Raw genomic sequence first — 135,777 nt, 5'->3', positions numbered from 1 at the left:
GTGTCTGGGGGCAAGTGCAGCAGCGTTTGGCAGCGGCCTGGCACCCGCCAGCTGAGGCAGCCCAGAAGAGTGAGTGGGCACGGGCACAAGTGCACGGGAACCCCGGGCCGGGCACCCCTTGGACCCCAGGGGCCTGACCAAGACCGTGCCGGATAAAACAGCAGTGCAAGCAATCATCTTGCTGGTGCCTTATCGACCCCCGGTCCCCTCGGCACCACGCGGCATGCACACTGCCGGCTGGACCTCAGGCCCCCCCAACCATACCCTGCCACCCCCACCCCATTCTCCCTCCATGACCTGACCCTGGGCTCTCAGGTCCAGCCTCTTCCCCGAACCCCATCTGGGGTCCCTCACTTCCACCAGCACCTGCCAGGCACCAATGCGTGAAGGACGAAGTCCATTTGGGGCCGGAACCGGTGCAGACCCAGCTGTGGGGGAAGGGCTTGGACATAGCCAGGAGGGGACACCCTTGGGTTTGGTCCTGGACCAAGAGGCCTCCATTCCTCATCTGTAAAATGGGGGTCACCTTTTTTGGACTGATTGGCTTGTCGTGAGATGTGTAAAGAGCTTGGCGTGCAGTGGGGACCCAGGAGAGGGAGGGGAAGGGCGGGGGTGGGTGAGGTCAGCGGCCCCCCACCCTGGCTCAGGACGCTGAGCGCAGCCAAGACCGGGTTGGAGGGCAGGTCAGCAGGCTGTGTGGTGATGGGCAAATCCCTGTGACAGGGCCGGTAGAGGGCCATCCTCCTGGCTCTGCCCCTAGCCTGGAGCCTTTGGGCATTTCTGGTGCCACAGAGCCCCCTGGTGGCCAAGCAAGATCTTTTGCCACCGTTTAGACAGGAGACCCGGGCTGCCCCTGGGGCACCCGCTGTCCTCCCTGCTCCTGGCACCCACCCCTCCCCGGGGCCCGGACTGGGAGACTTTCCCAACACCTCTCGCCCTCCAAAAGGACAGGAAGGTCTCCATACAGAATTATTTTGGGTTCGATTTTGTCGCAAAGACAGCCACTGGCACTTCAGTGGGGGAGGTAGAGACCCTGTGGGTCAGGGTATTGTGGGGAGGGGGGGCACCCCATCCCCTTCACCGGGCTGGAGCCTGTTGGGGTAGAGGCCAAGCGAGTCTGGTGACAGCTCCAGAGGCGGGACCCCTCACTCCGCCACCTCCTGCGGGATCTACAGCAGGCCCGCCCACCCCCAACTGCCCCTCCTTTCTCCCCACTCCTACCTCTGGTCATTATCCCAGAGCATCAGCCCTGGCAGAAACTTGGGATGTGCTGGGTTGCACATCCCTGCCTGGCTTGACAGAGGCAAAGTGAGGCCTCAAGAGGGCAAGGGGCCGGTCGGGCTGGCCAGGCTCCCGGCGGGTCACTGCAGAGCCGGGGAGAACCCTGGATCCCTACCCTGGGCTCCCTCGCCTGCCTGGAGAAGTTCAGGAGAGTGTTGAGTTCTTAGGGCCAGGAGTGGCCCTGCTGGCCTACCTCACGGGGGGCCCTCGGGCTGTGGGTCGGAGAGGCAGAGTGGGGAAGGCGCCGCGGGCCACACCAGGTTCCCCCTGACGGCCGTGTCTTCCTTTGACACAGGGCGCTGCGCAGAGCTGCAAGTGCACGTCACCGAGGCCATGGCCACGGCAGCCGAGCAGAGGGAGCTGATCGCCCGCTTGGAGCAGGACCTTAGTACCATCCAGACCATCCAGCGGCCGGACGCCGAGGTGAGCCGCCCCCTCCGCCCCGCCCCAGGTTTTGAGCGCTCACCCAGGAAAACCTCACAGGTTAACCAGCCAGCTCCTTGGGCCCTGCCCCCCCACAAGGCCACGGGGCTGTCGCCCACAGCCCAGGTATCGCCTGCACACCTCACCGCAGAGGCCCGGTTCAGGATGCCGGGCCACGGGGCACAGGGCCAGGCTGCGACCTCCACCCTGAGAGCTGTGGGCAGGAGCCGGGCAGGAAGACCGACCCATCCCACAGCTGGAGAACCTGAGGCCCAGGGATCGCGGAAGGCTGGAGCCCACCGGGTCCTTGGGGGTCGCTCCGTCATCCATCGCATTTTCTAGAAGAAATGGGGCTCGGAGAGAGCAGCGGGGCCGGCCCAGCGGGGCCCAGTGGCCCGTGACGGCACCACCACAGGGGCCCTGCCTCGGGGTCAACCCAAGGCCCCGCCTTCCCATTGGGAGCCCACGGGAAGCATCCTCTCTGGGCCCCTTGTGGTCACTGGCCCGGTCCCGCCGCCAGACCGCCCCACCTGGTCCTTGCCCCCCATTTGCTTGGCACCCTGAAAGGGTATGTTCGGTGACACATAGGGAACGGTCACGCCTGCTCCCCCCTGCAGGGCGCAGCTGAGCACGGCCTGGAGAAGATCCCGGAGCCCATCAAGGAGGCCACCGCCCTGTTCTATGGTAAGGAGGGGCTGGCCCGTCTCCGACCCAGCGATGGGCAGGGCGGGAGCAGGGAAAGGAGAAAGGGGGTGCTACAGTCTGAGCCGTGATCCCTAAAGAGCACCCCCCTTCCTCCAAGAAGGTCAGGGCCCCCCGCCCTAGCAATGCAGCAGCAACCAAAGAGGGGGCTGGGTCCGCTACTTGCCCTCCAATGCCTTAGCTTGACACCCCGCCTAGGACCGGGGCCCCCTTTGCCCTGCCAGTGGCCTTGTCGATGGCGGGTGGTGAGCTCCCCAGGGAGGCCTTGGCACGGGAAGAGAGACAGCCAGAGAGCTCCCGGCGCTGCTGGCGAGGTGGCCTCCTCCGGCGTCAGGATCAAGGAGGAACCTGGGGCTGCCGGGCCAGGATGTTGGGGGGAGCCTCTCACGGCTTCCCACCACCTCCAGTGCCCTTTCGCTTCCCCAGGAACAGGGCGGGCCTCGTCTGACAGATGCGAGGCTCTCAGATCCAAGTATCGAGGAACGGGGGCCCTCCCCTGCTCGGATCCCTATTCCCCTGGATAGCCCTTCCTTTCCCCAGCCTCTCAGCACCTGTGCTCAGACACCTATGCCTTGTACCTCATGGCCCTTGGCCAGAGCTCCCTCTGGGCTGGGGCTACTCGACCTGAGAACCCACCACTCCCCTCCACCTCCTAGGACCCTCGGCACCGGCCAGTGGCGCCCTCCCCGAGGGCCAGGTAGACTCGCTGCTCTCCATCATCTCCAGCCAGAGGGAACGCTTCCGTGCCCGGAACCAGGAGCTAGAGGCCGTGAGTTGCATTGTTCCCTCCCTTATGTCCCTTGGACCCACAGGCTTGGGAGCAGAGAGATGTGTCACAGACCATAAACCACAGAGGAGTTACATTTGGTGCGTGCAGTCAGGGAGGGCTTCCTGGAGGAGGTTATGCCACACTGGGCTTTGAAAGAAGACTTAGATGCTCAAAGTAGAGGAGAGTAGGTGAGCCGAGACAGACAAGCCCGAAAGCCTGTGACAACGCCGCAGGACTAAGACACAGAGGGCCCTACTGCGGGGCTGAGGCGTTACTCAAGGATTTAAGCAAGGGAGTGACACTGTCAGAATGGAGCGTAAGAAGGGTCACTCGGCAGCCAGTTCAGGACGGAACCTGGCCTGGGAAGACAACTGGAGAATGGTCCTGGAAGGGGGAACAGGATACAAGAGAGGGAGTCAGGGAGGGAATGAAAGGAGCATGAGCAAGGGACAGTCAGGACACAAAGGCCCAGGCCAGGGCATGCACACAGAGACAGTGCACGCCAGATCCAGATTGCAGAGGGCCTGGGGACAGACCAGAAGTGTACCTGGAGGGGGTGCTGTCCTGGCCTTGGGGACTCTGCAGACTCCCCATCCCCCAGAGCCCTCCCGGGTCATCCCTGAGCTCTCCGGGTGCAAGCAGGAGGCCGGAAGCTTTCCATCCTTCTCGTAAGAGTCACTGCCTGAGCTGATGATGACATTTCTAGACCCTTCCTCTCCAAACCCATAGTTGACCCCCTGGGGTTTCCAGGCTCAGGCCAGGGAGAAGCCGACATTGACTGGGTGCCCACGGGGAGGGGGGGCAAGACCTGCTGCTGGTCTGGTGGCAAGGCTGGGCCAGCCCCTTCGGACCTCCTGTGATCTGCTTCAGAGGAGGGATGGTCGGCTCCGCCCCTCCCAGCAGGGACTGGAAACGTTCATACTCACTCCCCTCGGGGACTAGGGACAACCACGCAATGGAATGCTGGGCAGCCCTTAAAAGGAGGCCTTCAAAACAGATGAAGGAAAAGTGTTTTAGTATTCTACCTTTTGCTTTAAAAATCTAGGTTTTTTTCTTTTTTTTTTTTTTTGAAGATTTTATTTATTTATTTGACAGACAGAGATCACAAGTAGGCAGAGAGGCAAGCAGAGAGAGGGAGGGGGAAGCAGGCTCCCTGCTGAGCAGAGAGCCTGATGCGGGGCTCGATCCCAGGACCCTGGGATCATGACCTGAGCCGAAGGCAGAGGCTTTAACCCACTGAGCCACCCAGGTGCCCCTCTAGGCCTCATTTTTTTTTTTAAGGAACCGCCCTATTACTGTGTACTGTGTACTTTTCAGTCCTGTTTGAATGTTTTAAACAGTATGAAGAAAACACCTACTTATGCATTTGGATAAGCTGAAAACTGAGGTCCCCTTTCATTTGCTCCCAGATTGGCAAACATTAAAACCACGTAGCGTCTGACTCCATTTATATGAAATGTCCAGAAGAGGCAAATCGAAAGAGACAGAAAGATTAGTGGTGACCAGGGGGTAGGGGAAGAAGTGTTGGGTTGGGGGTTTCCTTTGGGGTCATAAACGTATCGTGGAATGCGATCGTGGGGATGGTTCACCATATTCACTGTGGATATACTAAAAAAATAATTAATAAATAACCCTAAAGACAGTGTGTTCGTTATAGGAATTACATCTCAATAGTTCTTCCAAAGGTTGATGATACCATAAACAAACCCACACAAGACATGAAGGAACCCGGCCCCAAATCTGTCTTGTGCTTGGGGTGGGGTCACAGGAGAGGAAGGGGACTTGCCAGAGTCTAGAAGGTCAGGGAGATGGCCGCAGGCCAAGAAGGGGCTCTGGGTAGATGAGCAGGACCTGCGCCAGTCTGGCAGCCTCTCACCCCCAACCCCTTCCACCATGGGCCCTGCCTGCCTGCCCACCTGCCCGCCTGCCCCCCGCCCCCACAGGAGAACCGCCTGGCCCAGCACACTATCCAGGCCCTGCAGAGCGAGCTGGACAGCCTACGTGCAGACAACATCAAGCTCTTCGAGAAGATCAAGTTCCTGCAGAGCTACCCAGGCCGTGTAAGTGCCCTCCCCAGTTGCGGCCCCAGGCGTACCAGGCAAGGAGAGAGGCCAGCCAGGCCCTCCAAGGCAAGAGAGTTGGGGGCAGTGACCCACTGGGCAGCACCGGGCCTGGGGCCCCCAGAGGCCATCCAGCCCGCCCTGCCTGGCAGCTGTCTTCCCTGAGCTGGGGAGAGCCCCCACAGTGGAGGTTCTGTGCAGGTTCATTCATCAGAACCAGCCAGGAGGCGGTGAGGGGCAGTGAGGCCCGGCCGTCCCCTCTATGAAGTGGGAGCGATCCACAGTGGAGCCAGGATCCGGGGATCAAACCACAGGGCCGTTGAATGAGCCGGAGAGGCCCTGGGGAATCTGTATGTCTTAAACTCACATTCTTAAAAAACAAAACAGACAAAAAAACAGACTTTGGTCCAATAGCCCCCAAACCAATCAAGAAAACAGAATAAAAACCCACTCACTCCATTCTGGGCATCTGAGGGCCCTCCCTGGCTTCTCTCAGCCCCCAGGCTTCACAGAGGACCCCCTCGTGGGAGGAAACCTTTCTGTGACTGTGGGGTGACAGAGTGGCCCATAGAAACGCAGGGAGCAGTGACCCTCAGGGTGGGGGCCTCCCCAGGACCAGAGCTCCCGCCCCATCCCCAAGTCCACCTGTTGGAGCTGCACTCAGGCCACCAGAGGGCGCCAGACTCTGCGCTAAGTAGTACTTGGTACCCAGGGCCCTGCTGGGGTTGGGGAGCGGGGATCACGCCTCTGGTGCCTCCTTCTGCCCACAGCCACCCTGCGTGCTCCCTGCAAACCCCTTCCAGACCCACTGGTCCCCACTGGCCCCCACTGGCCCCCACTGGCCCGGCCCTGTCTGTGATGTACACTCTGGCCCCAGAGCTCAGTGGGCTTCAGTTTCCTCTACCTGCCTGGAGTCACCTTGGCCCGGAGCCCGCGGGGATGTCTCCGAACTCGGGCTCGGCTCCTGGACGTGTGGCCCCGGCCACACTCCTGCTGTCACCCAGCCTTCTCCCAGCTCTAGGGCGTGGTGCTGATGGGGAAACCGAGGCTCCCCCGTGATCCTGCCAGCCTCAGGTTGCCTTACCCCGGCCTTGTTCCTGGTGGGCCCTGAATGACTGGGTCTCTCCTCCTCACACAGAGCGGTGGCAGTGACGACACGGAGCTGCGGTACTCCTCCCAGTACGAGGAACGCCTGGACCCCTTCTCCTCCTTCAGCAAGCGGGTGTGTGAGCCCGCAGGGGCTGCTCCCTGGCCAGGCAGTGGGCGGGCCTCGGGGAAGCCTGCAGGGCACACCCTCGCTGGGCGAGCCTGGAGTGTCGCGCTGAGTGGAAGGGGACAGCAGGGAGGACCCCAGCAGCCCCCTCGGGTCCCCCTCCGCAGCAGGCTGGGGCTTCTGGGGCCCTTGGGGTCCTCCCCTCATCCTCCCTCCCCCTTCAGGAGCGGCAGCGGAAGTACCTGAGCCTGAGCCCTTGGGACAAGGCCACACTCAGCATGGTGAGTTCCCTCCCCTGCGACACACCAGAAGCTCTGACTCTGGGGGCCTCCACCTGCCTTCAATGCCACCTGGAGAAGCCCCAGGGACCCCACTCACCCCTCATAGGCCCTGCCGAGAGTGGCCACGGGGCCTAGAACAGGGTCCCTCTCCCTCCGGGACAGCTTCTGTTCCTGGAAGGTTCTGGGATCGTGCCACAAGGGGCGCCATTCCCTAGCATTCCTGTGGCCCAAACTCCCAGGCTACACAGTGGGAGACCGCTGCGTTCCTCTGGGCCCCTCTCTGCAGGCCCCGGGGCAGCCCTCCAGGGGTGGGTGAGGCCTGCCCCACCCCCACGCCGCACCTTGTTGCTCCCCAGGGGCGACTGGTTCTCTCCAATAAGATGGCCCGCACCATTGGCTTCTTCTACACGCTCTTCTTGCACTGCTTGGTCTTCCTGGTGAGTATCCAGGCAGGCGGCCAGGGATGCCTCCACCACGCTTCCCGGACCACCAAGGGCGGCCTGGCTCCCTGGGCCAAGCCCAGGACACACTGTCTGGTCCTGGCCACTTCTCTCCTCTTCAAGGGGACGACGAGCCCACCCCTCAGGCCCCTTGCCTGGGGCAGCAGCCCAGCCACTCTGGGGAAGTGGCCTGGCTGACTTCACCCACAGCTCCGCTCTGGAGGGCGTTGGGGAGGGCATGACCACTGTGGGGGCCTGAGGCAGGCGGGAAGGCAGGTGTGACTGATGTCACTAAGGATCAAGCCAGCTGGGCTGCACGAGCAGGGACATCTTGAACAGAATCTCCTGCGGTGCAGAGTGACCGTCCTGGGAACGTCGGCAAGTCCGCTGAGTCAGGGAATCAGAGAGGGCAAGGCATTCCCGTGGAAGCCTCCAGCCTCGGAGGCTCCCGTCCCGAGTGAGGCCCCAGGGAGGGACGGCCCCTGCGTGGTTAGCCTGGGCTCCAACTCTGACCCCAGGGCCCAACAGGTCCTGGCCTGCCGGTGTCACACACAGCAATGGCAAGGACCGTACTGCCGCGTCGAGGCGCGTCGAGGCCCATCTGACCGTGTGTGAAACAGGCGGCCGCAGGGGCATCTCTAAGGCCCTCCTGCCCTGGAGCCCGGGCCAGGACAACAGTCATGCGCGCCCGGGAGGCCAGGCCCGAGGGGCTGGAGGGGGGCTGCAGGAGGGGCCGTGCGTCGGGACAGACAGCTCACTGTGTTTCTGCCTGGCCAGGTGCTCTACAAGCTGGCGTGGAGCGAGAGCATGGAGAGGGACTGTGCCACCTTCTGTGCTAAGAAGTGAGGACAGCACCCGAGTCCCATGGCCCTGCACTGACTCCCCCATCTGGCACCACTGAGCCCCTCCTGTGTTCCCCACCCCCAGCCCTCCACCACTGCTGCCCACTCTGGCCCACCCCTCCCCCCGCCCCGCTCCCCAGCACCTCCCCTGTCACAGGGAGCACACCCCCTGGGGACCCCTTTCCCCCTCCACACATGTGCGTGAGTGTGCGTGCAGGCATACACACACACACACAACTTCTCTCCTTTTTACCCTTGGTCTCAGCGAAGGTTTCTATCCCCAACAGGTTCGCCGATCACCTGCACAAGTTCCACGAGAATGACAATGGGGCGGCAGCCGGTGACTTGTGGCAGTAATGTCCCCAGGCCTCCCCAGCACATTGATGGCTGCATCCCCCTACCCCTTGCTTGTTTGGCTGCTTCTAATGACTTAGACTTCCCCAGAGAATTCCCCACAGAAACAGCCCTTGTCCTCCACCCTCCGGAGCCAGAGGTCCCAGGTCCCCCTGGAAACTCTTACGAGAATGTCAACCACATCAGGATCCCTAGGTCCAAAAAGCCCCCGAGGCCCAGCCAGGCTGAGTCAAGGGGCCCCTTCAGCCCCGTCCTGGGCTGGTGACCTGGCTTGGGCCCCGTCCACAGCCTGACCACCAGCCCTGGTGGCAGTCACCTCCCATCACCAGCCATGATGCTGATTGGGTCCTCGCTGATTCTGGCCATGGTTCATCCAGGTGGGGTCCCCTGGGTCTCTCTGTGCCAGGTCTGTGCCAGGTCTGGGATCCCCTCGGGCTCCCCTACGATCTACCACCACCACTTCCCCTCAAGAGATAGAGGGCCCTTCCTCACAGGTCAGCAGGCTTTGTCACCAAGCCCACCCCAAAAAGAGGGGAAGCCCGGGAGGGCGTAGGATAGTTTCTGTCACCTTCTCCCTGCCCCCAGACCCATTGTGATTTTTGCTTTCTTCTTTAGCAAGATATTTTAGCTTCTAGGCAAGGAGGGATCTCCGGTGAGCCCCTGTGCCCCAGGCTTTTCAGACCTAAGGATTGGTCTGAGGGGCCCAGGCGCTTCTCAGCCAAGACAGAACAGGCCATGGACCACCCTAGCACGGCCACTTTGGGGCCACTGGCTGATCTCCCTAAGGTAGAATTGCACTTGCGCGTTCAGCTTTGCACATTTCAAATAAACACATAGTTGAGCTATGCTGGTGGCCACGCTCTGTGACTCTGGGGGGACAGGCGGCCGGTGGGGGCCCACAGCGACACGCCTGGGACCTGGGGCTGGACCTTTCGGGTGCTCCGCTGATGTGAGGCATGACCTCCAACCATGGGAGCTCTCTTCCTTTTTCCATGCCCCAGGAATTCCGTGAGTGGGTCCAGACCTTTGCTAGAACCCAAACCCACAATGTCTGAGTTCCCTTGAGCCGCTAGGCAGCCCGATCAAAAACAGAAATCTATTCCTTTAAAAAAAAAGAAGACGACGACGACGATGACCATGAGGCTGCATTTGGATGTGTGCTGTCAGCTCCTGGGGAACCCCTCCTCTCCTTTCTGGGTGTCATGGAGCTATGCACCCTATGCCCCTTTCCCTTGCGCCTGCAGAGCCTGTGCCGACCAAGTCCCCTGAGTTCCAGCCGTGCATGGGGACCCCCTGAGCCACCAGTCAGCCTCAACCCAGCTCCATTCATCCACTCATGTGGGTCCCTTCCCACCCACACCGAGGGTCTCCCTCTTGATTTGTGGTGGTTGGCGTTACCCCACTGGCCAGGTAGCCCATGAGGCCAGCTCCACACCCAGCTCCCACCCCGCAGTGCACCAGGCCGGCGTTCCCTGAACACTCTAGAGCCCATACATCCAGGAGCACTCCTTGGGGTCCCATCCTCAGCACCCCTCACCATCCGCCCCATCAGAACTTCCTCCAAGGCCCCAGAGGTGCCCCTGCCCTCAGAGACCCCGGCTGAACCTATCTTCCCTGACTCTCATTGCTGTCCCATGACAGTGCTGGTCTTGGCCAATCCCAGACACCCTCCACCCTCCCACCACTTCCACATCTCCCACCAGTTCCTCCTTGCGGGGCCGGCCAGAGTCACAAACAGCTGGCTCCTGCTCACTTCCTCCTCCCTGAGGATCAGAGCTATTGTCCTGCCCAGGACCCACCCTGGCCAATGACAGCCCACCGGCAGAGCTCAGCCCATTACTCAGAACCAGGTTAGTCCGTGGTTGTGGGGCAGGGTGGGGGGGGGCAGGCTCTCCCATCTCCCAGAAGGGTGGGGTCCACAGCCAGGCCACCCGCATGCGCTCCCACAGCTCTCCCGGCTTCATTCATAGACCTCCTAGTTCCCAGCCAGCCATAGAGGCCTCTGGGAGGCTCCAACCGATAACTGGTCCATGTCTGAGCTTTCATTGAGTGCCTGCTGGCCAGGTCCCGCTGAGAAGGCGGCTAGTCTGTGTGTGGAAGGGAGAAGACTAGGGACCAGGACCTCTGATGAGACCTGCCTTGCTTCAGCACCCCCCCAAGAGGGCAGCCCAGGGCTATGGGGGGAGGGCAGGAAGCGAGGGCTCCCGGGCCAGCCTACACCTTCACAACCCACTGCTCCTCTCTAGGCCCACCCTTTCCGTCTCCGAGATTGGGATAAAAACCCTTCTTTGCCTATCCTGCTTCCTGGGAAATCAGAGGGGACAGGGCTTTGTGAAAGGTTAAAGGGTTCTCTACAAAGGTCAGAGATCAGTATGGGAGGAAGAGGACAACAGATGGAGCCCTTTGAGCTAGTGGGGAGACCATGGCCCCCCACAGAACTGCCGATGGTTCAGCTGCAGAAGGTTTGGTAGGGCAGGGAGAACTGATCTGACCACCTGTGTGGGGTGAGGGCTTGGGGCAGGAGGCAAGGGAGAGGAGGAGAGAAGGAGCAAGAGCGCCCTCCTACCTCTCCCCAGGAACAAGCAATAGGTCTGATGTCTGAGCTACCCTCCCACTCTGCCCGACCCCTTTCTGGCCCCTGGAGGCCCCAGCTTGCCAGGTGTCAGTCCACAACTGCACCGCAAGGACCAGCAGGAGTCTTTGTTTTCTTAGCCAGAGTGGTGTCTGCCCTAACCTATGCCTTGGGTTTTGGGGCTGCAGAATCCAGCGGAGGTGAAGAAGCCAGGTCTGTGTCTGGTCCCCATCAGCCCCTTCTGAAGATCTCTCCGGGTGGCGTCAGTCTCCCCATCATTGTGAAGGTGCGTAGATGGGGCAGTGCTCGCGTCTTCCCCTCCCTGTAGCCCTTGGGGCTATTTCCGGCACGGGGAGCGGCGAAAGAAGAGGGCGTGGTGCTCGCCCTCGGGATTTATGAGAACCAGACGTCGACTTCCCCCGTTGCGACATCTGGGCCTCCTCGAGGCTCCCATTGTTCCCGCCGCGCAAGAGCCAAGACAGCGGCGGCCTCCGCCGGGCGCCCATCCCTAGGGGCGCCGACGCCCCCATACACCCCACTATTCGGGCCACCCACCCGGCCCCCACCCACCCCGTTCCAGGGCGCGCTTCCGTGCAGCGGGGGGCTCTCGCTCCAAAAGGGGCGGCCGCAGGCCAGACCCTAACCCGCTGGGCCCCGGGGCTCGGCCGCCGCCGCCGCAGCCCCAACGAAGGTAGCTAGCACCAGCCGCGGGCGCGGTTCAGGCTCGGCAGAGGGCTGGGGGCGCGCCGGGGGCGGGGCCAGCGCGGCTCTAGGCGGGCGAGGGGGCGGGGCCCGCGCCGGGGGCGGGGCCGAGGAGGCGCGCGCCGCGCGGGCGGGGGGCACGAGGGGGAGCGGGCGGGGCGCGCGCGGCGCGGGGCTGGGCTCGCAGCGCGCGGGGCTCGGCCGCCGGGACCGCCGAGCCGGGGCCGCGCAGGGCCCGCGAGGAGCGCACGAGCCTTCGAGGTTGCGGACGAGCGAAGGAGGAGCCCCAGCCAACGCCGGCGCCCGCCCGGAGGGAGCCCGAACCCGCCGCGGGCCATGAGCCGCCGGGCCCCGGGAGCCGGGCCGCGGTCGGGGCAGCGCTCCGCCGGCGCCCCGGCCCGCCCGGCCGCAGCTGAGCGCCTGTAGGTACGGTCTGCTTGTCCTCGGTTCCCTCGTCCGTCTCCCCAGACCCGGGCCGCCCCTGAGGGTGTGCGTGTGTGTGCGCACGGCTGCCCCGGGAAGCGCGGCCGCACGCGCCCTGGTCCGCGCGTGTCGTCTTTGTGTGCGCGGGTGGGAGGGAGCGCGACGGAGGGGATGCGCCCCCGGCGGGGACCCCCTCGCCGTATTCCCCCCTCCCCGGCCGGGCGGGAGTGGCGGGAGGGGCCGAGCCGCCTCCGGAGCAGCTGCGCCCCCGCCCCCTCCTAGGGCCCAAGGCCCGCGGTGAGGCGAGCGCAGCGAGGCCCCTGGAGGAGGGGTCTCTGGCTGGGGAGCGGCGCGAGGGAGCCCGGGTCTCTTCCCTGGGCTGCGAGGGAGGGGGGCGGGCCAACCTGGAAGGAGGGTGCGAGCCCCGGGAAGACCCTATCCAGTCCACAGTCGCCCGGCCGGCACGCCCTCCATTCGGCCCTGGCGGTCTTTCTCACGGTCGCCCGTTCGGTCCGCCCACCCCGGGAGCTCTCCGACCGCCCTCGATAGTGGGGAGGACCGCTGTGGGTGCCCGAGAGGCCGGCGCCTTTAAGAAGGGGCGGGTTCATGCCCTCCATTCAGGCCCTCCGGCCTCAGCCATTGATGAACCTGCGGGGCCCGCGCTCAGCTCAGCGGGCCAAGGCCAAGCAGAGGCTGGGACCCGGCCGGGCACCCCCATCGGCCCACGAAGTGAGGTCTTTAAAGGGAGAAGTCTGCAGTGGCTGCCGTCCCTTGGGATCCTCAGGGCGGCTCGGCAGCCAGCCTCAGGAGTAACTCAACAGGGATAAGCCAGAATCGGTGTTCACACCGACTTGGTGCAGGGGAGAACCTCAGGGCTGGGAGGCAGACCCGGGTTGAACACTGCCTCTGCACTTCGAGCCTCCATTATGTACCTTGTAAAATGGAAATGGTGCTGCCTCCCTCCTAGCTGGGTGGCCAGCAAGAGTTGTCCACTCAAACACAGGCCACTGATCATGGGGTGAGGGCAGAAGGAGGGAGGCGAGTTTTCCCTAAGAGGCTTTGGTTGCCTCTATGAGGGATGTGACCTGAACCCCGCCCCCCCCCAACTCTGTTGCCACTTTAAACAGATTTCTTCCTTCCTAGCTTCCCTGCTCCATCCAGGAGGCGACTGGTCAGGGGAGTGACCTAGAACCTTCCAGCTCTAGGAACTTTGGGAGAGGTCTGATAGTAGGGGCAGTGCTCTTAGGCTGACATGAGTCCGGCCGTTTATGGGGGTCTGGGAGGCAGAGTTTCCCACCAACTGCTCTGCTCCCTTTACTCCGCTCTCCCTCTAGAGGGCATGCACATGGTGGGTCAGAGATTTTGAAGCGGGTTAATTAAATGGTTCTAAGTTGTCAAGGGTTCCTCATATATACATGCTTTTCCTCTTACCTGTTGTGGAAAATGTGTCGAGATTTTCTAAGCCCTTCCTCCCTCCTTAGTGGGTCTCCTAGGGAGAATACACGTGCACGCGTGCACACACACACTCACACACACACACAACCACAACGAAGAGTGGGCTTCCCCCAAGGCCAAGCTTTTGGTTTTGAGTTGATGTCCCAAGTCTCATATAATCTTCACACTAGCCCTGTGGCTTTGGTACTATTATTACCCCCATTTTACAGAGAAAGAAACAGGTTCAGGGAAGTGAAATCACTTGAGCCAGAGTCACTCAACCAAGATCCTGCCCACTACCTCTTCCACTGTGTGCCCATCCTGGGTTGTGGAATTTGGGGTTCTAGGTGCTGTGGGTCTCCTGGCTGCCATGCCCATGGAGTTCTTGGAGCCTGCTTCGCTTCCTGCTCCTCATTGTTCACATGGGACCAAGGGAAGGTGGCAGCCGTGGAGCTTTGGGGAAGCTCCTCCCCAAAGTTTCTCCTCCCCCCTCACCTGGTTAGGTCTGTTTCGTGGCTGCATTCTATCTAGAGAAGGTTACGGCCTGCACCTTTTTGGGCAGAGCTAGGCAGGGTATCAGTGTGTAGGGTTATATTATCTTTTGACTCTTGTGGATGATGCAGGGTTTGGACCCCATTCTCCAGATCCTTCGGACCCTCTGTGGATAGGGCCCCCCTGGGGGTGGGTATACAACACCTGCGGGGGGTCATGGTCTGGTGCTGTTGTAGAGAGGCCAGGAGAGTGAGGCGGGGACAAGACAAAGGGGGTGTTCCCAAGGCCTCCAGCAGCTCAGGGGCCTGGCAGCTGTTGGGGCAGAGGAGTTGGAGCAGGTGGGGCAATGCCGGGCTGGGTGCTGAGGCTCGGAGCAGAGAACAAGCAGAGGTTGGAGGAAGAGGATGTAAAAGAACTTGGAAGTGGTGAGTTTGAGGTGCCTGGGGATCAGCCAGGCTGGGAGTTTAGCTGCTCAGAGAAAGACCCAAAGGAAGCTTTATAAGAACCCATAGTACCCAGAGGTCTGGGATACTCAGATCTGAGCGGGGGGGGGGGGGGGATATTGAGGTCTCAGTTGGGAGTCACTGGTATGTGTGTCATGGAAAAGTCAGAAGGCAGACTGATGGGGTGGGTAGTAGGAGTTGAAGGGGTGGGTGTCTTGCAGGTTTCAGGGGCTGGGCCAGGCAGGTCCGGAAAGGGTATGAATCTAGGCCTAGGTGAGATCCATGGCACTGAGAGAGAAGGAGAGACTTCGACGTTGGAGAGGGGGTACCTCTGCTCTGTTCCCTGGGGAAGGCAGGGATAGTGCAGCTGGAGCCATCCCAGCCTGCACTCCACCTACAGAGCCTTTCCAGGAACTGTCCAGCACCAGGTGCTCCTGAAGGAGGAGGGGCTTCCTGCCCAAGCCCCCAGACCCCAGCATAAATCATTGTCCTGGGCCCTAGTGCCTGCTTGTCTGACTTCTGTTTCCTCCAGGGCCCAGCTCAGGACTCGCCTGTCTTCCTTCCTATCAGAGTGCCCCTTCTCAGGGTGGGCATCTCCCTTCTTTTTCCTGAGGCAGGGCCTGGGTCCCCCCACCCTGAATCCCCTCAGAGGAGAGCTCCCCAGGGATAGGGCCATGTTTCAAGTAGCGTATGCTACAGAAAGGGACAGATCTGAGTTTGACCTCACCCTCCCCTCTCGCCCATTCTCTGACCCTGGACCCCCTAGCATGTCTCCTGACACACAGTGGGAACCCAGTGAACAACAGACCAGTCACCATGCTTGCCAGAGCCCCATTTCCTCATCTGTGCAGTGAGTGAATCCTCTCTTCTGGCGGGGCACATATGAGGGAAGAAGGTTCTGAAACAGGGGCGTAGCTCAATAGGGTGTGGGTTCTAGGAAAAGACCTTGGCCCCACTGTGGAGCCTGGATTTGTTGGGGTTTGGCGGGGACCGTGGGAAACAGGAAGACCAGGGAGGAGGCTTCTGTAGCCATCTGCTCAGAGCAGTGAGAGGACAAGAGGGAATGGATGCAGAACATTTACCAAACAGAAGCAGAGGAGCTTTGATTTCTTAACCGATTACTTATGGAGCAGTCTCTACATCCACCATGGGGCTCAAACTCACAACCCCGAGATCGAGAGTCACAGGCTCTTCCGACTGAACCAGCCCAGCGCCCCCAGATCTCAGGCTGTTAACCTTCTGCACTGTCCCACAGGTCAGATGACCGGGGGGGGGGGAGATGCGCAGGCAGTGGGGCCTCTGATGGGAGCACCTGGGGGCCCCCAAGGACCGGGGGGTCTGCAGGTCCCAGAGCCAGCAGGGCTTATCCAGGTTGGGGGCATCAGTGAAAGCCCAGGGGCTCACCAGAGGGCTTCCACCCTCCCCCAGGGGCAAAGGCTGGCAGCGTGTGAAAGGTATGGGGGAGGGCACCGAGCACAGAGCGGCTCCCACTCCCGCAGCCACCCCCCAATGGGGCTTGTCTACATGGGCCTTGGACCACGAGGCAGCCCGCGTGGGAGAGCAGGGTGGTCCCCTTCCCAGCTAGAGACACTGATGCTCGGAAAAGCCAGGCCCACCTGAGCGCCCTTCCCTCCAACCCACTGCTACCCAAACAGGGCAAGAGTCCCAGGGGCTCTGACTCTGCACCTGTCCCCGTCATTAGCCGGAGAACCCTCCTCCCACACCTGGTCGGAGCAAAGTCCCAGCAGGTTCAAGGTTGTTCAGACCAGAAGCGATGCCCACTTGTGCCTCTGCCGGGGTCACGGGGTGAGCACAGATACGCTGTGTGGGAGGCTTGGGGAATTCCAGCCACCCCTCACCCTCAGAGGCCTTGGTTCAGAGCCTTGCCCTGGGGGGACGCACTCTGGGGATAGGGCAGGCTGGGGACTAGCCTAGAGAGCCAATGCCCAACAGTGACACAGGGAAGGTGCCTTCCTTCCCAGGGGAAACTCAGGCAGCCAGCCCGTGGGTGGCAGGTACTCCTGGAGGAAGGACTAGCCCAGATGTGGTCTGTGTCCCGTGGAGGAAAGGGGTGCAGGGCGGGGGCTGCAGGGGACCTCCCCCCAGAGGCCAGGAGGTCAGCTAGAAGAACGGCACGACAGAGGACAGAAGGAGCGTTCGTGGTCAAGTGTGGCGTCGGGTTAGCCAGGCCCGGCCCGGCCTGAGAAGCCCAGAGCACAGGATGTCAGTGGGCATGGCTGAGGCTGAGTGAGGCCTCATCTTGTGTTGGGGGGCCCCAGGTAGAGACCATAGTTTCCCCATTGTGTATGGTTCTTGGGGGGCCATTGCCCACCCCAGCGCAGAACAGCACCCTCATTTCTGACCCCCAGCACCCTGTTGGCACTCGGCTGTCCAGGTGTTCCCCTGAGCGTGGAGCTGAGCAAGGGGGCAGGAGGAGGGTCAAGCCAGCTTTGCGAGGTGCTGGCTGGCTAGCTTGCCCTGCAGGGCCTCCTTCCCTTCCCCGGGGGTAGACTGTCTCCCCGTGGAGGTAGAAGCTGCTGCTGGGCTTCGCACGCGAGGCCCCGAGGCCCCTGCAGGTTGCGGGCCAGGCTGGTGTCTCCCGCTCCCCAGGCCTCTGCTCGCTGCGGGGCGGATCGATGCGCCACCCGCCCATTAGCGGGGGTGGCTAGGCTGCCTCATCAATATTTTAAGGAATGACCTGGCCGTGGGGTCCGGAACTGCGTGTGGCGGGGGCTGATGACCGGCCTTTTTTTTGTACTGCAGTTGTGAACGCTATTTTTACCCCCGGAAGGCCAACCGCCCCCTCTCCCAGGCCTCTAACCGGTTAGGGGGCGGGGTCTCTCATCTGGGTTCTTGGCGGGCCTCGGGGTTAGGAGAGCCCTTGCTTGGGAAGGTGACAGGCAAGGACTTGATTAGGCTTCCCCCGTCTCGCCTCCCGGAAGCTCCCTCCCGTCACGCTGCAGCCCTGGTGAAATGGGAACGAAAAGAAAGCAGGAGCCAGGCAGGTCAGCGGAGCCTCAAAACCCGCGGGGTGATGGATCAGGGGAGGGTGGCCTGTCCGGGTAGGCGCCCCTCATCTCCAGCTCCAGTCCTCACGGGAGAAGCCTGAAGATGAGACACAACGTCTGCCCGTCCCTGGTCCCTGCGGGGTGACAGTGGGACCCCAGTCTTCGGTGTCCAAGGGCCATGACAGCCCCAGGCCTTAGAGGCCACTGCTTAGCACCCCCATGTCACCGGTGGGGAGCCAAGGCCGGAGGAGACACAGGGCCTGGACTGAGATGGCGAGCCCACTGTTGCCTAGCCCAGCGCCTTCCCGTACTGACTCAGCAGGTCTCTCCAGCTCCCTGGGGCCATAGGCAGAGGAACTGGGATCCTACCCACAGAAGCAGGAGGGCCAAGGGCCACAGGGACCTCATGGGAGCTCAGGGAGGGAGGGCCAGTGTAGGGGGAAGGCTTTCTGGAAAAAAAGTTTTACGCAGTCTAAATGCCCAGGAGAATTTCAGTAGTCAGTAGAGCGAAGACGGCCATCCAAGCAGGGGAGCGGCACAGGCAAACACCCAGGGGGATCCCCAAGGAGCTGCTGGATGAGGGAGAGCCCAGGGCCAGCTGGATTCATCCATGAGCCTTCCAGGCCAGCCAGACAGCGGGGGCCAGACTGAACTCGCCCGCCTTGCTTCTGGTACCACTGGGATCCCCTTCCCCCCGAGGCTCTGCTTTTCCCACATCTGGGTCTGGCCACCTGCAGAATGGGAGAGGGACCTGTCTACTGGCTGGTCCCTGGAGAAGGCTGGAAAGGCCTCCTGGCTTCATCATGCAGAGGTTAGGGGGCCCCTGCCTCTTCCCATGGCCGCACGGACACCCTATGCTGTCCTTCCGGGAAGGGGTGGCTCTCCTTCCCATCTTAAAGTGAGCAAGCAGGCTCAGAGGTGGGTGTTGTGATCAGCATCCCTCACCCAGGGGGTAGTGGGGCCAGTAGGCCTGGCCCAGGACAGCCAAGTTCATTGCTCTTGGTCTCATCCCCAGCTTGGGCTCCAAGGACAGTTGGGTTGGGGTTGAGCCCTCTTCTGTGGCTAGTGGCCTCCCCCTCACAGAAAGCCACATCTGGGCCTCCATCTCCCCATCTGTACACAGTGCGGGGCTCCCTGCTGGCCCTGCTGCTTTTAACTTTGGCCTCTGGAGGGCTTAACCCCCTGTCCTTTCTGTGTAGCCCCCACTAGACCCACGGGACGCTGAGGGCTGCTGGGCTGGGCTTCAGGCCTCCAGGCTCCTGGCCAGCCAGCAAGGGTGGGTAGGGGAGGTCAAGGCAGGCCTGACCTCCCAGTGCCTCCCAGGCCAGCCCCTACCCAGGACATGACCGGGGCCACCATGTCCATGGCAGGTTCTCTGAGTCCCACCCCTACCTCCTGTGAGGACTAGCCGGGACCCACGCTGTGAGAGCCTCCCCCCAGGGCCCTGTCCCTCCGCTCTGCCCCTTCACCCAGCAGGAAGAATGGGGAGAACCAGGGATTGCTGTGCAAAGATGTGCACTGAGACTGATTTCCTCCCTGCCCACCCCCACCCCCCAGCCCCTGGTGGGGCACACAGGTGTTCACACAGGCTGCTGTGTGACCCAGTATGAGCCTCCCGGCAGTCCAGTGGGAGGAGCGGCCGCTATAGGGAGCACGGCCCTGCTGGGTGAATGGATGGGCTTGGAGCACAGGAACGGGGCCTCACAGCTCCCCCCTGACTCCTACCCCCCAAATGTGCTGCCTCAGCAAGTCAGCACAGGGCCTTGGCTCTCAGCCTTCCCTCGAGGCCTCAGTGGTGGTGGCAGGTGCGTTCCCACCTCTGCCCTCATTCCTGGCACATGACTCGGGCCTGCCTTCTGCTCCCAAGGAGCGTCTATGCCAGACGGGGAGACGGACCTGGGAACGGAAGCCTGGAGCACCCCGTAACTGGCACCTTGCTAGAGGGGGTCCTGGGAGGGGACTGTTGGAGCTTGGAGGAGACACTCCTGCCTCATGGTTGGGGGAGGCAGGGGGAAAGTCAGGGAAGGCTGGAGGAAGTGGCCCCTGGATTCGTTATTGAAGGATGAGTAGGAGTTAGCCAGAGGAAGAAGGGAAGACCAGAGGGCCCCATTCTCCCCCAGTCCCTCCCACTATGTCCTGAAGGTCTGCCTCCCAGTTACCGTTCATCCCTGCAGTGGGGTCACTCTTCACGTCTCTCTTCACTGTCATAAGGGCCAGTGCAGAGCCCCCCCCCCCCACTCCAGGAACCTGCCCAAGTCCCTGCTGCCCTCCTCCCCAGTACCGGGCAGGAGTCTCTAAGCAGCCCGGCTGGTTCGGAAACCTGTCCTCTGTGCTAAGTGGCCTCATCAAGTGGCCCGTGTCCTCCCTGGGGCTGTCCTGTGGTTATTGACTGCAGATCGATGGCCGAGGTGAGCGGGAATTCCCACGGGGCCCTGCGGCCCAGAGGCCCCACAGAGGATCGCACAGAAGCCGGGTAGCTATCTTTACGAGGCGTTTAATTACAGAGTTTGGGTCCCAGAGGAGAGATGAGATGGGTGCTCCCGGGAGCTCCAAGGGAAAGACCACTCCAGGAAATGTGGGTATCCTGGGAGGACAGGTGAGGGCATGACCCTCTTCTTAGTTCCCCTGAGCCCCTCAGACAGGGGCTCCCCAAGGCAGGGTGGGACCACACCACCCCACCTTCTGCCCACTAGTAATTTTCACCCTGGCCTGGGGGCAGGGGTAGGATATATAAACACAGTGGGCTGGACCATTGCCCCAGGAGTGGTGGCTCCCTTGGGGGACAAGGAGGCAAGGCCTCCGATGCCTGAGCAGTAGTTTGACGAGCCATTGTAATAAAGGCTGGACAGGCCTGGAAACGAGGAAGCTGGCCGATGAGCGGCCGGAGTCCCTACATCAGGACCTCTGCAGGAAGGCCAGGTTTGGATGGGAGCTCTGGAGGGAACAGGATCCCAAAAGGTGGGAAGAACGCAGACTACGGGGACGGAAAGCCGTCTGAGAGGGCAGCGTGTCTTCAGTGCCAGTAGGAAAAGTGGGTCCTACTTGATCCGCCCTGGAGGGGTGAGCCCCGGGGTCCTGGACCCAGGGGGAGGATCCCAGGCCCATCACTAACGAGCTGCGTGATCCCAGGCCCCGTGCGAGGGCTTAGGCCGTGACAGCTGTGACATGCCTGACACATCCATGTGTGAACGTGTGCCAGACACATTCATTTGTTCATTCAGTGTTTTTTTATTATTATTATTATTATTATTATTTTAGTCATCTCTATACGCTTGAACTCCCGATCCTCAGATCAAGAGTCACATGCTTTACTGACTGAGCGAGCCAGGCACCCCCATTCATTCAGTGTTTACCATGCCTACCATGGGCCCAGCACTGGGGACACAGCCACTTAAAACTGCATTCTCAGGGGAAGGGTGTGGTGGGGAGCGGGGGGGGGGGGTGGGGTGGGTAGGACAACACAACCAGGCAAGGGAACAAATGGTGTGTCAGATGGGGATAAGCACCATGGAGAAAAGCAAGCAAGCGTTAAGACATGCAGATGGCAGTGCTGGGTAGGGTAGGAACATTCCTTACTCTCAGTAGACTGGGGTCAGGGAAGGCTACTGGACAAGATGGTATAGGACCAGAAACCTGAAGGAGTTGAGAGAGTGTAGAGTGAGAGAGAACGAGCCAGGCAAGTGCAAGACAGAATTGCAGGTGCAAAGGCCCTGGGGTGCAACCCAGCAGCAGCCAGAGCAGAGTAAGTGGGAAGAGTGGCAGGAGATACGCTCCGGGAGGTAAGTGGAGGCAGATCATGTGACACTGTGGGGATTATGAGTGGGACTTCTGCTTTTACTCTGAGTGGAATGGGAGGCAATCCAGGATTATGAGTAAAGGAGGGACCTGATCTGTCTTGTTTTAGGAGCGATGACTGTGTTCCTGGGTGGAGAACAGAGTGACGGGGGCGGGGGGCGGGTAGGGGCGGTGTGCATGAGGTGAAGTTCCGGGGTGCCAGTGAAGAGGCTGCTAACGTAGGGCAGGGGAGAGAAGCGGTCGTGTGGGGCCCCGGAGGGCAGCCCTGATGGAGAGTGGAGGAAGGGTTGAGTTCTCAGCATATTTCAAAGGCAGAGCCAAGAGGAGTGCACATGACTTCTTCCAGTCTACTTGTCTCTGGGGGCCCTCAGAAGAGGTCACCTTGGAAATAGGTAACAGGAGACTCTTGGGGACCTCAACTCTAGGCACCAGGGACCCAACCTCCACGGGCCCCAGAAATGACCTTGAGGATGCCGTTTGAAGAGGAAACCCCCTTCTGCAGACATTGCCTTTCACCTCCCTGGTTGTCCCTCTCTGCTCTGAATGGCTGCAGGATGTCGCCCCCCGCCCACGCCACCCCCCACACATAGCCCCAGGGAGTCCCAGGGAGAGGGCCGGTGGGTGCTGAGGCCCCAGAGTCACTTCCCGCTCTTGTCGCCCACAGCCGCAGGGGGCTGCGATGGGACGGGAGCCATGAATGGTGCCGCCCCAGGCCCCGCCGCCGCCACCCCCGCCCCGGTCCCCGACTGGCGGCAGTTCTGCGAGCTGCACGCGCAGGCGGCCGCCGTGGACTTCGCGCACAAGTTCTGCCGCTTCCTGCGGGACAACCCGGCCTACGACACGCCCGACGCCGGGGCCTCCTTCTCCCGCCACTTCGCCGCCAACTTCCTGGACATCTTCGGGGAGGAGGTGCGCCGCGTGCTGGTGGCTGGGCCGGCGTCGCGGGGCGCGGCTGAGCCCCCCGACGCCATGGAGCCCGAGCCGGCGGGGTCCGCGGCGCTCAAGGCGGCCGCCTACGGCCACTCGCGGAGCTCGGAGGACGTGTCCACGCAGGCGGTGGCCAAGGCCCGCGTGCGCAAGGGCTTCTCGCTGCGCAACATGAGCCTCTGCGTGGTGGACGGCGTGCGCGACATGTGGCACCGGCGCGCCTCCCCCGAGCCCGACGCGGGCGCCGCCCCGCGAGCAGCCGAGCCCCCCGCGGAGCCGCGTGACAAGTGGACGAGGCGCCTGCGGCTGTCGCGGACGCTGGCGGCCAAGGTGGAGCTGGTGGACATCCAGCGTGAGGGCGCGCTGCGCTTCATGGTGGCCGACGACGCGGCCGCGGGCTCCGGCGGCACCGCCCAGTGGCAGAAGTGCCGCCTGCTCCTGCGCCGGGCAGTGGCCGGCGAGCGCTTCCGGCTGGAGTTCTTCGTGCCACCCAAGGTGAGTGCCCAACCCCCACCCAGGCAGCCACTGAGGGTGCCAGGGCTGACTTCCAGCCGTTGCCTGATGGCTTGCTGTCCCCTGGGGCCTCCGAAACACCAGTGACAGTCGCACTTTCAGGGAGGGTGCCCTAAATGTGTTGTCGTCCCGCCACCCACCGGGCTGCAGCCCAGCCCCTGGTGAGTGGCCCTTCCCTGGCCCAGGTTTTGAAAGCTAAGCATCTAGCTGTCTCCAGCACTGCTGACCCCATGAGAGCACCCTGCCCTCTCCCCAACTTGGGGATTGGCCATCAGAGCCTCGGGGGCAGCTGCGGGCCTCCTCCAGGATGGCAGACCTGCCGTACTGGGAAAGTGGGAATCAATGGAACAATAGTGCCCATTCTCTGAGGACACCCAGCACACCGAGCCCTAAGCGTGGTGCCCAGTCTCATCACCCAGACCCCCTGTAGGGTGGGCATCACGTCCCCAGGTCACAGAAGAAAGAACAAAGGAGTACTCGGAGAGGAGGTGTGGCCTGTCCAAAGTCCCAGAGCTGGTGGGTGGCAGAGCCGGGCTATTAATACCCACTACCCTGGTGGTCCCGAGAACGGAGGAGCGTGGACATGGGAGCTGCTTGTGCGCTGGGAGGTTCAGAAAGGGGGGAGGCTGTGCTGGCACAGCAGCTGGCAGCACCCCAAGAACCAGCCGGCCCTCCCCCAACTCCCGGGCCCACTCTACTCCCTGGCACCTTTAGTCACCCCGAGCCTCACGCCTCTCTCCATCTCCCAGGCTGTCAGGACTCTGGGTGCGCCTTCTTGCCTCTCCCCACTCGAGGGGCAGAGTGTGGGCTCCCTAAGGCTGGGTGCCCACGAGCCGCGTGGACTCTGGAGAAAATGATTTCCCGGGGAAACCCACGTATTCCTTTGAGTTGTAGGACCCAGACTTCCCAAGGGTTTTCTCCCTGCCAGGCCCCCACCATTAGGCCCCTGAGAGAATTCCTAGACCACTAAGTCCAGCTCTACCACTTGTCAGAGAGAGACCGAGCCCTGGTGAGTGGGGCAGGCAGGGTGGGGCTGGCCCAGAGTCACCCAGAGGGCAAGGGCAGAGGCCCAGGGCTCAATGCCTCTGGGCCTGAGTGGCAGTTACAGCTGCCCGGCTGTAAATAGCGTGTGCTGCCCTTGGGGGGGAGGGGCGCAGGGGCTGGGCCTCTCCCCGAGTCTCCTGTCCTACCATGCACCGCTGGCGGAGGGCAGGGCACCTGCAGGAAGGCAGGCAGCTGGGTTCCTAACCCCTGATCTGGCCTTGGACCCTCCTTTTCCCAAGGAAGTATTTGTGAATTCAGGAGGGAGCCCCGTGGAAGGCAGGTGATACCCATGGCAAGGGTTCAGGTCAGGCTCCCCAAATGTGTTGGGCCCCAAGGTGAGTGAGCCCCCACGGGGCATCCCTCCTGATACCCCCTCCCAATGCCTTTTAGTTCTGTGCACCCCACCACGGTCCAGATCTCCTTCTGCCCCTGGAGGCCTGGCCGCACCCTCAGAGCCCAGGAGCATGGGGTCTGTAGGTTCAGGGACCTTTTCCCGGGGTCCTCCAACTTCCCTCTCACATGGCTCCATGAGTCAAGGCTCTGGCCACCTGCACCCTCATCCTGCAGGAAGCCCTTTGCCAGGACAGCCCTGGGGAGCCAGGGAGCAGTGGGCCCGGCCCATGCCATCAGAAGCCATCAGGAAACCTGCGTGTGTAGGACGGGATGGTAAACCTCAGGGAGAGGGCAGTGGGACTTCTGGGGGCCTGAAGGAGGGGAAGCTTGGACTGTCTCAGTGTCCACTAGGAGCAGAGCCCCCAAGACCGGCCTCTCTGGAGGCATGAGCTGAGGGAGCAAAGACTACAGGCGGGACACCCCTACTGGCTCTGGCCGGGGAATGGGAACGGTGGGGTGTGGCTAGAGCAGGGGCAGAGGCCACTCACTGAGCTAGGACAGCGCATCTCAGAGCCCAGGCACGGGAATCGGCCCCTCCGGCCAGTGGGAGCCCAGCTAAAGCCCCCAGTCCGGGCCCGCACCGTCCCGTCTGTATCTGCTCTCCCGACTCTGGGACCATGACCCCCTGCCCCACTGGGTGGCGGGATGGCCTGCCCTGGTCCGCTGAGGCCCTCGGTCTCTGCTCCAAGCCCAGCCCTGCCCCCGCTGGCTGGTGGCCAGGGCTACCAGGAATTCCCATCAGCCTGCCCACCCAGTGTGTGGCCCTTCCCTTTCCTCCTGAGAAAGTCCCTGCTCGGGAGCCCAAGCCCTGCTGGGAAGCTGTCTCAGGCCAGGCCTGGGGGATTTTAGGGCCGTGGCCAGGAGCTCTGGAGCAAAGTGGGAAGGGCCAAGCGGCCCTCCATGGGAGCCCTGACAGCTCACCTTGGTTAAACCCCACACTGGTCCCTTTTCCTCCACCCGGGACACGGCCAGGAGCCCTGTTCTAAGTCAGGGACTCCAGAGCCATACTCTGGGAAGTCTGGTCTAAAGGGGGGAGGGCAGCATTTTTTTTTTCCTCAGGCGTACTAAGATGAACTTGAGATTATCTTACCCCATTACACAGGATAAATATTGTCTGGTGAGATGGTTGCTCCAAAGACATTCTTACCTAAGTTCACATGTAGTGGGTCCCAAAGTCAAATCTCTTGCTTGGTATGGGCCATGGTCAAAAATGTGAAAACCACAGATGTGGTGGGTGCACAGGGCAGGAGGGCAGCCCGGGTGGAGTTATCCCCTTGGCGCTCAGAGGTTGTTTCCCAGAAGCTCCCTCAACTTACCCATCTGGGAACTGGAGCCCAGGCCGCCATGATGCTCCCAGCTGAGGGCAGCCCTGACCTCGGAGGGGCGGGAGGGTGCAGAGCGTTTCAGAAGACCCGGCTGACTCTCTCACTGCCCCTCTGGCCTCCCAGGCCTCCAGGCCCAAGGTCAGCATCCCCCTCTCGGCCATCATCGAGGTCCGCACGACAATGCCCCTGGAGATGCCGGAGAAAGACAACACGTTTGTGCTCAAGGTGAGCCCCATCCCCGGCCCCAGAAATCCCCCGGCCACCCCAGGCCATCGTCGCCGTGGGCGGCACAGCCTGAGGCTACCGCGGGAGAGAAGGTGAGAAGTTAGCTGCAGGGCCCAGGGAGGGAGCTCTGGTGGCGGGGCCCTGGACCGGCCACAGGTGTCTGGCACACAGCTAGGACTTGAATCCGGATCTGGGCTATAGCGCCGTGGGCTCTGGGTGTCACCCACCGTCTGGGGCCCCCCGTTCCCATTTCCTCCTGGCCCGGTGCAGCTCCCCTGAGTTTCACTTCCTCGCCCCCCTTCCCCAACTGGACCCAGCATATACCCACCCTGTAGCCTGTGGCAGTTATGCAAATGCCCCCGGCTCTGGGCACCGGAGTGTGGGAACCGGCCCGGTCCCACAGAGGGCACAAAGGCACCGAGGGTGGGCGGGGAGGCACCCCGGTGGGTCTGGGGGCCGCTCATCCTTTTCCCAGGCTCCGCCTCGCCAGGGCGGCCGGCTTGGGTTGCTGAGGACACAGCTCCCGGCTGCCAGGGCTGTGGCCCTGGACCTCCTCAAAGCACTGGGTGTTTGTCAAGCCAAGTCCCCAAGGAGGCCCAGAGTTAGCCACAGACTCCCTTATTCATTTACCAAACATGTGTCAACCCCATATCCTGAGTCACCCCAGGCCCCCGGGAGCTGAGGACGTAGTCCCTCCCCGCCTGGCATGCTTGTCTGCTGGGTGAGACAGGCCCAGGGCCTCGCTCCCGACAGCCAGCCGGCCACCATGCTGCTGCCTGCACCCAGGAGCTCCAACGCAGGGACTCACCTGTCGGCCCCACGCTGGGCCTAAGTTTCCCCATCTAGTCAGACTGGGGTGGAAGGTGGTCTCTGAGGTCCCTCCCAGCTCCAAGGTGCTGGCAGGCAGCAAACTGCATTTTCACTGGGACACACACCGTACGCTGAGAGCCCGGGGCCTTGGCATCACGGAGATCTGGGTTCGGGTCCCAGTGCTGCCACTGAGCGCCGGTGCGCGCAAGTCACCTGCCTTCTCGGTCCCTCAGTCTTCTCCTCTGTAAAATGGGGAAAACCTGCCGCCTCCCTCACTGGGAGGAGGTCGTCGTCACACGTGGGCAGGATGACGCTCTGGGCACTGTCTGTCCTGCTCACGTGGCCCCAGAGATAGGGTTCCAGGCGCTAAGGTGTCGGAGGCCTTTAGCTCTGCATGCCAGGCCAGACGGCCCTTCATGGGCCTGACGGCTGGGGTGCTGTTCTGTCCCATCTCTGGGGTGCCAGGCCAGCGTGGCTTCCTCAGAGGCTGTGGCCCCAGGACCCAAGCTCGGGGGGGGGGGCAGGACCTCAGCCCCAGCGATCCCCACTGCTGGGTCCCGGAGGGAGGGGCTGCTGAAGGTGCGGCCACAGCTCTGCCGCTGACCCCCGACCTAGGCTTGGGGTGGTGCCTGACCGTGACCCCACTGTCGTCCCTGCTGCCCGTGCCCATGAGCCCCCGTGGGGGAGGGGTGGGATGAGCCATTTGCCCCAGAGTCTGCAGCCCTGTGCTGAGGGCTGGACTCTGGGCCACTCTGTCCCCAGGTCGAGAACGGAGCCGAGTACATCCTAGAGACCATTGACTCGCTGCAGAAGCACTCGTGGGTGGCTGACATCCAGGGCTGCGTGGACCCCGGGTGAGTGCCCGGGCAGCCCCAGAACGGGTCGAGGGGGCTGACTGGGTAGTGCCCTGTGGTGCCCCCGTACAGGGAGGGGTCTCTGGTGAGGGCAGGACCTGAGTTTGGGAGGTGGGTTTTCTCGTGGCAGTCCCGGCTGGGGTCACCTATACCCCCAGCCCCAACAAGCTCTTTGGGACCTGCTCCACAGGGCCAAGGCCTAGGGACCCAGAAGAAAGTTGGACTGAGACTTGTCCTTACAACAGGGGAATCTGAGACCACTAGGACACGGGCAGTGATTGGGGGGAGCCCAAAGGGCCAGGGGTGCCCGAACAGAGGCAAGACCCCGAATACAGCCCTAGGGCTCAGAGGCGCACTGGTAGAAGTCCTCCCTTCCTCCAGGACTTAAAGGAGGAGCAGGCCTGAGCCAGGCAGAGGGGTGTGAGGGCCTGGGGCTTAGAGGGGATGGCCGGGCCTTTCAGCAGCCAGACGTAGAGCTGATGAGGGGGTCCTTGATGAGAGCCTGGGAAGCTGGTAGGTTGGGGGCAGTGGGCAGCCATGGCTGGGAGTGAGCAGAGGGCAGTTACGGTCAGCTGTGCGGAGGCGCAGCCGGGAGGCTGGCTTCATGAGCCGGGAGAGATCCCGAGGCCAGGAGTAGGAGGGGCAGGCTGGCCAACAGCCGAGCATTTGGCAGGAGCTCTTCTGGCTAATGGGGTGAGCCAGGCCCAGGGGGAGGGGCCGCTGCTTTCTAATTAACAGCTTCATTTGAGGAAGCGCAATTAAAGGCCTGAGTGCCTTCCAGGCCCCCCCCCTCCCTGCCCCATCCCCCAAATGGCTCTAATCCCTCCCCTGCCACCCTCCCAGCCATCTGCCCTGCACATTCCTCCCCCAGCCCCTGTGAAGGTGAACCTCACTTTGCGGTCTTATGGAGCTGGCTGGGTCCCAGACACCTCATGTCACGGACAGGGAGACAAAGGCCGGGGCGGGGAAGGGAGCTGTCCTGCCATCATTTGAGGGACAGCCCCTGGGGTGCCGGGACGAGGCCAGCCCCTCATGGGTTAGTGGGCAGGGTTCACGTGGCCTCGGGGAGGACTGCAGCGCCTCGGAGACCTCCCCATATGGCTCAGTCATGTCCCCGGTGGCCACAGAGCAAGCTGATGGTATGGGACAGGGGAACAGGGAGGCGGAGGGACCCAGAGGAGCAGGATAGGGCTGTCGCCGGCCATGGGGCCGTCAGCCATCACTGGGGGCTCCACGAGCAGCCAGTGGTTGGGGTCTGAGTCCCGTGGTGGGACACTATTATGCCTCCCACCTTCGCAGGGACAGCGAGGAAGACGCTGAGCTGTCCTGTGCCCGGGGAGGCTGCCTGGCTGGCCGAGTGGCCTCCTGCAGTTGTGAGCTGCTGACGGACGGTACGTATGGGCAGAGCGGGCTTGGGGAGCAGAGGGCAGGGTCAGAGGGGGCGCTGGGGCCCGGATGGCTCAACAGATGATGTGCTTCCCACCTGCCACTTCTCCAGCAGGCGACCTGCCCCGGCCCCCAGAGACAACGGCAGCCGTGGTGACAGCTCCACACAGCCGAGCTCGAGATGGCGTTGGGGAGTCCCTGGCCCATGTCCCGCTGGAGACCTTCCTGGAGACCTTGGAGTCCCCAGGCGGTGGGGGCAGGGACAGCAGTAATACAGGTGTGTGCACAGTCTTCTGTCCCTGGGCCTCCTTCCTGCCATCCCGCCCGCTGCCCCCCACCCACACACCCCAGGCCACAGGGGCCCTCAGGCTCCCTCTGAGGCCCTTCTCGAGCCTCAGACTCCGTGACGTTCCGTCCCACCGGGCACACCGCGTGGCAGCTCAGTAGTTCTGGCTTTTATGGGGAAGTCTGGGAAGGTGACCCTTCCCACAGGCCCTCGATTCTGTAGAAGATGCTCAGAGGAAGGAGTGAAGGGTGAAGGGTTGGGACCAGGGTTGGGAACAAGGAGACTCGACTTGTTCCCAGGTTTCCTGCTGACTTACGGACTGACTCCAGGGTAGTCGGTCTCCCCCTGCCTCAGTTTACCTGATACGCTGAACTAGTGGGTTGGGTTGGCTCCCTGACTCGTTCTAAGATCATTCCAACAGCATTTTGCATGCAAACACCCAAGAAGCTGTTGCAGGCCCTCTCTCACTGACTCCCCGCCTCGGCTCCCCCACGCCCCTCACGCCATCGTCCTTCTCTAGGAGAGGAGGGAGCGGAGCCGGAGCCCGAGGCTGAGCCCGAGCTGGAGCTCTCCGACTACCCCTGGTTCCACGGGACGTTGTCTCGGGTCAGGGCAGCTCAGCTGGTGCTAGCAGGAGGGCCCCGGAGCCACGGCCTCTTCGTGATCCGCCAGAGTGAGACTCGGCCTGGGGAGTACGTGCTGACCTTCAACTTCCAGGGCAAAGCCAAGGCAAGTCGGCTGGGGATGGTCGCGGGGGGAGGTGGGGTGCGCAGGGGCAGTGTGGCCAGCCCTGAGGGAGGAGTACTGAGGTGGTCCTGGGCCCGAGGTTGCGCCTGAGCCCCAGGAGCAGGCCTGACTTCCCGCAGGCGTGCCAGCACCCCACCTGCGTCCCCCCACTCACCTCCCTGAGGGCTGCATTCAGCCCCAGATGTGGCTTCTTAATTATCCAGATGCGGAAGCCGCCCACTGGGGGCTGAGCCCACAGGAGGCCGCGTCCTTTTGAGGGTTTCGCTTTGACCCTGTGCACCGGAGATCGCTTGCCGCTAAGGCTTCTGAGGGTCTCTGCCCATAGCCACACTGGGGCAGGGCCAAGGTCAACCAAGGCCTTCCTGCCCCACCCACCCACAGATAGCCCCTCTTGTTCCCTGCTCAGGTCAGTTCACCCCAGCTCTGAGCCAGGCCTGTGGCAGCCCCAGGATCACAGAACCACACCCAGGCGGGCCCTCAAGAGCTGGGCAGGAGGGGAGGCCGCGGACTGGGCCACAGGGCTGCCGCACATTTACGGCGAGCGGTTCTCCCGACCCCAACAGCCAGAGTAAGGGCTCAGTGACCTTGAGAATCCTCAAGGTGAAGAAGGGCGATCCAGACGGGGCACAGCAAGGGGGTAGCAGTGCGCCCAGATCGGGGGCTCTCAAGGAAGGACCCTATGTGCTAATAATAATGAGGTACAAAGGAAACTATGACAGAAAAGTCAAATGATGTTGGGGCAGGCGGAGGGGGGTGAGGGGGTTGTGGTTACAAGGAGACCAGAATGGGCGGAAACCTCAACCCCGCTTCCCCGGCCATCCCAAATTTCTGATAAAGAAATAGACCCGGCCCCGGCTCCTCCCAGGACACGGTTCCTGTCCGTCCCTGCTGGAGGAGGGGGCACCCCAGGACTCCTGCTCCAGGCCTGCCCTGGTGGTCAGTGTCCCAACCCCCAACTGGCCTGGCACAGGCCCTCCCCTGGCTCCCTGGGCATCTCTCCTTGGCAGCAGTGGCCCTAGCATGGAAGAGGCAGCACTTCCCCCCGGGGACACCTCCTTGGAAAGCAGCTGCCCTTACCAGTTCCTCTGGCAACCGGGTGCTTAACGCTGTCCCCAGCAGCCCGAAGTTTGCTTCTGGGCCAACACCGCCCTAGGCGGCCTCCCGGGAGCGCCTCGATCTGACTCATGCCCAAGCCAGAGGCTAGGATGCTGCCCAGCCCTCTGTGGGGCATGGTGGTGAGGGGAAGGAGGGGGCGGGTGAAGCAGGGCCGGAGGCTCCTCTCCTTCCTGGGGCATGACCCGGCCTTGAACTCGCCCCAACTGCTGCCCTCTCAGAGGTGGGTGACTGGCCAGGGTTTGACCAGTTGGTCGTGGGGTAGAGCAGGACCTCCAGCCCCCTGCGTGCACACCTCCTAGGCAGCTCCTTTCACCTTCAGATAAGAAACATCTGGAAGGTTTTCCCGAAAATTGAGACACACCGGCCCCCTGAGGCCCAGCTCTGCCTGGACCTGTGTCCTTGAAGGCCCCACCCAGACTTGAGGCTATGCCAGGACCCCTCCCACTATACTGTTCCTCTCCCGCTGAGCCCCTGCCCTGGGCTGCCAGGAATGCTCCCTGGGTTCACCGCACCGTTCTGGCAATTATGGGCCCTGCTGAGTGGCAGAACTCATTCAGGGGATGCCTTCATGCCTCCCACCCCGAGGGCTTCTCTGTCCTTTATGCAGGGGGCCAGGCCACCTTTCCCTCCTGGGCTTGGAGTCACATGCATAACCTAAAACCCTTCTATCTCTGACCCTTTCTCGCCCCCCACGAGACAGCCGGTCTTCCTCCTGCGGGACACACATTGAGCAAAACAGGGCTGAAGCCAGAGACCTGTGGCTCACCACTAGAGACCACTGGCTTGTGGCTCATCCCCCTGAGGCACCTGTCACATGCGGGCCCTGGAGACCCGAGGAGGAACCAGCCCTGCTCCTCGTGCTCCCGGTGCTCTCACTGCAGCACCATTAAGAAGGACATGTGGTCACTCGTCCCCAGCTAGACTCAGGGTTGTTTCTGCTTTCCCCCACCGCACCGCCCTGCCCCCACCCCCCCGGAAACCCTGCCGGGGTGGGAGAGTCACACAAATGAGTTTTCTTCCTAGCTCTGTGACTGGGGTGGGGAGGGAGTCCCTCCCTCCCTCCCTCTGCCTCAGTTTCCCCATCGCTAACATGGGGGCTTTCATTTCTTCATTTCATTTCTTCTGGGACTGAGACTAGAGATGGGGGTGCAGAGGGTATGAGGCGTGTGCTCCTAGCATAGGGACCAAACGCATGGCTCGCTTCCGTCCCAGCCTGGCTGTTACCCTGCCCCCCCCCCCACTAGGGGAGTGACCCCGAGATGGGGCTCAGTGTGTGAGGTGCCCCGGCTCTGATACAGCCCCGCATGGCCTCTGTGAGCCTTGATACTGGTAATGACCCCCAGAGGCGCTTGCAAAGCAGTTGGCTGGCCGGGGACCCCACTGCTGACCACACCCACCTGTGCCCACAGCACCTGCGCCTGTCCTTGAACAGCCACGGGCAGTGCCACGTGCAGCACCTGTGGTTCCAGTCCGTCCTCGACATGCTGCGTCACTTCCACACCCACCCGATCCCTCTGGAGTCCGGGGGCTCTGCAGATATCACCCTACGCAGCTACGTGCGGGCCCAGGGCCCCCCACCCGGTAAGACTTCCCCAGGTGGCCTATGTGATGGCTCTAGAAGACAGGTGCGCCGTAGGGGGAGGGAGGCACCCACAGGCTGCTACCCCGCCTCCGTGGGAAGAACACGGGGTCTTGGGCAGGTGTAAGCAATCCGGGCCATCGGGACCAGAGGGAGAGTGGCGGCGCGGGCCCCGTCCGAGTCCTGAGTGACTGGGGGCAGGAGGAGGGAGGTGGCTCCCAGGTAGCACGGAGGGATCCCCTGCAAAGTTGGGGCCCCGCGGAGAGAGGCTGAAGGAGGTGTTGGAGGGGCCGGGAAGGGTGTCCGGCATGTGGGACATCGGGTATCCAGGGAGGGGGTCTGGAACCAGGAGAGCCAGGTCACCCGGCCCCTGCGGGTCTCCGTGTGACGCGTGGGGGTTGGGGACAGCGGGGGCGACGGTGGCCGGCTGCGCCCTGACGCGCCCGTGCTCTCCCGCCACAGCCCCGGGGCCCGCGGCCGGCGCCGCGCCCGCGCCCCCCGCCTGCTGGAGCGAGCCGGCCGGCCAGCACTACTTCTCCAGCCTGGCCGCCGCCGCCTGCCCGCCCGCCTCGCCCTCGGAGGCGGGCGGCGCCTCGTCCTCGTCCGCCTCGTCGTCCTCCGCCGCGTCCGCGCCGGCCGCCCCGCGCCCCGCCGAGGGCCCGCTGAGCGCGCGCAGCCGCAGCAACAGCGCCGAGCGCCTCCTGGAGGCGGCGGGCGGAGGCGCCGACGAGCCCCCGGAGGCCGCGCCCGGCGAAGGAGCGCGGGGCCGCACGCGCGCCGTCGAGAACCAGTATTCCTTCTACTAGCCCGGCGCGGCGGCGCCAAGGCCCTGGGGCCACCCGGCCCCGCCGCCCGCCGTGCGGTCGCTCCCGTGCCCGTGCGCCGGTCCGTCCGGCGGACCCGGCCGGCCCCAGCCCGGCGCTGGGTGGGAAAAGCGAAGCTCTTCAGTGAAGACATAAATGTTATTAAAGAGCCTGTTTTAGGGACTGCACAAGGCTCTCTTGTCATCCTTTCTGATGCCCTGGTCTCGGACATCGCTCCTCTGGGACTGCGGGAAAGGACGGCGGGGGGGGGGGCCACCCATGGCACCCCACCTCCTACCTCCTCATCGAGCCCACCGTGGCCTGGGGCCTGCCCGGCCCCCACCCAGCCTTGTCTTTGAGGGAACCGAGCTCCCCGTCTGGCAGGGAGACATCCAGAGGGGAGACAACCAGCGGTACCTGAAGGAGGCACAGAGCTGACCCGCGAGGGAACTGCCCACGGGGAAGGGATAGGGGAGGGGGCTTTAGTGGAATTCCGGGTGAGCCGTGACTTGAGCGGGCGCTGGGGGAAAGAATACAGGGCGGCAGAGGGAAAGAGGTCCCTGATGCAAGGACGTGGTGAAGGTGAGGGTCCGGGGCAAGTCATAGGGGCCTTGAATGCCAAGATGAGGATCTGGTCCCCCACTGTGGCTAAGAGAGAGGAAGGGTGTTCCCGTAGGGGACTGCAGGTCAGTGGGTGGTGGGCGGGTTTCCTCCACATTAGCCCTTTGGAGGACTGGGCAGTGGGGGACGCTGATTGACTCAAGCTTGGAAGAGGCCTGCAGGGCCTCTCACTCTCCCTTTCGCCTCCTCCCTCTCGCCCTCCGCTCCCGCAGCGCCAGCCCATGTTGCCCTGCTGGCCGAGGTCCAGCAGCGGCTCCTGTGTCCCCGGGGGAACTGGAAACACAGGCTGCTCAAGGTCACAGCACCCAGCTCTCAGGCACTACTCCCCCTGAGGACAGTCTCCTTCCTGCTAAGGAGCACCCCCTCCTCCAGTGCAGACACCTGTAGCCACAGACCCAAGGTTCCCCCACCCAGGAGTGCCGTTTCAGGGCGTGAGTCTATGACCTGCCTTTCGGACCCCCAGCCCCCGGCCTCCTGGGTCTGCAGCACCCACAGGCCCTTCCCCACCTGAGGGACAGTAGCTCCCCCACTGAGCTCCCAGGGCTTTGCTGCCGCGACTGCCCAGTCCCGATTCACAGAATGACCTGGGAGGGACTGAGCAGTGCTTCCACTGTGCCTTGGAGAGGGAGGAGTACAAGGCCGTTGCTCTGGGGAGCGGCCTGCACCCCACTGCCTGGAGCCTCCTTGCCCCCATGCCCTGGTGGTTCAGGGTTGTCCCACCCGACAGAAGCACAGGGGGCCTGGGGTAAGGCTCATCCTGGGCAGAAGCCCAAGAGCTGGTGAGAACTCTGTTTGGCTGTTTTCTACCTCTCGGTCATCTGGAGTCCTGGAACATTCCTCCCCTCTAGCAAGACGCTGAGCCGCAGACATCACCCCAAGCCTGGGGCTCCGACCTTACTCCCTCCGGATTGCTGCTTGCAAGGGTTCAGAGTGGCCTCAGGGGTGAGGGTGAGACTTGAACACAAAGCACATCGACCTCAGGTCCTCCCCTCCCTCCCTCCTGACGCAGTTAGGAGGGCCACTGCAGAGTGCCCCGGGGAGGAATCTGGACATGGAGGTAGGGCACAGGACACTGAAGCCTGTTGCCTTTGCTGAATTGGGTGCACATGAGAAAGTGGGAGAGGGTCTGCACCCACCCCGGGGATGGTCATCAGGCACTGTTCCTGAGGTGTTCCCAGGGTAAAGTGAATTTGGGGGAGAACAGCAGAGAATGGGGGTTCTCTACGGCACACAGGGGCCCAGCAGCAGGAGGTCAAGTGGAAAGGAGGCTCTCTCCCCCAGGGTGAGACCCTCAGACCTACTACTCGAAGTGGTGCTTCCACAAAGCCGAGACTCCATGGGACCCTGGGGAAACCACGGCCGTGGCCCAGTGGCAGCAGCATCTCCAGGGGTGGGGGGAGCACTTTGGGTGCCCGCCACGTGCCAGGTCCGGCCCACAGGGTAGCAGGGGGCAGCCCGGGAGGCCCAATGCGGCGCGATGGGCAGCCACAGAGGGCTGGCCCATGCACTGCAGTCACATGGCCCACGAGCCCAGGCTGCCAGCTGGGGCCTTGAGGGGACCACAGGTACAAAGGGCAAGGAGTGGTACATGAGCCCAGCCAGGTTGAGAAGGCCTTGAATACCAGCCAGAACTGAAGGGCACTGGGGAGCCAGAACCAGTCGGAGATGGGAGGGAAGGTGGTCCATTTTGCATTTTAGACAGATCACCATGGGGCCAGAGGGTCCAGAGGAGGATGGATTAGACAGTAAATGAGACAGGGGAGGGGCCAGGTTGGGTGCTGTAGGTGTGGGGCGGGGCGAGGAGCTGGGCCAGGGCAGAGAGGAGGAGGAGGAAAGGATGGGCTGCCGACCCGCAGACCGAGGGTGGAGGCGGGGGCATCTCTGGCTTGAGGCTTGGAGGCCAGTCGGACCCACCTGGAGAGCTCCACCCGGGAGAGGCTGGGGAGAACTCGGACTCCAATCCCCACACCTAGGGAGAGAAGGAAGAAATCCTGCCTGTCTCCAGCAGAGGTCCCAGGGACAGTCTGTTTCTCTCCGGTTCTGTCATCTCTTCGGGCTCTCTCTTGAGGTAAGAGGTGGGTTTTCCCTTACTCAGCCACCCGCCAGCCAGACCACGAAGTGCGAAAATGCTCTCCGCCCTGCCTGCGGACCGGACGCTGAACTTGCCCCAAGGTGGCCATTGCCACGGGAATGCAGGTACGGCGTGGGCCGGCGGGGAGGGCAGAGGGTCCCCACCTGCGCCGGCTCCGTCACCTCTCGAAGCCAGGCTTTTACGGCCCCGGTGGTGAAAGTACTTTCAGAGATAGAATCAGTGTGCCGGCAGTGATGCAAATAAACGGTCTTCTCGGGGAGGTGCTCCTCACCGCCAAGTTTGGACCCTTTTGGAATAGAAGATAGAAAAGTCCCCCAGGGGCTTCTCCTATGCTCAGCATTAAGAGACAACAGAGCAGCCCTCTAATGCAAATTTTGAGTACTGAATCCTCATTCTCCCCAAATCCTTTAAAAGAGTAAAAAAAAAAATTTTTTTTTTGAGGCACCTGGGTGGCTTAGTCAGTTAAGGGTGTGACTCGCTCAGGTCATGATCTCAGGGTCCTGGGATGGAGGCGGCTTCGGCTTCTGGGTCTGTGCTAAGCAGGGAGTCTGCTTCTCCCTCTGCCCCTGCCCCAACTCATGTTTTCTCTCCCTCTCAAAGAAATAAATAAAAATTTTTTTTATTTTAAAGATTTTAGTTACTTATTTGACAAAGAGAGAGACAGCGAAAGAGGGAACACAGGCAGGGGGAGTAAGAGAGGGAGAAGCAGGCTTCCTGCTGAGCGGGGAGCCCCATGCGGGGTTTGATCCCAGGACCCGGGGATCATGACCCGAGCCGAAGGCAGACGCTTAATAACTGAACCACCCAGGTGCCCCTCAAATCTTCTTTTTAAAAAGTGAAAAAGGGAGCACCTGGGTGGCTTAGTCAGTTAAACGTCCAACACCTGATCTCTGTTCAGATCTTGATCTCGGGGTTGTGAGTTCAAGCCCCACCTAAGGCTTCAAGCTGGGCATAAAGCCTACTTTAAAAAAAAAAAAAAAAAAGATTCATCCGGCCCAGATTGCCATCCTGCAGGTAGGAAAGGACAAGGTCCTCAGTCTGTTTTCTGCCTCAGACCTCGTGGCGGTCTGAAGAAGCCGAAGGACTCCTGCTCAGAATAATGTTTTAAAACCCGTGAAACAAATGCGTAGACTCACAAAGAAAACAAATTATACTGGAATTCAGCCCAAGGATGAACTGTAAGAAAAAAATAATTCAGGGGCGCCTGGGTGGCTCAGTGGGTTAAAGCCTCTGCCTTCAGCTCAGGTCATGATCCCAGGACCTGGGATCGAGCCCCCGCATTGGGCTCTCTGCTCAGCAGAGAGCCTGCTTCCTCCTCTCTCTCTGCCTGCCTCTCTGCCTACTTGTGATCTCTGTGTGCCACATGAATAAATAAAATCTTTAAAAAAAAATAATTCAAGAAAATTTTGGACTTGTGATACGGTAATATACGTGCTTCTTTATTAACACTTCAAATAGCAAACTCTAGCAGCGGCTCTAATAACCACCGTAATTCCAAAGAGTGACTAGTGTAATTCACACTTCAAAGTTTCTGCAACAACCGAGATCTGATAGGAAAATATGCCTGACTTCTAGCCGTGGCAAAGCTGCGGGAGCCGCTACTACTGCTGTGGTCTCTCCTTAAATCAAAGAACTGTAGTTCTTAGAGGTTAGTTAAAGATGTAATTTTATCCCCGTTCAAGTTCATGGACTTACGGAATGATTTATGCATGAGCTATCTCAGGCCTTCAGATGAACAACCCCGCTCTTGAAGAGTGAAGACGGGCGCCTCGCTGGCTCGGCTGGCAGGACATCCCACTCCTGAGCCCAGGGTCGTGGGTTCAAGCCCCACGATGAGTGTAGAGCTTACATTAAAAAAAAAAAAAAAAAAAGGAGTGAAGACAAATTACATGTATTTAAAAAGAATGTTCAGAAGCAGCCGAGAAACAACAGCACAATAAGAAATCAAATGCCTCGGGGCACCTGGGTGGCTCAGTGGGTTAAGCCTCTGCCTTCTGCTCAGGTCATGATCCCGGGGTCCTGGGATCCAGCCCCGCATCAGGCTCTCTACTCAGCAGGGAGCCTGCTTCCCACCCACCCCCCCCCCCCCGCCCCGCCTGCCTCTCTGCCTACTTGTGATCTCTATCTGTCAAATAAATAAATAAAATCTTAAAAAAAAAAATCAAATGCCTCCTGTCCAAAGAGCCCTCCGCTGGTCTCCCTGTCCGACCGTCCGCTTGTGGCATAAATTAACCTCCCAATTACTTGAACATGATCAAGACTTCTGATCTTGCAAAACAAACTGGACAAGGACCCAGGCCTTAGAGGTGAAACGGGTCTTTCTTGTGTGGTCTTGGAAAATGTTCTCTCACTGACCTTATTCTCCCTGTTTTAGACTAGCTAGAGAGAACTAATTAAAAGTAAAACAGAGACAGATTTTATGCCCATGTAGACTTATGCACTGTGACTTTCAGCATGGAGCCTTGTAAATTGGAAGACTTTTTTTTTTTTTTTAAAGTTGGCTCCATGCCCAGCCTGGAGCCCGACGCGGGGCTTGAACTCCCGACCCTGAGATCAAGAGCTAAGCTGAGATCAAGAGCTGCTCAACTGACTGAGCCACTCAGGTGCCCCTGGAACTCTATTTTGTGACTTAATTGAGATTAAAATTTGGTGCTCAGAAGCTTTAAAAGATACCAGCAAATTCCTAAAGACAGAAAGTGGATTAAGGGTTACCGAGGACTTGTGAGAGAGAGAAAGTTATTGCTTAATGCATACAAAATTTCCATGTGGAGTGACAGAAAAATTTTGGACATAGACATGGTAATAGTTGCACGACATTGTGAATATAATTAGCACCCCTAAATTGTGCACTTAACATGGCTAAAATGAAAAAAAGTATGGCTAAAATGGTAAATTGGATGTGATTTACATATTTCTCACTCCTTTTTTTAGAAAGGTTTTATTTATTTGTCAGAGAGAAAGAGAGAGGAGAGCATAAGCAAGGGAGGGGCAGAGAAAGGGAGAAGCAGGCCCCCCGCTGAGCAGGGAGCCTGAGGCAGGGCTCGATCCCAGGACCCTGGGATCATGACCCGAGCCAAAAGCAGACGCTTAACCGACTGAGCCATCTGGGCGTGCATATATATATATATATTTAATGAACTTTTTATTTATTTTTTTAATATTTTTTTAAAGATTTTATTTATTTATTTGAGAGACAGAGATCACAAGTAGGCAGAGAGGCAGGCAGGGGGGGGGGAAGCAGGCTCCCTGCTGAGCAGAGAGCCCGATGCGGGACTTGATCCCAGGACCCCGAGATCATGACCTGAGCCAAAGGCAGAGGCTTTAACCCACTGAGCCAGAGTCCTGGGATTGAGTCCCGCACTGGGCTGCCTGATCAGCGGGGAATCTGCTTCTCCCTCTCCCTTTGCCCGTCTCCCTACTTGTACTCTCTTTCTCTGTCTCTGTCTCAAATAAGTAAATAAAATCTTAAATTTAAAAAGGAAAAAAACCTTTTTGGCATTATGCAGTGATGTAGAGGAGATACATACACTTTACCCAGAAATTCCGCTCTTCAGCGTGTGTCCTAAAGAAACTCTTTTAACGTGTCCAACGGCTTCTATGAGAATGTTCGCAGAAGTACTATTGACACAGCAAAAACCTGGAAATTACTGAATTATCTACTGATAGGAGAAAGGATAAGTACATAATGGAACATTCCAATGATGGGATACTGTTAGAGCCATGAAAATGAATGAGCCCCTGGGACCCCCATTACCATGGATGGACCTCTCAAAATTTTGGAGTTTTTTTTTTTTGAACATCTCAAAATTTTGATCCAAGAAGTACGTTGCTGAAAGATGTGCACGTAACAGTCCATTTACATGAAGTTCAAAAACATTCAAAACTAAATAATGTATTAGAGGTGTATACATGTACAATAAAACTAAAAAAGAAAAAAACTTGACAAACGTGACAAACACGAAATTCGGTATTGTGGTTTTCCCCTGTGGGAATGGATGCAAATGCAATGGTGGGGAGGGGCAGACTGGGAGACCGGGGAAGATGGTACTGGTAACAATCTGTTTCTTAAGCTTGCTGGTAAGTACGTGGATGGTCACCTAATTTTTTTCTTAATATCTTATTGTTGCATATATATTCTGTTGTGGATAGAGAATATTTTATAATTTTTTAAATGAAGGATGTATAATCATTAAACTGATTTTTAAAGTTTTTTTTTAAGATTTTATTTAATTTGACAGATGTAGATCACAAGTAGGCAGAGAGGCAGGAGAGAGAGAGAGAGAGAGAGAAGCAGACTCCCTGCTGAGCAGAGAGCTGAATGCAGGGTTAGATCCAGGATCTAGAGAGCATGACCTGAGCTGAAGGCAGGTGCTTCACCAACTGAACCACCCAGGCACCCCATAAACTAACTGATTTTTTAAAGATTTTATTTATTTATTTATTTATTTATTTATTTATGAGAGGGCGCGCCCGTGTGCGCTCATGAGCAGGGGGAGGGGCAGAGGGAGACACAGAACCAAACTCTCTGCCAACCACAGAGCCTGACATGGGCCTTGATCCTAGGACCCAGAGGTCATAACCTGAACCAAAATCAGACACTTAACCAACTGAGCCATCCAGGCACCTCTAAACTAACTGATTTTTTAAAAGATTTTATTTATTCATTTGACACATAGAGATCACATGTAGGCAGAGAGGCAGGCAGAGAGAGAGGAGGAAGCAGGCTCCCTGCTGAGCAGAAAGCCTGATGCGGGGCTCGATCCCAAGACCCCGGGATCACGACCTGAGCAGAAGGCAGAGACTTAACCCACCGAGCCACCCAGGCGCCCCACAATTAAACTTTAAAGAATTATTTATTTATTTATTTATTTATTAGCACGAGTCGGGGGAGGGGCAATAGGAGAGCGGGAGAGAGAATTTCGAGCAGACTCTGCACTGAGCACGGAGCCCTTCCTGGGGCTCGATCTCATGACCCTGAGATCATGACCTGGGCCGAAATCAAGAATCAGATGTTCAGCTGAGGGTGAGCCACCCAGGTGCTCCCATAATTCAGCTTTTTAAAAAAGGCACAAGTTTGATGGTGAAGAGGAGACATTAAGTCCAGGGAGAGGGCATATTTATATGCTGATGGACAGACTGAAAAGAGCAGACGAACTGCCTTCTGGAGGGTCCTGGGAAATAGGACGCCGAGCCCAGGTGGCAGGCTTGACTTTGGCGAGGGTGGCAGATATATTCCAGCCTACATTAGCCGAATGCCACTTTCGATCTTAACTGGCCCTTAAAACCATCCCATGAGATAGCGTTATTATTCCCATTTTATAACTGTATTTATTTAAAGATTTTATTTATTTATTCAACAGAGAGAGACCACAAGCAGGCAGAGAGGCAGGCAGAGAGAGAAGGGCGAAGCAGGCTCCCCGCCCAGCAGACAGCCCGATGCGATGCGGGGCTCCATCCCAGGACCCCGGGATCATGACCTGAGCCGAAGACAGAGGCTTTAACCCACTGAGCCATGCAGGCGCCCCTATTCCCATTTTAAAGGTCAGGGATTGAGGCTCAGAAAGATCGGTGACTCCCTGAGGGTCCGAAAACCTGCAAAGGGCAGAGCCTGGGTTGAAACCCAAGTTCCTATGCTTCCAAAGCTTGTAGCAGTAGGACGGGCTGGAGGCGGCGAGGGTGGAGTTTCGGCCACTGGAGGGGAGCGAGGGGGCAGCAGCTGCAGCCTTTGTGACTGCTAGCCTCTCCCTTGCAAAGCTGGGCGGCAGCTGTTAAGGACAGGGTGCTGGCCCTGCGCATCCCGCTGGGGCTGCCAGGGAGCTAAAGAGGAGTGAGTCACGCCCCTGGTCCAAGATTATCTGGGCCAGCCAGTGAGACAGCAGTGTCCCCAGAAGGAAATTCAGCAGGAAGAATCATCAGGTGTGTCCCCCTCCCCCTCTGCAGCAGCTTCAACAGACCGGGGTGCGGGGTGTGAACACAGGGAGTGTGAGCTGACCTGAGCTGCATATGAGTCAGCAAAGGGTGGAAATCTTCCAAATAAAGCTCATGCAAATGCAGCTGCTACGAAGAGCCCCAGGAAGGGGAGGCCTCCCAGGACATGGCAGGCTATCTGCCTGTCACCGTGCTCTGATCGCACTTGAACTTCTATTCTCTGTGTGGTTGAGTGGAGGTCTGGTTCTGGACCAGTTGCACCATCCCCGGAGTGGCTTAGGACAGATTCGGGACGACCCGTCCTAGGCAAGCCATCTTGTCTACCTAGTGTTGACGGTCCCCTCGGTCGCCTTCTGACTTCCGTAGCCTGTCCTGAGTTCATGGTTGGCTAACCCGAGCCTGCGTTTTCTTCTTTCAACCCTTCTGAAGCAGTTCTCAGAAAACAGGGAACAGCACAATTTTTACTTTCCATTACTCCGAGGTCTTTCAAGGATCAGCGGGGCATCTAGGCCAATGCAGCGCCTTCTACCTGAATCTCAGCTCCAGCTATCACAGGAGAAAGCATGAGTGATTGCATTGTAATTGCCTGCCGGGGGCGATCACCACCCCACGGACCCCTAGCATGGGGATCCCAAATGCAGCCTGTCCAGGGCCCGGTCCAATCCTATAATCCCATCTCAAAGCGCTGCTTTCTTGAGTCACTTCTAGTACCGACTGTCTTCTTCTGGGTTCCATTCAGAAGTGTGAGTCATTTATTTTGGGAAGCAATCCCAGGGTGACAGAACGTAGAGGGCAAGGAAGATAGAAACCGGGAAGAAAAAAAAAAAAAAACCAATCCAAGAGAGAAGGCTTGAGCTGCTCCCTGCTGTGGGCGTTCCGGGGCGCAAGCCAACTTGGACCCTCTAAGAAGCCATATAGGGCACAGTTCAGAACTTTCCACCCAGGGAGTGGAAGGGAGAAGCATTTAAAACTCCTGTCCCCATAGGTCAATCATTCCACACGTAATGTTAACTCCCCTGGCGAGGGAGCTGTGGATCTGGGGGAGCACAAGAGGGGCCGAGATCTTGGAGCAAGAGCTGTGTCATGCCCTGGGGGGGTGGGGGGTGGGGTGGGGGGTGGGGGCAAGGCCCTGATTAAAAGTCTGGTTGGGAAGATTTAAAGTAAGGCACAAGGGGTGCCTGGGTGGCTCAGTGGGTTAAAGCCTCTGCCTTTAGCTCAGGTCATGATCTCAGGGTCCTGGGATTGAGCCCCACATCGGGCTCTCTGCTCAGCGGGGAGCCTGCTTCCTCCTCTCTCTCTGCCTGCCTCTCTGCCTACTTGTGATCTCTGTCTACCAAATAAATAAATAAAATCTTAAAAAAAAAATAAAGTAAGGTCCAAGAGCAGTGAGGAAGGATGATTTTTTTTTAATAAGTGATTCTGGGGAAACCAGATATTGGTATGTGGAAAAGATGAAATTAGTTCTTGAATTTACATCCACGCCCCCCACAAAACAGTTTTAGGGAAATGGCAGATCCAAATGGGAAAGAAAGGCACGCCAAGAGAGCCCTAATAGGTAACAGAGGGGAGTTTCTTCGTAACCTTGTGGTAAGAACAGATTTTTTAAAAATAGGACATAGAAAGCCCTAAACAGAGGAAATGTGGTAAATTTGACTATATTTGAATGAATATAGTGTTTTTTTTTTTTTGACAACTGATGCTCTTAAGTAAGAAAACAGGTGAGCACAGGGAGGAAGATGTCCTCGGACTGATTCCTAGTGGGCGGACTGATTCCTAGCAGGCAGAGCTCCAGAAACAGGACCAACCGCGTGAATTTTAGAGATGTACGGTTCGGGGGTGAAAATATAAAGATATTAAGAAGAGGTGGAGAGTGATTACCATTCAAGCCAGGAGAGGGGTTACCTCGGGATGGTGGGGTGGGGGGCTCGTGATTTGGAGCCTCAGGAGTGGCCTGAGGTCCGTGTTCTAGACCTTGATGGGAATGGAATCCCATGGGTGTTGGCTTGGTGTCTTGTTTTTCTACATTTTTTTCTGTGTGTTTCATTTCACGATTTAGAAGTTTAAAAAGAGTGTCTGTCTCAGAAGGGCTTTTTTTTTTTTTTTTTTTTTTTTTTTTAGATTTTATTTATTTATGTGAGAGAAAGCACAAGTAGGGGGAGCGGCAGAGGGAGAGGGAGAAGCAGGCTTCCCGCTGAGCAGGGAGCCCAAGGCGGGGCTCGATCCGAGGACCCTGGGATCATGACCTGAGCCAAAGGCAGACGCTTAACCGACTGAGCCACCCAGGGGCCCCTCAGAAGGTTTTTTTGTGGCCATTAAATGAGATAGTGCATCGGACCCCATCACAAAGAGCCTGGCATATGGGCAAGTATCCACCCACGGTGAACGACTCTAATTGTCATCAGATTGGGGGTTTCTGAATGTGACCTGCCCTTGCGCGTGGAACTCAGCAGAAGATTCGTGGGTGGTGCGTATATTCATGGGCAGCCGGCTAGGGAAGGTGTGTGGGGCACAGATGGGGCAGACTGTGTCAGGAGTTGAGAGCTCACGGGCTAGCCTCATCAGGGCAATACAGCTCTCCTATTGGGTGACGTCCCTTAAACTGGGGGGCCAAGTTCAAGAATAGGAAGTCAGACTGGGAGGTCTGGAGAATAAGGTTGTGCCAGCAGCAGCTCCAAGCTCCTCCTACCATTGCTGGGCATGGCCTGGGTGAGAAGGTGCCCCAGCCTGTGGGTGTTGACCTGGTTTAGCCAGAGATGCCAGACCCTGTCCTGTGGGTGCGTGGGGCCCGGGGACAGAAGCATGGGAGCTTCGTCCACATGCCACCCGGCCCCTAAGCCCCCCACTGGATGGGATAGAGCAGGACAGATTTAGAGGGTCTGAGTCACCTCGGGTGGGCAAAGCGGGCTCAAAGGTGGTAGCGCTCCCCAAAGCCATCCAGACAAGACGAGGTCAGCACCTAGGCAACCTGGCAAGGGCACTTTTGTTTATCATGTCAAGCATATTGAAGTTTCATTTTCCATGCAATTAAATTCACCCCATCTTTTTTTTAAATTATTTTTATTTGTTTATTTGAGAGACACAGTGAGAGAGGGAGCACAAGCAGGGGAGTGGGAGAGGGAGAAGCAGGCTTGCCGCCGAGCAGGGAGCCTGACGCGGGGCTCAATCCCAGGACCCTGGGATCATGACCCGCGCCGAAGGCAGACGCCTAACGACTGAGCCACCCAGGCGCCCCAAATTCACCCTTTTTAAGCATAAACGTCCACAAGTCTGACAAATGTGTATGTTTGCATAACCACAACCCCAATCCAGACATACAACCCGTAAAGTCAGAGCCATCCTCCTGCCCTTGGCCCCTGGCATCTACTGAGCTGCGATCTGTCCATATCATTTTGGCTTTTCCAGAATGTCGAGCAATGGAATCATTCAAAAGGTTGTAGCCTTTTGAATCCGGCTTCATTCACCAAGCATAATGCTTTTGAAATTCATCCATGTGGTTGCAAATATCAATAGTTCCTTCCTTTTTATTACTCAGCAGTACATCCCCGTGTGGCTATATCACAGCCTGACGATTATTTCTCTGGAGTAATGCCTAGCAGTGAGATCGCTGGGTTGTATGGTACATGTACGCTTGTCTTTTTAAAAAGATTTATTTATTTATTTGATGGGGCGCCTGGGTGACTCAGTGGGTTAAGCCTCTGCCTTCGGCTCAGGTCATGACCTCAGGGTCCTGGGATCGAGCCCCACATCGGGCTCTCTGCTCAGCGGGGAGCCTGCTTTCCCCTCTCTGCCTGCGGCTCTGCCTACTTGTGATCTCTCTGTCAAACTAAAAAGAAATCTTAAAAAAAAAGATTTATGTATTTATTTGAGAGAGTGTGCACACACGAGCTGGGGAAGGGACAGAGGGAGAGAGAATGAATCCTCAGGCACACTCTTCATTTGCTGAGCACGGAGCCCAGCGTGGAGTTCGATTCATGACCCCAAGATCATGACCTGACCCGAAACCAAGAGTCAGACACTCAACTGACCGAGCCACCCAGACGCCCCTGCATGTTTGTCTTTACAGGAAACTGACAAACTCTTTTGCCAAGTGGGTATATCTCATCTCAGTTTTGATTCCCCTTGGTGAAACCATTCTCTTGTCATCGACAGCAGGACCACAGTGGCAAGACCAATGACTCGCTAATTCCGTGAAAAACTTAAATTACAGAATAGTTGTAAACATTTTTGTTTTATTTCTTTACATACCAACCGCAACTGAAGGATTAGCCCACCCCTCTAGTTGTTCCAGTTTGCCCAAGATTCTCCTCCTTTAAAACAATTTTTTTAAAAAATTTGGACAGAGAGAGACAGCAAGAGAGGGAACACAAGCAGGGGGAGTGGCAGAGGGAGAAGCTGGTTCCCGCCAAGCAGGGAGCCCTATGCAGGGCTTGATCCCAAGACTCTGGGACCAGGACCTGCGCCAAAGGCAGACACTTAACGACTGAGCCATCCAGGCGCCCCGATTCTCCTCCTTTTAACACTGAAAGTCCTGCATCCTGAGAAACTGCTCAGTCCTGGCCCCAAACCGGGATATGTGGTCACCCTACTGTTGAGTGTCAGGACGCTGAAAGTCCGTCACATCATTTCATTCACAAGCAAGTGTCAAGGTGGATTTGTTACTTACTTGTGCATAAAGAAACAGCCTTCAAGAGGTTAAGTTGCTTCCCCAGCCCACACTCTGGAGTAGGTAGAGCCAATCTTTGGCACTGGGTCTGCCAGATGGCAAAGCACCTTAGTCCCGGGCCTCCTGGGCACAGGCCAGCAGGTGCACCTGGGTGGAGCTCTGCTGCCCTCTGGTGGCAGAGGAGGTGGTGCTCTTGGTCCGAGTCCACGCTTGTGGGGCAGCCAGTAGTGGGAGTCCTGGAACAGGACCTTGAAACTGGCCTCTGTCCTAGAAAGGTGCCCCATGAAGGGACCCCACCAAGGCCTGCTGGGGGTCATGGTCTTTCCATTCTTAAGACTCGTGATCAAGCAGGCCCTCACAGACCTGTGCCCAGAGTGCTGGGTTTGAGTCTGTGTGACCCTGAGCCAGTCCCTCACCTCTCTGGGCCTCAGTTCCTTACTTGTAAATCAGGAGGATAAACATGTAGACACATTTAGACTAGGCTTGGATGCTGAGGTTGTTATTACGAACGCCACTGCGCCCACATGCCCCCCCCCACCCTGGTGCAGTCATTCACTTCATTCATTCATTTCACTTCTGTCCAGCAGCTTTCTGCCAAACACTGGCTCTATGCCAGACCTGGATCTGGGGGTGGGGGTGGGGGTAGTGATGGAGACATGGCTGCTCTCAGGCTCTTCATTCTGCCCATCCACTATCTCACATGTTCATTCATTCATCTATCCCCTGGTTATATCGTTTACACATTCATTCATTCTTTCTTTCTTTTTTTAAGGCAGTTGTGGACTCCCTTCTTTCCTCCTTCCCTAATTCCTCTGTTTTGCAAGCATTCTGGAAGCACCACTCTACACGAGGCCAGGATTAGATGCTGGGATTCCAGCTCAACCCTCCTCCCAAACTTGTGGGTAGGCAGATGGTGAGGACACGCTGTGCTAACTACCATATGCCAGGCATCGGGACCTAGAGCAGGAAGAGCACCAAGAAGAGAGCAAGCAACTGACTGCCTGGAGAAGGGAATGGGGACAGGGCAGGGGGTGTAGGGGAGAATAGGGTAATCAAAGAAGGCTTCATGGAGGAGGTAGCATTTAAGCAAAGCTAAGAAGTGTTGTGGGAGTTCTCCAGGAAGGGAAAGACCCTCCAGGTAAAGTCTTTTTGGGTATGTGGCACATTCAGGGGAAAGTGAGGTATCTGGGTGGCTGGAGTGTATTTTATAGGATCATGTGTCCATGACCATACCCAAGCCAAGCCCTCCAGGGATTCCAGTGACAGAACTGGGCCAGTCGAGGACTTCTCCTAATTCATCACCCTTGGTCACTGGAAAATCACCTACTCTCAGGGGCCAGGAATGGCCTTAGGGCACTAACACAATATCCTGTTACAAGGGTCTCCTGGCCAGCAGGGGACATTCAGTGGGAGAGCTGTCCCGGGCAGAGCAGGCTGTGCAGGCAGCAGCAACAGTGGTTCCTGAGGTCCCATTGTCATCCAGCAAAACCCGAGTACTTCGTTGTGAGCCAGATCTTGCCCCAGACTTCAGAATACCACAGCAAACAGAATGTCCACCCTTTAGTGGGTGACTAATGAAATGAGAAAACCAGCAAGTGTGAAGACCACTGGAAACACACTCGTAGTTGAAAAACAGGTTCTTCTGCCTCTTTCGAGCAGGAAGACTGCACTTGCTTCATTCAACAAGGGGGTATGAAAGAGGACTTATTACAGGATTTGGGCTTGGGTGAAGTGACTTGCGGAGCGTTCAAGCAAGTGGGTTTAACTCTGGATTAGACACTGTCAGGAAGAGACACAATTCTGTGACTGGCTGTCTTCATAAATATTTAAAGTGAACCGAGGCTAATGCTTTAAAGAGGCAGCAGTTACTTGTAAGAGACAGAATGAGGAAAACGTTTGGTCTTTTTGCGGTTCCAACAATATTCCTGTTTTCATGTGCGTGCAAACATGTGTTTATGCCTCCCTGCATCATGGTGACAGAATGGCCTTGCGTGCTTTTGGTGTTCCGGGAAATTGTTTATGTCCAAGAGGAGGACATCAAGGCCTCCTGGGAGTGCCAGGCTGGCTCCCAGATGGGAGGGGCCCTTTCCTCTTTCCCATGACACCTTTTCTGGGTGTCAGGTGCAGAATAATTCGAGCAGGACAAAAGAGACATGGCCCCAGTCCTCAGGGAGCTCAGTGACAAGTCTGCGCTGTTTTAAATAGATTGTCAGAAATAGAAGGGAGAATGGACCAGACCCAAGGAACCGCCGGGACAAAGGCCTGGGGGCGGGAGGGGATGCTGAGAGCCATTAACAGGGCTGCCGGCGGAGCCACGACGCGCACGCGGACTGGAGAGGTCGCCTGGGGTCGAAGCCTCGGGCGTGCAAGGCCACCTCTCCCATAGAAACGTGGGCGCTCGGCGGCCGTGATTTGCTCAGACGCAGGAAATGAAATCAAGCAGCTTTGATCACGATAACCCGCCGGGCCTCGAGCTCATGAATATTCAGCAGCCTACTTCCGGCTTGTGACTCCGCCCCAGCCCCGCCCCCGCTAGCGAACTGCGCTTGCGCCGCTGGCGCGCGGGTCTGTCGTCGTAGGCGCGCGCCGTTGCCGCTCGCCGGGAGCGGAGGGGAGCTGTGATGGCGAGTTCGGCTGCTTCCTCGGTGCGACCGCCGAGGCCCAAGAAAGAGCCGCAAGCGCTCGTCATCCCCAAGAATGCGGCCGAAGAGCAGAAGCTCAAGCTGGAGCGGCTCATGAAGAACCCGGTAAGACGAGGCGCTGGTTCGACGGCGTCTTCCCGCGCTTCCGGGAACCCGCGGGCCCGCCTCCCCCGCCTGCAAACTTAGAAACTCAGTACCCGAACCCCAGGGCCAGTCCTTAGGAAGGAGTAGGCTACCCCGGAGATAGTGAGCTTCCCCTGGCCTTATGTTGGAGCCCAGGCTGGGTGAGGGCGCTGTGGAGCGGTTTCCCGTGCTCCGAGGCACTCTTAGTTTACCTTTCTGTGAACTGAAGCGTTGACTGAAAAGATAGAATCTATGGGTTGACACAAGGGTTTATTTTCTTCTAAACAGCATCGATTGTTAGCGGGGCATTGGCCGACATACCTGGGACAAGTCACTCTCCCGTCAGGGTCTCGGTCTCTTCAGTCATAAAAATAATTGGACGAGGTCTCTTGTTACAGCTTTGGCTAGAAAGGGTTGACTCCGGGTGTCCTAGAGTTAAGGTTAGAGGTTTCCAGCCATAAATGGTGACTTAGGCTTCTGAATTCTGCTTTGGAAAGTTAGGTGTAGCCCTGGCGAGGCTATGGGCTGTGATAGACCCCACAGTACAGGGGATGGGGTAAATCTAAGGGAAGAAAATCAGCTTTAGGTCCAAGGAGCAAAGCAGTCTTATTTCACTCATCCAGTTAAAATGCTTTGGTCTCAAAGAGACCTGTGAATTTGTCAGCAGCTTTGTACTTAAGGATGCCTCCGTGTTTAAATGTTGCAGGACAAAGCAGTTCCAATTCCAGAAAAAATGAGCGAATGGGCACCTCGGCCTCCCCCAGAATTTGTTCGAGATGTAATGGGTAATGCCTTCTGTTTATATGTGTGTGTGAGTGAATATAATTTTTGAAGCATAAATGTAAAAACCCTGCAGTTAGTATTTGTTAATTAGATTTCTAACAGGAAAAAAAAAAGTTCACTGGTTCAGTAATTTTTTTTAAGATTTTATTTATTTATTTAATAGACAGAGATTACAAGTAGTCAGAGAGGCAGGCAGGGAGAGAGGAGGAAGCACGCTCCCTGCTGAGCAGAGAGCCCGATGCGGGGCTCCGTCCCAGGACCCTGAGACCATGACCTGAGCCTAAGGCAGAGGCTTTAACCCACTGAGCCACCCAGGCGCCCCGGTTCTGTAATTTTGTACTTAAAAAGAAGTGGTATTGTTGCTTACAGTTTGGCACTAGAGAATTTTCTTCTGCATTGTTTTAAATAATGCATCGTGTTGGTTTTTTTCTAACATGGTTTTGGGGTTGTAAACTAACGTACTAATTGTAAAGAATAAATAACAGAGATATGAAAAATTTTGAACCCCCATAATTCCACCATTCACCTTGTAACATTTTTTTAAAAGATTTATTTATTTGTTTTGAGAGAGAGAGTGCACGTGCTTGCCTGCAGCAGGGAGAAGGAGAGAGAGAGAATCCCAGGTAGACCCCCCACTGAGCATGGAACTCAGTCTCAGGAGCCTGAGATCATGACCTGATCCTAAATCAGGAGTCAGCTGCTCAGTCCAGCTGAGCCACCCAGGTGCCCCCCATTTGTAGCATTCTGATACAGCCTTTCAAACTCCTAGTCAAAACCACTTGGGTTTAAGAAAAAATGATTTTATAAAAATGGTTGGTTGTTGGTTGGTTGTTCAACACAAGTACTTAGTAACTTTTTTTGCTTTGTTTTAAACTTAATATACATGGACATCTTTTCAGCCCAATAGAAATTTAGCATGTCAAATGTGAAATCATCTGGCAGGGGAGGTAAAGGGCTTAAGCTATCTTCTAGGTTTCTGATCTCTCAACCACAGTTTGGTCCTCCTCTTAGTGTGTTAGAGTGGAATTTTTAGTGACTTCACATTCAACATTCATGCAACAATTATTTAATGATTACCCTGCTAGGCAAGTCACTGTGCCAGCTTCTGGAGTACAATGGGGGGTGGTCCTTTCGATTACTTCCGGTTTCTTTCTTTGGTCCCTCTTGATTAAGGGTAGCCTGTGTTGGTAACTGGATTTCATTAAGAACTCTGGATTCTCCTGACTATAGGTTCGAGCGCTGGGGCTGGCAGTGGAGAGTTCCATGTGTACAGGCACCTTCGGCGGAGAGAGTACCAGCGACAGGACTACATGGATGCCATGGCGGAGAAGGTCAGTGAGCAGAGAGGCTGGCTGAGCCCTTGGGTTTGGGCAATGTGCACTTAGGACTTTTAGGAAAAAGCATTTAAAGAAGAGAAAATAACACCTGGTTCTTGGCCTGTGTGAAGGCTGCCTTCTAAAGTCGGCATGGGAAACAGACATCAAATCCAGATTATTCATTGGTCAGACTCAGCACATCAAGATGCTCCCACTAGGAGATGAGCAAGAGGAGGGAAACTTCCGTGTGCGTAGAAGGGACAGGAGAGTCCCTTTTCCCCTCCAGGCCATTTATCCTGAAATGGAACAGAAAGCAGGATCTCCCACATCACTCGAGTTATTATTTCTGTTCTCTCTCTTTTGGGCTGAATTCCTATAATTCTTTGTAGCTGTGTGTTTGGTGTGAATAGCAGCGTGCTTTCATGTGTCTGCTTCTTTGAGTGGTCTAGTTAGAGGCTGGCATTTCTTCATGACAGATGTGAAATAATAACTAAGAATTGGGAGTAGCCTTAGGAATTGTATTGTAAGAACTATTACGCTTTTTATTACCTGGCCAGAAGACCCAAAAACGTCTCTCTTGTTGTTCTTAAAAAATACTCTTTGGATATTTTGTTTATTTTTCAGGTAGAACTTTGGAGTTACTTTACCCACTCCAGAAAATCTTGTTTTTTTTTGTTTTGTTTTTTTAAACTAGAATTGAGTTGAGTCCATAACTTAAATTGAATGAGGATGGATGTTATAGTGTTTAGGCATCCTCTCTAGAAATGTTCTTTTTTTTCTGAATCTCTCAGTGATGATTAGAGATTTGGTGTAGAACTCACATTTGTTCAAAGATTTTTTTTTTTTTGATTGCAGTGGTGCTAGTTGCTCCTTTATATTTTATTAATGGCAATTAGTAAAAATCAGAAAAAAAAATAGTAACATTTTAGCACTCCTATATTTTCCCACCTGAGTAAATTAAAAACCAAGGGCGCCTGGGTGGCTCAGTCATTAAGCGTCTGCCTTTGGCTCAGGTCATGATCCCAGGGTCCTGGGATCGAGCCTTGCATCAGGCTCCCTGCTCACTGGGGACCCTGCTTCTCCCTCTCCCTCTGTAGCTCCCCAACTCATTCTCTCTCTGTCAAAATAAATAAATAAAATCTTAAAAAACAAAACCAAAAAACCCTGCAGATATTATTTGGCTAATTCTTCATGATTTTCCATATCTGATTTCTCTTCCTAACGTGTGAGAGATTGCCCCTTGCTCTTAATCTTACAGCATGCACTGGAAAAGACCTTTTTCTCAGTCTAACCATGATGCCTGTTACTTCCTTGAATACATCAGTGTGTTTTAGAGAGTTTTACATACTTTACGGTGGTATTTGTTCGCTTTTTACAAAGGAGGAAATCACTTTATCCAATAACAGTTGATTTTCTAGTAATTTGGTTTGAAAAAGACTCACTGTACAATTTCCTCCTATATAAAGGAAATACAACGTTTAAAAAAATTAAAACGATTATTCATTCAAATAGAATACTATTTAGCAATCACAGGGAAGAGACTAATGATACAATGATCCCTGAAACATTGTGCTGAGTGAAGGAAGCCTTGCATGAGAGAGCCTGTCGTATGGTTCCATTTATACGAAGTTTTGCAAGAGGCAGGACTAACTTACGTTAAACCATATATGTGTTTCAGAACGATTGTCTGTGGGAGTTGCATAGGAAGAGGTAGGAGAGAACTTTCTAGTGTGATTAAATAGTACACTCACAATTGAGCATTTTGTTGTATGTATTACCTTAAGCAGAAAAAATAGAAAAACTGTTAACAAGTATTAAACCCTATTAATGTTATGCATGCTTAAATTTTTGGAGGTGAAATGTCCTGGTGTCCGCAACTTACTTTGAAATGTGTTTTTAAAAAAAGAAGACAGGGGGCACCTGGGTGGCTCAGTGGGTAAAAGCTTCTGCCTTCAGCTCAGGTCATGATCCCAGGGTCCTGGGATTGAGCCCCACATCAGGCTCCCTGCTCAGCAGGGAGCCTGCTTCCACCTCTCTCTCTCTGTGCCTGCCTCTCTGTCTACGTGGGATCTCTCTCTGTCTGTCAAATAAATAAATAAAATCTTTAAAAAAAAAAAAAAAAGACAGGTTGATGGATGGGTAGTGGTATAGATGGGTGGACAGATGTGATAAAGCAAGGAGCAAAATGTCAATTGTAGGATCTTGGTGGTGGCATGTGGAGTGTATAATTCCTTCAACTTTTCTGTGTTTGAAATTTTCCAACATAAAACAGTTCCAACAAAAAACAATGTTAAAAACATAAAAAATATTAAAGAGATAGACATGACACAGGAGAAAATGCATGAAAGTAAAAATTCACTGGAATGGCCAAAATTGAGTTTGAAAAATATCTTTAGGATTCAGGAAGGCAATGGAATCATTGCCGTGGTGGTTTTCACCTGGTGTTTGCTTGTCCTGCGGCCTGTCTTGGTCCCCAGCCGTTGGTGGTTCTTTAGTAGCTGCTGCTGTCCTCCGCTTGTGACATTCTCAATTCTAGTGGGGAGTTTCTGGTGGCTTGTCCCACAGCTATACCTGGTCACCATGGTGAGTTTTCCACTGTCAAGAATAAGAAAACTCTATGTAAAAGCTATCAGAAGCACTGTTTAAATTTTTAAACTACTTTAGAGGGAAGGAAATAGAGTAGGCAGTTGGCTCAGCTACCATCAGTGCAAACCAGTGTTCAAAGATCAGTTGTGTAGATTTCTTTTTTTTTCTTTCTTTTTTTTTTAAGATTTTCTTTTTTTTCTTTTTTTTAAGATTTTATTTATTTATTTGACAGAGATCACAAGTAGGCAGAGAGGCAGGCAGAGAGAGAGGAAGGGAGGCAGGCTCCCTGCTGAGCAGAGAGCCTGATTCGGGGCTCGATCCCAGGACCCTGGAGTCATGACCTGAGCTGAAGGCAGAGGCTTTAACCCACTGAGCCACCCAGGCGCCCCATAAGATTTTATTTATTTGACAGAGACACAGTGAGAGAGGGAACACAAGCAGGGGGAGTGGGAGAAGGAGAAGCAGGCTTCCCGCTGAGCAGGGAGCTCGACATGGGACTCTATCCCAGGACTCTGGGATCATGACTTGAGCTGAAGGCAGATGCTTAACCACTGAGCCACCCAGGCGTTCCTAGATTTCTTACTATAAATCACAATAGCACGCTAGCCAGGACCCTGGCTACATAACCAGTAGTTGTGCCTTTTCTCATGCTCTCATGTTTCTTTGGGCAGGAGGGTCTCTTACTGAGCCGAAGCAGTCACATTCACCATCCAAGTGCAGAAAGCCGTATATTGATTCCTGCCCCACCTGTTGGGCAACCTCTTCCAGTTAAGAGTGGCCCTGCCGACCTGGGTGTGCCTACAGCACCCCCAGTGGTGTGACTTCTAGAGCTCTCATCCATGGCCCAGAGTCCGTCTAAATGATGTGTTTTTTCACAGCAAAAATTGGATGCAGAGTTTCAGAAGAGACTGGAGAGGAATAAAATTGCTGCGGAGGAGCAGACGGCAAAGCGGCGGAAAAAGCGGTAAGTGCTCTGTGGCTCTTCCTGACCAATGAAACCTGAAGGTGGGAAATGTGAGAGCTGAGTCGTCCTTGCGGTCAGAAGTTCACTGGGTGACCTGTCGAGGTCTTGGGTGTTACCCAGTAGACGGATGGCCTGAGATACCTGAGTATCTGAGAGATTAAGTCACGTACTGCTGATACTTCCCCCGTATCCCCCCGTTACAGATTCTCCGCAGCTCAGGTCAGCGCCTGGGTGATCAGGTGGATTTCTAGGCTTCCTCCACGTCTGTATTTCAATATTGAGTTTAACAGTATGCTGTGAGCAAACTTTGTTTAGCTTCTTCCTTAAATTAGGGTGTGTGACCTCCCTCAGTGACATTACATCAGTATGTAGACTCTGTGTGTGTGTGTGTTTTAGTAAATGCTCCCTTGTCCTTTAGAGAACTAAGCAGGATTCTAAAAACAGTTCCTAGTTCTTAGTCTGTTTCTGGCAGTCTGTTAATTTATCGAGATAGTCGTCTTTCGTTTGCTTTCTTTCTCTCTTTCTTTTTTTTTTTAAAGATTCTATTTATTTATTTGACAGAGATCACAAGTAGGCAGAGAGGCAGGCAGAGAGAGAGGGGCAAGCAGGCTCCCTGCTGAACAGAGAGCCCAATGTGGGGCTTGATCCCAGGATGCCAAGATCATGACCTGAGCCGAAGGCAGAGGCTTTAACCCACTGAGCCACCCAGGCGCCCCATTTCGTTTGCCTTCTGATACGCATAGTAAATTTAGTTACAGAGCACGTCTGTTTGCTACAACTTGATTACATCTTTTTTTCTAGCTATTTTGCATTTTTTTTCTTTTACCATGTTTTTGTTTCTGCATGTGAAATTAAATAAGAAACAAAACTTGTAAAGCCGTAACATTTCACATGGAAATGCTGCTCAGTCTCCACCAGCTTCAGAAAGCTGATACTGCAATAAAGTGTTGTCATTTAAAAAAATAAAATAAACAAGTAAATAAAAATAGTCCCTAAGTATCTCAGAATGAAAAACATTTTCAGTAATCACGTCAGGACTCCACAAACGATTTCATTTTGATTCAGGAAGAAAACAGCTTGATAATATTGGTGGTGTTGGAGTAGCAGAATCATGGGAAAGTATTTCTTCCCTTTCAGTATTACAGTGTTTGTGTTATTATTAAGGTCTTCAAACACCCTATAAGTAGATATTTATTTTCTAGAACATACAGTAAGTTAGTAAAGGAATTCACGTATTTTATATTTATAGCCAGAAGTTAAAAGAGAAGAAATTATTGGCAAAGAAGATGAAACTTGAACAGAAGAAACAAAAAGAAGGTGAGTGGTACCTATTTTTCTAGGTTGTGATCTTTCTTGGTGTTGATCACCACGGCTGACCTGTCAAGAATGAGATTTAGAGGGGCGCCTGGGTGGCTTGGTTGTTAAGCGTCTGTCTTCAGCTCAGGTCATGATCCCAGGGTCCTGGGATGGAGTCCTGCATTGGGGCTTCTCCCTCTCCCACACCCCTTGCTATCTCTCTCTCTCTCTCTCTGTCACATAAATAAATCTTAAAAAAAGAGAGATTTAGAATTTGGAGATTTAGCGTTTGGAGCTGGTTGGCTGGCCACTGAAGAGACGAGGACTTGTTTCTATTAATTAGGACTTGTTTAACTGCAAGTGTCAGAAAGGTAAACAGAAGGAAAGATACTGGCTTATGTTAAGTCAGGACAGACCTCCCTTCAGGGATGGCTAGTAGAGGAGCTCAGTGATGTCACTGGCATTCTTTGTCTCCCTCTGTCCCCTGGCTCCTTGTCCTCGGGCAGGCGCATGTCCTCCCCGTGGTTGATGGGTCCCTGGGACCGCACCCTGCCTCATTCTCGTCCAGTGGGCTCAGTCGGGCTCCCTGCTCAGCAAGGAGCCGCCCTCCCCCTCTGCCTGCCACTCCTTCTGCTTCTGCTCCCTCTCTGTCAAATAAATAAAATCTTTAAAAAAAAACAAAACAAAACCAGAATGCTTTGGTCTCTAAGAAACAGAAAACTCAACTAGCAGTAGTTAAAGAGGAGTTCATTTCTCTCATGTGACAAGAAATTTGGTGGAAGGGGACAGCCTGGTGTGGTTCAGCAGCTCAGTAGCGTCAGGCCCAGTATCCCGGCAGTTCTCTTGGCCTTTATTTTGTGGGCATGAGATGGCTGCTACGACTCCTGCCATCAGACCAGTGTTCAAAGAAGAAAGAAAGGGGAAAGAAGTGGTACTTGTCTTCTTCTTCTTCTCTTTTTCTATTTTTAACAGAAGAGAAAAGATCCCCAAAAGTGCCCAAGAGACGTCATTTTATATTTCATTGGTCACTTTGCCATTCCTTGCTGCTATGAATAGAAAACAGAATTGTTGTGACTATCTTTGAAACCTGTCAGGATTCATCCCTGGAAGCTGGGTACATTGCCACCTTAGACTGAAATGAAATTTTGTTAACAAGGATGAATAGGGGGGCGCCTGGGTGGCTCAGTGGGTTAAAGCCTCTGCCTTCAGCTCAGGTCATGATCTCAGGGCCTGAGCCCTGCATCGGGCTCTCTGCTCAGTGGGGAGCCTGCTTCCTCCTCTCCCTCTGCCTGCCTCTCTGCCTACTTGTGATCTCTGTCTCTCTCTGTCAAATAAATAAAATCCTTAAAAAACAAACAAACAAGGAGGACTAGGGGCTGAGTCATGTATCACCATCCCATAGTGCTACTGGTCCTGTGCACCTCTGAACCCATCACACGGCCAGAGATGCCAGCCACTCCCCTGAGAGCCCATGAGCTGAGAGTCAGGGAACAAGAGGTCTCCAGTGGAAAGGACAAAGGATGCCAAGAGACCAAACACATGACAGCTGTAGACCACAGTCCTGAATGGGTGGCTCTTCCCTGATTGACCAGATGTGGCTCCTGTGTGGACAGTTGTGATTTTTGGTCTTCAGATGAAGTCAGACTTTCCCTGTTACACTAAATATAATTGGTCCCTTCCAGAATCTGTTTCCTTCTAAGTTATGAACATACTACATGACACGTTGTATATGGTATAGTTCTAAACTATTTCCTACTATTTCCTAGAGTAATTTATTTTACTACACTAAAATGTGATTGCTAAGAACTCATTCCTCAAATAGTCCACCTTTCTACTTTCCCAGACCCCTTCTCCCTCCATACGCATGGGGGAACCCAGAAGTGCTTGATCCAAGCTTGCCTGCAGCATCATTTCCCCTCTCTCTGAAAAACTTTTTCATTCAGTTAGAAGACGTCTGCTGGCTATGAATTTTCTTAGCTTTTCTTCATATGGGGCTGTTTTCATATGACCTTTGTTCCTGACAGACATTCTCACTAGATACAAAATTCTGGGTTGACAGTTTTGTTGGGTTTTTTGGTGTGTGTGTTTTGTTTTGTTTTGTTTTTAGCACTTTAGAAATGCCATTCCACTTTGTCTGTCTCCCGCGGTTTCTGATAAAAATTTTGTAGTCGTTCAAATTGTTCTATCATTGTTTTTCTCTGGCTGCTTTTAAGATTTCTGTCTTTAGATGTCAGCAGTTTGATTATGATGTGTCTACATGTGGATTTCCTTGGGTTTATCCTGTTTGATTCATGGAGCTACTCGAATCTAGACACATGTGTCTTTTGTCAAATTTGGAAGGTTTTTTTTTTCCAGTCTTTTTTGTTTCTATTCTAACTGTTGGGTGATTCCTGTCATTCTGACTTCAAACTATCTCTTCCCTCTGCCATTTCTATTCTGCTATTGATCCTACCCAGTTAATTTTTTATCTCAATTACTCTTTTTTTTTTCCCCAGAAAGTTTTACAATTTTGACTTTTATTTTTTAATGTTTTATTTATTGGAGAGAGAGCAACACTGCACTATCTGGACTGGGGGTCAGAGGGAAGGGGACAGGCAGACTCCCCACTGAGCAGAGACCCTTGCACGGCCTGAACCCAGAACCCTGAGATCATGACCTAAGCTGAAACCAAGAGTCAGATGCCTAACCGAGATGAGCCTCCCAGGCCATCCCCTGGGCATTTTGAATATTACATCATGAGGCTTTGGTCTTGGTGGTATTTGTTTTTGTAGGTAGTCAGCCTGGCTGTGTTCCAGAACACAGGTTCTCCCCAGCCTCCTGTAGGTTGTGGTTCCAAGGTCAGTTTGGTTTTCCAGGTTTTGCCCTGCTCTCCAGGTGTGTCCTGCATGTGCCACCCAGTGGCCAGGCAGGGCTTAGTTCTTTTGAGTTCGGTTCTTGAAGTGTTCGGTGTGACGATTCCGGCCACATCCATGCTTGTGCTGTTAGGCTGAGCCTGGGAGTTCAGAAATGACTTACGGTGTCTTTTCTAATCTCCTTTTTCTCCGTGAGCTCTCCTATACTTTCTGGTTTCCTGGGACTCCGCTTCTCAGACCCCCAGCCGGAAAACTGGGGCTTTAGTCAGAAAGAAAGGCTCCCCTCTTCTGAAGTGTTTGTGCCCACAGGCCCCCATTGCCGCCACAGGTGCTGTTGCCACAGCGACTCAGGCAGGATTGCCTGAGCGCTAGGGTCTGAGTGAACGGAGAAAAAGGAGACCCAAGAATTTCCCTTACTCTCTGCATCGGGAATCCCTTTCTTTCTCCTTAGACCAGAACCAGAGGGTTTCTTGTGGAGTTCCCTCGGTGCCTGGGCTCCATGTCTGCATGTCGGATTGCCCCGACTCCAGGCTGGGGGTACTGAGGGGAGGAGTCCTCAGGAATTCAGAGCTGTTCCCGTGGCACTTTGTATGCTGGTCTTTTCCTCTAATCTGCTTGCTTCTCAAGAGTCCATCATTCGGGGCGTCTGGGTGGCTCAGTGGGTTAAAGCCTCTGGCTTCGGCACAAGTCATGATCTCGGGGTCCTGGGATCAAGCCCCACATCAGACTCTCTGCTCAGCAGGGAGCTGCTTCCCTCTCTCTCTCTCTGCCTGCCTCTCTGCCTACTTGTGATCTCTGTCAAATAAATAAAATCTTAAGAAAAAAAAGAGTCCATCATTCTGTCCACGTCCTATAGAGATACTCAGTGGAGAGAAGGAGTCAGATGTGCTTGCTCTATCTTACCTGGAACCCTCCGTTTCTGTCTTTGTTTAGAATCTAAACACGGGACTGTAGCTCTTTTGCATTTCAGCCTGGTGCTGATTCAGGTTCCAAAATCCTTTTGAATTCTGATTCTGAAATTCAGCATGTTACCATGACTTTCTGGGGTTGTCATGGGCAGAGTTGATAAACATAACTCCTTTGTCATTAATGAAAATGTTGAGCCAGACTGGGCCTGGGCCAGGGCCGGAGCCCTCCAGCGTCCCCGGGAGAGCTCCGTGTTGGCTGGCATGGACCTGTTCACTAAGACTTTTAGGGTGGAGTTAATTCTCCAGCTAAGAATCAGCCAGACTCCCTCTTCTTCCCTTACTCCCAGACGTGTCATAAGAAATTCAGAGGTAATTTGAGGTGTGGACTGAGTACAGTAGACCTAAGTTCTAGGCTTAGCTCTCTCTCTGGCTCACCCTGACCTCGAGCATCTGGCTTCTCTTATTTGAGCAGATTTCTTTTTTTTAGCTTATAACTGATAAGCACTTTCTAGATCTAAAAGTCTACAGTTTGATAACTTTGCCAAACATCTTGCTGTAATTGAGATACACACCACATTTTGGGGGGGTTCCCTCAGCAGTGCGTCTAAAAACTCTTCCGTAACAGGAAGCTGAGGTTAGTTTGCTCTGAATTTGTACTTAACGAACCTGTATTGGGTCGTTAGGGGGTCACATTTTAACTTTTTAGTCATCAGTTCTGTGATCGAAGGAGACCAGTGGCACTGGCACAGAGCTGGGGCCTCTCAAATCCTCCTCCTCTAACCTCTTTTAGACGTTAGGTGCATGGACCCTGCGGTTTTCTGGCACCTTTCTTCAGTTTGCCCGAGGCTGCAAAGCAGATCTGAGCTCACAGAGCAGGCTCCGGTGCTCCCAAGGAGCTCATGTCCAGAGCCTCCGGCTCGTTGACGGTGGCCTTGTGCCCTCTCACTGCCCCCACTGCCGCCCCTCCCCACGTCTCGAGCTTCGGTTCTGTCAGAAAGACGATGTTTGTGCCCAGGTGGAGTCACACCTTGTAACACTGTTTTGTCACACCGAGGTTGTGATCTTTGCTCGCGGAGTCCCGCAGTCGGTTTCCAGGTTGCAGCTGTCGTTTTGTCGTTTTTCCCAATGTGCATAGAGCAGGCTAGAAATCGTCCGAGTGCGTCACACCTCTGGATAAAGGGATTTGTGAAATTTTCTTTCAGTTTCTGTGTTGGCCGTGGGCTGCCATCCAGCAAATTTGAAAATCGCTGTTGTAGTACGTGGGCCCTGCCCTTAACGTTTCATCGTGAAGTTAGCACCTGTCCGGACTAAACGGCGAGTACAGTGACACGGCCGGGTAGGCCTTGTACCAGTGAGCCGGAGAGAGGGTGCTGGTCAGGAGGGTGATGCGTGTGCCTTCTCTGTCTCCTTCCTCATTTTTCACTTTGTGAAAGAGAACATGGATTTTCTTGCTGTCTGGTTGAGATGAAGAGAAACTGAGTGCGGTGGTACTGGGTTGGGCCACAAGGTGGCTTCAGGGCACCACTGGGTTCTTGAGGAATTTGGATGAAAAATCACCGCAGCTTTTTAAGCCCTTCTACAAAGTGGTGAGGGGCAGCTGGCTAGGCGTTCTGTTCTGTTGTTGGAGAGAAACTGTCCCCGTTTGTTGTCCGCACTGGCCCAGTAACTCAGTGGAGACGACCAGTCCGAATGACCCATGGGACGGCGTTAAGCCAATGTGGATTATTTTGAAACCTTGAACTCCCCAAACCAGCGTTACTTAATCCTAACAGGCCGGCCCACCAGAAGAACGTAGGGTGGCCTCGGGTCATTGGTGACGAGGTGCATCTAGAGCAGTTTGTCATGCTCAGCTCCCTCAGCATTTTGGGCTGAAGAATTCTTTGTTGTGAGGGGCTGAGTCCTGTTCACTGCTAACTCTGCCCACTAGATGGCAGTAGTGCCCACCGCCCCTGGTTACTGACAGTCACAGATGTCTCCAGACTTTGCCAAATGTTCTTGGGGGGAGGGCCGGGGGGGAGGGACAAAATTGCCCTGATTAACACTTATCTTTCTCAACTGGTATCTGGTGTTCAGAAGATACTGAGTATATGTTTTAGATTGAACCGTTGTTTCAGTGCCCAGATTCTTATATTTGCCATGTTGGAAAACTATCCGTATGCTTTGTGCCTTTTGAGAATAAAGCTAATAGGGGCGCCTGGGTGGCTTCGTCAGGTAAGCGGCTGTCTTTGGCTCAGGTCATGATCCCAAGGGCCTGAGATCAAGCCTCATATCAGGCTCCCTGTTCAGCAGGGAGTGTGCTCCCTCTGCTCTCCCCTCTCCCCCTGCTTGTGCTCCCTCTCCCTCTGTCTGTCAAATAAATAAATAAAGTCTTTTTAAAACGAGAGAGGGTGGGGCGCCTGGGTGGCTCAGTGGGTTAAGCCTCTGCCTTCAGCTCAGGTCATGATCTCAGGGTCCTGGGATCGAGCCCTGCATCAGGCTGTCTGCTCACCAGGGAGCCTGCTTCCTCCTCTCTCTCTGCCTGCCTCTCTGCCTATTTGTGATCTCTGTCAAATAAATAAATAAAATCTTAAAAAAAAAAAAAAAAAAGAGGGGCGCCTGGGTGGCTCAGTGGGTTAAAGCCTCTGCCTTCGGCTCAGGTCATGATCCCAGGGTCCTGGGATTGAGCCCCGAATCGGGCTCTCTGCTCAGCGGGGAGCCTGCTTCCTCCCTCTCTCTCTGCCTGCTTCTCTGCCTACTTGTGATCTCTGTCAAATAAATAAAATCTTTTTAAAAAAATTTTTTTAAATAAATAAATAAAATCTTTAAAAATAAATAAATTCAGTTTTTAAATATATATCACATAAGCCTCTTTATATAAATACTGTATTTATAGTTGTTCTAATTTTATCACATAACATTGTCTCATAAATATTTTCCCATGTCCTTATAATTCCATAGTACAAGGAAGGATTTTTTTCTTAATCTGTTCTTTCATTTTTTTTTTTTTTTAAGTTAATATCCATTTTGGGGCACCGGGCTGACTCAGAAGAGCATGTGACTCTTGATTGATCTCAGGATCATGAGTTCAAGCCCCATGTTGGTGTAGAGATTACAAAAACAAGTAAACTTTAAAAAGTAAATAAATGAGTTTCAGTTACATTCAGTGACATTTACCTGGTATTCCTGAAATACAGGAATAAAATCTCACATTCCTAGATTTTAAAATATTATGTAAACAATAATGTAACAGTAATGGAAATAACTCAAATATTATCGTAATCAGTCCCCTCTCTTTCTGTCCATTTGCTTTGTCTCTCCCTGCACGTGCATGTCATTTGCGTGGTATGTGAATAGTTGTCCACTTTGCATATTTAATACTGTAAGCATTTCCGGTCCTTCATAATTTGTTGAGTGACTGATGACATCCAGCAGTTGTCACGCTGCAACACACCTCTTTGCTTTTTGTTAAACATTAGATTGATTCATTTTTGTCTTCTTTAGAAGACACTTTGTAGTGAATATTATGTATCCCCTTTTATGGTTTATTTTCTTAAGACAAATTTCCAGCAGTGGAAATTACTAGATCACAGAGTATAAAAAGATTTAATGACTCTTGAAATACATTTCTTTCCAGAGGAGTCATACCAATTATTACTGCCATCAACAACGTGCAACAGTCTCCACTTCTGCTGTATCCTTGCCAGCACTGGCTTTTAAAAATTATTCCTCCATGTGGATAAGAATGTGACTTCAAAAGCAGTCATGGTTTCATTGGGGATTTAGTAAAAACCGCACAAAGATCCAGATCCAGATCTGGCGGGACCAGGGTGGCAGCCTCCACTCTCTTCCCAGCCCGGCCCCCACTTCTCCCACCTGTGTACAGTCCCCAAAGCTCTTGTTAAAACAGAGTTTAGACAGTCATTTGTTCTTTTGCTTATTGTTAAAAAACAGAATTCATCCAAGTAAATCTAAGGAGCTAATTGGTTTTATTACGCAATTCATGAGTCAGCATCCCATCTAGCAAATAGATGCCCCCTGGAGGTATAAAAATGGAAGGTTTTTATTGGAAGGAGGGTGGGGCAAGAAATTAATGGCAGGGTTTTTAGTCATGCATATGACTCTCTAGTGTTGATCAGGAAATTTCAGATCCGCTGTTAAAAAGTCACATTCCTGGGATAGATTGAAAGTAATTAAGTCTCCGTTTGCTGTTGGGGTTGGGGGCAAAGGACTCCATTTTTGACTTGTTTTTCTTTTTTAATTTTATATAATAACAGGGGCACCTGGCTGGCTCAGTTGATGGAACATGAAACTCTTATCTCAGGGTCGTGAGTTCAAGCCCTATGTTAGGGGTAGAGTTTACTTTAAAAAAAAAAAATTACGTAGGGGCGCCTGGGTGGCTCAGTGGGTTAAGCCTCTGCCTTCAGCTCAGGTCGTGATCTCAGGGTCCTGGGATGGAGCCCTGCATCGGGCTCTCTGCTCAGCAGGGAACCTGCTTCCCCCTCTCTCTCTCCCTGCCTCTCTGCCTGCTTGTGATCTCTGTCTGTCAAATAAATAAATAAAATCTTAAAAAAAATTTTTTTTAATTATATAATAACAATAGCTAACGCTTATTGAATATTTATTATGTACTCCCAGCTGTAAGTGCTTTGCGAATATTATCCTCCCAGTTGCCCTGAGATATAGGCAGGCAGTGGCGTTACCCCATTTTATAGTTGGGGGACTATAGGCACCGAACAGAGCTAGAGGGAGGGAGTGACGGGGCACAGTTGGAACCCAGGTAATGGGTGTCCCCTGTCCAGTGTGCTTACCCACAGGGCGACCCTGCTTGGAATCCAGTCAGCAGCTCCTGATTCCCAGTTCTCCGCGCCCGCCGGGTGTACCCCTCTGTTCTAACCCCTGTTTCACATGCTCCGGGCTCTGTGCTCTGTCCTTTTCCTTGCTGCTTGGCTCCCCATCTGCCCGAACAGCTGCTGGTCATCCTGCACCTTCCTCTTGCCGTGTTCTCTCTCTTTTTAAAGCCTTTCCTACCCTCCCTCCGACCGAACCATCTAGCCTCCCCGCCCCCCCCCAGGGCTGTGCACTTCCTTGGTTTAGACAGTCTACTAAGTCACCTAATGTGGTTCTCTCTTGAAGGAGCCAAGGGCAGGCTGCCCCACGATGGGCCACACGGGCATGAACATTGTTTTTGAGTTTGTTAACCTTAAACATAAGAATTGCCAGTTACTTTACCAGCAAAAAGGGCGTTATTCAGAAATGAAAGAATTGCAGTTTGGTACAAACAAGCTGTTCCCAAAGTGCAGGCAAGTCTAGAGAAAAAAGGAGAGGTAGTGCCCTTTTTTTTTTTTTTTTTAAGATTTTATTTATTTATTTATAAGAGTGAGAGAGAGAAAGAGAGCAAGCATGAGCCGGGGTAGCGGGTAGGCAGAGGGAGAGGGAAAAGCAGACTCCCTGCTGAGCAGTGAACCCAGGGTGAGACTCAATCCCAGGCCCGTGGGATCGTGACCTGAGCTGAAGGCAGATGCTTAATCAACTGAGCCATCCAGGCACCCTGAGGAAATGCTTTTGAGGAGAAAAGGGGTAAGTTGGGAAGGCTGTTATAAACTAAAAGTTCAGTAGAGTAAACTTGGAATTCAAAGTATGGTGGCTTCTCATTGGCTAAGCTTTGGGGGCAGGGGCATACATGGAAAGCATTTCTTTCTCCAGCCAGGACAGTAAGCAGTATCCACAGAAAAGATCGAGTCCCTCTCTTCTTGCTGGGTCTGCAACTCATGGTGAGGGTACGGTGCCAACCCCCCTCAACTCCGTTTTGGTAAGGTTTCCCGTTACTAATTTTCACGAGTTAGAAGCAGTCAAAACCCAGCAGATTCAGGAAAAGCTCTTTACCTCCCCCTCAACTGCCTGCTGTACCAGGAAGAGAGCTATTAATAGAGATTCCTCTTTACCTAAGAAATTTTCTGCACAATAGGGCACACTTTGTTTTCCAAACATCTACTGTTACCTTCCTGCTAATGGGCTTCTGCCTCTTTGTATCTTCAGACTCCTACCCCTCTCCTGTGCTCAGGATGTCACTTAAGCCTTCTTGTTGTCTGTTTTTGGAATTTTGTGTCTGTCCAGATTCCCCATACATAAAAAACTAGATTTGATTTTCTCCCATTACTGTCTCATATCAGTTTGATTCTTAGTCCAGCTAGAAGGACCTTGAAGGGTAGAGGAAATTCTTCCTCCCCAACACGATTTTGCTGTAAAATCCAGTTCCATGAGTATAGGGCAGCGTCTTTATTTATTTATTTATTTATTTTATTTTATTTTTTATAAAAAATTTTTAGAATGGTTTTAGATTTACAGGAGAAGTCCAGAGATAGTATAAGCCCAAGGATTTCCATATCCAGCTTTCCCTTTTATTAACATCTGAAGTTAACCATTTTATCACAATTAATGAACAGTATTGATAGATATATTAGTTGAAGTCTCTACTTTATTCAGATCTCCTTAGTTTGTACCTAATGCCTTTTTCTGGTTTCAGAATCCCATCGATGATACCATTTGACATTTAATCACCACGTACCTTTAGGCTTCTTTTAGCTCTGACAGTTTCTTAGACTTGCTTGTTTCTGATGCCTTTGAGAGTTTGGAGGATTGGATGTTCTGTAGAATGTCCCTCAACTGGGTTTTGTCTGATATTTTCCTCCTGATTAGCCTGGAGTTATTTTATTTTGGGGAGGAAGGCCACACAGATAAAGTTCCATTCTTAATCACGCTCTATCAAGACTGTATACTATCGAGATGACTCGCACTGTGGATGCGTCGACCTTGATCGCCTGGCGGAGAGGCAATGCCTGTCAGGATTGCCTACTGTAAACTCACTCTGCTTCTCCCCTTTCCCACACTGTACTTTCTGGAAAGAAGTGACTGCCTGCCGCCCACACTGCGGATCAGCTGAGGAGTTAGTGCCTCCTCTCTGTGAAGGTGGAGTAACCACATGGATGATTTGAAATTCTGCACGGATTGTCCTCTTCTCCCCTGCTTGTGTGTATCAGTATGGCCTTGTGGATGTTGATTTTATACTTTAGGTCGAATGCAACACCACCTTACTTCTTTTGTCGCTTCGCTCGTTCCAGCTCTGGTCATGCAGCCCTCTTTCCTTTGGCTTCTGTGGCCCCTTTACATACTTCCTTCCTTATGAGATTTGGATTTTTTCTTCTTTTTTAAAACACATCGTTACTTTCTGGCACTATAACCTATTCCAGACTTACCTTTTATATTTCCTGCCCCAGACCCAGAACCAGCCATTTCTCTAAGGAGGTTTGGTTCACTTTTTTGGGGAATGGTTTTAGAAATCAAGATCTGGGGGTTGGGCATGTTCTTTGCCGCTGGGTGGTGGTGTTTGTTTAACTGATAGGACAAGGAAACATGCGCACGTACTAACCAGTGTGCTTACACATATTTATAGATATTTCTAGACATAACCATGCGCATTGTTCTCTGTTACACTAAACCTGAGCTTATACTGATGTCTCCAGCTCCAATCTATGACCACATGGATCGTTCCAGCCTTCCAGCATGAGCCTCCAGCCTCATTCCAGCTTGTTTGCCCGTAACCTGCCACTCCGACAGTGAGGAGCCTGGCCTCTGCCCTCCACCGGTCACTTGTCCCGTTGTCCAGTTCCAGTGCCTGTGGGTGGTGCCTTCAGAATTGTTAACCTGTTACCTGTGCGAAACAGTTTTCTCAGCTAGAGTCCAGTGTTCCGTACAGTTCCTTTGCCTTTGGTCATACAGACGCCGCTATTTCCAGAACTCCTTAGGGCAGCACTTTTCTCCCACCCCCTTCACAGACGTTTCATCCATTTGGTACAGGGTTGGATTCACATGTCACCTTTTGCATTCGTCCTGGGATCCTAAATAACTTTTCAAATTCGCATACATTAAGATTTACTCTTCGTGCTGTAAAGTTCTGTGAGTTTCGACAAATGCGTGGCATCCTGTATCCACTATTACACTGTGCTGGGGAATCGTTTCACTGCCTTAAAAAAAAAAGAATCCCGTGCTCCACCTCCAGCCTCCTCCCACCCGCAGTCCCTGACAGCTTCCCGTCTGTTCACCGTTTTCCATAATGCCACGTAGTTGAAGTCCTAGAACATGTGGCCTTTTCGGCTGGCTTCTTCCACTTGGAAATAGGCACTTAAGATCCAGCCATGCTTTTGCCTGGCCTCGTAGCTCCGTCCTTTTTATCGTGGAACGGCCTTTCATCCCACGGCTAGGTCATGGTTGGTTTCTCCAGTCACCTTTCGAAGGACATTTGGGTTGCTTCCTGTTTCAGGTGATTTAGGAAGAAAGCTGCTGCAGACATCTGTGTCGTGACTGTCGTGTGGGTGTTTTCAGGTCCGCTGAGTGTGTGCCTGGGAGGGTGACGGCTGGCTCCTGTGATAAGAGTGTGTTTCGCTGTGTAAGAAACTGGCAGACTGGCTTTCAGGGCAGCCGGACCGTCCCGCACTCCCAGCGCAGTAAACGGGGGCTGCTGTCCTCCACATCCTCCCCAGCAAGCGGCAGCGCCCCGTGTTCAGTTGTAGCCATTCTAGTCTATGTTGTGCTGTCTCACTGTTGTTTTAATTTGGAGCGGCTTCTTTTTGATTCTTGTGTCCTTGATATTAAACTTAGTAGTAATAAACACTTTATTTTTTGTTTATTATGTTGAAAGAAGGAGCATTCAGTGAAGTAACTTTGTCGAATTACCAAAGGACTTGAGTGTGCACCAGATTCCTAGGCCTCTCCTTGAAGGTGATGTTTCCAGGCCCCGACAACATGTTTCCGACACGTAACGCATCAGTTGTGTTTACTGTTAGGAGGGGTTGGTGGTTCTTAGAGAACTCTGAGGCAGAGTACGAGTAAGTTACGGAACAAAGCAAAATCATCAACAGTTTCAGCCTTGGAGCCCAAGTTCTAGAGCAAGCCCCCCGCTGGTATACAGGGAATGGGCTACAAGTGGCAAGGACTGTGTTCCCCTTGGCCTGCGGGGTGGAGACCGAGGCCGCAGGCCTTGGACCAGTCATACCACGTGCCATAGAAATAACATTCTTTCCTGTGCCCGCCGCACGCTCAGGGAGCGAGGGGTACTGGCCTGGCGTCTGGGGGCTCAGAGCCAGGTTTTTGATGCATCCCTAGTTTTTCACTCCATTTTTCCATGGTATGCGCAGTTTCTCTTTTCCTGTTCTCTTTTTTTTTTTCTTTTTGTATTGTGGTAAAAATACACGTAACGTTTTCCATCTTAACCATTTTTAAGTGACAGCTCAGTGGCGGTAAGTGCGTTCGCCCTGTTGTGCAGTCGTCACCACCATCCTTCCCCAGAATCTTCATCCTGTGAAATGGAAACTGTACCTACTTAAACATGAACTCGCCCTCCCCCCAGCCTGGCAACCACCAGGTCACTGTCTGTCTCCGTGCACTGGAATCATGGGCACCTGGCTCTGTGGTGCCTTGTTTCACTGCACATAATGTCCTCAAGGTTCATGCATGTTGTGGCAGGTGTCAGAATGCCCTTCTTTTTAACGCTGAGTGATCCTCTGCTGTGTGCACGGACTCCACTTTGCTTATCCATTCAGTGTGCCCGCCTCACCCCCGTCTCCGCCGTGTTTCCCTTTTGCCTCCGTTTCCTCGTGCACTTCTGCAGGCGCCGTTTGGCGGAGGCCCAAACCGTCCAGGTCCGAGTCCTGATTCCTAGTGATTTGAGACCTTGAGTAGCCAGTTACGTAACCTCTGTGAGCTCCATTCCTCATCTGTGAAGTGGATCTGGAGTAGTGGTGCTTGTCTCTTAGACTTCTCTTTTTAAGTAATCTCCACGCCCAACGCGGGGCTCGAGCTCACCAACCTGAGACCGAGTCGCGCACTCCACGGACTGAGCCGGCCAGGCGGCCGCATCTCATAGATGCCCGTTAGAATGAAACAGGGTGGTGTACGGAAAGACTGAGCATGTGTCTGGCACCTAAGAGGTTTTTTAGGGATTTGTTTCGTTACGTTTTAAGATTTTATTTATTCATTTGAGAGAGACAGCCCAAGCAGGGGGAGAGGCAGAAGAAGAGGGAGAAGCCAGGCTCCCTGTTGAGCTGAGAGCCCGATGCGGGGCTCCATCCCAGGACCTGGAGATCATGGCCTGAGCCGAAGACAGATGCTTAACCACCTGAGCCACTCAGGCGCCCCCACATAATAGTTTTTCTACAAATATTAGTTATTAAAACATGCTCGGGGCGCCTGGCTGGCTCAGTTGGTCGAATGTCGGACTCTTGGTTTTGGTTCAGGTCATGACCTCAGGGCTGTGGGGTTGAGCCCCACTGCAGGCTCCCCGCTCAGCGCAGAGTCTGCTTGAGATTCTCTCTCTACCCACCCCCCAAATAAAGAAATAAACCTTAAAGAATAAAACGTGCTCACTGTACTTTTGAAACATCTCATTCCTTTCGGCATGAGGTTGCGGAGAAGGGGGAGTATCCTAAAGCAGTGAAACCGAGTCTGAGAGATGGTTCCAGCCTCTGCCAGGAGTGCTCTCCAGTGGCCCAGCCTGGGGTGTGAGGGTGAACTGTAGACCGCGCTGTGCCCGGGGCACCCCAGGCCTCCCACCTTGTAGCTGTCTGTCTGTCCCTGTGACAGCAGCAGTAGCACAGCTCTGGGTCCCTGGGGGCTCTGGGGGGTGCTAGAGCGAGTTCCTACATATCTGCAGGGAGGAGGCCTGTTGGTGGGCCTAGGGAGCCCGCGGTGCCTGCAGGGGACTGGAGGACAGGACTGCCTCTGTGGGCTCTGGCTCTCCTGTTCCAACTCTCGCCCACTGCCCTGGCTCCCAAGGAGAGGGGGAGGAGGAGGGGGAGGAGGAGCTGGGAACAAGTTGTCTTTCTGCTTGGCTTCTGGCCAGCTCAGCTGCACCGTGGGCACCAACAGTCATGCCGGGGAAACATCGGAATTCAGAGATGCACGTGGAGTGTCAACAGAGAAGGTTTCTGGGTCTGTGGGAAGAGCCGGGAAGCTGGCATATTTGTTGTGGGCAGATCCCTCTGCTACATAGTTTTTAAATCTTGTCGTGAGAGCTTGAGACTTGGGCGGGAGTGTTGTTGGCCTAATGTTAAGTGTTAAAGTGGTGGCTGGGGACATGGCCCTGCCATGGTGACAGTGACACACATGGGTCAGAGGGGGGAGCGACATCTAAAAAGCAGTGAGGGGGCTGTCTGGGTGGCTCAGTGGGTTAAAACCTCTGCCTTAGGCTCAGGTCATGATCTCAGGGTCCTGGGATCGAGCCCCACATCGGGCTCTCTGCTCAGCAGGGAGCCTGCTTCCCCCTCTCTCTCTGCCTGCTTTTCTGCCTACTTGTGATCTTTCTCTCTCTGGCAAATAAATAAATAAAATCTTTTTTAAAAGATTTTATTTATTTAGGGGTGCCTGGGTGGTTGAGCCGAAGGCAGAGGCTTTAACCCACTGAGCCACCCAGGCACCCCAATAAATAAAATCTTAAAAAAAAAAATAGGGGCGCCTGGATGGCTGAGTCATTAAGTGTCTGCCTTCAGCTCAGGTCCTGATCCCAGGGTCCTGGGATCCAGCCCTACATTGGGCTCCATGCCCAAGCAGGGAGGCCTGCTTCTCCCTCTCCCACTCCCCCTGCTTATGTTTCCCCTCTTTCTCTCTCTCTCTCTTTCAAATAAATAAATAAATAAAGATCTCTTAAAAAGTAAAATAAAAAGCGGTGAGGCCCAGTTGATGGGGTGTTGGCTCTCTTTACGGATGCTTCCGGACCTTCTTCACAGCTGTGGCAGACCAGTTCTGGGACCCACCCTTTATATTCACGACGTGGCACGTAGGACTGATGACGTGAGCATCTCCTCTGGCTCCTCACGCTGTGTGGGAACAACTACAGCTGACCCTTGAACAACACGGACACGGGTGTGAACTGCGTGGTCCCGCATATATGTGGATTTTTTTTTACAGTACAGCACTGTAAATGTATTTTCCTGATTTTCTTAACATTCTCTTATATCTGGCTTACTTTTCTTAAAGCCTGCTTTACTGTAGGAATGCAGTACGCAATACATGTCACATACAGAATGTGCTAGTGGTCTGTTTGTGTCACGGGTAAGGCTTCTGGTCAACAGACTGTAGTTCCGTTTGGGGGGAGTCAGGAGTTATACAGGAAGGGGCACCAAGGTACTCAGTTGGTTAAGCATCTAACTTGATCTCAGCTCAGGTCTTGATCTCAGGATCATGAGTTCAAGCCAGGCTGGGCATAGAGCCTACTTTAAAAAAAAAAAAAAAAAAGATGTGTGGATTTTTGGTTGCATGGGGGTTGGGCGCCCCTAACCTCTGCACCGTTCAAGGGCAAACTGTAGTTCATAATTTCTCCTCCGTGCTCCTCCATTTTTAAAGCGTCCCTTGGTTCTCTGGGTCCGTTTGTCTCTAATCAGATGTCGTGTGATTACAGGATCCAGTCAGTCTCAGGAGCAGCCATCCAGTAGCTCTGAGGAAGCATCTGGAACAGAGGAGGAGGAGGAGGAGGAGCAGCCCAGCTTCATCATGGGGCGATGACAGTGTTTGCTGTAGTGGCTGTCTGGAGCCTGGCCCATTCTGTGGCCGGGGCCTCAGAGAAGCCTCCACACAACCCGAGGCGAAAGGAGGCTCTGTTTCAGCTCAGTTCTCCTCCCAGCGCCTTGCTGGAGAGAAGCAAGCGGGAACCCATCCTGACCATTGACAGCCCCGCCTGTTGGCAGGCCTCCATGCCTGTGGGACAGAGAGGACCGTGTCCTGGACCCTTGGGGCACCACCGAGCAGAGTTCATTCACGTTCCGGCTGATGGGGAACACGTATCACCTTCTGCCCCTGGTGCCTCTTCTCCTGTTTGGACAGTGATGAGTTTGGACTGGTTTCTGTGAAAGAAACATTTATTTAGTAAAGAACAGAAACATCAGGTTTTGTTCAGACCTGTCTAATGTTGTTCCAAAGCTGCAGGGACGGCTGGAAAGCGATGTGACAGGGGTGGGCCTGTTTCCAGGCTTGCTGAAGGAAATGGCCCTGGCTCTGGGGCAGCTCGCACTGCACAGTGCAGGACCCCCACTTCCTCCAGCTGGGGGGCAGACCGTACCCCATGATACGTGCCGCTGCCCAGCACCCCCCAGTCCCCAAGTATGAATTGGGAAGCCCTGCACTTGGGCAAAGGGAAATGTGGGGGCTCAGCCAGGGGCTGAGCCGTAGAAGGGCAACTTGGTATGTGAAGAGAGCTTTTGAGAAAACCAATTAAAGACTAGAAAAGTAAGCAGGTGGAGAATCCAAGCTGGCCTGGGCAGAGCAGAGGATGGGGAGTCCTAGCCCAGCCCGAAGGGAGGGAGTGAATCGGCCAAAAGCCGCATTTTCGTCCTGTTGTAAAGGGGGAGTCGAACAAAGTGTGAGGTGACCAGCAGGAGGGACAGAGATGGTTTGGTTTAGAGCCTTTGCTCACTTGTGGGGTTATTTATCTCCCGTTCCAAGTTTCTAAGTATATTTTGTGCCTTTTATTGAGTGTGATAGAATTAAGGAAATAGTGGTTTTGAGCGAAGGGAAACTAAGAAGCATTTCACTTGTTTTTTCGTTTTTGCAATATGGATTTTCCTGGCCCCACCCTGAGCCAGGCGACATCTGTGAGCACTTCTGTCCTTTAAGCAATTCAGGCCACAGGAATTTTTCTTTCCCAGGGAGCTGAAATGGAAAATCAGCACTAATAAATTAGCACGCCCGTGGCTGTACGTTTTAGAACCTGTGTTTCTCTCGCCGCCAGGGACCCGCTGGTTAGTTTCGTGTTTATTTTTTGTTTTACTGTCTTGGTACTGTTGGTTTCCTTATCTCCCTGCAAGATGTGTGTCACAACTCTTGCTTTGAATCTCCAGCCTGCATCTCGTGGGTGTTCTCGCCCTGGAGGCTGTCCACGGTGCTAGAGCTTGGAGCCGGAAGACCTAGATGTTCCAGTGCTCTTTTTTGAAGATTTTATTAGAGAGAGAACACGAATGGCAGAGGGAGGGGGACAAGCAGACTCCCTGCCGAGCACAGGTCCCAATATGGGGCCTGATCCCAGGACCCGAGATTGTGACCCGAGTCAAAGTCAGACACTTCACCCACTGAGCCACCCAGGTGCCCCCCTGGGTATCCAGTTCTGACGCTGCCTCTGGCGCGTCTAGCCCAGAGCTTATTAATGTGGTGGACGGGGGGTGGGGGCGAATGCCAGAGCAAACAGCAGGATGCCAGCGCTGGAGGGTTATGTTCTGCGCCTTTCCCGGGTTTTGGAAGAGTATGTTTAGGTAGGAAATGTGTAGTAATTTCTGGCAATTTTTAAGGGGCTGTCAATACCTTGGGTAAATGACGGTCTTCGGGGTATCGTTTGAGAAAAGGAAACAGTTAGGTGTCATCATGGAAAAGGGAGTAGGAGATATGGAGAGACTCCCATCCCATCCCCCTGCCAAGAAAAGCCATGATGAGGAGAGAATCGTTCAGTAATGCCCTCGCTGATCGGCTTGGGGGTAGGGGACAATGGGGACTTCATCCACAAAGGTGTGCCTAACTTGACTGTCTCAGGAAGCCTTGCGTATAAGAATTCTGATTCGCTTCATTTACTTCCTCGCTCCCTGCGTTTCCCTTGAGCACTTCATGGGACAGCCCTATGCCAGCCAGAGTTACTTGCATTAGAACACTCCGTCCTTCAACTAGATGTCCCTTACAGGTTTACCAGATGAGATTTATAAATACAGAGAGATCTGGAAACTTGAACAGATCACCCAGCAAGTAAGTGGCAGAGCTGCCCTTTGAACCCCAGCAGAATCCCACAGTCCGGCCCCTGCGCCATAGTGCTATGCTGCTCTGGGGGGAACCGTGTGGGGCCCAGACCTGCGGGGGAGGGAGGCCGGTGCAGCTCTCTTGGCGCCAGAGCTGTAGGCTGAAGACCACTCCTTCAGGAAGCTCCCGGTGTGTGCGTGTGTGTGATAACGTTTATGCTAGTTTTAAATACAGTTGCCCCTTACTGTTCACGAGGTCTGTGTTCGTGAATTCACCCGTTCACTACCGCTTACTTGTAATGCCAAGATGAGTACTCGTGCTTTTGCGGTCGTGGGTAGACATGCACAGAGTGGTGACGAATTCAAGTGGCCCCATGCAGGGTTTGCAGCTGAGTTCAAACAAGGCAGTGCTCTGCCTTCCTGTTTGGCTCAAACGTGTCTATTTAATGGTAGTTTTTTTGCATTTTTTGCTTTTCCTGGATGATTTTGCCTTTTAAAATGGCCCCAAAGCACAGTACTCAAAGTACTGTCTAGTGTCCTAAACAAGAAGGCTGATGTGCCTTCGATGAGCTCTGTTCAGGCATGAGTTACGGTGCCATTGGCTGCGAGTTCGTCATTAATGAATCAATACATGTTAATGCAAGTCTTTTCATGTTTTAAATTTTTATTTCTTAAGATTTTTTTAAAGTAATCTCTACACCCAACATGGGGCTTGAACTCACAAGCCCTAGGTCAAGAGTTGCACGCTCAGGGCACCTGGGTGGCTCAGTCCGTTGGTTAAGCTTCCAACTCTGGATTTCGGGTGAGGTCATGATCTCGGGGTCGTGGGACCAAGCCCCTGGCACAGAGCCTGCTTGAGATTTTCTCTCTGCCCCTCCCCCCCATAAAAATAAAATAACTTTTAAAAAAAGTCATATGCTCCCCCGACTGAGTCAGCCAGACGCCCCCAATGAAAGTGTTTATAAACAAAAACACACATAAAACATGGTTATGTGACGATTGGTTGATGTGACGGGGGGCGGTGTCACAAAAACACCCCTGTTTCCCCAAGCAGCAGTGGTTCAGTATTCACTAATCAGCACCCAGCATTTGCAGTGACTTTCTGGAACATAATAATTATACCATGAATCATGAGAACCAACTGTGCGTGTGTTTGGAGAGTGAGGGAGCGTGCACGAGCAGGCCTGGCCTTCTGGAGAGCAGCGTTTCCTAAAGCACAGATTGGACGTCACTGCTGTATTCCCCGTGCGCACAGTACTTGGTCTCACTGGGGGGATCCGGAGCTGGACTCCTCAGTCCCACTCTGAATGTAGGACCAGAGAAGTCACATGGGAGGGAACCAGCACTCCCCACCTATCCTTCGGTCTTCCCTACTGCGTTCGTCTCCCACCATCTAACAGGTGTTTTCATGTGTCCCTTCCCGGCCCTGTGCCCCGCAGCGGGTACCGTCTCCTAGAGCGGAGAGAACGCAGAGGTCCATGCTGAGGCCTCATGCCCCACCACTTCATCCCGCCCGGCTTGCCCTCCAGGTGCACTGCCTGGTGCACGCCCCCCTGCCCCCAGCCGCAACAACAGAGCAGGGCCCCCGCTCCAGGCTCTCCTGTAAACCGCCACCCCATGTACCTCGTCCCTTCTTGGCCCAACTTCCAGAGAAGTCTGCCTTTGCTTCCACCTCTCCCATCATCCCAGGGAGCCTGCGGTGTTGCCGCATCCAGCCCTGGGGACATCTGTATTGTATAGAAGCCCAAACCCTTAGCATCGCTGACAGCACTGCCTTCTGCCTTTCCCTGGCTTGCTTCTCTGCTCAAATTCTAAATGTTAGGGTGACCTAGTGCACTGCCTTTTATGGTCAACACTCAGGCCCCAGGAGATCTTAGTCTGACCCGCGGCTTTCAATACCGCCCTCACGGCTGTCTTCCGAGTTGTGGCTTCAGCTTCCCTTTGGAGCCTCTGCCTCGGCCTGGGTCCGTGTCCCACTCCCCTCACTCCTGCTCTGCTTCTTCCCGTCCATGCACTGGGCCTCGGCTTCCCACCCAGCCTGTTCTGTTTCCTTGCACCCATCCCTTGTACGCTGTTCAGCCCCCTGCCACGCCAGCATCCCTCACATCCCCCGGTCAACTCTGAGCGCCACCAGAGCAGGGACCTGCCTGTCCTGTGCTTTGCTGTACCTCTAGTGCCAGCACAGGGCCTTGGACATCACAGGTACTCAGTGTCCGGTTCGGTGACCGAGCAAATTTCAGGGCCTGAAAGCGAGCAGGGAAGTTGTTCGTACCTGAAAAACGGCCCCTGTGGCAGGAAGAGCCTGAACAGGGGCACACGGTCAGCCGTGAGTGCCGGAGCCGCGGATGTGATGCCCCAGGTCCCCGCAGAGCCCGCCTCAGACCTCTAGACTGCTGGGCTGGGTCCCGGAGGCCGACTGCTGGCCGCTCAGGCATTTCAGATGCGCGCCCCCCCCCCCCCCCGGGCAGCTGCTGCTGCAGGTGTCCCTGTATCTTCAGAAACTGGCTTGGAACCGGTCGAGGACTATAACTAGTTCAAGTTCCCTTTCCTGTTTGCGACATGGAGCTTTCTGGAAAAAGCCAATTATTCAGTTGAGTTAGAGGAGTGATATTTTGCTGACTTTCGGAAATAGGAATATAATTCAGTCCGTCTCCAGGCTACCTGGAAGGAGAGTGGGGAGAGCTCAGTTTCCTTCGGCAGCGGCGCTGGAACTAGGTGCGCCTTCTCCCCTGTGCAAGCTCATTTCTGTCTACCGTTTGGCTCGTACTTGACTAAAGTGAGCTACCGTTACCATATTTTAATATATTTCCGTAAAGAGAACACCACGGCGCAGGTCCCGAGGCACTTTTCAGTTTTCTTATTCAACAGAATACAGCAAATATTGAATAGGATCAAAAGCTTAATCTGAAGGATCCGTAAGTGTACTTGGCTCAGCACTGGGGATGACGGTGAGCAAGTCGCAGGCCTTGGCTTGAAGGAGCTCCAGATCTGATAAGAGACACAGACGAGAGAAAGGTCAGTGTGGTGGCCCGTAGCACAGGATGGCATGTGACCCAGGCCTCCGGGATGTGGGCAGGGCTGAGCTGAGCTGGGTGGCTCACAGCAGTTTTAAGAAAGCAAGCTGAGTCCGGATTCATAGTAGATGCCCTGTCATGGCCTGAGTCACTAGGTTAAGGGGATTAAAGTTGATCTAAGGCCGCAGGGAAACCTGAGGGGCTGGAGGGGGGCTGGAGAGATGGGGATTTTTCCACTTCACAGTGTGGAGATCAGATGGGAAGGGGACAGGTGGAAAGGTCCTGCAGGAATGCAGAACAGAGGTGACAAGGGCCTGAATGAGCATGGGACCTGTGGGACGAGGGAGAAACGGGAGAGTTCACAGGACTGGTTGCGGGTGGGAGGAATCAGGAATGACAGCAGATCTGTAATGTCACCAACTGGGTGGCTGGTGGAACTCCTTGAGATAGGGGACCCAGGAGGTAGAGCAAGCAGGTGAGGAAAGATAAGGAATTCAGCTGTGAGTGTGGCGGGCGGAGGGGGTTGGGGGTGGGGGTCTTGGAACATGCCCTGCCACGATGAGGGAGATCTGGGCTGGAGGTGACCATTTGGAGCCAACAGCCTCTTTGAAACAAGCCGAGCGGGTGGGACCCATTGGGAGGGAAGTGGGGAAATCCCCATATCTAGGGGACAGACAGCAGAGGGGGAGCCTGCACAGGTTAAAAAAAAAAAAAAAAAAAAAAAAAAGGTGAGGGTACCAGAGCAAGGAGAGGAAGGCACGGCGGAAATCTGTCCCGGAGTTAGTTTCACAGTGGCAGTGGGCTGTTGAGGGCTGGGAAGGAAATGGTGATGACAGCTCTCTTGAGAAGTGTGGCATGAAGCAGGGGAAGGGCAGTGGTAGGAGAGGTCGGAAGGGGTCAGGCTGAATGGGAGGGGAGGCGGGGTGGGAGGCGCTGGTCTCAGCACAGGCTAGGAGGCAAGGTGGGACAGGCTGGCGGCTGGGTGAGAAAGGCTCAGAAAGTGGGAGGTACAAATTTAAGATCTAAAGAGTAGTGACAAGGACTAGCCATAGGAGCCAGTGGCCAAGGGGACAGAAACTCTCAGGAGGCTGGATACATTGTCCCGAGCAGGTGAGCAGCCAGCCAGATGAGAAGACCCAGGGAAAGGGAAAGCAGGGGCTGTGGTCTTCCTGGAATGAGAGGGTGTGCATTGGCGGGGAAGACCAGAACATGATCGGCCCCTGGGATGTGCCCTGGAGAATTGGGTCTTTTCCAAGCTGAGGCCCAAGGAGAAGAAGCGACTTGCCGTGGCCAAACTCCCTCAGGAAATCACAGCCCAGACTGTCCCTGGACACGACAGCTGGGTGGCGCTCCCATGGGCCTTGCCCTGACCCTCCTCTGTATAGTTGTGTACTTGACCGGCCCTCCAACTGGTGGCATTCTAACTGCTCCTCTCCGTTCAGCACAGTGCTGGCACCTTCCTTAATCTTCTGTGGGAGAGAAAGCCATTTTCTGTGTTTGGATAGGAAACTGGCTCCGAAAACCACTGGCGATGATGACTTAGATCTTGCTTCTGTCTGGACACGCTGGGTGAGTGCGCTTGGGGCTGGAGGCACCCCTCGCTGGAAGGTTTCTAAAGGGTGTGCAGTCAGACTCCAAGGATGAAAATTAGAGCAAGTGATTCTGTTGTGGAAAGGATGGTCATCTGTGATGCAATGATTCTAGTTTACAAAGTGTTTCTTCCTGTTTTCCACATCATTTTACAAAGAGCTGTTGCGTTTTGAGGGTTCTGCCCCTAAAATGCACATGATCCCTTTCTAACAGCCCTCTGTAACATGTGTGCATGTGTGTTGGGTGGAGGGTCAGTAATCAGACCCTGGGATTTTCCTAGGCTGTTCTCCTGGTCTGTTTTTAAAGTGTCTTCCTGAATTAAAAGGTGTCATTCTGGTTCTCAGCAACGGCCTCTAAGATACACCTTGAGAGAGAAACGGATTTGGCCTGACATCCGTTCACCTCTCTTCTTACGGCTGTCAGAAAACTTGGACCGGTTGACATGAGTGGAATTTTTCTTTCATTTGGATAAATGTGTCACTGTTGGATAGGGTTGTGACAGATGGAAAAATCCTATGTAGGGCACTCAGGAAGGACTGTGAGGGGCCGTCTGGCACAGGGGCTTGATATGAACCCATCTCGCCTCTCAGTCTCTTAGTTAATTATTCGTATGCACTTCCTGAAAATGTTCGTTTGAATAGCTCGGCTTGGTGGACGCCCATTAGGGGCCAAGTGAGCTGCACCGGGGTGAGAACCCCGTGTGTGTGGCTGGGCCTGTGGCTTGGTGGGGGGGGTGGTGGCCGGCTACAGTCCCCGCGACCACCTGACCAGCTCTGGCTTGCTGTGTGCAGCAGCACGGTCCACCCTGGCCAACGGGTGTGGCTGCGGGAACCTTACCCTCTTCCCTACTCCAGCCGCCTCACCCCTCTGGCCCTGTGGCCAGACAATGGGATACCTGTGCCCTCTCCCCGCAGGGTGTGCCCTCCTGGCCTCTCCCCACCCCTCCACAAGGCCCATGGCCAGTCCTGGGCATCCTTTGGGACTCACCCTGGGGACTCCGTGCTCGCTTTGGGTGTGAGTACCCAAGTACTGAGTACTCGAGCAGGCCGAGCACCTGTTGTCCAGACCCAGGGACCAGAGAAAGCGCGGCCGTATTGTCCGCCCGCACCACTGGGGGAGAAGGAAGGGGGTGGTGAGAGCGAGGGATGCCCAGGCTTCCCGCCCCCTCCACTGCCGAGCCAACCGTGTTCACTGTGGCCCACGGCGCGCCCGGGGAACCGGAAAGATGCGCACCTTTTGCCGGTTTCCGCTCCTCGGCTTCCGGCCCGGGTGGTCCTGACCAGCAGGTCCGCGCCACCGGGGTCCCCCAAGAGGTGCAGCGAGTCCCGTCCCTCCCTTTCCCCCTCCTCCCCTCCCGGCCTGCCAGGTCACGTGGCCCATGGCGGCCCCCACGGGCCAACCACGTGATGGCGGCGCGCCGTTGCCTTGACAGCGGCTGCGGTGGCCCGCGGGGGCGGGGCAGCCGGCGGGGGCGGGGCTGGGAGGGGGGACCCGGCGGGACGCACGGAAGGAGGGAGGGGGCCGTGCTCAGCGCCCCGGCCGGGCCACGGGGCCACAGGGCAACGCGGCCACGCCGCCCGCCGCAAGCCCGAGCCGGAGTGGAGCCGGGCGGGCAGGCAGAGCAGCTCGGTGAGTGCTCGCCGTGGGGGGTTGGTGGGGGGTGGGGGGGTACCCCGCCCTGCTGGGGCCGGAATGGATTTGCGCCGGAGACTCGACGGGGGGGGGGGGGGGGGAGGGGATGGGCTTTCTCCTGGGCAGGCTCGGGATGGGGTGGCTGCAGGGGTTGGAGGGTGGCCAGGTGGCCCCAACCCCATGGGATCCTCGCGGGGTGCGGCGCTGAGAAGGCTCAGAGGTCGGGGACAGGGGCGGAGTGTGTGTCTTGCGGCTGCTGAGGGTTCCCTAGGGGAAGGGACTCAGATGCAGGTGGATGCCTCTGGGAGACCCCTGTGGGGACTGTGCACCCCCCTCCTCCGTGGGTGTGACAAAGACGGAGTCAGAAACAGACTCGCATTGCTCATGCCCCAGATGTTTAAAGGAAGTTAAGACAGGCAAACCCCAAACCTACCCCCTGGAAAAGATTCAGACAGGCCTGCCAAGGAGAATAGCTCATCTTTAGAGAGTCACGGTTATTCTACAAGAGCTTTTTTCTCTAACCTGTATATATAAAAAAACAAAAATCCCCTGCAAAGTTCAGCCAGGAGAGCACCTTTTGGAGCCTCTGCCACCTGACAGAAATGTCCGGTTCCATCTTGCCCCATCCCACCCCATACCCCGTCCGGGAGTGTGAGGACCAGACTCTGCCTCTCCCACGGGTAGGGAGAGGAGGCCTGGCACAAGGTAGGACACTGGGGCTGGGTCGGTTTGGATGGATGTGAATCCGGCCCGGGCTGCTCCTTCAGCAGGAAGTGGAGTGGCCTTTCTATCTCCAGGACCCGCGGGCCTGCCTGGAGACCCAGACTCCAAGCGGACACACAGCCCGCCCCTTCCTTCCACTGCCTGCCACTCTGAGGACATGTGCGGGGCTGCTGGCCGGCCACTACGCAGGGGCCACCGTCGGCCCTCACTGCCCCCAAAGCCCTCCGCCTCCACTGTCCATCTTGAGCCCAGCCCATGCCCCCTGATGGCCCCCGGGCTTCCCGCTTCTTCACCCCACACATGCCTTTCCCCCTTTGGAGGCTCCCAGGTCCTCCCGTCCCTCCCAGCCAGCCAACCGTCTCAGTGGGCCCCCAGACCAGACTGACCGCAGGCTGCTCCCTTTACTAGTTCCTTCAGAGTGTCTCAGCCCGGCCCCTCTGAGAGGCCCGCTCAGTCCTGCTGCCTGGGCTGCCCCCGGCTCCACACGCCGCCCGCATCCAGCCTTCCCCTGCATTTCCTGGACCCCTTCTGCAGCCAGCCGGCCTTCCTGCCACGGCCCCTTGCCTCTCAGAACCCTCCCGTGCGGGCAGCGTCTCCTCTTTGAGGGAGGGTCCCTGTTTGCCAGGGCTGCCTTTACTACGCCTGTTCGTGCTCCCCAGCGGGCCCCGTCTCCCTGAGGCCGAGGCAGCCAGCCCCTCCTCTGCTCCTTGACCGCACCCCCTCGCCACTAAAGCAACCTTTAGCTCACTGGGTGATAATCACCCCCCCCCAGGCTGCTCCCCCACTGGGAGCAGTAAGCGGACCCTCACCACTTCCGTCTCTGAGGCCTGAGTACCAAATGCAGCCTGACCTCAGAGCCCAGTAAGCATCTACTGGACGGAGTGCAGAGGACGGACCCTTGAGGGGGCAAAGCCTGTGACTTTCACCCGTCCGCTCACTTCTGTGATGTGTGGGAGAAGAAGAAAGGAAAGGAGGAAGGCACCCCAAAAGAGAGCTCTTCCCCCCTCTCCCGGACCTTCCCACAGAACCCTTTTAGAGATTGACATGGATAGATCCAGCTTGGCCCCTTCCCACAGCCACTGACCTTGGTAAACAGCCCCTACTCTCCGCCCCCACCAACCCCAGCCATGCTCCCTGGGACCTGGAAACACTGGTCTGTTCATAGTAGCTTCAAGTAGGCTTTCGGTGGGGCCTGTGGGGGCCTGAACGTACAAGTAATATCTGATGCCAGGCGAGCTGCGAGGTGCCTGTGCCCTTGAAGTCTGCCCTACAGATTAATTAGAGCCGAGTCCAATGTGCTGCCGCGTGGGCCGGCCCCTTGGGCCAGAGGAGACCGTCAGTCCCCTATTTGGATTACTGGAGATTTGGGTTTAAATTCACAAATCTTAACAGATTGGTCCTTCCGATCTTCGTGCCGTGTTATTGTCAAACCAGATACCTACCTGGGGTGACTGCGATGCCGCCGGCCTCCGCTGCCTTGTGGAACCTGCTCGTGTGGTTGGGTTCCGTTTTTCCTTTTGCTCACAGTTTCCATCAGAGCCTGGATGTGGCTTTCCTTTAGTCCCAGACCCCAGGTATTTCTGGGGGTGAACTGCACCCATCAAAATTCAAGTTGGATTTGAGAAATGCACCCCGGCTTGGAAATGTGTTTTTCATGGTTGGCGCCTGGGCGTTGAAAAGCGGTTTTGAGTCTTCGGGTCCGTTATTTTGTTTCTGAGCCCTGTAGGGGTAGAGATGTCCCCACTGGAAGATGCGTGGGGTCAGAACGTTCAGATGTCATGCCCAGGATCACACTGTGGGAGCCAATCCCGGCCTAGTGACTGGGTCCTAGGATCGGTATACAGGCCGTAGCTCCCTATTCCCTGAAGAGAGGAACAATTTGGAGGATTCCTTCTGTGCTTGTTCACCCACAAGCCACACTGCTTGGAGCCTTTCTGATGTAGGGGTGGAAGCCTGGGTCATTAGCTTTGTGGAGACACGATGGATGCAATGTGGGTGGTGCACGGGGCTGGGAGGGGGTGTGTGTCCTGGAAATGCCCTCCTGACCCTCCTCCCCAGCAGATGGGCCCCACACACGACACTGCCATGGTGTAGGGTGTATACAGCAGGTCCCAGAGAAGGTTAACTTGCCCAGCTTCTGGATTTTCCAGGTCTCGGGGGCCCTCTGGGATGCCTGAGAGTGTCTCTCTCCTGCCCCCAGCCTGGCTCCCACCATGAGCGCCGAGCTCAACGTGCCTGTGGACCCCTCCACTCCCGCCTGCTCTGAACCCGGCCACAAGGGCATGGATTACCGAGACTGGGTCCGCCGCAGCTACCTGGAGCTGGTCACGTCCAACCACCACTCCGTGCAGGCCCTGTCCTGGAGAAAGCTGTACCTGAGCAGAGCTAAGCTGAAGGCCTCCAGCCGGACCTCTGCTCTCCTCTCGGGCTTTGCCATGGTGAGTGCAGACCCGTGGCGGGACCCGTGGCCTGCAGGGTGGGCTTCTGTTGTCCGACTCCTGCAGCGCTCCAGGGAGCAGAGTGCTCTCTCTGGGCCCTACTGGCTGTCAGGGCAGACCCTTAGGAAGTGGAAGTCTCCCCAAGGAGTCCCCAAGCCCCAGAGGCCACAGAAAGCCCCCTTCTTTTTTTTTTTTTTTTCATTTAAAGATTTTATTTATTTATTTGACAGAGATCACAAGTAGACAGAGAGGCAGGCAGAGAGAGAGGAGGAAGCAGGCTCCCCGCTGAGCAGGGAGCCCGATGTGGGGCTCGATCCCAGGACCCTGGGATCATGACCCGAGCCGAAGGCAGAGGCCTTAACCCACTGAGCCTCCCAGGAGCCCCGAGAAAACCCCCTTCTGACATTCCCACAGAGCAGCTACCTGGCAGGGAAGTCGAGCTCGATTGAAACAGCTTCAGTGTACAGGGAGGAAAGTGCCCATGTCTGCCCCATCCCGAGCACCACCCGAGAGGGGAAATCTGAAGGATGGAACGGGATTGGGATCGATTGGGGCTTGCTTGGGTTAGCCCAGCCCAGGACACAGATCGCCTCCCCCGCCGTCCCACATGTGGCCTCCTGGTGATGAAGCAGAGTCCCTGGCCTGCCTCCAGACTGTCAGGCTGCAGCTTTCCTTCTGAGTCATTCCCCAGGACAAGAGTCGGTCTCGGGTAGAACCGCATGCCCTAAGCCAGGGTGAACACGGGAGTGACCGCCCCTGTGTCTCTGTTGTATGCTTAGAGGTCTTATCTGGTGGGAATAATGTTTTTCTTTATTTTTAAAAATTTTTTTTAAAGATTTTATTTATTTATCTGAGAGAGTGAGTGCACGCACAAGCCCCGGGAGGTTCAGAGGGAGCAGGAGAAGCAGGCTCCCCACTGAGCAGGGACCGCCCCCCACACACACACACACAAGGGGCTCGATCCCAGGACCTGGGGATCATGACCTGAGCCGAAGGCAGACGCTTAACTGACTGAGCCACCAAGTGCCCCAATTTTTTTCTTTAATGTAAAAAACAATGGTTATTTTTCCAAAGCCCAGAGCGTTTGTTGTCAGGTTGGTAGTACAGAAAATAAGGCATCAGAATGAGCCACTGTGGCTGGTCCTGTGGCAGGGGCCTGCTCTCTCGCTGGTACAGGCCACCCCTCGAAAACCGAGAGCCTGTGTAGTCAGGGCGTGGCAGAGGCCACCAAGCTTAGAGACTAGAAGTTTGGGTTTAGATCTGTAGTTTAAAGCGAAGGCTTCATTTTGGTGTCGCATGGTATTGATTGACTTATTCTTAACATCACTTCAGAAGGGTACACTCACATGGGGCACAACCTTGGTTTAGAGTGATTTTCTTCCCGTGCTGTCCATAACGAGCAAAAGAGAGAATGCTTTCTCAAGCTTCCTTTGAAGGGACAACGTGTGAGAAGTATAAACAACACTATGAAAATGAGAGCTCGTTTTCTCCACCACGGAATTATAGGGTTGTGTTACCTTTGTCTGGCCCGCTCTAAGGATAATTCTTGGGACTGTGGAAAACAAACCGTGGGGAGTATCACGTACGTCGGGTTTCCTTTGTGTGGGGGGGCCCGGGTCTCAGACGTCCTTTCCCGTCTTCCCTGGCCTTCCAGACACTTGGATCTGCAGACTTAGAGAAGCTCTGCTGTTTTCCCAGCCCACAAAAGGGCTCACCCACACTGAAGCTTCCAGAACTACTCATTTAAAATTGGAAAATGGGGTGGGGAGGAGCGTGAGTGGCTCAGTCGGTTACGTGTCTGCCTTCAGGTCAGGTCATGATCCCAGAGTCCTGGGACCGAGCCCCACATCGGGCTCCCTGCTCAGCGGGGAAGTCTGCTTCTCCCTCTGACCCTTCCCCACTCTCAGGTGTGAGCTTTCCCTCTCTCTCTCTGAAAATAAATAATAAAGTCTTAAATAAATAAATAAATAAAATGAGATCAGGAAACGGGCCCTGTTCCTCAGGTTCTAAAACAAAGAGTGGATTCTGGAGGACTAGTGTGAGACTGAGTGGCAGCCGGCAGGGTATGAAATGGTCTTAGAATGAAAATAGTGACCACAGAAAGACAGGCATGGGAGGGCCCGGATGCACCCCACAGGGTGCTGTCCATCCCTAGCTTGGCGATGGCGGTCACCCTTGCCAGTAGTAATTCCTTTCTTCAGCATTTACAGAGTATCTCCTCTCCCTGCACGAGCTCCCTTAACGCAGTCTGGGGTACATTTCAGGAGCGGTACCATGCCCTCACCCTCCCTTCTAGAAGGTTCCTCTCAGGGAGGCTGCCACAGCCTAATACACACCCGAGAGTCAGCTGTAACAGGGGGGAAGTGGAAAGCAGTAGAAACAGTGGGGTGCAAAGACCAGCGGTGGGGACAGCGGCAGCCGACCCAGTGGACTAGCGTAGACCAGGTCAGGATTCGGAGGGGGGGCTGAGTGCGGGAGAAAGCAGACATACACAGATGGGCAGAGAGCGTGGCAGCCGCAGACACCGTGGCCCACGGAGGGGCAGGGACGAGCACAAGTGAAGAGGCAGTTTGCTAGGTGGAGTCGCTCCCTTCGTGTTCTGTATCCCCTAATTAGAATTGCAGAGCTGTTCTGTCCAACAGCAAAGCACTTCTGCCTGCGGTGAGGGGTGAGCCTGTTTCTTCATGTTTATCCTTCTGCAAACACACAGACCCAGTGATCCGAGGCCCCCTCCTAAAATCCTTGCATAAACACATTGAAAAATGGCCTTTGGGCCCTTTCTCTCCTGAAGGCTGAACAAAACCGGTTTCTTACCGTAGGCCTTTTACTTATCATTGTTTCTTACCTCAGTGCCCTCTGTGGTTTACAACCTCCTCTTGTTGAGCCATGTCCTTTGTGGCAGCAAGAGCCTGCCCGGGCCACAGGGGGCATTGAGAAAAGACCATCCCTCAGCTCGTGTGGTGTGGCAACTGTCCGTATGGAGCAGTGAGCACTTCTGAGTTTCTGTTCAGCTGTGGTCCACTAGGACTGCCGTATCTTCTTTTTACCTACCAAATGTTCCGTCTCTGCTGAGACGATGAGTCACTCACTCTAGGAGGCGGTAGTTGCTAAAAGTTGTGAAATCTTTCTTGTAAAATTTTAAAAACGGGATGGCTTAGATCTAGGAAGTAAACACAGTGGGTAGAAAAGCCTTCCTCCGGCTTCGTTCTGCCTTCCCTCCCCTTTCCTTGACTGGTCCGGTTTCTTACCTCTGGGTACCCGGGAGAAGGCCCTTGGTGAGCCCTAGAGTCCTTGCCAGGCCTGGACTAAACCGTCCCCTGGGGGAAGTCCACGGTGCTGGGCCGCGTTCCACCCTGGGGGAAGCAAAGCTGGAGCCCATTTCCTAGTCTGAGGTTTGAATGCCCTTTAGGCCTTGTGCTGTGCAGGTCCTGCCCTGCTGGCTATGGGCATCCGCTGCCACAGAGGTAGGCTGGGGCTTCTGGTTCCCTCTGAGGATTTTCCTTCTTTCGTTCCTTCCTTCCTTCCTTCCTGAGAGTGCGCACATGCGCACAGGAGTTGGGAGGAAAAGCGGACGGAGAGGGAGAATCTCCAGCAGACTCCCTTGAGTGTGGAGCCCGGATGTGGGGCTCGACCTCACGACCCTGAGATCACCACCTGAGCTAAAACCAAGAGTCAGACGCTTGGCCGACTGCACCACCCAGGTCCCCCTTTTTCTTTTGTTTAAAGCTCGTTTTGGGGCCGCCTGGCTGGCAGTCAGTTGAGCGGGTTACTCTTGATCTCAGGGGCGTGAGCTTAAAAATTTTTTTGGTTAAAAAAAGATAACAAAAACGGGTTTTATTTTATCAAAGTTAATACTTGTGCTGGCAGTTTACAAACGAAGGAGCGCCTGAGGCTCTAAGCCGCCTCCGGTCCCCACCGCAGCGGTGACTGCAGGCCCCTCCGTGCTGAACGGCTTTCTCCAGACTGCTGTTTCTGGATTTATCCATTTCAGGCCTTACCTGTTGGCCTTGTCTCCCTGTGACTGTGGGTGATGACTCAGCTCTTTGCCCAGCCCAGCCCCCTCCCCACAGCCCCTGTCACCTCTGCCCTCATTCCTGTCACCATTCCTGGCCTTGGAGATGCGGGCTTCTCCCTGGGGCGTCTGGTCTCCACTGCCTGATGCACTCTGCTGTCCACGTGAGGCTGTCCAGGTTTGTAGCTCTGAGTCTGAGGGCCGCCAGGAGCCCCCGATACTACCATTCTCTTGTTACCCTTTGAAAGGGGGTTTTTTACACGTATGTTATAGATTTTGTTTATTTATTTGACAGAGAGAGAGCACAAGCAGGGGGAATGGGAGAGGGAGAAGCAGGCTCCCCGCTGAGCAGGGAGCCCGACACGGGGCTTGATCCCAGGACCCTGGCATCATGACCTGACCCGAAGGCAGACGCTCAACTGACTGAGCCAGGCGTCCCAGTTTTTTATTGTTTGAAAACAGCGTTGTTTGGTGGCTAAGCCAAGCCACAGGTTCCCGAGGAGCATGGCCTCTGTCCTGGCTCAAAGCCCGGTACCCAGAGAGCCCCCTGCGTTTGGTGCCAGGAAGGCCCCCCGGGGGGTGAGCCCCGCCGTTCCCCACCCCGTGCCTTCGAGCTCCTTCCTCGGTGGGAGGTCCTTTAGCGCCCGAGAAAACAGAAGCTGAAGCGTGCGAAGGGCGAGGCGGGCGCCCCCTGCCCTGCGCGGCCCCGGCCCAGCGCCCCCCTCCCCGCCCCCCGCTCTGCCTCGCAGGTGGCCATGGTGGAGGTGCAGCTGGAGACGCAGTACCAGTACCCGCGGCCGCTGCTCATCGCCTTCAGCGCCTGCACCACGGTGCTGGTGGCCGTGCACCTGTTCGCTCTGCTCATCAGCACGTGCATCCTGCCCAACGTGGAGGCCGTGAGCAACATCCACAACCTGAACTCCATCAGCGAGTCCCCGCACGAGCGCATGCACCCCTACATCGAGCTGGCCTGGGGCTTCTCCACCGTGCTGGGCATCCTGCTCTTCCTGGCCGAGGTCGTGCTGCTCTGCTGGATCAAGTTCCTGCCCGTGGACGCGCGCCGCCAGCCCGGCCCCCCGCCCGGCCCCGGCGGCCACACGGGCTGGCAGGCCGCCCTCGTGTCCACCATCATCATGGTGCCCGTGGGCCTCATCTTCGTGGTCTTCACCCTCCACTTCTACCGCTCCCTGGTGCGCCACAAAACCGAGCGTCACAACCGCGAGATCGAGGAGCTGCACAAGCTCAAGGTGCAGCTGGACGGGCACGAGCGCAGCCTGCAGGCGGTGTGAGCACGCCGCGCCCCTGCCCCCCCCCCCCCCGGCCCGGGGCCCAGCGCGGGCGTGGAGCTGCCGGCCAGGCCGCCCCGACACTGCCGCGCCGCGCCGTTCCAGACCAAAGTCTTAGCCCCGTCCTCGCGCCAGAAAGCCTGGCCGGCTGGGCCTCCCACAGAAAATGGCATTCTGTAGAAAAAAGAGACTCTGTTGCTAAGAGCTGAGAGCAAAACCGCCTGAGTCCTGGGGCCTGGGGATTCCCTGCGGCAGGAGACGAGCGTCACGGGCAAGCTTGGCGCTCGGGGGAGGGCTGAGGGTTTCAGAGAAGGGACCACACCGTGCCACCCTGCTGGGAGGAGATGGGGTGTAGGCCCACAGCTTGGCCTGGTGCTTCCCTCCCCTATCCTGGGGGGATTAGGTGGCCGGGCTGACCGGGGAGGGCAGGAGCTGGGGTCCCAGGTCTGCTCAGCGGGTGCGGTGGGCGCTCAGCCGGCATCGGACTGGTCTCGCCCTGGGGAAGACTTCCAAGGACGGAGGCCTGGCCGGGCCGGGAGGTACGTCTTTGGGCATCCCATGGGAGATGCCCACCTGCAGAGACCTTTAACTGGGGGTGCTCTGGGGCACACTGGGCTCAAGTTCTCTCTTCCTAGCCAGTCTGGAGTCCTGGGCATATTGGCCCGGCAAAGTCACCAGGTTGGGGAAAGGGCTCACAGTCCAGAGGCCTCGATCTACAAACTGTCTTCTGAGCCCACATCAGCGGCCCCTCCAGGCTACAGCTGCCAAAGGCCCTTGCCCAGAGAGCGGAGCATGCTTCCTATCTCCCCGCTGCCTGTGACCCCAGGAGGAGGGAGGGTGTGGCCTGGGGGACTTCCTCCCTAGACAAGGCCCATTGGCCTGACCTAGCCAAACGCCAGGCCTCTCGGCCACACGTAGGGGCCCGGCTCACCCATTTCCACGGCCGCGCACGTACATACCTACGGCTCAGCTTAGGGGAGAGCATGCTGCACCCTGAGCTGCTTTCCAAACCCACGCTTACCACATCGGCCAGCAGCAGCCCGGACAGGGAGCCTGCCTTGTTTCCATCATCATGGGACGTCATGCTCTGAAGGCGTCTCTGTGGGGTCTGGGTGGCCCGTGCCGAGAAATCCTGGCTGGCCTGGCTGTGGCTGCAGGGAACGTGACGTACCATTGAGGACATAAACCTTAACACATAACCAAAACGCCACGGGGCTGTCTGGGAGCCGTGGCGGGAGTCGCCGTGGTTAAGTCGGGAGGTTATGGGAGCCCGGACGTCGGGTTCCGTGGAGCCAGACGAGAGCCTGGCGTCGTCCACGGGCGCGGCCCTGCCGTTCCGCAGACCTCTGTCTGTGCGTGCTTGCTGTCTAGTGCATGTCTGTCCTGTCCCGCAGCCTTGTGAAAAGGCTTGTCTGGCTTCGTGTGTATTTGCTTTGCGTCAGCGTCGCTGTAAGACGGCTGCTCTGTGTCCTGGCGGGGACGGTGCAGGCGGCTCCTCCCCGCAGCTGGGAGTGGGCAGCAGCCCCGCCCTCCAGCCTGAGCCTTCGGAGAGGGGCCGTGCTGGCCTCTCCTGGCCACGATGGCCTTTCCTGGGCCATCGGGTGCCCCTGCCCCAAGCGTGCCAGACGTGCCAGGCTTGCCAGACTGGAAAGCACCCCCAGAGCCAGCTGGGGGGCCGGTGGTTATTGCCTGCTCCGCGGACAGAGCTGCTGGCCTCGCCGCCTCGGGCTGGACACTGGGTGACCCGGGACGATGCCACATGGGTAGCGAAGATGCCGCATCCTGTGTTCTTAACGCCGATTAGAACGTCGCTCTTGTTCTGTCGTCTGGAGTGTTCTCCCAGCTTCCCAAGGCGTGGGGCAAGTGGACCATGGGTCTGGGGACTGGCGGTCAGTGTGGAGTCTCAGGGTAGCCCCAGAGCTTTGGGGGAGATGGAGGGTGACCTGCCACTTGGAGCTGCAGACGCAACTCAGCAGGCGGGCCGGGGGAGGGGGAGGCCGACGACGAGCTGGAACGGCAGTTTCTGGAGGTTGAACCCGGTCGGGAAGCCTTCCAGGAGGTGCCCCGGAGCCAGCGAGGGCCTGGCCTAGTTTCCTCCGAGCTGAGCCTTCCCCGTGCTCACGAGCCGAGCGCCCGCGGGTGCGCTGAGGCCCTTCCCAAAGTGGAGCACGGTCTCCATTTAGTACCTGGCCAGAAGTTTCTAAACTCAAGTGTTTCTATTTTAGAAACTGCGAGGGCAGAGTGGATTCTAGCGTCTTCTAGGAAAGTCTGGTGAGGCTCAAACCGCGCGAGTCTGAGAGCTTCAGGGCTCGGCGGCGGCGGTTACCTGTCTCGCGCTGATTGATTCATTATGCACGACGCTGGGCCTCACATCCGGTGAACATGACCCCTGACCTGTGCGTGGGTTTTCCAGCAGTTGCCCGGGATTGAGCTGAATAAACAAGTCAATCTGTGACGCGTCCTCTCTCTTCTTGGCAGAGCGCCGTGGCCGAGGTGACAGGCGGGGGCCCCTGGTGCTCCCCCGCTACGCCCCCCAACCCCTGCAATGTCTGGTGCCTCCCAGAGGGCAGACCCCTCCTCCTGAAGCCCCTCCTGCCTCTTCCGTATTGCCGGTCACTGGTCACCGGCCTTGCGTCTTAACGGGTTTCCCAGGCGAGGGTAGTGACCCCTCTGGAACGGGGAGGTGGGGTGCTCAGGCCCAGACATGCTGGGAGGGTCCCTCCAGGTGGGGCCCCGAGAGAACTGGGCGTCTCTGCCTGCTGCCTCCCTTGTCTTCCCCGGCGGGCTCCCGCTTTTCTGGAAACACAGCAAGGGACAGCCCCGCGGGTGGCTGAGCACCAGCAGAGCCCATCTGAACAGGGCCTGCCTTGAAGGGCCCCATCTGCACCCTCCAGGTCAGGAGCCACTGAGGCTCCCGTCCTTCCGTGGCGTCTTCTCTGTCCCAGGTACCTGCGGCTCTGGCGTCAGAATAGGGACTCTCTCCCGCAGCCTAGTGACACTCATGAGAAGCTCTCGGACATTCCGGTTTTGTAACTGTTACCCGCTGAGTCCCCTGTCTACGAAAGGACGTCTGTCTTTTATTATTTTTAACTTGCAGGCGCCTCAACCTAGAGGCTCCTAGGAGTCAGGTGTGCAAACAGGGGCAAGTTCTACCAATCCAGTGGGGGTGGCCCACCTGCCGCTGCCGCCCAGGAGGACTTCCCAGGCCCCTGGGTCTAAAGGAGGGCTGAGCTCCGCAGGAAGCCCGGGTCTGGCAAGCCCCCTGCACCGACCATCTCCCCGGTGAGTGCAGCCAACCCACAGAAGGCTCAGTCTCCACTCACGTGCCTCCAGAAGGTGGAGAGGTAGGGTCCACGGAGCCCCGGGCGGGGGCCAGCAGGGCGAGGGGCGCAGAACTGAGCCGAGATTCCTCACTGGGCCCATTTAGAACCTGCGGACCCCTCTTCCCAGCCCCTGATGCCTGCAGCACCCCCACAGTTACTGGGGACACAGTACAGACAGGTTCTACTTGAGTCTCAACAGGAGTAACCCAGAGGACGCTTCCCAGACTGAGCTCCCCGTCCGCCCGCCCGCCGGGACCGGCCTGGGCCTCACCAGCCCCAGCTCCAATAAATGGCCCTGAGTTTCCTTAACATCTTTCAAAGTAGGACAGGCTATCAGCTGTGCTCTCTGTCTGACTGTGGAAGACGATGGGGCAGGAAGCCAGCCTCAGACTGGACGCTTCTGTGTTCGTACATTCCCGTAAGGCCCATCGCTCCTCGTAGCCTGAGGCCGCCAGACCGCTGGGACAGAACGGTCCACACAGCGTGTGTCTGGTGTGGACGCAGAGCGTGGGAATGCAGCGATGGCCACCTCAAATAGAGGGCTAAGCAGCCACTATACCCCTCAGCCTGTGGCTGAGCCACCCCAGCCCGGCCCTCCCAGCCCCGTCCCAGTGGGCGGCACGAGCGGTGGATGCCGAAGTGGGCACACTGAACCTGATGGTCTTCGTGTCGTGGCTTCAAGGACAAACCCAACCTAGAGTCACCAACTTGACCACGGTATGATGCAGCATGTCCCGAGGTGGCTCCGGGGACCGTATGGACCGTGGCATGGGGTGTGTCCTGAGGGGCGCTCTGCGGGACTGCAGGAAGGGCCCACTGTCAACTGTCTGGCCAGCACGGGGTGATTCTGGGGGCAACCAGCTTCTTTGCTGAGTGGCTCTCCCGGCCTTCACGGGCCTCCCCCTGCACAGGCCTGGATGTGCAGCGTTTCCCACACAGAAGTGTTGGTGGAGCATCATGTAGGCTCCACATGGGTGCTCCTAGGCCTGGCCTGTCAGGAGCAGAACCGCCCCCCCCCCAGACTGTCCCCGTGGAGCAGACCCCCAGGCCTGCAAGCGCACCGAGCTGTTCACATGCAACAGGACTGGCCAGGCCTGCATCTGAAGCCCAGTGAGGGACCCAGAGCAGCGTCGGTGCAGGTCACAACTCCGGGAGGAAGCCGTCCTCCACCCTCCTGCTCCAAGTGAGCTGACCCCGGGAACCACCCGCTCTGCAGCTCAGTTGCTCAGTTCAGCCACTAGAAACCCAGCGGCCTTTCCGGGGTCTCCAGAGCGATGCCACTTCACGGACAGTGCGTGGTGGCCAGTGAGTGCCCTCCCACTGCCAACAGTTCGCAGAAGGTTCGAGAATGATTGAAGACCAGCGCGGACCATGAACCTTTCTGGGCTCTGATAGGGCCCTGGTCCCAAAGTCTGGCACTGAACCTGTGGCTGGCGAGCGTATCTGGTCTTAGGAGCAGCAGAAGAGGGCAGGCCGCCATCCACATGAGCACCCCGCGCAGCACCAGTATCCCCCTACTTTTTCACAGCATGAGGCAGGGGAGGAAGGTGGGACCAGACTCTCCGGAAATTTCCCTGTCCTCATGACCCCCAACACCTCCGGGGGGTCAAGCGTGACAGTCAGAGCCTGACGCAGAGGCGGTCACCAGCTCTGAAGGCTGAAATAGTAACTTTAGGTCTGTCGATTCTGCTCTCCGACTCACTCCCCAAATGAAAGGACCGGAGAATGGGGTTATCAGGGAACTTCATTGAAAGAGGGATAAAGGAGAATACGGTTTTAGGTGGTACTAACATGTTTAAGCTCAAATGACCCCACTGCCCTCCAACTGTGACCAGCCAGCCACCCAGGCGGCCATGGGGCAGGTCAGTCAGGACTGACCCAAGGCCTGGTTCCAGCCCATCCGGCTCCCAGGCAGGGCCCACACCGTCGTCGTGTCAGGAGGCGGAGCAGTCTTCTCTTCAAAGCTACGAAGCTGGGGGAAAGCCCCCCGGGCCAGGCTTCCCGGCCTCAAATCCTGGCAGACAGTCAAGCCCGGAGCCGGCGCCCTGGCCAGGCCCGGCCCCAGCTCCTGTCCCCAGGGAGGTGGCTCACATAGGTCTCCCCTGAAAGGAGAGCGAGAGCTGCAGGAGTTCCTGCCCCAGTTCTTGCTGCCTCCCACCAGGACGGAACTCGGCCGACAGCTCCCTGAAGGTGGCGCAGACGCGGCGGGCCTCGATGTGTCTGCGGTGGATGGCGTGCTTCCACTGGTGCCGCGCGGCGCCCGTGAGCACGAGCAGCGAGCGGCGGGGTAGGGGGACGGCCACCTCCACCTCCTGGCACAGGACGGACCTGCTGGGGGCCATCACCCCTTCCACCAAGGCCTCCGGGAAGCCGGAAGGGGCCAGACAGAGCAGCAGGCTGCCGGGCGCCTCCCGGGACATGGACAGCACAGTCGAGGACAGGAGGTTGAGGCTCACCAGCCGCTCCCCCCACAGCCAGGCGTCATCCAGGTGGGGGTCGATGGCCGAGCCCCGCTCAGGGCAGTAGTCCAGGTTACACTGCTCCACGGGCCGGAAGTCCTCCAGGATGGGGTACAGGCCCATCCTGCGCACCACGTCCCGGCTGAAGCCGGGGAGGCCTCTGAAGCCGGCAGTCTTGAGCTTCTGTTTCCGGAAGTTGACTTTGGGGCCGTAGTCCTGAAGGGTGGGGACAGAGAGGAAGTGGAGAGGTGTCTGAGCGTACAGGGATGGAGATCACAGGCCAGGTCAGAAGGATCTGACCGCGGAGACCAAGAGAGGCAAAAACGCCTGGCTCTGGACCAGGATGCGCTCCCAGCGGGAGGCGGCCGGCCCCAGCGGTCAACGCTATGGGAAGAAACGAAGGAGGGAAGGGGGTATGGTGTGCCGGGGCCGGGGGGTGTCTTAGCCTGCGTGCAGGCAGAGAGGGAGGGAGACAGAGGACCTGCGAGCAGGCAGCGCGTTCTGGGCCGTGAGGCCAAAGTCGGGACGCGAGACGAAGGAGCCGCGAGGGAGGGAGGGTCAGCCCCAGGCAGCCTCATCACGTGGTCAGAGCTGGGGCTCCCGGGGGTTCAGAAGGGAGTCAGAGAAATTCTGCTCCCGGCTACACGCCCAGGACTGGAAACATGGCCACGCAGACACTTGCCGATGGGTGTTCACGGTGACACCGGGGCACAACAGCCGAAGGGCGGGCACAGGCCGGTGGCCGTGATGGGACAAATGGATGAAGTGGTGGGGGCAGGTCCGCACAAGGGGGTGCCATCTGGCCACAAACGCCACGCGGCACTGTTGGGGGGAGAAGCTGACACGGAGGGCCGCGTGTTCTATAATCCCGCTTACGTGAGATGTCCGGCACAGGCAAAGCCAGACAGAAAGATTAGTGGTTGGCAGGGGATGGGGAACGGGGAACGACTGCTCCTGGGTACAGATGTCCTTTGCGGGTGACGAGCAGGCAGTGCAAAAGGTTGCACATTCTGAATAGAGCAAACTGTACATGTTAAATGAGCGAATTTTATGGTCTGTGGATTCTATCTAAAAAAAAAAATACAATCGTTAGGGAGGAGCTTTCCAGAACACCCCTCAGACTTGTGGCCCGAAGGATTGAGCATTTATCCACCAACTCCTGCCCCTCGGGCCCCCCCAACCCAGTGGCAAGTGGTGGTATCTGGTGCAAATGTCTTTCTCCTTCCACCTTCAGCGTGTCAGCGTGGCTGGGCGCCCCCGGCAGCGGCAGGCAGAGAAGGAGGCTCGGGGTGCAGCGCACAGAGAGGTGTGACCTGGAGCATCTCCGGAGCACAGAGGCGGCTTACAGGGACACCACAGAGCAGCGGGGGGAGCGGAGGTTGGGATGGGAGGCCCGGCAGGTTTGTAGCGGAGCAGCGGGTCCATCTGAGGAGGGGGGCCTCTCCCGGGCCAACTGACAGAAGAGGGGCGGGGGCCCCGGGAAGCTCCAGAAGGAATCCCAGCGGCAGAACTGAGTGGGGGCAATGGGGGTGCGGGGTGCTGTGTTCTCAGATTCCGGGCATGTTTTGAAGGAAGCAAGTGGACAGGGATGACCAGGGAGAGGGAGAGAAATCTGGAGAGCTGCATGGTTTCCGGCACAAGCAGATGGAAGGGGGACTTTGCCATGCTGGGGACACTGCGGGGGCACCGGGACGAGCCAAGACTCAGCAAGGGTCTGACGAACACGGGAAGCCGGCTGGAGACACGAACGTGGGAGTCGCAAACACACGCACGGTGTCAGAGCCGTGACTCACGGAGACCAGCCAGGGAGCTCTGGCAACGGAGAGGCCCCAGGGCTGGGCCTGACAAGCGGCCGCTGGGTGGGGGCGCGGAGGCCAGGACCCAGGATGGAGGCGGCGAGGGCGTGAAGCGGGAGCAGGAGGAGACACGGTGAAGACAGAATAGACGACACTACGGAGAAGTTGGCTGCAGAGGTGAGGGGCGAACTTACGGGTGGTCTGGGGGAGAAGATCCAGTTGAGGTAAGAATGATGTCGAGGACAGAGGGGAGCAGTGTCGGACAGCACCTCGGAGTTCGAGGGGGCCTTAGCGAGAAGCCTGGCTCGGGGGTTGAGAAGGGCACGGCCCACGCGGCTTTCTCGGGGTCGGGGGTGCAGGGGGAAGGTCCAGAAGGTCCAGTCTCCCCGGGGGAGGCTGATGTGACCGCCGGAGCAGGGCAGCCAGGCGTGAGGCCAGCAGCCAGAGGAGCCGGACTTGCCCGGGGCTGGAGTTCAGCAGGACAGTGGGGGGGGGCGACAGGGCACAGGAGCCCCAGAGGAAGCGGTGTGATGACCGGACAGGCCTCAAGTCACTGAGAGGGAGGGAGGGAGAGAAGGCAGGCAGTACTGCCGGGAAGAGGGCCAGGACTTGGGGGTCCGAGTATCTCAAAACTGATGGGGGAAGGACTTCAGTGGGAAGGTGAGCGGCGGCCTCTAAAAACCCTCAGAGGGGAGCATCAGTCTGCCCTACGGCCCTGCTGCACCGCATCCAGTGTGTCTGGTGGGGCAGCGGAGAAGGCTAGGCCCGCCTGTGCCCCTTCCTCCAACACACAGCACACACCGCTCCCCTGGCTGCCCAAACCCCAGGGTCAGGGGAGCTCACCCCCTAACAGCCCTGGGGTGCTGTGGCTGCAGAGAGAGGCGCTGGGAGGGATGTGAGCAAAGGGGTGTGGGGCAAGGAGTCCGGAGCGGCCCAGCAGCATGACTCCTCCCTGACCAGCCGGCCCGGTCCTCCCCGCCTCCCGAGGCCTACCTGCTTCCTCCGTCCAGACTGGGAGAGTTTCCAAGGCTCCCGGTCCATCAGCTGCACCATCTCGGCTTCCTCCTCCCGGGTCACAAAATCCTCTATCAGCGTCACTCCGGGGAAGGGGAAGGCCCAGCCTTCAAAGTCAGACTCCTCGGCGCCCACGGCCCAGCCAGTGTCAGAGTAGTAAATGAAACGGTGCGTTTTCTGCAAAAGAAAGAGGAGGGACCTGGAGCCCCTGAAGCCCTTCCTCACACGGGCGCATGTGCCTTCTGGAGGCCGGCTGTCCCGCCCCTGAAGCCACTTTGGAAAGCAGCTGGAGTCCAGAGGGAGGCAGAACCCCTCCCCGCCTGGGGCTGCCTCCTGGGAAGGGCCCTTTGCCCGTCCTTTTTCACTTTCCTCATCTTACAGGGAAGAGCATCCCTGTAACTACTCTCTGCTCTCCGTTTTAAAGATGAGGTGACCCGGCCCAGCAACGTTAAGGAATGAGCCTGAGGCTGCACAGCGGGGCACTGCCTGGGAGTCCACACTGTGCTAGTGTCGCTGTGGGATGTCTTCCGGCCTCCCTGGTCATGGGGGGCACTAAAGGAGAGGACCCCGGGGCTGTCCAGAGGGCGAGCATGCTGGGCAGCCAGAGGGAAGATGCCGTCTCCGAAGTGGGGTGACTCTGGGCTCTGCCCCGCTCTGCGGCTGCAGAGGCACTGCCTGAATTTTGCTTCAAAAGAGAGAACTTGCCAGCCATCCTCGAGGAGTGCCCAGCGGACAACTTCCTGCTGCCTCAGGTTTGGGGCAAAGGCCATCCTGGTCCCAGGCAGCCCGCAGCCAATGACTCAGCACAGGTCTGGCTCTTTCTACCCGACTCGGGACTCCTCTATCCATCAGGCTGCTCAGGAGCTCCCAGCTGGACTGGCCGTGACTTTGTCCCAGCTGCATGGCAGCCTGAGGTCCGCCCCGTCCAGCTAATTCTTCTTCACCCTCAACCCTTTACATTTCATGGCCACTGCTGCCCACCCCGTCTGTGAACCATCGTGTCCTCCGTCTTCTGGCACCTCACACAGAACACATTAAAATCGGGGATCACCCTGTACCTTCTGCTCATCCCACAGCCAGCAATTCGGGCTACCCCACACCCGAGGGCACAGGCAAAGTTCAGACTCTCGGCACTTCTCAGGCTTTCCTTTTAACCAAAATATACAGGACATAAAACTGCCATCGTCACCATCTTTAAGTGTACAGGTAAGTGTTAAATCCAGTCACATTGTCCTGCGCCCATCCCGACCTCTCTGAACTCTGGACTTGAAACAACGCTTTGCTTTTTTGCGCAAGCCCCAGGGATCCACCATTCTACTTGCTGACTCTATGAATGTGATTCCTCTACAGGCCTCACGGAAGCAGAACCCTGCAATACTCAATCCTCTCGTGACGGACATTTCACTCAGCATAATGACCTCAGGATCCATTCATGTCACAGCAGGTGTCAAAAGCCCTTCAAGCCACATGACATTCCATGGGACACAGGCCACGTTTGTTTACCCGCTCGGCCACTGCTGGACACTTTCACTGCTTCCACGTCGTAGCTACTGGGAACCACGGTGCTAGGAACAGGGGCATACAGATCTCTCTTCAAGGGCCTGCTTCCGATTCTACCCAGAACTGAGGGATCGCACGGTAATTCTAATTTTCGTTTGCTGAGAAATCACCAGATCACTTTCCACAGGACCTTTCAAGCTTTTACCAGGGATGCTCTGGGAGTTTCTGCACTGGCTTCCCAGACTCCATACCTTCCCATCGGCCTCCCCCCGCCTCCCCCTCTTCCTGGGACCTTTCCAAAACTCACCCCTAACTTCCTTTAAAACCCTGAGCGGCTCTCCGTGGCTCTCAGAACAAGTCCAGCCTACCCAGCCACCACACACAGAGCCCTCTGTGGTCAGGGAGGCCAGCCCCTGAAGCGTCACGCTCCTTCCAAGCCCAGGGACCTGCCCCAGGCCTGTACCGAAGCAGTCCCCCAGCGGGAAAGCCCTTGCCGCCCCCCGCCCCCCCGCCGCCCCGACAAAGGCTCTGGATCCTTTTTCCTTAATTAATTGGAATTAATTTCCTCCTTGACCACTTCTGCTCGACGGTGTCTAGGGCACTTTGCCCTGCCTGGTTTTCGGCATCCTCTTTCTCTTTCCTGGTCGTCTCCCCACTCCGTGAAGCTCGCAGCCCCGGACGCAGGGTAGGGGGCGCGGGGGGGGGGGCGCTACGTGGAGGTTTGCTGTCACACTCTCCCCAGGACTCAAAGGGGAGTTGTGGTCGGACGGCACCCACTCCAAGCCCACCCCTCAAAGCGCTCATCTCATCCTGCAACGCCCCCACAGCGAGGGCCCTTGACAGGGGTTGATCCGGGGCCCGTCTTCGTAGCCAGTCTGGGCCTCAGTTTCCCCGTATGAAGAAGGGAGTTGTGGCACGGCCCTTCCCCCAGCCCTCACCTGCGGGGGGTGCTGCCAGGGCGGGTCTCCTCCGCGCTGCCGCTCGCAGATCAGACAGGTCCGGATGCCCTTGCAGCCGCATTCCCGGAGGACTTCTGGGGCAGCCACCGCCGCAGCCGCCATCGTCGCGTCTTCGCGACCAGGGCGCAGGCGCGGAGCCGCGGGGGCCGCTGGGAGTTGTAGTCCGCCCGCGGGACAGGAGGTCCGCGGGGCCGCTTCCTTCCGGTCGTCGCGCGGCACCGCCTCCAGAGTTCCGCCGGGGGCGGACGTTAGCGTCTGTCTCCAGGAGGCACGGACTCGGGCGGACGCCGGTACCGCTAACCGGCCAGCGCGGGCTGTGCCTCGTCGCCATGGGCCCTCTGTCGGCACGGCTGCTCATGCAGCGAGGGCGTCCCAAGAGCGACCGGCTGGGGAAGATACGGAGCCTGGAGTAAGAGGCGGGCCGGGGGGCGACGGGGGTCCGCGGGGTCGCGGCCACACAGCCCGCCACCCGGGCCTGGGTCGCCGGCCGGTCGGGAAGTAAGGCTGGGACCCTTGCCCACTCCCTGCCCGGCCCCGTTATCGCCCTGTCGGTTAGGCGGAGTCTCCGACACTCGGGCCGAACGCTGGGCTCTCGTTAAGAGACGGGCGGGCTGGGCCCCGATTGGCCTCTCCCTGGAAGGGGTCCCGGCTGTGGGGGAGACAGCCCTGCGGAAAGGGTGTAGAGCAGCCTGTTGAGCTAGTTCTGAGGCGCTGGGCAGCGCGGAGGAGCCCCCTTAGAGGATCGGGGAAAGCGTTCTGGAGGGACCAGCTGTAGACCGTTGTGAAGTGGTTACAGGATTTTAAGAAGGCGCGGCTGTGGGTGCCAGAGGACCTCTGCTGTAAAAGCCTTCGCAGGCGCCCAGGACTGCCCGGGGTGTGAGGCCTGCCCAGCTCCCTGAGCCCTCCCTGTCTGCCCCCACCCAGCTTGTCCGGGCTGAAGCTGCTCTCAGAGCACTTGGACCCCAAACTCCTGAGCCGCCTGACGCAGCTTCAAGAGCTGGACCTCTCCAACAACCAGCTGGAGACGCTGCCCGCCAACCTGGGCCTGTCCCACCTGCGCGTCCTCCGCTGCGCCAACAACCAGCTGGGGGACGTCACTGCCTTGTGCCAGTTCCCGCAGCTCGAGGAGCTCAGCCTGGAGGGCAACCCCTTCCTGACTGTAAGTGGGGGGCCCCCACCTGCCCCAGACCCAGGGCCAGCACTCCAGCGGGGCTGAGCCACAGCTTGGGGATACACTGAGCCGCTCTCCCTCGTCCGCCAGGTCAGTGACAACCTGAAAGTCTCCTTTCTCCTGCCCAAGCTCCGTAAGGTCAATGGCAAGGATGCTTCGTCCACCTGTTCTCAGGTGGAGAACCTAAACCGGGAGCTGACCAGCCGGGTAAGGGGGTGGACCCACGTCTCTGGAGCAGTCGGGGGGCTCTGAGGAGTGAGCGACAGAATGGACATTTGGAGGACCCTGAGGGGGCGTTCCAAGGGCTCTCTGCTCTGACACTGAGTGGCGTCTGTCCCTTCGCCTGGCTGTGGTGCTTGGCCTCTTGTCTTTCAAGGAAGGTCCTGCTCTCTGGGTGTGCAGGCAGGGCCCAGCCAGGGACCAGTAACTATACCGAGCCATCTCCTCCTCCTCCTCCTCCTCGGGGCTGATGTGTGTATGTGTGTGTGTCTGTGCACACTGCCGCTAAGGCTGTAGTTCAGGGAGACTTCCAGGAGGCGTTGAAGTGGAGACACCTGTGCCCATGAGATTGGAGGCAGGGGTCCAGGAGATCTGGGGTGGACTGGGGTTGAATCTGGTCCCTCTTGTTCCAGGTCACAGCTCACTGGGAAAAGTTCAAGGCTGCACTGAGCCCAGACGAGGAGGCAGAGAAGGCCCAGGCTGACTTTGTGAAGTCTGCTGTCAGGGACATCCGCTATGGGCCTGAGTCCCTCAGCGAGTTCACCCAGTGGCGGGTATGACCTCGCCTGCTGTGCTCAGAGTCCGTTCTCCCAGCTCCTCGATTGGCTCCAGCGGCCTTAGAGGCCTCTGGCCATAAGGGGTGGTAGAGAGTGGGGTGGGTCAGGGAAGGGAAACTTATTGGTTGGAAAGGCCCTTTCCCGGGCGCCTGGGTGGCTCAGTGGGTTAAAGCCTCTGCCTTCGGCTCAGGTCATGATCCCAGGGTCCTGGGATCGAGCCCCGCATCGGGCTCTCTGCTCAGCAGGGAGCCTGCTTCCCCCTGTCTCTCTGCCTGCCTCTCTGCCTACTTGTGGTCTCTGTCTATCAAATTAAAAAAAAAAAAAAAAAAAAAGGAAAAAAGAAAGAAAGGCCCTTTCCCACTTCGGGAAGCAGAAGTTCCATCTGCCCCAGCATTTGGGAGAGGGGCCCGGGGGCCCTCGGACTGTATCTAGTTCCCCAATGTCCCCTCCCCACTTAGGTGCGGATGATCTCTGAGGAGCTGGTGGCCTCTGGTGGGGCCCAGGTGCGTGAGGCAGACATCCCGGAGAGGCCTCCAAAAGCCCCAGGTGTGCAGGAACCCAGGGTAAGTGTGGTACCTGGCAGCTCCCAAGCCCGCCTAGGGAGACTGTAGGGAAACGGGATGGGGCAGCGGGCCCTGGAAATAAGCCCCGGAGACGGCCCCTGATGTCTGAGCTCGTTCGCACTAACCCCGGGCCAGCCCTTGCTTTCTGCCCCCGTGAGAGGGTGCAGGCCAGCCTGTGACGCCGAGGAAGGAAGCGCCAGGCAGATGGGCCTGTGGTCCCCAGGCCCTCAGCCCAGCCCCGACCCCCTCCACAGGCCAGGCCCGTGGCCGTGAAACGGCCCGATGACGTCTCACTCAACCCGTCTCCCAGCAAGCGGGTGTGTACCTCCTCTTCGGTCTGCGTGGAGGGCAGCGCCCCGGGCTCTGACGGCAGCCGGGTAAGCCAGCCAAGGGGCAGGGAGCAGCCGGCAGGGAGCACAGGCTGGGGCAGCTGTGACGCCCCCTCTGCCCCCACAGCCTGCGCTGGACCTGGAGCCCCTGCACTTCCTGCAGTGTCACAGCAAGAACAACAGCCCTCGGGACCTGGAGACCCAGCTCTGGGCCTGCGCCTTTGAGCCGGCCTGGGAGGAGGGTACAGCCATGGCGGGCAGGCAGGGCCAGGGCGAGCGCCCCAGGGAACCGGCAGCACCAGCTCTCTAGACGGGGGGCCCAGGGACGCTACCTGGAGGGGGCCGCCTCGGTGGATGGGGGTCCTGGGAGAGGCAGCCCCTGGAGCATCGTCAGGGCCAGGAAGGACAAGCTGCAGGGGCGACTTCACAGACGATGTGTTTACTGAGGCCGATCCCTCAAAACAGGGCACGCGGGGGCCACCTCCCAGACGGTGGCCACGTGCGGCGGGGAGGCCGTGTGTGTGATAGACTGCCAGACGGGCATCGTGCTGCACAAGTACAAGGCCCCTGGCGAGGTGAGGGTCCGGGACTGCTGGGGGGGGGGGAGGGGGCGGCAGATGACTTGGTCCCGCTGGGTCTCGCTTCCACCGGCCTGAGCTCACTGGCATGCGCAGCTCTGCCCCTTAGTGACCCCACTCCCTCCCCCCACCGTCCCCATCCCCACCCAGGAGTTCTTCTCGGTGGCCTGGACGGCCCTGACCGTGGTGACGCAGGCCGGCCACAAGAAGCGCTGGAGCGTGCTGGCGGCCGCGGGCCTGCGGGGCCTGGTCCGGCTGCTGCACGTGCGGGCTGGCTTCTGCTGCGGGGTCATCCGGGCCCACAAGAAGGCCATCGCCACCCTCTGCTTCAGCCCCACCCACGAGACCCACCTGTTCAGTAAGACCCTCTCCCGTGTCCCTGAGGGGACCCCAGCGCCCTGTCCTGCAATCTGGGATGGGAGGGAATGCCCGTGGCTGATGGGCGTCACCGCGGGCCGCCGGGGTCCGCTCCGGCTAGGCTAGAAGCAGTGTGGCCTGGGGGATGACTGACAGGGCCTCAGCTCCTGCCTTCCCCCCCTGACGTGCTCTGTGGCTTGGAAGCTGGGAGGCTGGGCCACCCCGTGCCCTCGGTGGATCCCCCTGGGCCCCCCCCAGTGTGCTAAGCCCAAGAAGGGATGTGTGGGCCTGGTGCGGGCTGTGGCAGCAGAGAGCGAGGTAGAGACTGGTGGCCCTCGAGTCTTCGGCGTCCTCGGCAGGGGCGGGTGGCCTTGCGACCACGGTCTCATCCTGGGAGGGAGCCTGCTGGAGCGAACGGGGTCTCCTCAGAGCCGCCTCTCCCCTTCCCCCCTCAGCGGCCTCCTATGACAAGCGGATCATCCTCTGGGACCTCGGGGTGCCCAACCACGACTACGAATTCCAGGCCAGGTGAGGCTGGGGGCTGGGCAGGGGGCTGCCAGGGCGGACAGACGCCCGGGTCCGAGGCCTCACCGTCTCCTCCCCGCCGGCAGCCAGCTGCTCACCCTGGATACTACGTCCATCCCTCTGCGCCTCTGCCCCGTGGCTTCCTGCCCAGATGCCTTCCTGCTGGCCGGCTGCGAGGGTGGCTGCTGCTGCTGGGACGTGCGGCTGGACCAGCCCCAGAAGAGGAGGTGAGGCTGGCCGGGGAGGCCTTGAATGCCAGCCCAGCGGCCTGTCCAGATGCCTGACCCCCAGCACGTCTGCCGGGGGTGGGACTCAAGCCCCGCCCCATCCCGAGCAGCCAGGGGCTGTTTCCAGGGGCCTCTTCATGGGGCTGGTCTGTCCCCACCTCCTCTAGTCTCTCAAGGAAAGGTCCGTGCCCCATTCCTCACCGCTGCTTGGCTGTGGGACCGGGGCGGGTCAGCTCTCGGAGCCGTGTTCACGTCACCGTGGAGGGGCGGTCGGGGATGGTGTCGGGACAGGGATGAGGCCCCGGAAAGGCTCCTTTGTACCGCCCAGAAGGGTTGGGCCCGTGCTTAGGCTGGCCCCCTGCCCTCGTGCGCCCCACATCCTTACAGAAGGTGGCCTGTTACTGCCCCCAAAGCGTAGTGTCAGGTGTGAAGGAAGGAGAGTAAGGGACGATGCGGAGGTGAGTGGTGGCGGATGGGCACGAGCCTAGATCCTAACGGGGAGCCCGCGGGCAGCAGGAGGGAAGGTGCTGGCACAGGGGTGGTCCCACCAGGGAGGTCCGGCCCAGCCTGGGAAGTGGGAGGACGCGCCACAAGGTGAGGTGGCAGCTTGGGCCAGGGGACACGGGCTCCGTCTGCTGGGGCAAGACTGAATTTTGTCCCCAGTGCTGTGAACAGTCTGGGAAGGGCTTCAGGGCGGGGTGACAGCAGTGAGGCAGCTGTGACGTGGGGGCCGGTAACAAAAGCGTCAGGCCCAGCGGTGGCCTTTGTCCAGCCAAGTGCCTGTGTGGGCCCCTGCCCCAGCTAGGAGTGAAGCCCCTGGGCTTCCCCTGCTCCCCGCTCAGTGCGATCCGTCTGGCCCCAAGCCCGGTGGCGGTCACGCCGCAGAGGTGTCTGCTGCTCCTTGTGTTGGCATGTGGCTGCCTTTGTAAGCACCGTGTGACCCCGCGTGGCGTGCACCTCCGCTGGGGACCGTGCAGCAGCCACCTGCCCCGGGGCCCTGAGTCCCTGCCTCTCCAGACCCTTCCTGGCCCGTGCCAGCCTGCACCCCGGCCACGCTGGCTCCCCTTCCCGGGCCCAGAACCCAGCTCCATGGGCGCGTCTCTGGCGGAAGCGGAGGGCAGATGGGCGAGGGGGGACCCAGCGTCTCCAGGAGCGGCTTCCCGGGCCGTGGGGTGGCTCGGCAGCACCTTCTGTCCCGCAGGGGGTGTGAGGTGGAGTTTGTGTTCTCCGAGGGCTCGGAGGCAGCCGGGCGGAGAGTGGACGGGCTGGCGTTTGTGAACGAGGATGTGGTGGGTGAGTAGACCCCGCGCGCGGGGGACAGCCTGGCCTCCTGGGAGCCAAGACAGGCCCTGGAAGGCCTCTGGGGGCAGCTGCTCCTGGGGCTGGGGGCTCCAGAGGGGCCCCCACCCAGCTCTGCTCTCTGTCCCCCTCCCCAGCCTCCAAGGGGAACAGCCTGGGCACCATCTGCCTGTGGAGCTGGAGCCAGACGTGGGGGGCCCGCGGCAAGCAGTCCTCGCTGGCGGTGGTGGTGCTGGCGCGGCTGCAGTGGTCCCCCACCAAGCTGGCCTACTTCTCGCTGAGCACCTGCCCCGGTGAGCCCCCGCACCCCCTGCCCCCTCACCCCCTGTGGCTGTGCCCTGCCCGGCCCCACTTCTCACTCTGAGCCTCCGGCAGACGAGGGGATCGTGCTGTGTGGGGACGAGGAGGGCAACGTGTGGCTCTACGACGTCCGGCACCTCCTGAGCCAGCAGCCGCCGCTGCCGGCCGTGCCACAGGCCCCGACGCAGGTAGGCGCCCCTGCCCGCCCCCCGCCCGCTGCGGGGGCTGCTGAGCAGGAAGCTGGAGCCCCGCCCTCCTCTTTTGCCCCCCCAGATCCTTAAGTGGCCCCAGCCCTGGGCCCTCGGCCAGATGGTGACCAAAACCATGGTGAACACGGTGGCGGCCAACCGCACCTTTACCTACCTCACGGCTCTGACGGACTCCAACATCGTGGCCATCTGGAAGAGACAGTAGCCAGCGCGGGGCTCCTGCCTCTGCAGAGGTGGGGGAGTTCTGCGGGCCCGACTTAACTTATTCAGCTCCGGAGCGAATGACCAGACTGTTTTTATCGGGGAATATTTTTATTAAACTCTCTGCTGTGTAAGAAGGCTGGAGAGCTGCTTGGGGCCCCGGCTGGCGCGCCGACACGGTGTGAGGCCGGCCGAGCCGTGAGCAGAGGCTGCCCGGCTGCTGCCCGCCCCCCTCCCACCTGGCCTGGGTTCCCGAGGGCTGGTCTAGAAGGAATTCAGTCCCCCCAGCTCCTCAGCCAGGAATCCGGGGTGCGGGGCCCGTCCTCAATGGGAAACCAGTCCTCGGCCTCCGCGCGCCCCATGCACCTGCCGCCGCCGCAGCCCCCGGCCAGGCCTCCTGCTGCCCTTTATCAGGAAGGCGAAACAGACCGTGTGCAGGACACGCCGGCAGGGTCGGGCTCACCAGGATGTCCCCAGCGCTGGCGAAGCTGCTCTCCTCGACTGGGAGCTGAAGAAGGGTCCAGCGCAGGGCAGGAGCCGGCCCAGCAACACTCTTCCCGCCGCTACTCGATGCCTTCTTGCTTGTCTTTAATGGCCACCTGAGCGGGGAGGGGCGGCGGCCACTTAGCTTCGAAGGACCACGGTGAGGAGGCAGCCCCCTGGCCCTGCGCGCCCCCCACCCCATCTGCGTGTGGTGCAGGGGCCACGGTACTGGACATGGACAAGCCGGGGTCTCTCCCCTACGGCCAGGTCAGACTCCGAGGCCCTCTGCGTGGACAGGTGTGACCACCCCTCTTGGCCTCCTTAATTAACTGTGGGGCCCCACCCTGGGATGAGCTGCCCCCTACACAAACACCCCGGAAGCGGCCAGGCCCTACCGGAGAAGGCTTGGGGGAGCAGCCCCAAAGGGCCCCAGGAGCCCCTGGCGCAAGCACGTCCCACCCGTGCCCGCACCCAGCAGGCCCCCAGCCTTGGCGCCCTACCCCTCCCTCCGTCGAACCGCCTCCCCCCACGCCCCCCGGAGCTCAGGACACTCTCCACGGGCTGTCCAGGCTGTGGGCACGAGGACACCGCAGCTGCGGGCAGACCCAGCGCCGCTCCCCTGCACGTGCAGCCACTCACCCGGAAGCGCTCTTCCAGCAGGGAGAGCTCGCTGATGAGGTCGGTGATGGCATTGGTGAAGGCCTCCTGCGGGCTGTAGTCCGGGGTCGTCTGCACCCGGATGATGATCTTGTGCTCCAAGGGGTGGGGGACTTTGTAGCCGGCGAACAGCACCTGCGGGTCCTTCAGCAGCTGTCTGCGGGGGGATGGGACACGGGGCGCTGAGCCGAGCACCCCTGGGGATGACCAGGCTCTAACCAAGGCCTCTTCCCACTGGGTTGACGCCTGCAAGCCAGTACAACTGGGGGGGCTGACCCCAGCAGGTTCCCTGCTCTTGAGTCCCCCCTCCCCACAAAGACTGACCAAGTGAAACATTCCAAAAAAGACACACAAAGACACACCCCCCCCACCACCATCACCACCCCCCCATGGGGACAACACACACACACACCCTCCAAGGACCCCAGCAGCTAAGCAGGATCTCCGGCAAACTCTTCCCTCGGGAAGCAGGGGACCCTCTGACAGCCCCAAGGAGCCCGCCCCAGGCAGCCCGAGTCTAGTAGCCAGACAAAGCCCAGGACGAGCCTCTGACAGCTATAAAGGCAACCGGGGGAGAAGGCTCGGGCCCTGAGCAGTTGGTGAATGGAAGTCCTCCGGGCAGCACCGGCTGGCAGCCGCCGCCCGCACCCCGGGGGCCCCGTCCGCAAGGCTGGCAGCCTGCGTCTGCGTGCCGTGCCCTGGGCCCATGGGGTCCTCCAGAGCAGCTTGGTCAGCAGTAGGCACCACGCATGAGGGCCCTTGCGTAGGTGGGGACATGGGTCTGCACCCATGCGGGGCAGTGGCATGGCCCTAGAAGGGTCTGGGGGCGCCACCGGTGTGGCTCAGGGTGGGAGTCACCCAGACGGAAGACGGCCAACTCCACCTCCTGGGCTCCCACCCGGGACCCCACATGTGTACGCCACGGGAAGACCCGGCTTCACCCCTGGCGTCTTCAGCAGAGAAATGACAAGACCTGAGACCGGAACAGTGACCCCGTCGCCAACCTCCTAGCTGGTAAGGACTACATGGTGTAAACACACACCCACCAGCCCCCATCCGCTGTCCACCGGGGCACCGGCTAGCCACAGAGCCTCTCCCACCTTCTCCCCTCCTCCTAATAACAGCCAAACTCCGGCACATCCGTCTGTGCGTGCCAGGTGACCCAGAGATCATCGTCCTAAAGACAGGTGGGCGGCAGCACGCCCAGACTGTCCCTCCCTGCTCCTCAGCACAGAGACACAAGCAGGCGCGCGTTTCTCTGGCTTGCCTCCGGCAAATCAGACACACGGCGGTGTGATCCGACCTCGGTCAGCGTCATCTTGGAGAAAATGTACCGGAATGGGGGAACTGTCAGAGCAAGCCCCAGACCTTCCTGCAGCTCAGAGACTTCGGGAAATAGTCCAGAACGTGTGTTTTGCCTCAAAGACCCTCAATAAACGCTCTCCAAGAGCCTATGATGTGGAACTTACGATTTAATGATGTTTCCTAGCGTGTGGTCTTCTTTGTTGATGGTGAACAAACAGGCATTGGGCACCTTGGTGTCCTTGTTAATGGTAATCCTGGGAAGAGGATGAAGAAGCAGGTGAGAACACAGGGACCGCCCTCCTCCCCCACGTCTAAATCCTGCGCTTCAACGCAGGCACAGGTCCCACCTCCTCCCAGGAGCCTTCCTCAATCTCCTCAGCCACGAAGACCTCTCGGCCTCAGAGCAGCAGAGGGGCTACGCCCTGATTCTGCAAGACCCTCACCTGCTCTGGACTGCTCCCTGGCACCAGTGACATTTTAGGGTGGATAATTCTTTTCTGTAGGGGGGCTGTCTTGGACACCGTAGGATATGAGCAGCACCCCCTTTGTGACAATCAGAACTGTTGGCAGATGTTGAAAAAGTCCCCTGGGGAGCAAAATGGCCCCAGATGCCAACCACTACTCTCAAGGGCGACGAAGAGGCTGGCAAGGGCTAGACCGCAGAGCCCTGCACATCAGGCTGTTAAGAAAAAGCCAGTATTGGGGCGTCTGGGTGGCTCAGTGGGTTAAGCCTCTGCCTTCCACTCCGGTCATGATCTCAGGATCCTGGGATCGAGCCCCGAATCGGGCTCTCTGCTCAGCGGGGAGCCTGCTTCCCCCTCCCTCTCTGCCTGCCTCTCTGCCTACTTGTGATCTCTCTCTGTGAAATAAAATCTTAAAAAGAAACAAAAAGCCAGTGTTTCAGACGGTCTTCCCGGTGCTGAGCCCTGGCCTAAGCACTTCCAGTAAATGACCTCGTTAAGCTCCCTCGGAAAAAATCCCGGGATTGAATACAGCAGGAAGCCCGTTTTCCAGAGGAGGAAAACAGGTCTCGGGCTCATTAAGTCACTTGCCCCCAAACATGGAGACGTTAAGTGAGGGAGCTTGGCCCAGGCGGAGAGACCAGGGGACCACATTCCCTTGCTCGCTGCAGGCAAGGAGCCCCTGAAAGCTCCTCACAGGCCAGTGAGGATCGGTCGTGAGCCGGAGAGCCAGCCTTTGGCTGCAAAGGCGGCGGCCAGGAGGCTGCCGGATCCCAGAGGGAAAGCACTGTGGCGCCGGGCACCCTGGTTCCCACACACAGCGCCACTTCCCGTGGGCCCAGGCAGTTCCCCAGCCTCTCCGCGCCTCGGGGTCCTCCTCTGCAGCACGGGGCCACTGACCACCGCCCGCAGACACACTAAAAGCTGCTTCCGTCTCCCCGCTGTGGACGAGCCCGAGAAGCCCCAGGGTCCGCCCGCGACCCCCGGCCCACCCCTCGCCGGCTCCACTTACTTTTTCTCGCCCTCGAAGAGCAAGAACGACTCGAAGGCGGGAGGCGCGTTCATCCTAGCGCCGCACCAACCTCCAGAGTCGCAACAGCCGCCACCAGCGCCAGCAAAGCCTATACCACCACCTCTTCCGGGTTAGCGACTGCTTCCGGGTTGCGGCTCCGCACGCCCCCAAAGCCCTCCCCACCCGTGAAGTCCGGCTGCTTCCCCCTAGCGGCCGGGGGGCGTAGTGCAGGCGCGAGAAAAACCCGGGGACGGAGGGGGGCGGGTGGTTCTGCGCATGGGTGAACCCGGGTGCGTCCACGCGTTCGCTGCCCTGTAGGTGTGCTTGGGGCCCCACTGGCAGCGCCCGGGGCTGCTTTGCGCGTGGTGCGACGGCCTCTCTCCGCTCCCCGTGATCCTTCTTTGGAAATGTGCCCTTGGAACACCCAGCGCGGGGCCCTCGAGTGGAGAATGGAGCCGCGGCGCAGGGGGGCCGGGGGAAGCCTCGTGGGCGTCCGGGCCCCGATCGGGCCGGTGCGGATAAACCCCCTGCCGAGGCTGCCTGCCATCAGAGGCCCCCTCCTCCCCGGCCGTGTCGTCGCCGGCTTGCCCAGTAGGCATGTGGCCCGATGAGCCGTTTGTCGGGCAGACAGCGGGTGAGGGCGGGGGCCAGGCAGGTGTACCCGGCGGGGAGAGAGGAGCTTGGAGGGCCAAGCGTCGGAGCCCGCTGGGACTGGCGGGTAGCTTGCAGACCGCAGTTTGTCATCAAGGCCCCACGCGCTGTCTGGGGGCTGGGTGTCCGATTAGCTGCTGGAGCCACAGCAGCTGACCACCCGCGAAGGAAACCAGAAGCCTCCACACCACTTCCTGAGAAGAGCCATCCCTTACTTAAGCCTTGGACCCTGGGCCGAGGAAGTGTCATTCCCCCTGAGACCCACAGCCGCCTTGATTCTCCAGGCCAAGTGGTGGGAGAGGGGGGCTCTTTAACTGGGAAGGGACAGAAGGCACTGAGGGGATGGTGCCCTAGGGCTGGAACCTCCACCCTCCAGGCCATCCTGGCCAAGTCTGGAACAAGGATGCTATTAACTGCGCTGGCTGGGGGGAGGGGGCCTCACTCTCTGCCTGGTAGAACCCAGGGGGCAGCGGGGGGTATATGGGCAGCAGGGACAGAGCCAGGCACTTACTATAACCCCTCTTGAGGCTGCAGCGGCCACCCCACGCCAGGACCCTTCTGGGGGAGAGGGTGGAAGGTGTCGCCACCGGGTGGCAGTGTGCGCATCCCCATCCCGAATCCAGTGGCAGCCCCATAAAGGGACGCCTCTCTTGCCCCTTCACGCTCTAATAGCGCAGGAGACCCTGGGGTCTGTACTTCCTGACCACAAGGTCCCGGAAACCCAAGGAGGCTGAACAGGCCTGAGGGCTTGTGTGAGGGCCTGAAGGAGGAGCCAGAGAACAGGGTGTTGGCGATGGTGGAGGGGCGGTGCAGACTCAGCACCCCCGGGGCCAGGAAGGGAAGGTGAGGCACGTTCAGGCTCTACCCTGTGAGGAATGGAGCAGTGGGACCCAGGGTTATGGTGAGGACAGCAGGTGGGGGGAGAAATGAGTCCCCCTGTGATGGGGGGGGTTGGGCAGACGGGATACACAAAGGCTAGGCTGTGGTGTCAGTCGTTGGCCACCCCCAAGGAGCCACGGGAGTCCCCAGGCCCAGGCCCTCCCCCAACCCCCGCCACAAGACCCCAGAGCCCAGCAGTCACAGCAGGTTTATTGTCAGCAACAGAGCACCGGCGAAGCTCTCCCAGGGCGCCCAGCCAGTGGCTGGAGGGGAGAGGGGGCGTGGCAGCCAGGAGCTAGGGGATGCTGAGGTCAAGGCCTGGGCACCTGCGCTCCGCGTTCCCTCCCACCTCTCTGGGTCCAAGGAGCATCAGTCCCCCTGGGCTCGGGCCATCCTAGGGGCGGTTTCTGGCCAGGTCTGCCCTGGGCGGGAGGGAGGGTCCCTGGAGAGTCTGGGCTAGCGCCAGCGACGCCCACAAGAGCCGTGGGGAGCAGCCAGGCTTCACAGAAGAGCGAGAGCGCGCCAAGTCCCCTAGAGACTTCGGGCGCAGCCAACGACGGGCCTTCTGGACCCCCTGGACCCCCAACTCACCCAGCCCATGACAGCCCTAAGCCCTGCTCCCCCATGAGTGGGAGTGAAGAGCCGAAAGCGCACCGGGGGTCTCCAAGCACCTGGCAGGGGGCTCGGCGAGGGCAGGGGGGCAGGCCTCACGTCTGCAGTGGCCCGGGGCGGCGGGGCTCCGAGGGCGGCGGGCCAGCCGGGCCGGAGCGGTGGGCCTCCCGGAGGTCCTGCAGCACCTGCAGCAGCTGGGCCAGCGGGTCCGCGGGGGCTGGAGGCAGAGGCACGATGAGGGCAGAGCAGCCAGGGCCAGAGGCTCCCGGCGGGTGCGGCCCCGCCCACAGCACCCCAAAACGGAGCTCAGGCCACTGTGGGAGTCCAGCTGGGAGGGACCTACCTTCCCCCGGGCCGGTGCGCACAGAGCCTGCCTCCGTGCCCGCGCTCAGCTCCCGGTGCTTCTCTCTGCAGGGAGGACAGAGGGAGAGCTCGTGGAGGCCTTGCCAGGAAGGCCGGGGGACCCCATGTGGGCCTCCTGAGCGGGAGGGGATTCTGGGAGGGAGGGGCTGACCCCTTCAATCTAGGGGGAAGTAACAGGGGCCCAGGTCGTGGTGCCCTGGCCACCTGCCACCTTCCCTCTTCCAGTCTCCTCTGGTCCTCCCCACCTCCGCAACGGTGGGCCAGCAGACGGCACTGCGGAAACCAAGTTCGAACCACAGAGGACCCTGGGGGAAAGGGCCAATTGGGGCCCCAAAGTCCCCAGTATTAACTGGCCGTGAAACGACTTTCCTTCTTAAGGCAGTAGGAGACAATGACAATTAATGCACGATTCCTAACCAGGGTTCACCGGAGATCCCCGAGCCCTCTGAAGTACGATCCTGGGAGCTTACACGGAGGGAGAACCAGCAGCCACGGGGACCCCAGGCTTGAAGCTCCTTACTTAGGAATCCCCACTGGCTTGGTCCTTTGGACGGTCTCCCTGACCCGTTTGGGAAGAGCTGTGTCCCTCTGCTAAGATCGAACACGCTCCTCCTCCCTCAGATGCCTTCTAGGCTGTGGGGTCGGTCCCTTACCCGCTCCGCTCATGCGCTAACTCAACCCTGACTGCCGGAGAAGACACCTGGGTCATTCCCAGCCAAGCGTCCAGCGATCAGTTACAGCAGCGCCAGGCCACTGCGTCAGGGGACCAGAGCAGCCGGTGGGGCGGAAGGGCCGGGCCGGACGCTGCAGGATGGCAAGGAGGCGAGGCCGATCGAGAGGAAGGGTGGCCAAGCGGTTCCACGAGTGCGGAGGCTCTCAAGGCAGGGGGCTGTGGTCAGGCCCATGGCACTGGTCCCGTGGCAGGAACCACCTGAACCCAAGGTGGCCTGGATTCGAGTCTTTGCTCCGCCGCTTCCCGGCTTAAAGGGGGGACACGACTGTGGGTCCCCACGACAGACCAGACAGGGTGGTGGCTGCATCCGGTAGGTGGAGGACGACGTCCCCGAGCCAGGGGGCCAGACAAGGGGCGGAGAGGGGGCCGGTGACAGGAGTGACCTGGAAGCTACTGGAGACTGCGGCTCACAGGGGACTGCGCGGTTCTCGTCCGACCCCATGAGCCCCAGAAGGGCTTCTGAGGACGAGATAACACCCTGGGAAAGTGGATGAGGAACAAGGACGACAGCCGCCACCGCCGCAGGACGCAGGTGCGCGACAGGAAACCGCCGCGGTCCCGGCGGGCTCAGGGAAGCAGGGGCTGCTCGGAGGTCAGCCCGCACCGCACTGCGCCTCCAGAAATTCTGAGTCCGTGGGGCAGGCCGAAGGCGTCCTGGCTGTTTCTGAGCGGGAGCCAGGGCCGAGAACCAGGGCATTGAGCAGCTGGCTGGGGACAACCCCTGCGCTCCAAGGACACCACGGGAAGGCCGGACGGGCCAGGAGGCCGGGTCAGCCCGAGGCCGGACACAGCCGTGGCAGTGACCTGGGGCCTCTGCAGTCCTTGGGCCTTCGTCCTCAGGTGAGCCCGTCTCTTGCCGAGGAGGCCCACGCACCCCTGCCCCGATGCGGGGGCCACGGGCAGGAAGGGGCCAGGCCTGATGTGCAGCCGGAGACCAGCCTCTCGGCCCCGGCCCCGGCTCCTGCCCTCTCCCGCCACACTCCCCGGGGCCACACAGGCCTCCTCACCTCAGTGCGGCCTCCACGCCCAGCAGGTGCCGGTAGATGAGCTGGGCCTCCAGGTCATGGTCCAGAGGGTCGTTCCACTCCTGGAGGGTCACCCGCGACCGGGTCTTGTCGCAGCCCAGATCTGGGGGCACAAAGAGGGCAGGGTTGCAGGCAGGCCCCGTGAGAGCTTACGTCCAACTTCGTGGCAGTGCAGGTCGGGACACTGAGGCCTGCAGAGGGACAGGAACAGGCTCAGGGGCCCCGGGAGGGGCAGCAGCTCATCTCTGTCGGGAGCAGCCCCCGAGCCCAGAGATGCACAACGGCCAAGCACGGGAGCTGCACAGGAGACAGCTCAGGGGGCCGGACAGCTTTCCCGGTGGCTGCTGGCCTGGAAGGAAGAAGGGAGCAGCCTGGGACCGTAAGACCATGGGGACGGAAGCTGGAATGAGCTGGCCTTACGACGGCAGAGGCATTGGCCCCCCAGGAAGCCTCCGTTTTCTCCTCCATAGAATGGGTTACGAGACCCTGCCTCCTAGCGCCCTAGGGAGCCCCCCCTTACCAATAACAAAGGCCATCGCCACAAAGGTCAAAGCCAGCGGCTTTGGGTCAGGCCAACCGAGAGCAGAGCAGCTGCTGTCCCCTCCCAGACCCAGGGCTGGGCTGCAGCAGGTGGGGCGGCTTCCCAGGGACTCCCCGTGTAGCAGGCTCTGGGGACACTCTCTTCTGAGACCGGGGAACAAAAGTTTTGCAAAGCAAATAAAGGTAAGAGAAGGAAGACCTTAACTGAGCTGTCCCACAGGGAAGCCAGCTGATGACATAATGCCACTTAAATGCAAAATCATTAAAATTACATAAATTAAAACGAACTTAAGTCTCAGCTCCTGGGCCACAGTGGCCATACTTTAAGTCTGGCCACACGTGTTCGTGACAAGCACACACACAGTACTGGGCACCGCTGCCACCATCTCGGAAAGTTCTAGCAGCAGCTTGTCTCGGCCGTCCCTCTGGTGCCCAGGGACCGCCCCCACCCCCGCAGCTCCAGCATCAGGCCGCCAGGTGGGAATGGGAAGCTCAGGGGCCCTCCTGTGCCCGCAGCAGCAAGGAGTCCCCACGGTGTGTCCCTCGAAGCCCTGGTTCATAGACACCTCCCTCCCTGGGCAAGAGAGGGTCCCTGTCATGTGAGCGAGGGAGTGCTGCGTCACACAGCGTGATGGACGGCACTCCAGCTCGTTTCCAGGCCTTCTCAGAGCCTTCGATGAACCCACACGTGGCACCCACACCACGCAGCATTTCCCAAACTCCTGTCCCGGAACCCTTCCCGCCCGGAGTCCCTGCAGGGACCGGCCTGCCACCAACGACTTCCCCCAGGTGCACAGGTGGCCCCCCAGCTAAGGCTTGGAAGCCCCGTGCCCCGGCCAGGGTGCCCAGGTGCCGTGTAGAGGGGCCCAGGCCTCCGCTCCCACCTGACTTGTCCTTCTGGTGGCAACAGCTCCACTTGTCCCCGCGGAAGACGCCAGGGTGGTAGGAGCCCAGCAGGCCGGGGTTGCTGATGCTCACCTTCCGCAGCGCAGACAGCCACTGGTTCAGCTCGTTCACACACTGCAGGGGCGTGCGCAGACATCAGCATTCACCTCCTCCAGGAAGCCCGCCCTCCCTTCCTGGAGCTCCCCGGCACACGGCCTGATGAGCAGAGCGGCAGCTGGACGTCAGCTGCCACCACCCCCCGTGGCCATGCCTTGAGCAGTGTACAACCTGCCAACTGTACGGGGTAGCCACCACTTTACCCTGTGGCTCTGGACAGTCCCTCTCGGGCATAAGCCAAACCCCTCTGACTTCAGCCTTCCTTCTTGCTCCCCGTGTTCTGCCCCTAGACGTTTTCTCCTTCACAATGCCCCGGCTCAGAGGCCACCTGCTGGCGGCCCTCCCACCCACACTTTAGAGAGCAGCAACCCCCTGCTGAACACTACTCTGTCCCCTCCCCCTTAAGTCTCCTCTGTGCCCTTCAAGGTGCTGCCACCACAAGGCGCTGCACCACCTGACATGTGAAATATTGACTTAGCGGTCCGTCCGCCTCCCTGGGAGACAGCCCCATGAGGGCAGGGCGGTTTCACCTGCTGCTGTACCCCCACCACCACGACCTGCGCCTGGAGCCTTGCAGACTCTCTGCAAATACTTCTCAGATGAATGGATGAGTTAATACATAAAGAGACGAGACTTGGACAGCATGCACCCAGAGCCACACGCCTGCACGGACATGATGATTGCGTGTTGATCGCACCGCAAACACAAAGGCACCAACAAAGATACTCACAAAACCAGTTTCTCACAAACATGCACAACGTGTGACGCTCCGACTGATGGGAAAATAGACGTCCTATACTGGACCACGCAGACCTAGATGTGGGTGCTTAGGCCCAGGGAAATCCACGGGCACAGGGCCCCAGGACCCCCCCGAGTCCAGGAGACACACACACACACACACACACACACACACACGGCACTCACATCAGATCTCACACCTCCTGGGCCTGATGCAGCTGACAGGGGGTAAGAGGCTCACCGGGGCCTCCTTCTAGCTGCCCCCTCCAGGCGGCCATTCCCCCAGCAGCCCCCCGCCCCGAGGGCCCACCACACGGCCCCCACCTTGCACTGCAGGTACACGGTCTGGGGCTTGCCCGCATCGTCCTCATAGATGACCTGCATGACATGCGAGCTGCCGAAGCTCTTCTCCTCCACCTTCTCCGCTGCCCGGATGTTGGCTAGCTTGATGAGGGCACTTTTCTGGAGTGGGCCGAGACAGGGAGACTCAGGGTCCAAGCCGGGGCCACTCTATGTCCTAGTTCTGGGCCTTAGTCTCCCCTTCTACAGTCTGGGGCGTTGGCATCAGGGACCCGGCTCTGTGAGTGACCCCAGCCACACAGAGCACCCGTGCTTCCGAGCTGTTATAAACCCCTCGGATCCCCATTTGCCTACCTCCTTCCTCACCCACCTTAGAGCTGGGCGTCTTGGCGAAGCTGAGGGCCTCGGTGGTGAGGGAAAAGTGCAGTTTCTTGAAGGAGGACATGAGGGGACCCTTGCCCTTGGTCCTGTGGATGAAGAGCGGCCCCTCCTTCACCGGCGGAGCCTGCAAACTCAGGGTCCGCTGCAGGTCCAGCTCTGCCGGGCCGGGGAGGGGGATAAAATGTGAACCCAGGGATGTAGTGGGGGGTGGGCAGAGACGCGAGGGGAGGGGCACAGGCGGCAGGTGGGCAAGGCCATGCAAGCGTGATCGAGGGACTGTGGGTGCGACCAAAGAGCCACAGAGATAAGATAGGTGGGGACCTGGGCCAGAAGACAGAGCAAACAGGATGGGGAGGCTGTGGGCGGGGCTGCAGGAGGGGCCAGTGTGGGTGGGGCCACCGGGCAGGGGCGGGGCGAACCGGGAGTGCTCACCCTCCTTCTCCTCAATGTCCACCAGTTTAGTGATGAAGTCCTTCAGCTGAGCCACGCCCTGGCGCACGGTGGGCTGCAGCGGCTCCATCCAAGCCTCCTTGGCTCTGGAAGCCGGCGTGTCCATGTTGCCCACGTTCTGGACCGCCTGCAGGGGACGGCAGCAAAGGCCAGGCTCTGCTGGGTCAAAGCCCCCCCCACGGCAACCTCCCCCGCCCGCCCCGCCACCAAATCGGGTGCCACTCCCGTAGTAGAACCCGAGGCAGCAGCGGCACAAGCTCCGCTCATGGGCTCGTTCCATCCCCACTGCGGCTCGGGGCTGAAGCGACACGGAGTGTGAGGCCTGTCGGGACCGGACGGTTGAGGCTACTTGAGACCAACCCGCCGGCCTTCCTAGGCAAGTTTAAGAGGAGACGGCTCCCCTGGGTACGCCGGCCCCAGCCTGGTGGCAGGCAGCGAGGGGCCGCCTGGGAATAAGAGGCCGATCTGGGGGCTAAAGGGCCCGCGTTCACACACACAGGCTCCGGGACCGAGTCTCCTTCCCCGCAGGGACCCACTTCCTCGTCCGTGGGCTCGGGTGACCACGACAAAGCCTTGTCCAGTGTCAAGTGCGGTGCCACGGGCGACCCTGGAGCCAGTCGGGGACACACTGCCGTGCGGGCGCGGCCCCGCGGGCACCCACCTTGGCCAGCAGCAGCAGGGTGCGGCTGGTGCGCGCGTCCGCGTGCCGCTCCCGCAGGTGGAAGAGCTTGGGCGCCATGATGGCGGGAGACAAGAAGCGCAGGCACAGGAAGCTGGTGACGGCGATGAACGGCACGTTCTGCGGGGCGCGGGAGAGCGGGGGCTGGGTTGCCCGCGGGCCTTCGGTGCTGTCCGGGCCTCTGCCTGTCCCCCTGCCCCCGCCTGCGGTTCTACCCAACCCCCCAGCACCGCTTCCTTCCCTCCGCCCGGCCCCACCGACAGGGGGCGCACCTCGTGCTGGGCGCCGGGGAAGCGCTCGCGCACGCGCCGGAAAAGCTGCCGGAAGGTGGCGCGGACCACGGCGGGGCAGGCGCGGACGGAGCGGCCGAGCGCGCTCAGCAGCGCCCCCAGGTGGATGCGCAGCGTCTGCGCGCTCTGCTCCAGCACCTCGGCCTCGGTCTGTGGGCGGTGCAGCCCGGAGCACCTGAGTGGATCCCGCAGAGAGGATGGAGGTTTGCAAAAAGGGCCTGGCACCGCCGCCCCCGCCCCGGGGACCACATCCGGGCTCACCCTACATCCTTGACCTCCACTTTGCTGGGGTCCAGCTCCACGTACTTCTTCTCTTCAAACACTCTGTCGATGATGGGGCCCAGGACGCCGTGCAGATACCGCATCCCCGCCACCTGGGGGCCGTGGGGGGTGGCATTGGTCCCGCCTCCCGCCTCCAGCTCCCGGCCGTCTCCCTGCAGCTGGCCTCCCAGGCCCCCACCCCCACCCCCGGGCGCCGCCATCTGCCTGCTGTGTCCGCTTGGGGTAGAGCCAGGCCCACAAAGGGGACATCGAGACCAACCGCTGCTGTGCGAACACGCGAGTGAATGCATGAACTTCTTTATCTCTTGGCCCTTCTGAACCTCGGTCTCCTCATCTAGGCAACAAAGACGTATACCACTCAACCTCACCTTCAGAAAAGACTCCATGGACTTTGAGGCAAGAGAGTTGCTCCGGAACAGGGTGTTAGCCTCACCTGCAAGCAGAGGTTCTAGTGGGTACGCGGTTGGGGAAGGGAGGACCACGGGGCTGGGGGCCCTAAGCTGGCCCCTCTGTAAGGACCTTCCTTGCCCCCTCCCAGCACACTGCCCCACCTATGCCTTTTGCTCTTTCCTTTGCCTCCTAATCGGACCCAGCAGCTTCCTACAGGAAGCCTTCCCAATTTCTCTGCCCTCAGCATCTCTGGAGTCCTTGGCTCCTGGCTCCCCTCTCCACCACACCCTCAAACAGGCCACCCCCTCCCAGGCCTCACTGGTGCGACCCAGCTCCAGCTGGAAGAGCAGATCCAGGAAGTCTTTGGCCAGTCCCTGCCCCAGGAAGAGCTTGAGCAGGTTGGTGGCCACCTCCTGGCGGCACTCAGTGCTCGTTGTCTCCTCTATAAGTGGTATCAGCTGCCCTGGGCCCTGCAGGAAGCAGCAAGGAGAGACAGGGTTGGAGGACCCACAGGGGAACCCAAACCCTTCACTCTGAGGACCTCAGAGGACCCCGGGGAAGGGGGGGTGTTTCCCAAGGGATGGCAAGGGGCCCTGGGTACTGGCTAGTTCCTTACCGTCCTGAGGACTGAGAGCTTTGCTCTTCAGAGCGGGTGTAGGACAGGGAGGACTGGCCTACCAGCCCCGGACCCTCCCAGCTTCCCCCGGGGCCCCCTCACCTGGGTGCCCAGCTTCACCTCACGGCACAGCAGCTGCACCAGGGGCTGGTAGCAGCCGGAGGGCAGTACCGTCTCGTCCCGCAGCCGCACCTCCAGCTGCAAGGAGCCCAGGCTGCCCCTGGAACGGGCAGCCTGTGACCTCTCCACCAGGGACCCAGGCCGCCTGCGCCGGGCCCCCTCCCCGCTGGCTCCATATCCCCTACTCAGGACCAGCCTCTGTGTCTCGGCTCGGCTCGCACCCTCCCCCTGCCCACCCCCTGCACGGCCCAGCTCCAGTTCTTTCCCTGAAAGCTGCTTTCCTCCAGCCGTCTCCACCGCCTGGCTCCCTGCCCCCTCTAGACCCCTTGGACTCCGAGCTTGACCCATGCGAACATGCATGGTTTACAGCCTCAGATCTGTAAACTCTCAGAGGACAGCTCCTTCGTGTATACGCTTTAAGCTGGGAGCAAATCCCCGACGGTCGTAACAACCTGCCGGGGCAACCGAGGCTGGAGCAGGCCGGAGAACCTGCCACAACAGATCTAACTGCCAAGCTCTCCTGCTCGGATCCCTGCTGGCGGATCCCTCCTGTCAGGGGTGCTGACCAAGCCTTAACAGTCTCTGAGCCCCACCCCCCCCACTTCCAGAAGCACAGTGCAGTTCACTAAGTTTGCTGCTCAGCACGGCCTCATCCCCAGAAGCCCTCCAAACGGCCCCCGGCTGGTTTTCTGGAGAGGCCTTGTGGCTGGACACAGCCGTCTGCCCCGCCCCCGCCATGTCCACGGTAGGGATGGGGGGTCTGGGACTTTCTGCAGAGAGACGGAGCTGAACCATCCAAGGTGGGGACACTGCTGACCCTCCACTTCTGGGTTGAGTGGTGGGCGAGGAGGCCAGAGGGCTTCCTTGATAGGGTTGCCAAATTTAACCAATAAAAATACAAGACGCCCAGTGAAGTTTGAGTATCTTTAGCCTAAGTCTGTCTCCGACACTGCACGGACGCACCACACGGAAAAATGATTCACTGTCTGCCTGAAATTCAGCTTTACGTGGACATCCTATATTTTATCTGGCAACCTCATTCCTGGAAAATCTGGGGGAGAGTCAGAGCTCTGGGGACTTGAACCCTGGTGTGAGGTCTGCTGGGAAAGCCTTAAAGGGAAAAAAAGTCTGATGGCCTATTCCGGAATCTGCCAGAAAGTAGAAAGCGGGAGACCTGTACCGCCTTGGAGCTTAGAGGACAGGGCCAAGTCCAAGGCTTCGAGAAGGACCAGGTGGCAGGACCGGTCAGGATAACAGAGTCTGGCCCGGAGGGCAAGGATCTGCCCCCCACTGTGCAGCCCGCCTGCCTGCTGGAGCCAACTGTCAGCTCTCCCCACCACCCCCCCAGCCCCCTGGGGCCCGGAGCCCACCAGCCCCACTGCCAAGCCCAAGCACTCACTCTCCCCGCCGACTCTTGGACTGGTCGGGCTGCAGCCGGAACCAGCCCTCCTCCTGCTGGGCCGCCCACAGTCTCTGGACATTGACCACCACCTGGGGGCAAGGCAGAGGCAGGGTGGGGGGGACACGCTGGGGCTGGGAGCGTCTACTCTCTTCCTTGTCAACTACTGTTCCTTTTGGGGGAGTCCCTCCTCGGGGTCCCCGAGCACCAGTGGCTGGTTCTGGGGAGTGCCCCTCTGGGGCAGTGGGGGGCAGGGGGAGACTGGGGGCGGTGCCGGAATGGAGGCAGGTGCGGCCCGAAGGAGTGGGGCACTCACTTTGCCCAAGAAGTCATTTCGGCTGACAAGGTCCCAGTCCCAGGCTTCCACAGACAGCGCCTCCGAAGCCCCCTCTTCCAGATCAAACTCAAACGTCTCATTCCAGCGCGGGTAGCATGATTTCTTCACAATCTGTCCAGAACAGGGCCAGTAGAGGCGGGCTGACCCCAAGGGGGTCCCCAAGCAAGGCCCAGCCAACGGCACAGGCACCCCAAACACCCCACTTGGGATCCCTGCAGGGGCCTTGCAACAGCAGAGGTATAACCTTCCTGTCCAAACCCCTGCTCATTTCTCAAGGGGGGGGGAATGGAGGCCCAGAGAGGGTAAGGTACTTGTCCAAGGCCACACAGCACAAAGGTAGCAGACTGCACTGAGAAACCAGGTCTCCACCCCTGTCCCACCCCAGGGCCACGCCCACCACTCTGGCTGTTTCCTGGGGGAGAACAATGTCGGGGGAGCTACTGGACGGTGCAGCTGAACCCCATGCAGGCCATCTTGGGCCAGGAGGCCGGGAGTGAAAGACAGCTGGGGCTGTAAGGGTTGGTGGCAGGAGGGCCGGGACCTGCTATGCCCCGGGGTCACCCGGCCTTTCTAAATCTCTTCTGTGAGGGGCACCTGGGTGGCTCAGTGGGTTAAAGCCCCTGCCTTCGGCTCAGGTCATGATCCCAGGGTCCTGGGATCGAGCCCCGCATCGGGCTCTCTGCTCAGCGGGAAGCCTGCTTCCTCCTCTCTCTCTCTCTGCCTGCCTCTCTGCCTACTTGTGATCTCTGTCTGTCAAATAAATAAATAAAAATCTTAAAAATAAATAAATAAATAAGTAAATCTCTTCTGTGAGACCACAGTCCCAGCCTGACCACCCAGCTGATGAGGGCCCCCCGCTCCCCCAGCCTCCCCTCACCGAGGTCTCCTGTGTTCGGCCGTTGTAGCGCACTCGGACGAAGGGGTCGGATGCACCGTTTCGGTCCTTGGGGGCCAGGTCCCTGGGGGGGGAAGCAGGGCATCCACTTCTCACACCCCCTCCCCAGACTGTCACCTGACCGCTGTGGGGTCACCCCACCAGGCTGGGCTCATCTGTGCCCAGCACCTCTCCCCGGGACACTGATTCCCCCAGTGCTCCCCCCACAGGCCTCCACGGGGCACCCACACCAGACCAGGGCCCCCCCATGGCTCCTCTGGGTTGACAGCCGCAGGCGGGCTGTGAGCTTATCGTCTGCTCTGGGGAGTCAGGGAGGCCAAGTACATCGTGGAACAGCCTGGGCTGTGTCCCCCACCCCCATCCCCGATTGCCAGCGCAGCCCTGAGCCGGGGCCATCTCTCCAAGCCTCAGTTTCCCCATCGCAGAATACAGAAGAGAACCCCCACGACTGAGATCACGGGCTTCTAGAAGGCCTGCCCTACAGCACTCTCCTACTTGGGGGAGGTGGATCTTGGGGAGCAGCCCTGATGGGCCATCCTGCCAATGATCTGCAAAGCCCAAATCCGGTCACGGCACCCCAGCTCAGAGCCCTTTGTGGGGCAACAGCAAAGCCCACCCCTCTTCTTTTTACTGTAAATACTATTTCCTGCTCTTCCCCATATTTTTAGTTTAAAGCCTCTCGTGCCGGCTTTTCTTGCCTCCTCAGAGCTGAGAGAATTCCGGAACATGAACTTGAGAATCTGCCCAGAAAGATGAGAAGAAACGTTCTTTCTGCAGACAGCTTCTCAGGCCTCCCGGAATGCCAGTGGGGTCTGAGCGGGGGGCGGTGGGGGCCGAGACCCCCGATGCTCCACACAGAGGTCTGGACAGACGGCTCCTCCCGTCCAGGCACCTGCCGAGTGGAGGCCGGGCGGGCCCAGCCCCCGTGTCCCCAGGAGTGTCGGCAGCACGTGCATGTGAGCACGCACGCGTGTGAGCCGGAGGGCGGGAATGGCCGAGTGTGAGCGGCCTCTGCCCAAGTCTGCACATCCTCCTCCCTCTGCCTCCTCATCCACACTCCAGCCCCAGGACAGGGAATCGGGCCGGGGAGCCACCGTCCCCACCTGCCGGAGAGAGATCTACCCCCCCCCTGCTCCTCCCACAAGCCGACAGCGCTTACCCCCTCACCCCTGCGGGGACCGGCTCCCCCACGGGCGCTGCCTGGGCCCTGCCCTCCCGCCCCAGAGGCAGCCAAGGGACCCTGTGGAGGCGGCCTGAAGCCACAAGGGAAGGCGCTCCTCAGGGAGCGTGTGTGACTCACACTCAGGCCCCGACGGGAGGGGAGCCCACAGCTAAAAATACAGGGGATGGGGTGGGGAGGGAGGCCTGTTGTAGGTGACTCAGGCCCACCTTTCTGCCCAAGTCACTGTTCCTCCTGGAGAGAACCGCACCCCACCCCCCGCAACACACACACACACACACACACACACACACACACACACCAGGCCAAGTTCATACTGTAGTTAAACCCCAGGGGAAGCCCGGGCTTGGCACGGGGGCTGCATGCGCAGAGCTCGGGGTCCCCTCTCACCTGCTATCCCCCTTGCTCTATGATGCCCGAAACCCCACCATTAGAACATCACCCCGTCCCTTAAGAGACATGGCATCCCGGGCCGGGTCACCCAGGAAACAGCTTGAGGTCAGGCAGCCTCCCCAGCCCGCCCGCCCGCAGGGGCCCCTCCCGCCTCACCTGGCCTCCAGCACAGAGCAGCGCAGCCGGCCCACCGGTGTCCCCGGGAGCACCTCGAGGCGCAGGTGGATCTCGCCTTGCACCTCCTCGTCAGGGTCGACCTCCGTCAGGTGGGCCCAGCCGCTGAAACCTGTGGGACCAGCAGCTCAGCCCCGCCGGGCGCCACAGCGTCCCCGCACCGGCCGCTCGGGGTCCTCTCCAGCTCCGGGGGGCAGGGGCCATCGTCCCCGGGGACAGATGGGGACACAGTCTCAGAAGCTGAGCAGCGGCTCTTGGAAGAAGCTTGATGCAAACCCAAGTCCGGCGACCCCTGTGTCCTTCCTCTCGTGCCCCCCGTCCCCTAACTTGTGATAGAACCGCTTTCTCTGGCCTCAGTTTCTCCATCTTAAAACAGCGGCTCTTGTCGGGGCTACTGGGGAGGGGCCGAGCCCAGGTGGGGAAGCATTAAGGGCCCAGCATCCCCTGGGCCACTGGACCCCAAGGGGCTTGCGGGGGCCGCAGACAGGAGAGGTCTCTGAGCCTGGCAGGGGCCGAGAGGCTCCATGAGTCAGCAAAGTCCCCCACCCCCGCATGCCCGCCCCGGCCTCACAGACAGGAGCAGGTGTGTGCCGGGAAGGCCCGGGAGGAGTCACAGGGGCTGCACAAGCCAAACCCGAACCGCCTGAGAGCTCCAGGTCGGAACCCTCACGGGCAGCCAGGAAGCCAGCCCGGAGGAGGCAGCAGCTACCCCAGGTCCCACAGTGAGGATGGGGCAGGGCTGACCCCTCAAAACAGTGTCAGCCTCCCAGGCATCATCGAAGGGGCCTAGCCCAGCCGCAGGCCGACCACTCAGGCTTAGGGCAGAGCGGCCCCGGGGCCCAGGCTAAGGGGACACCAAGGGTACAGGAAGAGCCAGCCTGATGGCAGGAGGGGTCTCCGCACCTCCGCAAGGGTGGAGAGGCTCCTTCTTGTGCCTGCAGAGGCCTCAGATCCCAGCATTGGCAACCCCTCTTTCCCCTAGGGGCACGCAGTCCCAGCAGGGGACAGAATGGGGCCCAGGACGTTGAGGCCAGGGGCAGGAGATGGGCCAGAGGCCCTTCTGGGGAGGGCACACATGGCTTTCCCTGGGCATGAGCTGTGAAGGAGCCTAGAGGAAGCATCTCTGAGTTGGGGGAAGGCCAGGGACGGGGCCACCAGTAAGGGGAGAAAGGAGGGGGCCGGGGGAAGCAGGAGCAGGCCATGGGCTCCCTCCCAGGAATCTTACCCTTTGGGTGAGCAGCCAGGGTGTCCCTGGTAAGGCAGACCTTCCCAATAACGTCGTCCCGGCTGGAGGATGGAGAGGGGGTCAGAGCTGGGCAGGGCTCCGCAGGGACCCCAGGACCACCCCCCCGCACCCCCCTCCGCCCTGTTCAGGGGCCCTGTGGGAAGCAGGGAAGCTGACACTCCAGTCATTTGCAGGAGCCGATCGGAGCAGGACCCACGACCCTCCTGCGGGACCTGCATTCTGGACATGCTCACGGGCATGTGCTAGGTTGCTACACGTGGATGGACACACGGGCCCACATATATGCCAAGTTCGTCCTGGGTTCCCTAGCGCGCACACCTGTGCCTTTACTCCCTCATGTGCACATGGGTGATGTGGTGTGAGAGGTGTGAGCACCCCCGCCCCTGCAGACCCCTGCTCGCTCAAACCCTGAGCCCTTGCAGACCCTCCCAGGGCTCCCCCTCCCTCCAGGCCACAAAGAGGATGCAAAGTGACCGGCAGGCCCAGCAGGCCCAGCAGTGGCATGGACTGGGGGGTCAGCTGGCAGGGTCGGGGCCCCATTTGAAGGGTGGGGCCCACCCACCTGAGGGCGTCCTCATCCATGACGTAGAAGGCCACCGCATGGAAGGTGGGCGGCAGGTGCACCTGATACTCCTCGCCCCAGAAAGGACACAGGGTCTTCCACACAGTGGCTGTCCTACAGCAAAGGACCCTCAGTGCCTGGCCGGGCCACCCGCAGGCCCCGGGCCCACCCACGGGATTTGATGATTCTCCTTGTCCTCGACCCCACTGCCCGCCATCAGCCATTCCCTCCTGACCGTCCTCTCTGCCCTGGGTGGGGCACAGGGCTGCATCGAGCAGGCCATTTTCCATTTGGGGAAACTGAGACCACAGGGGGCCATAGCTAGCCTCAGGTCACATGAACAGGACGGTGGCAGAGCCAGAACCAGAGAGGCGTTACGTGGCCAGACCCAGGACAGAGCCTTCAGCCCATGGGACTCAGCAGGGAAGGCTGGGGGGTGGGGAGCCGAAACCCCCAAGGCGGGCCAAGGACCCAGACGAAAGCTCAAATGATCACCTTGACCCCAAGCTCTTCTCCGACAGGCCACTTGAATGCTGGGGCCTCGGTTTCCCTGTCTGTCACAGAGACAATCAGAGCTATCCTGCCAGCCCCCCTCTCGGTATCGTGGTTTGGACAGAATGTGGAAGAAGGACCTGGGGTCCTATTTGCAAGGGGGAAGAACCACGAGCCAGACAGCCTCGGCCGGCCGTCAGCAACGGGCACTTCGGTGGGCAGAACTGCGGGGCAGCTCTGGACATGTAGTTCAAGGTCGAGGCCAGAGACACAAAAGGAACGGGACCTCAAAGAGCCTGCCCAGAATCATGGAGCCCAGGGACAAAAGCACATCCAGGGAAAGTGGCCCTTCTGGGTACAGGCTGGGACCCCCTCGCCTGAAGCAGCCTTTCTGGGGTATAACCATGGTGGGCATCTCTCAGGGCACAGGAACCCGGAGGGAGAGCCAGGACAAGAGAGGGGGACGAGGCTCAGGCTTTGGGGTCAGCCAGATTTGGGCTCCAGTCGGATTTTGCCAACTCCGAGGTACGCGACCCTAAGCAGTTTAGCCTCTCTCAGTCCCGGGGTTCCTCCTCTGTAAATGCAACTTAATAATAACACATCGAGCTCCGTGCAAGTTATAAATGGGCTGCAAAAGGTTTAGCACAGGGCCCGGCGGACCGCACCCCAGAAGTGACAGCCGCTGTTACTAATCATCATCCTGTCCTTTCTGAGGGCCGTAAAGATCACAGAAAGGAGCAGCACTGGCGAGAGGCCCTTGGACCCAAGGCCTGGATGGGCCTTCAGGTCAGTAATCAGCAGGAGTCAGAGGTGGGTTTTCTCACCTCCCAGCAGGTGCGTCAGGGCAGGGGGCCGGCCTGGGGACCAGCTGCTCTTGGAGCCCTCCCCTCCCCCCCTCCCCGACTGGGGTGTGAGCGGGAAGCGTGGGGAGGAGCAGGTGCTGGGTGGGGGCGCCCATACCGGATGATAGGCTCATTGTCCACCTTCACGATGCAGTAGGGGTCACTGCTACCGGTGCTGCAAGACACAAGGGCAGGGCGGGGCTGACCGGCGGCCAGCGGCAGGTGCGGAGAGGGCAGGAGCGCCCCGGGGCTCCCAGGCAGCTCAGCCCTCGGTGACCCCAGGGAAAGGACAATCAAGTGTGAGGCAAGGGGGCCTGGGCTGGGGCCCAACGGCTCGAAACGTGTACCCCGTGCCCCCCCGTCAGTCTGGGAGGCTGGTGGTGAGCAAATGGCAGGAACGTGCGTGAGGCTCCCTGCACCGGGGGAGAAAGGGCTCGAGGCCACGCCTGCTCTTGCAGAGGGATAAGGACGCTCCTGCCTGCCACCCCTTCCTCCCGCACCCCCGCACCCTGCTCTGCCCCAAGGAGGACAGAAACAGCCCCAGGCCAGGTCCAGAAACGCCAATTCTCAACACCCAAGTGGGCACCTTGTTCTCTCTCCCCGGAGTCCTCGCTCCTGCTACCCACCCGCCCCCGACCCAGCCTTGGCCCTGGCCTCTCAGAGCCCGGCCCCATCCCAGAGGCGGGGAGTAAGGTCTCCTCTGCGGGCCCAGTGCCTGCAAACTCTGTCTTTCCCTCCATCCCAGGACTGCTAGCGATGCGCTGTCCTCAGCTGCCACCACCGTCCCCCCACCACCTGAGGGAGGGGTCGCTTCTGTGTCCCCAGGGTCTAGGACAGGGCACAAGACAGGGGGCCCGGGGGTGTTTGCTGGATAAATGAACAAATTTAACAGGCTGGCCTGGAGCTCTTGACCGTCTGGGAAAGAAGGAAGGGGAAGACGAACCTGGGACTGCTCAGGTGCCCTGGTCTTTCTGGTCTTGGTTGCTGGGGGATTTCTGGAGTGGGTTGGGGGGCATTCCCAGCCAGGCCTAGGGCTGGTCCCAGGCAAGAAAGGGGATAAGGACTGTGTCCAGGAGTGCCTTTCAGGCTCAGTGTCCATAAAAAGGAAATGATTTGCATGTGGGAGGCTGGGGAATTCCAAGCCCCACTTCTCATCTCAAAAGGGGTTCTTCCTGCAAAGGAACCCCCGATCTCTGAAGGTCCTCCAGATGCTGACCGGAAACTGACCTGACTGGAAACTGACCAGAAACGTCTGCCAGGACTCGGTTTCCCACACAGAGCAGTGGGGCGCGGAATGACCACCCACAGGGTGGCTGCCCCAGGTGCCTGGTCTGACGGGAGGGCCCGCCCACGGCAGGTGTTCAATAAATGTTCGCATGGCTCTAGACTCCTTGCTCTTCTGTCTGCCACCCCTCTCCCTGTCGCCTAGGAGCCCTCTCCTCCAGAGAGCCCCTTGGGAACACCTCAGCTTGCATCCCAACCCCCCAAATCCGGGGGGGCTCCAGACTTCCAGCAATCAGGCCCCTGTGCACTCCCAGGGCTGGGCTGGGTAGCAGGCCCCAGCAGCTGCATGCATATTTGCACAAGGAACTGGGAAGGAGGAAGATGTCCGTGTGCTCTGAGAAGTGGCGGGGTGCGGCAGGGGTGGGGTGGGGGTTGGGAATGGGCTCCTCTACCCTGCCTCTGCCTCCTGGGCTGGCACCCCTGTGAGCCCAGCTTTGCCCACGGTGCAGCTCTCACTCAATGAATGAATCTCTGAATGAACCGTGAGGTTTGGGCTTTGGGTTCCAGGCCAGGTCACGGGGTGGGCAAAGGCCCAGAGGCCCTGGGTGTGCAGGGGCTGCGAGGAGCTGGGTGGCTGGATCCGAGGGGGGCAAAGGGGACAGTGTCAGGAGCAGGCTGAGGCCAGAGGCCCACCCATGAACCCTGGCCAGCTGTTGGGACCTGTGCCCCTGCCTAGTGCCCTCTGTCCTGATGAGGCTCCGGGACTGGTCCCCTGCCCCACTTCCCCTTCCCCTTCCCCAAGCCGCTTGGGGAAGCCAGCCTGGCTACTTGCAAGTCCTCTATATTTAGCCCCTTGGCAGTTTCCAGGCCGTGGAAGGGGAAGGATCAGGGTAAACCCTGAAATAGTCCTGGGCCCATCCCCAGGGCCACTGGGCGTGGGAGCCAGTCGGTCACCGGTCATTATGAGACTTAGTTCCTGTCTGGCTGACCCAGGCACGCAAGGATGGGAGACCGTGGATGGAAACAGAAGGGGAACAGGTGGGCTCTGAAAACGGTCAGTGACAGGGAGCACAGCTGTGCTCTGTGCCCTTAAGAGAACTAAAAGCCCATGAGTGGAAATGGCAGCTGTGATGATGAGTCCCTCCTCAGAACCGTGTCTATCAAGATGAGTCACTATGAAAGGTGGTGAGCTCCCTGTCCTCAGAGGTGTGCAAGTCCTGGCTGGAAGGGAGGCTGCTCAGGAGACAGGCTGATGAGGCACAGTGAGGCAGGCGCACCCCCTTCCCAGCCTCCGCCCCCTTCCCAGCTTCTGGCACCCAGTGAGGGCCTCCTGGGGTCTCCGGACCCCTGCTGTCCCTGAGCCAAGCGGTTTGCGTGGCATTTGCAAGGCTCAGTCCCCACTGAAGCCCATGGTAAGCGTGCAGGCTCGGCCCAGCTAGGATTCTCAGCCTGTCGGCAGCAGAAAGAGTGGGTTTGAATCCCAGCTTCTCTCCCTAAACGCTATGTGGCCTTGGCAAGGGACTTACACATCCTGAGCCTCAGTTTCCCCTTCTGCAAACTGAGCCTATCTACCTTGTAGAACTAATACAAGGATCGAATGGAAGGGTCCTCTACAGCCCTTAGTCTCCTCTGCCACGGGCCAGGAGCCACCCCCTCCAGGGCTCCTGGAATGCCAAGACTTGAATGAGTCACGGTTCCTACCCTTCATGGTCACACAGCATGGCAGCAACTGCTACCAAGAGCGTCCTCCCGACTCCGGAGGGCACAAGACGGGGGCACGAGCACCAGTGCTGCTGGAGGGCACCAGGGAAAACCCTGGAACGGAGCCTAAGTTTGAGAGGGGTCCTGCAGGATGAACAGGAGTTTTCTGGAGGACTCCGAGTGGGAGTGTCTGAAGACAGACGCCCCTTAAACCCGTGCAAAGGCAGGGCTTCGAATGTGGGGGGCTGGGGGGGGAGTTACAGCTGAATTTAGGAAACAGGTGACAGGAAGCCCTCTGACCAAAGGCTTCAGGAGGTGACAGAGGCCAGGGGGCAGGCAGGGGGCCGGGCAGTGAAAGAGATCCCGAAGGCTAAAACCAACAGGACTTAGTGGCGACCCCCCAGGGATGGAGCCCCAGGGTCCCTGGGCTGGGCAGAGGCAGGGCTGGGCAGACAACCTGGCACCTTGGCTCCCAGGGAGACCCAGTCGGCGGCTTCACTGCCCTGGGGCTGGGGAAAGCCTAGAGCCAGGCACTAGGGCCTGCGGGGATGGGGAGGGAGGCGACAGACGGAGGGGCTGCTCCTCCCAGCAGCCACCAGCCAGAGGAGGCCAAGCTGACCTAGTTAGCAGTGCCAGCCTGGGGGGTGCTGCTTAGAGGCTGGGCCGGGAGGCTGAGACCCTCCTCGGAGCTCATCCGCCTGGCTCTCCCCAGAGACCGCACTCCCAGCGTCGGCCCCACCTAGCCCCGAGACCAGAAACCCACCTGGAGACGGCGTGCCCAGCCCCCTCCCTTACCCATTGCCATAGCAACTGCTGAGCCTGGCCTCACCAGGCCCAGGGGGCCTTGAACTAGAACTGCTCAAGGCGCTGAGTGAGCAGGCAAACTCACAGGGGCCACTGTCCGGGTGAGAGAGACGCCCTCGCCCCGGCCTCCTCCGGCGCCCCTCCCCATTCGCCACCTCTTGGCATCCAGGAGCGGGCTGAGGAGCCCTGGGCGGGCAGGGGAAGGGCGTGGGGGGGGCACTCCAGACAGTGGACTTTGGACCCTATGCAGCCTCTGGCCTCCCCTTCCCCCATACCCTGCTCCAGGAGGCCAGTGCACCTAGAGCCTTGTGCTTAAGGGATTTCTTTTTTTTTTTTTTAAGGATTTCAGGGGCATCTGGGTGGCTCAGTTGTTAAGCGTCTGTCTTCGGCTCAGGTTGTGATCCAAGGGTCCTGGGATCACGCCCCAGATCAAGCCCCGCATCAAGCCCCGCATCAAGCCCCGCATCGGGCTCCCTGCTTGGCTGGAAATCTGCTTCTCCCTCTCCCACTCCCCCTGCTTGTGTTCCCGCTCTCGCTGTGTCTCTCTCTGTCAAATAAATTAATAAAATCTTCTTTAATAAATAAATAAATAAATAAGATTTCATTTTTAAGTAGTCTCTACACCCAACCTGGGGATCTAACTCACAACCCTGAGACAAAGAGCCCCATGCTCTACCAACTGAGCCAGCCAACACCCCTACGCTTAAGGGATTTTGGCCCAGTCTACAGAAAGGGAAACTGAGGTTTCAGAGCTAAGATGATGCCTAAGGCTGTATACAATCGAGCCAGGGATGAGATGGGGAACCTCAGCTCTGGGACTACTGAGAAAGGCGCTGGGACAAGGGGCTCGAGACACCTCCTCAAATCTGGCCAGAGACCAGGGAATGCCCTAGATGCTGGCGCGCGTTAGGAGCTCTGGACCCAAGCCCTTCCTCTGCCATTTGGAGCCAGCCTTTTGAGGTCTCCCAGCCTCGGTTTCCTTATCTGTAAAATGGAATGATGAGAACTGCCTTGCTGAGTCCTTGTGAGGAGGTAAAGCCACCGCAGGGCTCAGATAAAGCCCAGGGCACAAGGAACAGCTGCTCCCCGGCCACCCCATCTTTGCACGGTCCCAGGCTCCTGACCTACAGGTTCACCCTTCACTCCAGCGCACAGCTGGAAGCCCCGGGACAGCCCCGGCCCCCCGGGGCGTGTTTCAGGTGCACACCCTCGGGTACTACGGTTCCGGAACTACCGAGGAAGACCCCTCGTTTTCCGGGGGCACCCCCACCCCTTCCAGCCACACCCCCGCAGTTCACATCTCCCTGCGAGGTGCCCCCCACGCTCAGCCCTGTCCTATTAAAACCCCTTCCCTTCTTGAGCGCCGTTCGCTCGCTCCTGCTAGCTCAGGCCCCTTACAGACCCGCGTCCCCTCCCCTGTCCACGGACCTTCCTTGTCCCCCCGCCCCACCCCCGCCCCGTGCTCGCAACAAATCTTACCGTCCCCATTTCCCTTCCAGTCCCCCACTGCGGCCACACTCGCCACACCCTCGCCGCCGCTCCACTTGCGGGCGGGCCGTGTGGACCCTAGAAAGGTGAGGCTTAAGGAAGGGGCAGCGCCCCTCCCCAGAAAGTTGGGACCCCCACCCCCGGCAGCGCTCACATGTCCTTGGCGGGCAGGTTCTTCCCCTCCACGATGCGGATGGACAGCGAGCTGCGCTTGGCCATCGCGGGTCCGCGACGCGGGGTCGGCGCCCGAGGGAGCCGGACGGCAGGGTCGCGTGCAGCCGGCGGGCAGGCGGGCGCGGGACTGGGCGCCGCGGGGGGCGGGCCGCGCAGGGCGCGGGAGGTAAGCGCGGGGGCGGGGGAATCGCTTCCACTTCATTCACCCCCGCCCCCGCCCCACGTGCGGGGGCCTCAGCGCCCGGGCCCGCCAATCGGCGGCCGGGGCTCCCCGGGTGGGCGGGGCCGGACCGGGTCGCGGCGCTCATTGGCGGCCGGGGGGGGGTAGGGGCGGGGCCTGCGCCCAGGGCTATTGCCCTGCTGGCTCGCCGCGGGCTGGTGGTCACAGTGGGGCGAGGGCGCGACGGTCGGCGCCCGGGTGGCCTGTGCCACCGGTACGCGTGGGCGGCAGGCGTCGTCCCAGAGTGCCAGTCTCCAGGTGCACGGGGGCTATGGGGCCCTAGTATGTGCTCAGAGGCGTGGGCAAGTGCGGGGACACGCGGGCCGGGGACGCGCGCGGCGGACCGCCCTGGCCACCTGAGCCTGGCGCGTGGGACACCCTGCGTAGGTGTAAGATGAATGAATGAACAATCGGACGCACTTAGCAAACAGTATGTCTGTTTGTGTTAGAGCCACCTGGACCCAGAAGGAGGCATCGAGAGCCAGGGCAGTTCAGAGCTCTGGGGACCGCGCTTTTGAGTCTGAAAGATTGGGTTTATTTTTGGGAACCTGCCTCGGAGGAGGAGGGGGCTTTCTCAGTTGTCACCGCACTTAGGCCTCCTGCTTCCCCAGCAGTGGGAACTTGGATGAGGCGCTCAGGTTCACAGAGGGAAAATCACTTGCTAGAGGCCCCCCGTTTGGCGCTATCAGAGCTAGGTTTGGCCTCCCTGCTACTCCGTGAGCATCGGCCTTTCCGTGAGGGGCACCATCCTTCTCCCAGACTCAGTGTCCAGAGCTGGGTTTCTAGAAGCAACCCCTTCGTGGTTTTCTCCCAGATGGAGAGGTCACAGTCCTGGGGCCGGCCCAGCCACAGCTGGCCCTAGGCATCTGTCTGCCCCAGAGGGCACTGCCCCAAACATCACTGCACGCTTGGGTCCCAGACCCAGCTTCACCACTCCCTTGCCGGTCACTCACTCCGAGTGGCTTTCCGATCTTCTATGAGCTGAATCCATTTCATCACCTGCAATGAGGGAGCCGTGGCACCTGCCACTGACACCCAGGAAACACTGTATGTGTGGGTGCCTAGCACCGGTTCTATTTTTCTCTTACTTTCTGTTTTCTTTTCCTGTTTTGTTATGTATACAACACATGCACACTTGTCGAAATGCAAAAGATGTTGAATGCTTACAATGTTTTCAATGGTTACTTAAAAAAAAAAAGTGTGCCTGGCTAGCTCAGCATGTGACTCTTGGTCTAGGGATGGTGAGTTCGAGCTCCACCTTAGGTTTTTTGGTTGGTTTTTTTTTTTTTTTAATTTCATTTATTTATTTGACAGAGACACGGCGAGAGAGGGAACACAAGCAGGGGGAGTGGGAGAGGGAGAAGCAGGCTTCCCGCCAAGCAGGGAGCCTGATGTGGGGCTCGATCCCAGGACGCTGGGATCATGACCTGAGCTGAAGGCAGATGCTTAATGACTGAGTCACCCAGGCACCCCTAGAGGTTACTTTTAAAGGATGCTTTTGGGGGCGCCTGGGTGGCTCAGTCAGTTAAGCGTGTGCCTTCTGCTCAGGTCGTGATCCTGGGGTCTTGGGATTGATCCCTACATGGGGAGCTCCCTGCTCAGTGGGGAGTCTGCGTGAGATTCTCTCCCTCTGCCACTG

General features: G+C 58.0%; 8 protein-coding genes across 13 annotated transcripts in view; 5 read left to right on the top strand and 3 right to left on the bottom strand.

The window, feature by feature from the left end:
• CUX1 (cut like homeobox 1) overlaps positions 1-9,212 on the top strand; it is a gene marked incomplete at both ends in the record, with an annotated part of 363,457 nt that extends 354,245 nt beyond the window's left edge. For all 5 annotated transcript variants that reach the window (XM_080830213.1, XM_080830214.1, XM_080830211.1 and 2 more), the window contains 9 exons: positions 1,577-1,704; positions 2,322-2,388; positions 3,063-3,175; positions 5,119-5,235; positions 6,374-6,457; positions 6,673-6,729; positions 7,086-7,166; positions 7,947-8,011; positions 8,299-9,212. In XM_080830213.1, coding sequence (XP_080686339.1) covers positions 1,577-1,704; positions 2,322-2,388; positions 3,063-3,175; positions 5,119-5,235; positions 6,374-6,457; positions 6,673-6,729; positions 7,086-7,166; positions 7,947-8,011; positions 8,299-8,368 — 782 coding nt within the window. The remainder of the gene's footprint in view (positions 1-1,576; positions 1,705-2,321; positions 2,389-3,062; positions 3,176-5,118; positions 5,236-6,373; positions 6,458-6,672; positions 6,730-7,085; positions 7,167-7,946; positions 8,012-8,298) is intronic.
• A 1,992-nt stretch (positions 9,213-11,204) lies between these two features.
• On the top strand, positions 11,205-33,245 carry SH2B2 (SH2B adaptor protein 2; the record flags this gene model as incomplete). Its single annotated transcript, XM_080830551.1, has 9 exons — positions 11,205-11,223; positions 21,899-22,656; positions 25,560-25,661; positions 27,234-27,325; positions 28,625-28,716; positions 28,827-28,988; positions 29,518-29,726; positions 32,270-32,441; positions 32,902-33,245. The coding sequence occupies exons 2-9, from the start codon at positions 21,928-21,930 to the stop codon at positions 33,243-33,245; spliced, it is 1,902 nt and encodes a 633-aa protein (XP_080686677.1). The 5' UTR covers positions 11,205-11,223; positions 21,899-21,927.
• Positions 33,246-49,080: 15,835 nt separating this feature from the next.
• PRKRIP1 (PRKR interacting protein 1) lies at positions 49,081-73,743 on the top strand. Its single transcript, XM_080829864.1, has 6 exons — positions 49,081-49,293; positions 50,018-50,096; positions 51,325-51,425; positions 54,875-54,960; positions 56,210-56,277; positions 72,444-73,743. The coding sequence occupies exons 1-6, from the start codon at positions 49,168-49,170 to the stop codon at positions 72,545-72,547; spliced, it is 564 nt and encodes a 187-aa protein (XP_080685990.1). The 5' UTR covers positions 49,081-49,167; the 3' UTR covers positions 72,548-73,743.
• Positions 73,744-80,844: 7,101 nt separating this feature from the next.
• Positions 80,845-91,900, top strand: ORAI2 (ORAI calcium release-activated calcium modulator 2). 2 transcript variants are annotated; one of them, XM_080829896.1, is made up of 3 exons: positions 80,845-80,990; positions 83,867-84,154; positions 88,916-91,900. In XM_080829896.1, exons 2-3 carry the CDS (start codon positions 83,930-83,932, stop codon positions 89,453-89,455), a joined length of 765 nt encoding a protein of 254 aa, XP_080686022.1. In that variant the 5' UTR covers positions 80,845-80,990; positions 83,867-83,929; the 3' UTR covers positions 89,456-91,900. The 2 variants fall into 2 exon arrangements, with proteins under 2 accessions (XP_080686022.1, XP_080686021.1); XM_080829895.1 differs by having other exon boundaries at positions 80,851-80,990; positions 83,917-84,154.
• A 2,602-nt stretch (positions 91,901-94,502) lies between these two features.
• ALKBH4 (alkB homolog 4, lysine demethylase) lies at positions 94,503-100,647 on the bottom strand. Its single transcript, XM_080829814.1, has 3 exons — positions 100,483-100,647; positions 98,024-98,221; positions 94,503-95,450 (listed from the first exon to the last, which is right to left on the bottom strand). The coding sequence occupies exons 1-3, from the start codon at positions 100,603-100,605 to the stop codon at positions 94,863-94,865; spliced, it is 909 nt and encodes a 302-aa protein (XP_080685940.1). The 5' UTR covers positions 100,606-100,647; the 3' UTR covers positions 94,503-94,862.
• An 88-nt stretch (positions 100,648-100,735) lies between these two features.
• On the top strand, positions 100,736-107,183 carry LRWD1 (leucine rich repeats and WD repeat domain containing 1). The gene is made up of 15 exons (XM_080829813.1): positions 100,736-100,912; positions 101,428-101,662; positions 101,765-101,881; positions 102,307-102,447; positions 102,909-103,013; positions 103,268-103,390; positions 103,470-103,584; positions 103,808-103,917; positions 104,071-104,278; positions 104,733-104,805; positions 104,889-105,029; positions 106,231-106,322; positions 106,466-106,621; positions 106,704-106,816; positions 106,902-107,183. The coding sequence occupies exons 1-15, from the start codon at positions 100,833-100,835 to the stop codon at positions 107,040-107,042; spliced, it is 1,950 nt and encodes a 649-aa protein (XP_080685939.1). The 5' UTR covers positions 100,736-100,832; the 3' UTR covers positions 107,043-107,183.
• POLR2J (RNA polymerase II subunit J) lies at positions 107,131-111,081 on the bottom strand. Its single transcript, XM_080829815.1, has 4 exons — positions 110,957-111,081; positions 109,648-109,737; positions 108,161-108,335; positions 107,131-107,637 (listed from the first exon to the last, which is right to left on the bottom strand). Exons 1-4 carry the CDS (start codon positions 111,007-111,009, stop codon positions 107,602-107,604), a joined length of 354 nt encoding a protein of 117 aa, XP_080685941.1. The 5' UTR covers positions 111,010-111,081; the 3' UTR covers positions 107,131-107,601.
• A 1,594-nt stretch (positions 111,082-112,675) lies between these two features.
• RASA4B (RAS p21 protein activator 4B) lies at positions 112,676-133,963 on the bottom strand (the record flags this gene model as incomplete). The annotated part of the gene is made up of 22 exons (XM_080830413.1): positions 112,676-113,315; positions 113,442-113,506; positions 115,202-115,322; positions 116,644-116,779; positions 117,824-117,961; positions 118,170-118,336; positions 118,613-118,757; positions 119,292-119,429; positions 119,582-119,774; positions 119,861-119,973; positions 120,250-120,314; positions 120,591-120,741; positions 120,990-121,107; positions 122,407-122,498; positions 122,723-122,854; positions 123,621-123,702; positions 125,368-125,497; positions 126,611-126,672; positions 127,194-127,307; positions 128,646-128,702; positions 133,736-133,822; positions 133,899-133,963. The coding sequence occupies 22 exons, from the start codon at positions 133,961-133,963 to the stop codon at positions 113,194-113,196; spliced, it is 2,493 nt and encodes an 830-aa protein (XP_080686539.1). The 3' UTR covers positions 112,676-113,193.
• Positions 133,964-135,777: the final 1,814 nt, after the last annotated feature.

Source organism: Martes martes, assembly GCF_963455335.1.
Source record: "Martes martes genome assembly, chromosome: 18".
Classification (NCBI taxonomy): Eukaryota; Metazoa; Chordata; class Mammalia; order Carnivora; family Mustelidae; genus Martes; species Martes martes.
The sequence above is the reverse complement of the archived record's forward strand: the minus strand, read 5'-3'. Positions and strand labels throughout refer to the sequence as shown.

Excerpts from the sequence above, each read along its gene's own strand:
- PRKRIP1 (XM_080829864.1), top strand. The coding sequence starts at position 49,168 with ATGGCGAGTTCGGCTGCTTCCTCGGTGCGACCGCCGAGGCCCAAGAAA. Across the intron at positions 49,294-50,017 it reads AGCGGCTCATGAAGAACCCG|GACAAAGCAGTTCCAATTCC; the intron begins GTAAGACGAGGC and ends TAAATGTTGCAG. Across the intron at positions 50,097-51,324 it reads ATTTGTTCGAGATGTAATGG|GTTCGAGCGCTGGGGCTGGC; the intron begins GTAATGCCTTCT and ends TCCTGACTATAG.
- ORAI2 (XM_080829896.1), top strand. The coding sequence starts at position 83,930 with ATGAGCGCCGAGCTCAACGTGCCTGTGGACCCCTCCACTCCCGCCTGC. Across the intron at positions 84,155-88,915 it reads TCCTCTCGGGCTTTGCCATG|GTGGCCATGGTGGAGGTGCA; the intron begins GTGAGTGCAGAC and ends TCTGCCTCGCAG.
- ALKBH4 (XM_080829814.1), bottom strand. The coding sequence starts at position 100,605 with ATGGCGGCTGCGGCGGTGGCTGCCCCAGAAGTCCTCCGGGAATGCGGC. Across the intron at positions 98,222-100,482 it reads CCTGGCAGCACCCCCCGCAG|AAAACGCACCGTTTCATTTA; the intron begins GTGAGGGCTGGG and ends TTTCTTTTGCAG. Across the intron at positions 95,451-98,023 it reads AGTCTGGACGGAGGAAGCAG|GACTACGGCCCCAAAGTCAA; the intron begins GTAGGCCTCGGG and ends CCCACCCTTCAG.
- LRWD1 (XM_080829813.1), top strand. The coding sequence starts at position 100,833 with ATGGGCCCTCTGTCGGCACGGCTGCTCATGCAGCGAGGGCGTCCCAAG. Across the intron at positions 102,448-102,908 it reads GCGAGTTCACCCAGTGGCGG|GTGCGGATGATCTCTGAGGA; the intron begins GTATGACCTCGC and ends CTCCCCACTTAG. Across the intron at positions 105,030-106,230 it reads GACCAGCCCCAGAAGAGGAG|GGGGTGTGAGGTGGAGTTTG; the intron begins GTGAGGCTGGCC and ends TCTGTCCCGCAG.
- POLR2J (XM_080829815.1), bottom strand. The coding sequence starts at position 111,009 with ATGAACGCGCCTCCCGCCTTCGAGTCGTTCTTGCTCTTCGAGGGCGAG. Across the intron at positions 108,336-109,647 it reads CTAGGAAACATCATTAAATC|ACAGCTGCTGAAGGACCCGC; the intron begins GTAAGTTCCACA and ends ATCCCCCCGCAG. Across the intron at positions 107,638-108,160 it reads TGCTGGAAGAGCGCTTCCGG|GTGGCCATTAAAGACAAGCA; the intron begins GTGAGTGGCTGC and ends CTCCCCGCTCAG.